Raw genomic sequence first — 144,179 nt, 5'->3', positions numbered from 1 at the left:
TTTATTTTTATTTTCAAATGCTTACCAGCTTGGCACCCTGGGGCTTTTTTTTCTTCACTAATTATCCTTTTCATCCATGACTGCTTACTTTTATAGATCACTCCTCATAAAAGACTCGATATTTTTAAAAGCCATCAACCCATGGCTTAGTCTGACCTACACCCCACTGCAGAACCACACTGGCTACCAAAGGTTTTTCCATTGATTAATCTGAATGAATGTCAGTGGAACATCAGCCGGTATTTCTTTAATATTTAACACTGGCTTGTGGCAGACCCAATTCAAAAATCACAGGGCTGGGGGTGGGGGAGGTCCAAGACATGCTAAGTCAAAGAAAGCAGAGGAGTCGACATATGACCCGATTCAAATGTATTAGCTAATTGGAATTGGGTCAGTTGGATAGGCTGGGTTAGCCTTATAGCCCTTGCAGGAGGCAGCAAAGTGCTATCACTATTTTACAATTAGAGAAACCAAGGCAGAAAGAAGTTAAGTCACTTGCCCAAAAGTCACAGAGAAATTTAAGGGCAAAGCTTGAGCCACAATCCAGCAGTCCTAATTCACAATCCTCCTGCTCAAGCCACTATTGTATATAAAGATCTCTGTAGCCTGCTGCATAGTATCAGCACAACACAGGTATTTGCAGAAGGCTCTCTTTCAAAGGGCAGGAAGAAATGACTTTGTCAAATGAAAATGAATGATCAGCACAGGCTGAGGTGCACACGGAAAAAGGATTCATCAAATAGTTCTACAGATGCGATAAACATTAGAGGGAAGCTTAATGGAGCGGAACTTTTAAGTGAAAAACTATGAAAGAGAGAAACCAATTTCAAGGTAATGCTTTTTATATTTACATAGCTCCTGAAATGAAACCTCCATTTTAGTTTTGGTTGATGGGTATTGTTGCCCACCTCAACTACTCTCTGTGGACTTTTGTGCTTGGAAAAATAAGAAGGCTATTTTGATGTTCAGAAAGGGAGCATGTTTGCTGGAGGGAAACTGTGTTGTCTAGAGGTTACAGAAGGAGACTGGTAGCTAGAAACACCTGCTGCCTCTCCCAAGTCAAGATGAGAGACAGTGGCACAGTCATTAACCTATTTGCCACCTAGATTTTCAGTACACAGAGTTGCATGTATAATTTGTGCAGCAATTTATTGACTTTACATGCAAAAATTGCTAGTGAATGACTGTATATGCAGTTGCACTCATAACATGTGCAATCATATAGATATTTTTGCACGTGTAAAACACTAGCAAAGTGTGTGCAGTGTCTTCTTCTAGCACCTACTGCACCATAGGATAATGGTTTACTACTGCTCTCAACTAGAAGTTTTACTCCATTAACTTAAATAGCAAAGAGCTGTGCTACAATGCTTAAGGTTTTGCTTTCAAAACTGTGCTGATGACCCTTGCAGATTATACTGAAAATTCTTAAAATGGGGTAAGTAGCCCTTATCAATCTCTTGAGATTTTATTTATTAAAGTTGATATAGTATAGTGAGGTACTATGTAACTGCTAAGCTTTATTACTACTGATCAGGCAGGTAAGTGTTTATCTATCCATCTATGGTTTTATATCACACCCATTGCTTTTTTGTCTGTGCCCCCAATGTTCGATTATTCCAATGAGTAGTCTAAATATAGGCTGGCTCTTCCTTTAGTAAGCTCCCCTGCCCCAGTACGCCAACATCGGCCTGCAGGGAGGAGATAGTGTGCTGCATCTGGTACCGAGCCTTTTGCTGCCTGCAGATATCCCCAGTATCAGACAGAGCTGTTTGGACAGCACTCTGAGCCATTAATCCTGGCTAGTATGGAAATAGTTCCCTTCTGATTGTCTCCGTGTTCCCTTGTACAATGAATACACCCATTAACTAATTTTTCATTTGACTGAAGGACGAACCTCCTTTCAGCTCACTGACAATACAGGCCAGGTAGCATACAGCTCTGAACGCACAGCACTGCTGACTGGTGTTCTTCATGACTCCCCATTGCTGCTCTTGGCAGCTTTCAGGACGTGCTGCTATTTCTAGTCGCTTTTCAGATTCATGACCGTGTTCTCTTTTGTGTAGCAGGAGCTGAATTTCCATTTCCTACTGACGTAACATAATGGCCTCTGCTGCATCATATGTTTCCTCGCACATGCCTTCTATCTCCCTGAGTCTCTTGATTCGCAGGAGAGTGATTGTGTGGAATAATAGCTCTAATTCTCTCCCTCCACCCTGGGCTGCCCACTGCTGAAGGAACTCCAGTCTGAAGTGCTGGGAAGGGTAAGACCAGCCCTCAGTGTCTCCATATTCCTCTCCCACCGACACAGAACAATTAGACAGATTCATCTTTAAATGAGCAGCTTGAAGATCACGTTCTTTTGAGTGGAAAATCCCCAGAGCAATTTTACACTGGAAACCTGGGTCCCTCCACTTTGTCACATTATTTTGCCTCTCCCATTTTGATTATTGATGAGAACAATTTGCTGTACGTGATGGTTTATTCAGCAGGAACAAACTAGGTGTACACAAGAGAGAGGAGTAAGTATCCCTGTCCTCTTCACGTGAGATTGGGTAATACATTTCCTAGTCTCTGTACACATGTCCTGTCATTGATTCATGTTTCTGTGAACAACTCCCTCATTTGCATATAAACAAATTTGGTTCTTTCAGGCTTCACTACCTCCTCAGCTTGCAATTTGGTTTCCTGCTCATGTCTGGAACATGTTCCCAATCTGTATCTGTCAATGATACTTAATGTAAAACCTAAACATTGTTTCTCTAGTAGGGTCCCCTGATGGCTCATTTTGAATGTGCCACTAGGTATTTTTTATGTAGCGTGATAAAATAAATAATAATAGCAGCTTTCTACCTAGGGATCTTCACACACTTTACAGGCAGTAAATTAAGCTTCACAGCTCCTCTGTCATACAGGTTTTCCTTGTCACAAGTGATGATAATGAGGCACTCAAGGCAAATCCCATTACATCGCCTACTGCATTTTCTGTCAATGCAGGGTTATTCTTTACAGGACATTAACTAGTGGTTTGTCCAGTTTAGTTTTAAGCATCTATTCCATCTTTTTACAATCCTAGCTGTGCTTTTATGCAGCATACTGGGGGCTCTGCTAAGTTACAGCAGCCCACCCCAGGCTGCCAATAGGCTGATCTGCATCCCACAGTCTCCACTGGATGACCACATCCTTTCCATTTCCAACATGTCCTGGCATCTCTCTGCCTCTGGACCACTCTACAAATTGATGCAAACCACTGTGTATGCAGACTTTCATTAGGATCAGTGTAGGCACTGCTCCAGGACCAAGGGGTTTCTTCACCTATTTTTTGTGGCTCATTTTTATTCTCTCTGTGCCAGAGAGACTAAAAACAAAAATCAGATTTATTTCCTGGTACCTTTAATCTTTCTTCATTGCCGAGTTCTTCCAGTCCCCAGTGCATTTTTAGGTTAACTTGCTCAAAGGTGCACTATGAATCAGAAACAAAGTCAGGAATAGACACCAGAGCTCTGGCTTCTGTGCTAACTATTCAACTTCACATTCTCAAAATAAAAAACTGCCAGCACAATTATTTTCACTAGAGTACCACCTAAGTTATCCACTGTCATAATATTTGCAAGGTAAATTGATAATATTTATGGTAAAGTGTCTCTTTTTAAAAACCCTTCTTACTGAGCCTTTAATATTTGAAACACCATTGGGATATTTTTGTATATTATTACAAGTTTATAGCAGGTGTGAATTTGCATAAGAGAAATCCCATGCTTTCCATAATCAGATTCTTGCAGCTAGCTGAGAGATTCCTTTTGATAGATAAGTTCTTAATAAAAAAAAAATTCTTCCAGAGTCCCCAAACTCAGATCTGCATTGTTTTCCCTGGAACTCAGATTTTTGATCAACACTCCTGGTGCAGCAGTATTTTGTGCTGAGTAGGGATTAGCACTTAGACTTGATTAATCAGACAGACTTTTTCTCTTTATTCAAGTTTTGTAGTACACTATTGTGTACTATACTTCCTGTCACCATTCTCTTCATATATTTGTCCTCAGCACTCAATGTGTTTAAGAGGAGTCTCTTGCTTAGATGCCAAGAGTAACACGAAGAATTTTCAGCCCTGAGAGTTTATTTAGAAGGCAATCACGCTAACAACAACTTCACATTTTTTAATCTCTCTGCAATGACTCATCTGCCAAACTTCCCCCAAAGTAGAGAAGTATCATACTCATTTTAGAGTGATGAAGTGAGGTAGAGGCTTAGTATCTTATCCATAGACATGAGTCCATGGTACAGGCAGAATTAGACCCCAGGGGTTCCCAGCTCCTAGTACTCCCTTAGCTGCTTTCCATTTTTTGTAGGTGCTAAAGTATTGTTTAATGTTTTATTGTGAACATTTCACTCCTAAGTTCATTGAGACAGTGGAGATAGGGGAACAGATTATGTACACACAGATGCACTCAAATCTTTGGATTGCCTGGAAGGCACCAGGCAGGCTAACAGTTAAATGTCAAGATATGTCACATATGAAAAAACTGTTTTCTTTTGACAGTTTTTTCTAATGGAAATAAATTACTTTCCTGTTTTGAACTAAGACATCTGATCAGATGAGTCTAGTTATGCCAAGTTCTGAGCTTCATTCATTCATTCACTCTTCATTTGCAGAACTGTACAGGTATTCTTGGATCTTTGGATCCAAGTTACCTTGTAGCGTGCAAAACTTAATTGATGTGACCAGCAAAGCTGTGTTCTGACAGCAACACTGAGCACATCCACACTCACAGCTCCTCTGCAGCAGCAGAGCCCTCCTCTCTGCCAGTCTCTGTCTCTGCCAAGTAGAATAAGGCTTCTGCACCAAACTCAAGCTACGTGCTCACACTCCTTCTTCTGGCTGCAGCAGGGCCCTTCCTCTGTTAGCACAGCCCCTGCATGGAGCCACCAGAAGCACATGGGTAGTTTGGCAGGGGTGCCTGCTACTTGCTGCCAAGACTTCTGCAGGGTAAGTACAGACATAGGCCAACACTGGATGTTTTTATCATCATCAATTTGTTACAAAGAAATTATTCAAATGCACATGGCTTATCCTAAACTGTAAGTACCTCAGAGTCTGGGCTACATCCTTCATTTTTCTCTCTAATGTACTGTACAGATTTACTGCACTGTATAACTTGCAATGCCAGTCTATAAGGAATGCTGTTAGGAAAGACACAGGATTTCTTTGCATCTTTGCTTTAATTTTTGCTTTATATGTATTGAGAATCTCAGCTAACATTTGGAGAGCACATCAGCATGTGTATGCATGCAAAGTATATCCATGATTTCATACAAAGACAAAGTAAAACTGCAGGTTAATTCTTATGACAGGAAATAGGGATTCAAAATTTGTGGGTTCTTTTTCCTACCCTTCATTAATCCTTTGTTCCTGACTTTCTCCAGTACCAAAATTTGAAGAACAGTGAAGATTAGTTTATTATTTGTGTAGGTGCTAGATATTGCCATTCATGTAACTCAACTATCCTTATCACATCTGTGTAGCTTTCCACAAACTTCAATCAATAATCTCTCCTATACATAGCATTGTCCTCTTGCTATAGACCAAGGGAACTGCTTCTACGACTGTGGTAGGGCCTGGGAAAGAATGCCACAAACAGCAAGAACAGTAAAGCAAAAGTTTCTTTTCTATACACATTTACCTAGCTACTGCATCAGAAAGTACATTAAAAAAGGTGAGTGTACAGGACTATTTACAGGATAACATAATAGCAGCCACTTTTACAGCATTACATTTTCCTAAATTTAACACAAAGTGCTTACCATATGGGATAAAATTTAAGTAAAAATGTAAGTAAAACTTGAGACTTTGTGTAAACAAGGGTATTCCCTTCATGTTCACACTGCAACACATTACCACAAGCCACAAGTAAATAAATAGATGTAGTTTAGAAAATATAATGGCAATTTGGGCTGCTGTAGGCTATATTAACACCTTTGGCTAATTGAGATATTCTGATAAAGCCCAATTAGATTCACAGCACTAACAAGCATACTAACAAGCCCTCAACAGTCAAAGAAGGGGGCCAAATACATCAGTAGTGATTAATCAAATACCATTACCAATCACTAACAAGCCAAGACACAGGAGATCTGTAGATTTCAATCTAATCTCAGCCTAACAGATCAGCCACAATGTACAACCTTTTCTGACTTGAAGTGAATCAATGCTTTTAAGAATGACTAAAGTACTCACAGAGGAGTACTAGCTAACCTCATCTAATTTAAAAATTAAACATGTGTACAACTAAACCACTGAAATCCAATAAATTCACAGATTACCTCTTAGCTATACCACTATACAATCCCTTAATGCAATTCTGGACTCCTTCACCTTTTCCCTTCTTAAAATAAAATTCTAAATCCAGTAATAAACTGAGCGAGGCAAGAGATGTATGTAATACAGCTGGAACTAGCCATCTCAAAGAGGGGTCATAACACACAGAACCTAACAGCATTTTTATACAGCTGGAGTGGCTTGTGGTTGTATGTGGTGCATTCACAGATCTCTCAGTTAAAGATAAAGCAGCCAGAAACATTGCTTCAATCACTTAAGCAGCCCTAGTGGATTGAAATGGTTGGTTAATTCACTCACTGAATGACAAAACTCATGAAGAGCTAGTTAGGGCTGTAATTCATGCTATACCCTGTTGTCACAAGGCTGCTAACATGATTGTTTTATGAGGAAATAAAGCTTGCAAGAAAGGGTCAGCCCCAGAAATCTAGATCTTGACTCTACCCATTAGAAAATGTTTCATCAGAGAGACTGGCTGGGTCCAAGAAATTGATAATGGCTTATGGACCACCACTACAATTCAGTCTGGCTCAGACAACATCCTCTGTTGGTGCTCTGGATACACATATCACAAAATATATCTTTATAAATGGCAATAGGTGGCCATTTAAACAGAAAGACTGAGGTCGCCTTCTCACCAGGATAGTTCCCATTGGAGAACCCAGGCAGGGACACTTGTACTGCTGCTGTACCTGTGGTGGGAATGAATAGGGGCCTTCGATCTCCAGGCCTGTCAAGCCAGTTATTTCAGAGGTCTGGCTTTGATCTCTAAGACCTTTTAACAGCACCAAGTATCATTGGCTAAAGTCAGACTTGGTTTCTGGAGATGCAATTTTACTTCAGGCATCATTTGTACCTGGTCTGCATTTGGCCAGAGTTTAAAGGTACACTACAGGGAATGATCTGTGAAAGTGAATTAATCAAGTAAACCTCAACCGCTGTACAGGGGAGACCAGGATTTCAGCTAGCAGAGGTCAGTACAACTGCATATCTTTAGGGGAGCTAAATGCCAAATGCACCAACAAAGAATCTAGCCCATAGTATCCTTGCTGTGCATACTTAGGAAAAAAAAATATTTTTTGCCACTTCAGCATTGCCATTGTCATGCAGGATCAGAGATGGATGTAGAAGGTAAAGCACAGGAACCGGTGTTTAAAGCCTGGTATATGCTTCTGACTCACGAGCTTTCATCTGTGCCTTTACTGACAAAGCCAGGGCTGTAGCTGTCACCCATGCATTTATGAGCACTGCACTTCATTGCAAATGCCTCACTCTCGTTTGTTTAGTGGACACGTTCCTTGGCTTTACGTATACAAGAAGCTGGTCAAACATCGACACTCCAAGTGATTTGACTGCACAATTGTGAGGAACATATTCTGCAGGCATGTCCCATGACAAATAACATGCAGTAAGGCTTTGATCCCTTCCCTCCCTGTGCTGGGCAGCACACTACACTACTCCAATACTTTGCAAGAGCCCCACTTATTTCAGGAGGAACATTTACAAAGTATGGTACTATTCAACATGACAAAGTGACAGAAACAGTCCTACTGGGGCAAAAAAGGCAACTGGAAATCTTCTCCCTTCAGTGATCTTTGTGCAGATGTTGGTGCGAAGCATTAAAAGCATCAGTGGCCAGCTGTAGCATGCAAGTCAGGCAAATATTTACTAATATCGATTTATAAAATGATCTTAGAAGCATCTGCTCCTGTTTCAGTATCTCTAATATTAAAAACAATCCCTCACTGTCTCAGTAGAAGCTGCCCTTATATGGATGCTCCTCAGAAACAGGTCCAGCTTGATAATGCAAAATAGGACTCCAAAAACATAGCTCTGATTTGAATGCCTGGGAGAGGCCAGGGATGTTGAGAGTTCTTGGGAGGCTAATTCTATTTTAAAAGCAAAGAACCCCCTGCACATTCTTGGTTAAAGGGACACTGTCAGTTTAAAAGCCCTTAGCCAGATCCTGAGGTGGTGTGAATTAACACACTTCCAATTAACTTCATAGAATTATACCATTTTACATCTGATCAGATCCCATAGCTTGTTAATTTCCATATTTCTTTGTAACGGGACACATAATGCTTTTTATTTTTAAACACCCAAGAATTTTAAACAGCCAGGTCACTTGTAAGGAATATACTTCTTGCATTTGTTTTCAGCTGCCTAAATTAGGTTGCTGAACACCCACATCACTTTTTAATAGTCATTTTTATTGTCAAGTTTATTTGTTCTTAAAAAGACGATTTCATTGGAATTTTCTAAGAAAATAGTCCTATTGGTCTTCAAATTTATAAAATGTATTTTTTACCAAATGTTTTAGTGTGAATCCAGTTTAAGTTGACATTGTCCCTTTATGATAACATTTAGCAAATTAGGGGATCTTTACAACTTTAAAAGCTGCTGTTTTTTTTTCTTTTTATACACAGCATCGTTAGTCCATGTAGATGGATGGCTGCTCTCTGTTTGATTGTCAATTATCTGTTTATATTCTATCAGATGCACAGTTTTGCTCATAGCAATTTACTCTTCTTCCTAATTAGATGTAGCAATTAGGATATCTTGTCTATTACACTGGAGTTTTCCTTTAATGAGTCTGCCTGCACTTGAATTGTCTCTCAGACACCTGTTTCACAATAGAACTAAAATCTGAATTAACTCCCTGTCACACCAATTAGAGCTCTGCTTCTGTCATCTTTTTCCTGAATTGTCTTCTGCCATTGGGGAGCCCCCTGTGTTTGACAGAGGGCATCCTGCCCCTAATCAATATTCATTATTTTTTCAACTGTCAGCCGGTAGTAAGTCCTCTATGAATCTCTGGGACTTGTTAGCAGCCAGCTTGCCATCCCTCTGTGAGTAGCAAGAATCTGTATACCTCTCAACAGGCAACTCTGGCCATTCAGAACATTCCCTGCCTTTATTCAGAGCATCTCAGTGACCTGAGCTGTGGCCGTTCAATACTTTGTTTTTATACAAGCCTTACATGACCGTCTTACTAATGGTATCAGAGCATCTCAAAATCATTCAGGGGGTTTTACTCACAATGCTCTTGTAATATAGGAGAAAAGGCTCTTCTTTTTACAGGTGGGGAACTGATGGTGAGGAGCAAACCAGGGTAGCACAAGGAATGAATGGCAGAGCCAGGAACTGAGCCCTGATTTCCTGAAGCCAGTCAATATTCTAGCCAACCGATCACCTTTCTTACATGCCCAAATGTGTACTTGCTATTCTCTTTCTAGCTACCTTTGTTTGCAAATAGTTGCTGTCTGATTCTGCAAATGTTGTCTGTATCTAAAGAAATGGAGAATCCAGAAAGAAACCTATTAACACCTATACAAGTGCCACTCAGACAGATCAATTCCTTTCAGTCTCATCCTTGTCTTTCACTAAATTCCATTATTCTAACCTGGAATCTCTTGGTCAGAGCCAACATACTGTAGCTAAAAGTAATCCAAGACACATTTAAAAATAGCCAGAGTATTTGACTAAGTCAGTTTAATACATTGCTGGTGCCTTCAAACATGGGGAAATTTGACAACATAGGGGGAAACCCAGTATTTTATCTCTTTTCTGCTAGTTACCTTTGTGCATATTCCTGGTTTGATCTTAGCTTCATTCTCAGATTTGTCTTTCACCCAATTAATACTTAGTCTCCACTTCACAGGCATGCACTGAAGTCTGAGCAGCAGCTTTCTCTGGCCCTCCCCAAGTTCCAGCTCTTCAAAAGGTATCCTGTACATCTGCTGCCTTCTCGGTGCCCCCATTATCAGATAGTTTTATTGGCTTAGCAGGTGTTTCAGGATCGAGATCAAAACTGACACCCAGCCATACAACAGTGTCACAGAAAAACACAACAGAAGAGCGAAAAGCAGATCTCAGGAATCCTAATTCCTAGGCTCTGATCTAAATGGTAATAATAATGATTACTATGCCTAATTTGCCCTCAAAATTACTGCATAGATCAGTTAACTGGGTACAAAGATCCTTATAATTCATTCTTTGTTAATAGAGTTAGCCAGTTTGCTTGGATATTTATATTAGTTGTGCATACAATTTAGGTACACAGTTACATAGGCATTTAATACACAGTTGTCCATTTACTTTGTTTAAAATTCTTGCCCTCTTTGTCTTGCAGCATAACTAAAAGGAGGTAAGTCCTTGATACTCACCAAAGACAAAATCCCAGGAACACCATGTACTTTTCTATCCCCAAAATCTCCCATGGCTGCCAGTCTATCAGTGATATGCTGCCAACATTTTAACAAGAGCCTTCTCAAAAACATAATGTGTCAGGTCCCTTCTGGTACTGAGTTGGGAGTCCTCTTTGTTCTTGAGCTAAACAGACTTCCCAGAAGTACTGGCTTCTCCCAGAGCAAAGGTGATGGGTTAGCTGGGGATAAAATTAACGCCCTTTACTAGGAATTAGGGGAAAATGAAGACTGATACTCCAAGAACTACGGCTTCGAACTCTGAGCAATGCAAGGCTGTAAAATTACAGGGATTTGTTTTTTTTATTAACATATTTCATGTTCCAGGTCAAAAAAGCCCAATCAGTTCCAAATCATATCGATGGAGCAGAATTCAATCATCCCAAAAACCATGTCAATTGAGCAGGCAGAACTCAATCATTCTAAATACCATGTATGGTGCTACAACTGGCAAGCATCCTCTGTTTCAGGCTCTGACCCTGGGACATCAGATACTCCCAAATCCGTTGGCAGGCATCCCATGCGCAGGCCCAAGCCCAGAGGTCTTGGGATTCAGATACCTCCACTTGATTGTGGCTCATTTGATCTGAGCTGCTGCTGGAGATATAAAGGTGAGAGTGTTTGTACTGCTAACAGTGCTGGTGGTGGATGCAGGGTGTGTCCCCCTTGCAAACACTCCTGTTTCACACCAGTTTCCCCAGGAAGCAGCCACCTAAGCAGAGGGCTACAAAATGTAACAAACAGTCCCAAATGCAGCAATTTGTGGATGGCCCTGGAAAACAGCACAACATCCCTCCCCTCCCCGCCACTCATCTTACATAAAACAGGCCTAAGGATTTCTGGGGAGGTATGCAAGATGACTTGGTGGGATGCACTATACTTTAAATGACTTCTTCAAACAGCTACTAGGTGGAGTGGCCACATAAGAGTGATCAACCTTCCCTGCACAAGCAGAATCTGGATGCTTATTCCTTTTAACCTCCACAATTGCATCTCAGCTGTTTATTCTGTGCAGCTTTTCAACATATTTGCTAGGAAGAGGACTATGAACTTAATTTTTTTTAAAGATGCAAGATAGGATGCCTGCTTATAAATCCCTGAGGCTGGCTCTGTTAATGAGCCCTTGAACAGAAGAGTTTCTGTGCTATCAGTAGATCATCATCACCACAGTTTACTGCAATTATGCTGCCAGTTCCCCATTCATCTGTTTAGGCTAAAAACACAAAGTCTTCTTAATCACATGGTGATAAATGCTTGTCTGAGCTGATTAATGGAAAATTACAAAATATGGAGAAAGAATATTTTCTAGCAGGAAAGAGTTATTTCATTTTGACAGAAGAATAGGAATAGTTAGGAATAGGGAGCCAAATCCTGGCTCCTCTTTTGGAAGCACTTAGCTGGAATAAGGCAGGCAAGGTTCTTTGGGCAAATCCAATATCTTTTATTAGACCAACTAAAATAGTTGGAAAAATTCTTCTTTGCAAGCACCTTTCTTTAGGCTGAGGAAGCCTGCACTTGGTCTGTGCTTGTCCTGGATGGATGCAAAGAAGTTTTTCAACTATTTTAGTTGGTTTAATAAAATATACCAGATTTACCCAAAGAACCATGTCTGCCTATGTCCTTAGACCGACATGGCTATAACTTATACCCCTGACATAGCTGGAATAAAAATGCTTTAGCTGGTTCTGTGTGCTGGGATGTACTAGAAATCTGGCAGGATTGCCTTGTACTGAGGTGAACCTGGGCAATTACAATGCCATCTATAGGGCTATTCCAGCTGGTACAAGTTGACTCTGGGAGTGTTCAAGCTTGTGCCCAGGAGCAAAATTAACCTTAGACTTCTTCCTAGGATTGGGCATCCTTAAGATAGTGAAAAGCCTTTTACACCATAGCTGAGCTGCACCTGCAAAGTATGCTCAGATGCACTTGGGGGGTCTAGCTAGAAAGCAATGGAAACTCCCTGGCTTTGACAGCAATGTCTGCAGGACATGGGAATGGTATACAACTTCACACATGGGGAAAAAACAAGCCTAACTTTTTGTAAAATATTTAAAAGTTGATCCTGCTTCAGGAGACTTGACAAAGATTTTGCTGCTAACTTAAAAAAGTTAGCATTGCTAATAGGGGTAAGGTTAGTATTGAAGTGGGGAAAGGGGTCTTTGTATTATGTCCCCAGTCTCAGGCTATAACCTGTACCACAAGTTTCTTCAAGTTTAAACTCTCCCTGTTGGCACCCATAAACACACAGCTTACCTGGTGTTGATTTGATGTGTCGTGTTTTGTGCAGTCTCTTTTAGTATTATTTCTATAGTGTTTCAAGGATCCTCTGATAGTTTTCTGTCAACAGGGTATCGTCTCTTCTGGGATTTGGAGTTGCAAACATCAAATCATCTTTTGTCTTTGAGTCTGAAGAAGGAGAAAAAAATACTTTAGTGCTTGAGCCAACATAAACAATACCTGAATCTCTGCAATGTCTCTTTGGTGGGGCTTTGGATCTGGTGCTTGACTAATCTCCTAAATAAAAGTCATCATAAAAAGTTCAAGTATTTTTCTTGTTCTCTCTCACAAAAACAATTTTGATTAAAGTCTTCTTCAATCTAAACAGGTTAAAAATATTCAAATAAAGCAAAAAAAAAGAAGTATGCGATTTTCTGTGTACACAGTCACATATTGAAAGGAAACAGTTAGAATCAGTACCTTAGTAAGGCCATGTGGATAAGGCACTAAACTGGGACTTGTGTTTCCACCTCTGCTCTAAATTTTCCTTATTTCTCTGCACCTCAGCTCTTCTCCTGTAAAATGGGGATAACATTTCTTTTTGTCCTACGTTTTGTCCTGTTAGTTTGCAGGCTCCATGGTTTACTCTGCCTAAAGCGATCAGCAAAGTGGAGCCCCAAACTTGACTGGAAATTTAGAAATACTGTATTTATTTACTTGATTCTAGGATGGGGGGAAAAAGCCCCTCATCTTAGAATGGAGTATGAGGGCGGTGGGGGTAGCTCCAGCCCCTAGCCAAGGGTCAGAGCCATAGCCCCAGCTGCTGCCTGTCCCCCCTCACTCCCCCATCTTCCCCCTGCAGCCTCTTCCTCTCTCCCCTCGGTGCAGCCTCTGCTGCCCCACCCTCCCCATTACCCTGTCCCTGCTCTAGCCTGGGGTGCTGAGCAGGCCCCAGCCCAGCCCAGCCTGTGTGCAGCCCGCTGCTCAGCGCCCCAGGCTAGAACAGGGACTGAACCTGCCGGCCTGGAGCACAGGCTGGCAGGGGAGGTGGGGACGGGGCAGAGGTGGCATGCACAACCGAGCTACTTGCCCTCCCCACTGCCTTCTCCCCTGCAGCGCTGGGGGGAAAGGGGCTGAATTCGAGGTGACCAGCCATTCGATTCGAGACCTGGAAAACGATGGTGCCGATACGTATTCCAGGTCTCGAATCGAACTGGGAGGAGGGAGGTCATCTTAAATTCAGCATCGTCTTCGATCCGGCGTGTTCCCCCCGCGTGCAGGTCCGCTCGTGCTTCTGGTCACGCTGCGGACGGATGCCTTCTCCGGAGAGCGGGGATCCCCCGCGCCTCTGCTGCTTCCCGGGTTTCTGGGGGAGCCCAGGCTAGGAAGGGAGGCGCCTGCTCCCACCAAGCTGCAGGTTTCTGTTTTCTGGCTTCGTTTACACGCGTGGGCCCACCCCGTGCCACACGCGGCCCTGCCTACGCGGGGCAGGGGCAACCCCCGGGCCTGGGCAGCGCGAGGAGCGGGCGGCGGGCCCGGACTCCGCCTGCCTCAGTTTCCCCCCGGTCCGGGCGCGGCTCCGGGCTTTGGGCTCCGCCGGCCGCCGCCTCCCAGGAGCCCCCCGGCCCGCGCCGCCCCCTCGCTTCTCTCCTCCCCTCTCTCCTCCCCCTGCCGAGCCGCACTGGCCGGGGCTCCCCGGCGGCGGAGCAGAGGCTCGGGGGCTGCCATGGGCGCCGCGGGGCCGGGCGCGACTTGGCGGCGCGGCTGAGGGCGCGGAGGGCGCGCGGGAAAGGTACCGGGCGGCGCGCGCACGGGCACCCACCGGCGCAGGTGCGCGCGCACCCACCGGCACATGCATGCCCCGATGCACACGCGGGGCCCCCGCCCGCACACGCGTGTCCGTATGCACAGCCGCCCTCACACGCACGCACCTGCGCGCAGGGAGTGGGGGGCGAGCGCCGCAGCCGCGGCTGCCCGTGCGTGAGGGGCCCCGGTGTGAAGCTGTGCGCGCCAGAGAGGAGTGACGCGCGGAGCCTGGGTGTGTGGGGGGAGGAGAAGCCCCCCGCAGGTGAGGGTGCTGCGGGCAGGGGCTGTGTGCGCTTGGGACCCCTGGGCAGCGAGGTGGGGGCAGAGGCTGCAGGGGTCCCGCAGCTTTGGAGACCAGCCTGGCCCCGTTCCCTTGTGGGGGAGCCCCAAGATAGGAAACCAGCCGTGTCTGAAGAGCTCCCAGTGGTGGGGACCCCCCCCTTTACCACCCCGGTTCTCTTCACTAAATGCCCCAGCTGGAGCGGGGGTGGCAGCATTTGGGGAGATACCTTCCTTCTCTGCATTTCTCTGATTTGCCGTATTTCTTAAGCATGTGGGCAGGTTTCCTGGCTTTCCGGCTCCTGTGCTATGTGGTCGCTTCCCCATGCACTGGGAGTCTCACAGATCAGTTGCCGGTATTTGGTGGTGCAGGTCAAACTGGAGGTGCGTGGGGGCTCGGATCCAGCAGGAGAAGCTGTGGGGCAGCTGGAACGGGAAGAGACGGGGAAAGTGCAGAGAGGACTAGCTCAGCCCTGGCAGCAATTCACAGTAAAAGAAGGGGGTTGGGAGTGGACGGAGAGGGTGCCGCAGGACAAGCTCCGAATTCCAGTCCAGCCGTTGTCTGTGTCTCCGTCTTGGATGTGATTTGGGGTCCGTGTGTTGTTGCTCTCCTGACGGCAATGAAAGGGGCTGTAATGTGGGACGCTGGGGTTTCTGGTGCTGCTGCTGCAGCTGCTAGGAAAACTTCATCTCGTTTTGAAATCTGATTAAACTGAGCAGAAAGGAGTTTTTACAGTCCTCCTCTTCTCAGGAGAGACCTTGAGCAATGGAGCTTAAATCGAATTCAGCCGCAGCTTTGGGCCTCTGAAGAGCGTGGCTAAGCAGCCAGCTAGGACAGGTTGAGGGGAGTCTCCTTCCCCTCCCTTCCAGGACATTTAGGGTTGGTCAAGTAGAGTTGGATTTTTTTTTTTTCTTTTTAAGGAGGGACGAAACTGCAGCAGTCACTGCTGTCAAAAAAAAGAGTGCATTTAGCATTTGTGATGGACACTCCTGCAGCTTGAAGTCTTTTTCTCTACTACAGAGCAAAAGGTGTGTAAGCTTCCCTCTACCGCTTTGCTCCCATATTTCCAGCCCTTACCTGGTGGAGTACCTCTAGGGGGAGATGCTTGCTGTGTTCATCTTTTCCTTGGATTTCCAGCAGTGTAAGTGGTGCTGGGGTTGATTTTTTTTTTTTTTCGTGTTAACATATGCATAGGAAGGGGATGGAAACCCACCACCTCCTTTCACACAGTCACAAGACAGTGCTGACTTTTGTTCAGTACATCCTCAGGCCAGATTTGGACCTCTAGATGAGAGGAAAAGGTCTGTAGAATCTCGGATAAATCCCTCTCCAGCCGTCTGATCCCACCTACTTAATGAGCTAAAACAAATTAACTCCTTTCTGATTTATCTGTTATGGGGAGAGATTTCCTGAACCCAGAAAGAAAGCAGCGCATGAAAGAAATGGATTTTTTTTTTTATGATGATATCCTCACTGATTCTAATTTACGTTGCCCAGGCTCACCAGCAAGGTAAGTAGACAGGATTTAGTGTCGTCTTGACTATCTTGAGACACAAACCTGACAAATCTCCACATTTCTCCACACTGATTTGCAGTCAGCCTAGCTTAGTGTCAATGATCTTAGCACATCTATCAATGTAATACATATACATTCCTCACTGTAATAGAGAAAATGATAAAAGTATGTTTACAAATGGCTCAAGCACTCCAATAAAAACAGGCTATATTCTACCTAATATATTAGAAATAGAAGCACATCTCATGGATTATTTTCTTGACATCCTGATTTCATACGATGACACCTGCACCTTAATGTATTAAGAGGATGGATCACTGACAGGTTTCTGCCTATAACTGAAGGAAATAATGAAGTCTTGCAAACTTTGCCAAGTTCTTATTCTTTGTGTATGCTAAGAAAAGAAAACAGCTCATTTCCACAGCTGATCTGACCTTTTTGGGCTGTGTTTTACCAGGTTTTGTTTCTGTTTCAGAGCTATAATGAAGTTCCCTCCTTTTTCACTTCATATTTCAATAGGCTCCATCATGCCTACTTAAATAAGCTCTTCATTGGAATTTTCTTAATTCTTGTGCATCCCATAGGAGAGTTTCAGCTGTGCAGTTACGTGCTGGAGACAGCATGTCTCCCATTCCAGTACTCCCAAGGAAGAATGAAATATGGCCTCCAAGGAGAATCATGCATAATTAGAGGCTCAGAAATGACTTGCATGGCACTAAATAAAGGTGGTTTCCAATTAGGTTAATGAAGCTACATAAGGGCTCTATGGGACAGATTCACTGGAGCTGGTACAGGGAGGTATAAATTATACTCCCTGTGCTGCTGAAGCTCCTCAATCTCCAAGGAGGGTTCTGAATTCCCCTGAGCGCTCCAGAGCCATGCCTTCATCCTCACCTTGGGACAAGGGAGGCTGCAGGTGCCAAGTATTGTAGCAACCTCCTTGTCTGCTAGATTCACTGTCACCTGCCCCAAACTTCATCCACCATGGTTCAGCCTTATGCATCCAAATCCTTATGATTTGGAAATGCTTTAACAGCATCCCGTTTTTTCTCACTAAGCTTCCTAGTTGGCCTGGTGAAACAGTAGTGGTCCAATTGGCTCTTCCCTAGCAGTATGCTACTCTGGTATCTTTTTTGCTGGGGCTCACCAAAAGTTGTGTGGTTTTTTTCAGATTCTGGAAAGAACGTATATTGATTGGGTGCTTGGAGGTTGCTTTGGTCGGGAGTTAAGCCATGCTAACTGAAGGCCATAAACAGGACAAGATGTTCCCAACTGTACCAACAAAACAGAATATGCATTTGTATGAACAAGTGGTGTAATGTAATGAGTTACACATATAACTGCTTATTTATGTAGTCATTCACCCCAGTGTATAAATGCACCAGTTTCAATTATGGGTTTAGATGTTCTTGACATTTTCTGTTATGTTTTTGAGGAAGGGGGGGCATCTACCCCACATCAGATTCTCAAGAAATTCTGGAGAGAAATTTAAAATAAGATTTAAAACAATTAATACATAATTAGTCAGAATAATACAGCTCCCCCCTTCCCTTCTCCCCCTCCCCCAAAAAAAAAAAATCATCACTTTTCTTATTTCTCCACATTGGCACTTTGGATCTAATAACTTGGTGGTTGTCTAATAACTTTAACCTTAGCATTAGTTAAAATGCTTAAATGCAAAAGAGTGATAAGAGGTGAGCTCTTGGGGACATTCATCATACAAAATTGGATTTTTGTTAGCTGTGAAATTAAATACTGTGAAGCAGCTTTTTCACTCTGGGAATGATGAAAGCACCTTCCCATCCTGCTTCATGTGCTCCTTTCTATGTGCTCAGGTAAGGAGGAGAGCCCGGTTGTGCTGTAGAGAACTCCTGCATTGCAGAAACTCATTAAATGTGAACAGAAAAGGGAGGGTGTCTGTCCTTTTATGATGGGGAAAGTTTTTTTTTTGTGGAGAAGCTTTTTGCATCATTCTTCCCCCCCCCCCCCCCGCCCCCAAAGGAAAAAATAGATCATATTTAAAAAAAACCTTTTTTCCCTCCATCATAAAGAAACAAAATTGAGTGCAAACCCCACTGGTTTTACAGTTCTTTACACAGATCTGTTGTGCATGTTTGGGATTTGCACAGAGCAGAGGGGAAAAAACTTGGGAAACATTTCCCTTCCTCAGCAGAGGGGGCTGCCCTGTATTAATCCTTATGGTTTCATTGCTTCTTTGTGGAAACTCTGTGAAAAACAAACCAGGAGGACACTCAATAAAAGGCAAAATTCAGCTGAAATTGAATCTCTTAAGTGAAGGAAACTTGGTGCAAAAGCAGTTGCTGTGTTTGCAGGTAGCTCACGTCTCAAAGTCAATACCATGTCTGCGTTAAAATGAAATTTCATTTTTAAAAACAAAGCTGTGAATGCAGGTTAAATACAATGAGCTATATTCCCTTGTGTTGGGCTGCTGCCGCTCCATTCATGGAGGAGTACAGCTACTTCTCGCTTAACATCATACTTATGTTCTTGAAAAATATGACTTTAAGCAAAACCCAGTTACATCACAGTAGTTACCTACTAGCAGGTGGCGGCCAAACAACTTTATAACCAAACATTGCACGATTTTAAATGAGTTTCTTCTCTAATAGATCAGCAATGTAACAATAAGACAGTGTTAACTAGGATGATGCTAAGTGAGGAGAACCTGTACACAGGTATAGCTAAGAGGAGGATTAGCTTCATGGTGCTAAACAAGTTTTGCCAACTGTCCTAGGCCCTTTCCAGTGGCCAACAAAGGGCATATGGTAAAGTGAAGGGGGCCTGGCTGAGGTATGGGTCCCTGTGGCAGCTGGCTGCCTGAGTGGTTTTTAGTTACTTTAACTTATGCTGGAAGCCAGGCCTACTTCAGCTGGCCCGGCCCAGTCCAGGATCATGGGTGCATAAGCCCAGTTTAAAGCCACCATTGGACCCAGTCTCTTTCTCTATGCTGTGTGCATTTTCACTAGAATTCATGCTGTGGGCTATAGACTTCAAATAAATATTTCCACCCATTTAATTCTCAAAAAGCCTTTAGGGTTAGAAAGCTACAGGGCATTCTGACCTTTCTGGAGCAGGGAAGCGTGCTGGAGGTCTAGGATCCATCAGTTATTCAGAGGGGTCAGAGAGGGGGCAGTCACCCTCAGTATACATCTGAGAGCCAAAGGCTGTGAGCTGGGCAAACCAGGTTCTCCAAGACCCATTTAGCATGGTGTGCATGTGGAAAGTGGGCAGCACATTAATTTCCTCAGCGATTTAGCATGTGCTCATAGATTCCTGGATGCTAGGGGCTGGAAGGGACCTCATGAGATTATTGGGTCCAGCCCCCCTGCACTTGAGCAGAAAAGACTGCTGAGGTCAGATGATCGCTGCAGGGTGTGCATCCAGTCATTTTTTAAAGATCTCCAGGGCAGGTGATTGCACCACCCCTGGGGGGGAGCCTGTTCCAGACCCTAGGCACTTGAATCCTAAGACGTTTCTCCTTATGTCATTCTGAAGCAATCTGCAAGCAGTTTGTGCCCATTGTTTCTCGTCTTCCCCTGGGGGTCTTGGTGAACAGATGCTCCCTGATGAACGCCCCTAATATACTTACAGGCTGCCACCAAGTCCCTGCTAAATCTTCTTTTCTCCAGGCTGAAGAGTCCCAAGTCTTTCAGCCTCTCCTCATATGACCTGGTGTCTAGACCTCTTAATCATGCATTTGGACTCCCTCAAGCTCCTCCACATCCTTCCTGAAGTGCAGCGCCCTGAACTGGACACAGTACTCCAGCTGTGGCCTCACCAAGGCCGAGCAGAGCAGGAGGATGACATTCCTTAATCTTACTCGAGATGCCTTGGTAGATGCATGCCACTGTTTTATTCACTTTGCCAGCTACGGCATCGCATTGATGGCTCATGTTCATTGTGGTCTATCACGATGACCCCCAGGTCTCTTTCAGCTGTGGTGCTGGCAAGTGTAGCAGTGCCGAGCCTGTAAGTGTGTTGCAGATTATTTCTCACCAGATGGAGCACTTCGCATTTTTCCGTGTTAAACATCATCACATTTTGATCTGCTCACCTTGCAAGTCTGTCTAGGTCAGCTTGTATCACCAGCCTGTCCTCAAGCACAACCACATTGCTCCATAATTTGGTGTCATCTACGAACTTTGCCAGTACGCTTTTAACACCCTAATCCAAATAATTGAACATGTTGAAAAGCACTGGTCCGAGTACTGAACCATGAGGGATGCTACTGGTCCTGTCTCGGAGCCAGTTACCTAGCCACCAGATCGTAAAAGTATCTGAAGCTGCATTTTCCCAATTTAACCATGAGGACATTGTGGGAGACCAAGTCAAAAGCCTTTTTGAAATCCAAGTATATGTCTTCAATCTCATTTCTCTTATCTAGGTGGCAAGTTACCTGATTGTAGAAGGAAATGAGGTTGGTCAGGCATGCTGAAGCTATGTTGGCTGTCCGGTTTGCCTAGCAATAATGGATTCTTTGATTTTTTTTATTTTTTTCCCCTCAGGATTTTTCCAGGGGTTGAGGTCAAACTGATTGGCCTGTAATTCCCTGCATCTTCCTTTCTCTCTTTCTTGAAGATAGGTACTGCACTGGCCCTCTTCCAGTCTTCTGGGACCTCTCCCGAGTGCCATGAGTCCTCAAATAGCTTTGCCGAGATAAAGATGAGTGCAAAGTTAAAGATAAATGTGAAGTCCCAAGAAGCTGACATAGGAAATTATCACATCTCAATCCTGTTCTTCAATTTAGTGAATTTAGCTCTTGGCAGGTTTTTGCACCTTGTTCCACAAGTTGGACGCTTACTTTACCCTGATAATTATGTTACAGTAAAATTACCTAAGGGGAGCTGAGGAGTTTCCTTTCTTCCTGCAGAGCTATAAAGCTGAAGTGAGTGGGCGGAGGCTGCATAGACTTACAATAACCTTCTTATGAATGTATTCTGCTGTTGTTGAGACACTGGTGACAGACACATTTTCTTCTGCATTACAAACAGTTAGAAAAGCCCCAGCAAAGCCAGGAGGGGGTCTGAAAATGGGATAAAACAAACATTTGCAAATTACAACTGATCTAAAAATCAATGCAGTTAAATCACCCTGTAAATTAGGATATTCAAATATAGGAGGCTGGAGCAAGACTTAATATAATGCCAAAATAACCACTGCAAAGCAAACTGAACAACACCTATAAAACAGAAACACACAAGAAAAACTGGATAATATTAGCTATGAGCTCACGAAACTGAAAAGCAATTTCCTTATCAGTAAGTAAAAACTAATGGGTATTTGGGTTGCTTCTCTGACATCAGCTCTGTGTTCTTTATAGTGGAAAATCTCCAAGGTGCAAATTTTAACTTCAATTTTTTTCCTGTATATTTTTAGTACTGTCAGATATACTTCTGTATATTTTTACTACGCAGACTGAGATTTTAAGCCCGAGTGTCAAAACTGCATGTGTAAATGGAGGTCAAAAAGTGTACACGGTCACGTGTCTGCTTTGTATATGCAATTAGTGACAAAATAGGGTTATTTTTCACATGCAGATGGGTAAGTAGGTGTTTAGCTAGCAATCTGCATGTATAATCACATTAATTTGTGTCTTTTCCTATGCACAGCTGTATATTCATGGTCCTAAAAATCAGTGCCTAGTAGACTGTAGTTAGAGCAGTAGTCTTGGATAATACTAGCAGAAGGCTAAAGTTTCTCTCTAAAATGCAGTGAATGTTACAATGGTCCATTGCTTCTGTCTCAAGCTTCCTCTTCATTATCTACACTTTGTTCTGTGCACCCAGGTGTTTCCATCTGTTAAAGCAATCATGAACCTTTATTGTACATACAAACAGATAGTCACCTCAAACTGTTCAACCAGGCAGCATTTTTACCTGCTTGACAAATGTAGGTTTTTGGGTGCAGAAAATCAAAGCCTAGCTTAAGGATGGATTAAAAGCTTGTCTCAACATAAACCAGACATGCATCAGCTAGCTGCAGTGTTTGTGTGGCTCTGAACTTAGCCAGGATCACTTAACAGCTCTTCGGTGCCAGCAGACATGGCCCTGGTCTGGAAAGCAGGAGACCCACACCTACGTTGGCTTCTGGCTACCTCTTTCCATTACAGCATTAAAACAGCCTCACCCTCCTGTAGTGATATATTTTTCCTTTTACAACAGAAATCTTGTTCTACTGAAGTTTTTTTAAAATAATTCTCTGAGAATCAGATGGTATTTTGCAGAAATAGAGTAATCTGACTGGAGAGCTCTTTTGTACTGGGAAACATGAACAAATAAGCTAAGATCCTTATTTTACAGATGATCACAAGTGACCCAAGAACATCGTTTAATCAGACACACCATACCACTCAAGCCCATTCAGGAAGATGCAACAGTCCTTAATACAACACATAATTCTCTTCCTTTCTCTCCCTATCAAGGAGGTCAAGGAGGGGGAATGAGGGAAAGTGAGTGTGACAGGATTGCAAGACTCTCAGTAGGATGAACATCAAGGAGTTTCAACTTACGATCACATTCATGCCTAAGCTGCCGATCCAAAAGCAGGGATGAAGCAGGTCCTGAGGATCTGAAGGCTTGCCAATAGCACAAGAGTTGTCTTATGTCTGCAGAAGCAGCCAAAATCTGGCTTGTCGATGCTCCCTATGTTTCAGATTGTGTTGTACATGTTCTTTGGAACATGCCCAAGTATGATGGCCAAAATTATGTGGCTCGGTTCTACCGTTCCCTGCTCTTCTTTGTTCATTAGAAATCGTTAACCTTAAGCAGTATTCTGTGCAGAAATGGCAGCTCCATAGGGGATTTGGCTTGGAAATGCTTTGGATGAAAGGTAAGAGGAAAGAATTTTTGCTTCTTTTATTGACATTTACAGTTGAAGCAGGAATATGGCAGGAAGCAGAGCTCTGCTCAGTACAGGACCTGGTGTGGAGGTAGAAAGGTCTTTACCTTACTCTGTAGGCTGACTTGGGGCCAAGCAGTCCCAGGGTAACTTGCAGCACCTTAAGATTATGTTCTGATTCTGCCACCACTGACATGGGTGCTCTGCATCTTGGAGGGGGACAGGTGACTTACAGATGGCTACACTAGTTCATGCAACCCAGGGACTCCCTCTGCAGTGTGTCCCCTTGGCACTGCTGAAGGGGGCAGACGACTGCTATGAGTCTGTTGCACAAAAAGGAGGAGGAGGGCACCTGGCAAAGCTGCACCCTATGGAGTTCAGTTGCACAGGGAACCCTGGGTTGCAGGGAATGGGGATTGCACGCTTTAGATACCTATGGGTATCTTGGCAGTTAATCTGGTGAGGCCCCTCTGCCTGTGGTCCTCCTCTAAGTACAACCCAGCATCAAAACCAACACGGTGAGTACTCAGCAGAAAGAAACTGAGGGGTAACATTTCCCTTTATCCATCACTGTTTCTGACCTTTTGTGAGTCAAAGCACAACCTGTAACCAAATTTGAACTTGAAAGCTGGATCTTAGTGCAAGATCTAAGCCATGACACCCTGGTGAGCCTTGAGATCCTTTCAAGAGTGGTGTAGAGTTTACTGTTATGTGGGACAACATGATTCAGAAGATAAACCCAGAGATTTCAAATAGAAATCCGTAGTATCCAAAATATTTTGATATATGGTCTTTACTGAGTTCTTTGCAACAAAAGAATTGCTGGCATTTTTGAGGGGTTCCTCAAGTCTGAAAAGGTCTGAAAACTGTTCTAAGCCTTAGCCTCAGCCTAATCTAGAGCTAAAAACTGTCTTCATGATTCAGCAACTTAATGCACATTGGTGCCCTTCAAATACCATATGGCCCCCATGTACTTCCTGCAGTGTGGTCAATTTGTCTGCCATGGAGGGATGAAAGGCTCCAAGATATGAACCCATGTTTCCTTAGAGAGTCCAGCTGCTTTGTAGATGGGATCTAGATTCCTAACCGAGCAGTGTAGAAGGGCACTCGCAACAACTAATGTGATGCCTCTCCTGTCTAATCTCTTGAGGCTGCGCTCTGATGCTTGGACAGCAAACCATTGGGAGCAATATGATCACTGAAGCATTTATATAGCTTGGCTCCCCCTTAATCCTCACTTCCACCAGCAATGCCTTTGAAATGTTCCTACAGGATGCTCCTCAATAATCACTGGTAGGTAAAGCTACCCAAACAACCAACAGCCAGTAACCTGTGCAGAGAACCAACCCAGTGTCTTGAGAGTGTCATGAACCAGGCCAACCTGGTCCAGGGAACAGTGGTGCTCAGGAGGAAGTAATTGGAGAATTAAGATCTATTGGCAGGCTCTATTGGCAGTTTAACACCAATTAGTGTCTTAAAATACATTTACACTCAAAGCCAATTTAGTTGCTACTTGAAGTAATTAGCTCCATCTGTCTGAGTGCTGTTTTTGGAGGCCTGTCTGGCATTTTTACCTATGTATAGATACTAGTTTGTGGTTGCTCCATTTGTGAGAGCCAGTCATCAGTATTCACGGAAAGAAATACTATATCCCCCAAAGCTATTAGCTCATTCGATATCCACTAAGTAGTCTCATGTCTTGATTGAGATACTGCAGTTAAAGGTCTGTTAGCAATTCAATAACATTTTGCGCTTAACAGTGTGGTCTAGTGGGCCAAGCACAGGCCTGGGAGCCAGGAAGCTGAGAACTTGAACTCCAGGCTGACACTGACTCCCCTTCAGTAATCTCGGGCAAATCACGTCACTGCTCAGTTTCTCCATCTGCAAAAAGGAGGTGCAAATAACACTTCCTTTGCTCAGTAATTCATAGAAATTGGAGGTGGTAAAAATGCAGCTAGGGTCTCTGAGAGCAGGGTGGGATATTTCTCCGCAGTATGTTAACGATTCCTTTGTGCATTTTAGCTTTAAAATTCTAAATACTGGGGCTTCCACCTTTGTTGGTGAGAGAATCTTGCACTTGATACACTGTCAGCTTCTTGATATCCTACCCACATCTTTCCCGTCTCACAACCATCGTGTTCCTTCTGGTTATACCCCTCAGAGCCTGTTAAACCATTCAGGATCCAAAGAGAGATCACTCTTGACCCCTAACTAAAGCATTCAGATCCTGCACATGCCTAAAGCTCTGTATTCAAACACTGTATTTGGTGGCCCATGTCTTGGAAAAGACCTTCCTGCTAGTGGGCAAGGCAGACTGTTCGGGAACTGCGGAGAAGGTAGTGCTGGCCTACCTCTGCTCCTCTCACTTCCTCTCTGTGCATGGCTAGGTCTGTCTAGTTAATATTCCCTTTCATGACTGTATCCAAATTAGGGACAAACTGTTCCTGCATCTAGGATAGCAGCATCTGTCACATGGCTCGCTCACCTGCTTTCTCAGCTCTTAGATTATGACTAGCTGTCCCCTGAGTCCAGCTATCTTCAACAACCTACTATCCTGAATGGCTCCTACACCCACTTACCAAGCAGATCCTCAGAGCAGGTACTCGGCACACCCCACCTGTCTTCCCACTTCATCACTGAGTGAGATCTCTCCTCTCCATTGACATGTCCTGTTGGTCTCGGTCTTCCTTACAGCATGGTGACAATTCTTACACAGTGCCTTCACCTGTGTTCCTTTCGCAATGCCTGCTGTTTTATTATTCAGTGCCCTGCATCTTACTTATTAGATTGCCCACATGATGCTCAGGTGGAAGAAAAAGAAGAGAAATACTGCAGGCATTAAACATCCCAGAAGCAGGCCAACAGCTATTAAAACATATAATTATGCCATTACTTTCTCCCCCCCCGTTTGTTTTTAAACGGAGCAAAATATTTTTCCATTTATTTGTTATCAGTTGAAGAAGTGAATATTCTGAAAGCCCTCAAATGTTCCACTCCACTACCCCCTATTAACTTTCTAAGCACCCAGGAACCTTTGGCTCAGCTTCATGAAATAGCAAGGAAACTAATTAGACCAATAAAGCACAGTGATTTAGTTGGGCACCCTGAGAAAGGGAACATAACTTTTTAAATTCTTTAATATACAGACATTAGCAAGCTAGTTTCTTGCGATCTACCCTGGCAGGAAATTTAATGAGGAATTACTGGAGTAAACAAACAAAAAATTACCTATGAGAAACAGCAATGCACTGTTGGAAGGGGATGAAAATTTGCTGTCCTTTTCAGCGATGGCATCTCCTGGGTGTCCCCTCCAGAATGGGATTCAGCAGTTTCTCAGAAAACGGTGTGTCTGTATCATTGTTCTTGTGCCGTTTCATATTTTACCTGGCAATGGAAATCAGAAGAGGTCTCAAGGGTTATGCAGATGAGTTTCAGGAGTTTCACACTGTAGCACAGAATGAAGAACTGAGTTCAGGTCTTCAGATGATGGCAACTTGGTGTCACTCTGACTCCAGTGCAGCAACAGTGAGGATCTTGCCCCCAGTTTATAAGGAGAGAAGACATCATAAGACTTCGAAAATGGTGTCTAATAACATAAAGTAGACCATTCCTGTCAATGTGGTTATAAAATCCAAGCCCTGCTACATATAGCAGGAGTGGCTGTGATACTCTTTGTGTAGCCATTTCACAACTCCCCCTCTCATACACATCTACAACTAGAATTTAAGTGACAAAGAGAAAATCCAGCAGTCTGCCATAGCCTGGGAATTTGCTGTTACCACAGTATAACAATGAGATGACTTGCATAGGAAAGGACTTCATTATAAAAGAAAACACCATGAGACAGATGCACTAGTCTTGGCACTTAGTGTATCTTTGAGATGCAGCCATACACTGCTGGTTCCAGCAGGTTTTTTAATGGCATAAAGCATCATATGCCTCCAAAAAATGTTTTGTGGAAAGACTGTGCTGGCTTTCTAGCCTCTTTGCACTTCAGGGGCTACATGTCATACAAGAAATACTACATGATGGAGTGCCTATGGGTTGTGAACGCCCCTTGTGTCAACGGTGAGATTTGAAGCTATGTGGGTAGTTTCTTTAGCAGCTTGAACCAGACAGCTTAGCTACAAGCTTGGTGGTGTGACCAACCTGATGAGAGCAGTTTTTATCAAATGCTTCCTGCTTTTAAAACCTTTACAGGATCTAACTGGCTGTATTCTGTCCTACTTTTGAGTCCAGTGCCTCTGCTTCAGGGGGGCAAGGAGGAGTCTTGCCCTTGCAGCCTCAGCAGTGGGAGGCAGAATGTCCCATCAGACTTCATAGCATGCATGAATGTCTCAGCACTTGCACATTTTGAAGGGATGCTTAGTACCAGCCCCTGCCTGCTGGTGGTACTGTGAGGGCTGGGGAGGAAGGGGAAGGTGGGACTACGTGGGTGCTTTGTAAGGGAGGGAGGAGGGTATGCTCCTGGAGTTCCTCTCAATCATGGCACTGCAGTTATGCCTGGTTAATACACTGTGAAATGTGTGGGGGGATCCCTTACTTCTTCCTCCTGCTTCATAATGAATCTCTGGAAAAGGACAAGCACAGTCCAGCCCTGCTTGTTGCTGAACCCACGTGTTGGTCTTTTGTCCAACACTTGAAAGACAAACATAGAGCCCCAAATGTGCTAAGTTAGGTGCATACCTATATGCAGTTGGGCAGGCAGGTAGCAGGAGTGCTTCCCTTCATCTGCACTGAACACTGAGAATCTGGCTCACCAGGATTGCAGCAGGGCGGCTGCAAATGCTCAGGGCCTTGCGGCCGGGTGATGACGAGCACCCACAGCTGCTAGCAATGGTAGCTGGACTTGTGGGAGTTCACTCATTCTGCACCTCGCAGCCTTTCCCCACTTCTCTTTCCTACTCACCGGGTGACCAGAGGCCAATCAGTTTCTTTTTTTTAAAAAAAAAAAGGGGGCAAATTGTGTGAGATTAAAACCTTATCATTTATTTGGTAATACAGCATGTAATTTGGGGACAGAAATGGATGGAAGCAGGACAGGAGGGCAATGCCAGAGGGTTAACTTAATGAAGTGAGTCTTTAAGAGGGGCTTAGGAGGAGAAAATGGTTGTGAGCCATGGGGAGGGATCGTGGAAGGGCAGGGGTGAATGAAGATGCAAAAGGTTTACATAACTTATTGGCATGTAACTGTCCTAAATGAACACAAAAAATAAGAGCTGTTTGCTGGAAAGAGAATGAACCCAGCTTGTCCCCTGGAGTAAAAATCTTTGGAGGAAGGGTTGGTTCTGGCAGGTGTGAAATGGCCTACTTTCACGGATATGCATGAAGCTAAACAGATTGAGAGGGAGCTGGCCCAGCTTAAAAATAAGCCGAGTTCATGAACAAGAAGCAGTGTGGATGGGACAGAAAGTTGTTTTCCAGGTTGGTTCTTGTAGTGAGCTCACCATGCAAGTACTTGAAAAGACATTCACCAAACAATACCATCAACAGAAGAGGTTGTATATAGCAGTGATCACTCGGGCTCAAGACCAGCTGCTGCTCATTTGCCTTCAGCCTTTTGATCCAGGAGGTACTTTTGTATTGAATAAGGAATTGATTGGTTGGTTGGAGGGCATGTGTGGGTAAGAAGAAACACCATGCAAATTGTCTTTTTCCCCCTGCTTCCTTCCAGCAGGCCAACAAACTTGGACCTGTTAGTTAACTTAATTAAAGAGAACAACCAAATCCCTTCTGCTCATCTATGCCTGTGAAAGGGTGTGATCCATATCCCATTGGAGATGGAGTCTCAGTGGGAGGACTCCATATGGATCAAAACTTAAACCAACTTCTTCCTCTGAGTAGTCCCCTTAAGCATCTCGGGTGAAAGCTTTTGACCCCACTGAAGTTATTTATTCAAGTCACCAATCCTTGGTTCCAGTGTAGATCGTGAACTCCTTGGGCAGGGATGGTTTTTGGTTTGGGGGTGAATTTCAGGTCACAGTCCTCTTTCTTTGCAGGCTTGATTTTGTTCTTGTAAAATGTGTGGGCTTAAAATTTGCACCAGTTGCATAATTAGGGGTAGGCGAGTGGGGCACCAGCCCAGGAAGCTGATGTAGAGGGCCTGCAAGATTGGCAGCAGCTGCTGGCAGCCCCACCACGACTGCTGCCTAGGATGCAAACGCTGCCTGTCACGCATCTGATTTATGCCAACCTATGAGCCTGGCTTTAGTGAGCCTGCAGTTGGCTGCCTGCAACTTTTATTTGTTTTTGCAGGTGGAAGTCGTGTCTACCCAAAGGGCAGCTGGGCTCAAAGATAGTCTTGAGAGGGAAGGCACAGTATTTTAGGTTTGCTGCCCTTTCTGAAAGAGTTTTATATAGAAAACTGCTGCCTTTTCAGCTTATCTTTCTCAGAAAGGATGGAGAGCTGTAAAATCAACTGAAAAATTGATCTTAAGTTGCAAAAAATTGTACTTAAATAGCAAATAAACTGCTGAAGTGGATAGCTTGATTTCTCATGGAATTCCTGAAATATATATGGACGGGAAAGTGAAGAGCCAAAGGAGGCAGAGCAGAGTTTTCTCCTACCCAGGCTTGAGGTGATATATTTCTCCTCCCCTTTCAAAGACATGCATTGGTATTTGTATTTATTACAACAAGCAATCATTGACTGGTCTGACTTTCTGCCAGCAAGTCAGGGACATGTTTTCAGCCTGCCCGCTTCTGTGAGTGGAACCGAATGGCCCAGGAGAGGTGATTACAATTGTTTTTTGTACACAAATGGTTATTGATGAGCACAAATCAGGCAGAAGGATGGAAATGCAAACTGAATGCAGATGCCTTGAGCTTGACTGAAAACCTAGTCCCCAGAAATTAGGTTTAACAGGTGTGAGCCCGCTCTCTCTGTGAGTGCATCTTCCACAGGCAAAAGGGAACGGTCAGCAAAATCTTCCATGCAGCCTCTTCAGTAAAATAGGACAGCTCCCCCCCTGCTTTAACTCAAATGGGGCTGGGATGTCATTCATAGTGAGAAACATGGGACAGCTGGATCGGCAAGTGGCCTTTTACTCATGTAAAGTACACAAGCTGGAAGGTTTAAAAAGCATTACCATGCAGCTAATCAGTGTAATCTGTAATTAAATACACCATACTGTAATTGAGTGAGATTACCAGCAGCTATGCAGTCCAGCCTGATCCTATTATCAGCCCAGCGCACAATCTGTTAGCTCGTTGCCACATTCTGTATTAACTGTGTCGCTTCCTTTATTCACAGCGCCAATGATGTGTGCGCGGTTCTGGCAGCTGGCTTTGTTTTAGCCACAGCCTGAGGGAGGCATTGGGCCAAAAGTGCATCTTCTGCGAGCAGTCCTCCCTTGGGAAGTTGAACATTCTTTAATTAACCAAAAATCAGTCTCACTTATATTTGCATCCTGTGTTGCAGATGGGAAATGCCTCCAACTCCTCAGCATTCATTTCCACCTTATCAGAGCGAGAAGACCTCATTTTTGGAACCCTTTATTCACTCTTTGGTAAGGAAAGACTGCCTGTTGTACAGTCACATGCCCACCTTCATCAAGGACAACACAGACTACTGAAATGCCTGATGCAGAGTTTTTTGGGTTCCTTGCATTCACTCTCACTAACATTTAAAAGTGATGGCGTTATATCTGCATTCACATTGCAATAGCACATTGAAGTTATTTGATGAGATTTAATTACTAAACAAAGACTTACACCATTAGGAAACATGACTTAGCTAGATCTAACCAACTGTAGGACGTTTTCTAACTGTAAATGGTTTTCTTAAACTTTAAAGAATGAAGATTTTTAGAGTGCTCATGGAAGCCATTATTTGTAAAAGGAAAAAAATCTAGCACCTTTTGAGTAGGTTTAAACTACAGGCTTGTTCTTGTACGGGAAGGGAGCAAAGGAGAACTTACTTTCAGAGCTTACTTTGAGGTGCGAGAACATGCTCTCTCCATTCCTATTAGTTCCTAAATAAAGCATTCTTTAAGACATTTAAGCCTCTTTTTAAAACCTAAATATGTTTTGAAGTCCGTTGCTTAGGATAAAACCATGCCTAGTCCATGTGATGTCTTATGCCAGACTGCTGTGTTCTGGTTTTTGATAAAAATAATCTGTTGGTAGTTTCCTTTTGAATTAAGGCTCCTTAGATTTGTAGTCTACCATTTCTAGCATTAACAACTTCCAATTAAAAACTTCTATTGAACATTTTAAATAAGACACAGATCACACTATCAAAAGCTTATACATGTCTTTCAAAATGCAACTTAAAGAAAAATTTCGTAGAAAGTTTTAAAGCAAAATCAAAATTACATGTTCAGACTTTCAAAGTTGTTTTATGGCTCCATGTGGGGTATTAGTGTAGACACACAGCTCAGCAAGTATGTCTACGCCAGAGTGGGCAAAATGCGGCCCAAGGGCCAGATGCAGCCCACCAGGCCATTCTGTCTGGCCCGGGGGACACCTAAAACATTTAGAAAATTCGTATCAATCTGCCCTGGACTGCCTGTCATGCGGCCCTTGATGGCTTGCTGAAACTCAAGCCATCTTGAGTGGCCCTCTGCCCATAATAATTGCCCGCCCCTGGTCTACACGCTGCCATATAGCAATATTGTTATGGTGCCGTGCTTTTAGTACTTCCCTTTTGAAAGTACTAAAGCATGGCGCAGTATGCTTGGTTACTGTGCTGTGCACATGGATGCATTTTGCTGCTACATTGCTGTAACAGTGCACTATCCCTGGGGAGTGCGCCACTATGGCGATGTAGCTGATCGTGTGTAGACACACAACTGCTATGTTGCCGTAGGGTGATGTATAGGCTCTCCAGCTGTGTCTGGGGCCAGGGACCTCAGGGTTTTCAGGACCTGTGGCTCCAGTGAACTGGCCCACTGCCAGGACTTTGTTCTTTTCAATAAGGAATGTTGAATGTCTTTTTTTTTTTTCCCCCCCCCTAATTGAAACCAAATGAAGTTTTAAACATTGCAGATTTTGGAGGTGGTCAGCCTTTCTCTGCTCAGCTCCAGTAAAAAGTGTGAGCTGAGAGAGGAGTCCTATAGCAGCCACTAAGGTATGGAGAAAGATAAGTCCCAGGAAAAAAAAAAGCAAAGGACTCTTTACAAAGAGCACCAGGGCTGCCCAGTATTCACAGGGTCACATCCTGCTCTGTGACACTGGTGTAAATCTAGAGCAACTTGTTTGCAGTCATAATACTTACTGGTGTAACCGAGCACAGACTTTTGGTGCACGGTCCCGTGCGGCTGTCTTACACATGACTTGTCTCCTGTGGGTTTCAATAGGGAGCAAAGGAAATTAATCAGTGTCAGTTCTGCCAAGTAAAAGGCAGGGTAGATATTGCCAGGAGATGCTTAAAGTTGCATGGAACAGAAGGATGTCTCCTGGCAGACACAGAAGGGACTAATCACTTGATTGTCTCTGGAAAAAAGTTGCTTGTTGAATAAAGGGATCACCCAAGTCATCTGAGCAGGCCTGGGCTCCTGAATTAGATACAACTCACCCAGTGTCTCTAAGACCATTTCCAAAACCTACAAACCAGGGAGCCTGCCCTGACCTCTGAACTCACCTTCATAGCTGAAAGGCAGGCTGGTCACATCCTTAGAGTTTCATTCCATTCTTCTCCAATAAACTGGGACTGTGCGACAGGCCACTGTAATGCTGAAAGGTTCCCAATAGCTGTGCTGGCAGCTCTTAGGATTTTATCATGAATCTTATGTTTCTCATGAACCCACAACTCCGGCAGACACATAAATAAGGGAGCATCTCAGCATTCAATGACTGAAGTCTTTAGCTCTTGCACTTCTAAGCTTTTACTCCACAGATATAACCTAACAGCTTCTTAAAGACTCTTAGGGCCATGAGAAAAAAGCAGAGAACCCAGCCTGTTATAATTAAATATCATGATTTTCAATATCAGCATTGTGATTTTCAAGGGGTCTTATTGCTAAGGATCTGCATTTTGCATACTTACTTTCCTCTTATCCAAGTCTGATTAGCTTCCTCTTCTGGAAGGAAGCCAGTCCAGGAACAGCACACCCATCACAAACCCCGGAGCACAGAAAATCTTGTTCCTGTACTTGTCTTGTTCTTATTCTTGGTTGGAGACTCCCTTCTGTGGGGGATGGAGGGATCCATCTGCCAGCCTGACCTGTTGTCCCAGGAGATCTGCTATGTGCCTGGAGCACAGATTGGAGATGTCATGAGGATTACTGAGACTCATCCAACTATCTGACTACTACCCCATGTTGCTCATACTTCCAGGGGTAACCCTGAGCAGATCAAGAGTGACTACAGGGCTCTGGGTGCAAGGGTGAAGGGGACAGGAGCATAAGTCATGTCCTCCTCAATCCTGGTCAAGGGGAAGGACCCTGGCAGGAGTGGACGGATCCTACAGATCAATACATGGCTGTGCAGGTGGGGTCGCCAGCAGGGATTCAGCATCTTTGACCATGGGATGTTCCAAGAAGAAGGGTTGCTAGGAAGATGTGGGATCCATGTGACAAAGAGAAGGAAGAGCATTTTCACAGACAGGCTCACTAACCCAGTAAGGAGGAAGGCTTTAACTAGGTTTGCCAGGGGATGGAGAACAAAGCCCTGAGGTAAGTGGGGGACCTGGAGGAAGCAGAAGCAGGAGAGGCCTCATTCTTCCTAAGAAAGTAGGGCAATTGACTGGTTACTTTAGGTGCCTGCACACAAATGCATGGAGCTGGGAAACAAGCAGGAAGAACTGGAAGTCCTTGCACAGTCAAAGAACTATGACATGATTGGAATAACAGTCTTGGTGGGAGCTCACATGACTGGAGCACTGTCATGGATGGGTACAAACTGTTCAGGAAGGACAGGGAGGGGAAAAGAGAAGGAGGAGTTGCACTTTATGTACGATTGCTCAGAGCTCCAGTATGGCAGCCAGTATCAAGTGGAGTGCCCCAGGGGTCGGTCCTGGGCCCAGCTTTGTTCAATATCTTCATTAATGATCTGGAAGATGGGATGGATTGCACTCTCAGCAAGTTTTCAGGTAACACCAAGCTGGGTGGAGTACTAGATACACTGGAGAGTAGGGCTAGGATTCAGAGACCTAGACAAATTGGAGGATTAGACCAAAAGAAATCTCATGAGGGTCAATAAGGACACGTGTAAAATCCTGCACTTAAGACAGAACAATCCCATGCACTGGTACAGGCTGAGGACTGACTGGCTAAGCAGCAGCTTTGCAGAAAAGGACCTGGGAGTTATAGGGGACAATAAGATGGATATGAGTCAGCAGCATGCTCTTGTTGCCAAGAAGGCTAACAGCATGCTGGGCTGCATTAGTAGGAGTATTGCTAGCAGATTCAGGGAAGTAATTATTCTGCACTGGTGAGGCCACATCTGGAATAGCATGTCCAGTTTTGGGCCCCCCCACTTCAGAAAGGATGTGGACAAGTTGGGGGGAGTCCAGCGAAGGGAAACAAAAATGGTTAGGGGGCTGGAGCGCATGACTTATGAAGAGAGGTGGATGGATCTGGGTTTATTTAGCTTGCAGAAGAGAAGACTCGGGGGATTTAATAGCAGCCTTCAACTATCTGAAGGGTGGTTCCAAAGAGGATAGAGCTGGACTGTTTTCAGTGGTGGCAGATGACAGAACAAGGAGCAATGGTCTCAAGTTGTAGCAAGGGAAGTTTAGGTTAGATATTAGGAAAAACCTTCTCACTAGGAGGGTGGTATAGCACAGGGATGGGTTACCTAGACAGGTGCTGGAATTTCCATCCTTGGAGGTTAAGGCCTGACTTGACAAATGACCTGGAATTGTGGCCTGACTTGACAATGATCATTCCCTGGCTGGAATGATTTAGCTGGGGATGGTCTTGGTCTGAGGAGGGGGTTGGACTACATGACCTCCTGAGGTTCCTAATAATCCTAATTTTCTATGATTCTATAACACTTAAGGATATTACATTGTTTTATACAGCTTGAGCTCATGTTAATTAGGAACGTTGGTCCACTTTTATGTCCCACGTAAGGGTCTTTGCAACCTGGAAGGTGTGCAGGTACTGCAAATGCTGGGTTGCACATCCAACCAAACTATGAATGCACGTCCACGCAGCCCCAGAAATGCACACAAAGAATACACGCTTGCAGAAACCTACAGAACTGGATTTGTTGGCAGAAATTCGAGTGGCTGGTGGGTTGGCAGCAGTGGCTGCTAAGTGTGCACACATCCCTGGTTCCACTGCATCTGCTGTGCTGCTGGAGCACAAAGCGCACCCTTGAAAGTGCATGGGAGTGTCTGCTTGCACCTTCCTGCTGCTGGGCATCAACAGAAGCCTACTTCAGCTCAGGAGAGTGGATGTAACACTGTTGGCAGAAAGGGAAGCACGTGTGCTGCTACAGAGGAACCCTGAGGTAGACACACTCAAAGAGCTGCTGGGAGAATGTAGTATAGAGTAGACCACAGCCTGGGTACATATGCACCCCTGGTCGTACATATATGAAAGAGTGCACAGAAGCACCCATATGGAGAAGAATCATAGAAAATGAGGGTTGGAAGGGATGTCAATTGAGGATGGTCCTGCTTTGAGACTAGATGACCTCCTATCTCATCCCAGAGATCGGCACAACAGCGGGCATGGAAAGAAACAGGTCTGCACTCCACTCACAACTATGCTGGAGATGGTAAAGTTGAGAATGCCAGGTCCTTCTAGATAGATAGCTACTAAAGATCCTAGAAGATGCTAAAGCTGGCAAAATGAGATGTGAGGGAAGGAGCCAAGAGAGGTTTACAGAGCTCTCACTAGACTGGAAACAAGAACAAATGTTTCGAAACCTTTTCCCATTAAGTGACCCAGACAGCAGTGTGCTCAGGAGCAAGCTCCACTGCTAATGTATTGAGGAAAAGATCTTTGTATTAGCCATTATACAGTTTAGGTATGCAAATTGTAATCAGAATATTTAATTTACAGCCTAATCCATTAGGAAGTAATTCCAGTACCATGTAACCTGCCCCTGGAGTAGCTGGGGGCCCCTTTGTGGATACATAAAAACACACTTTAAATGAAACTAATGTTGCTTAGTAGCATGAGAAAACCCTGGGCATAACAATTTAATTACTGCTGGGTTTTTTTTAATACGTTGAAAAGAAAACACCAGCTTTTCCCTGTCGTTTATGCTAGATTTTCCCTTAATCTTCATAATATCCTCGTTTACTTTGTAAGCCCAACATTGTACAGCACAGACTCACACTAGGGAGATTTTTAATTTCTTCCTGGCGAACAAACATGCCTAATTACTTGGCATCATGTCGCAACAGCAGCAGCAAAATACATCATGTATCTACATGGAAATGGCTGGGCTTGTCTCTTCAGTCATCAGAAGCAAGTTTTGTCTTGGACTCTGTGTCCTGCATGCATCTATCTACCTGCTGCCCTGGGCCCATGTGTTCTGAAGCATCTCTAGCAGCAATTGGAAGTAATGACATTGAAAGTTGCCCTCAACACCCTCAGAGCCTGATGCCATTGTGAGTTAGTTTCGTGGATGTTCTGCACTGAACTTTTAAAAGCCACTTTTTTTACCAGCATGTCCAAGAAATATGTCATGTGTTGGGGTGTGACAGACCTTGAACAATCTGAAGACACTGCTGTCCTTGGAACATTTCAGATGATGCATCCAAGACAGCTTCAAGTTCCTGGCTCTGGCTGGTTACTTGGTGCTCCTTAAAGCAAGGTGCAGGGGGAGGTAGTATGAGAACAGATGCAATTCTACAAGATAGTGTAGCTATGGTAGTACAAAGGACTCCTGCCCTAGCATACCCAGTATTAACTATTTCGTTTCAAGAGGCTGGTCAGACAGACTGAACTGAATTCTAGTGCAGTCTCATATTTTGTCTCCAACCAGTCTGATTTCTGATTACTCATTAACCAATGCATAAGGTACTGAGATGAAGGAGAGGTGCAGAGTTAGGAGCTTTGCTGATCATGCCCATCTTGGAGGAGCATCCCCAAAGTACTCACTATACTCCCAAATTCCTCTGTTTATTCTTGATTAAGAATTAAGAAGATATGTTTTTCAGAGCATTATACCAATCTTAAGGCCAGTCCCAAGGTCTGTGCATGTGAGGTGTATCTGTTCTCCCCTCACCACATTCAGACAGGTGGGGGAGAGTTGGCCTCTGGGTACACATAGAGGATTGGTTAAGTGAACGCAACCCCACAGTGAGATGGCCTGTGACCAGCAAGACGCATACCTACCTACAGGGATGCATCCCACTCCCAATTGTTCACTGATCCTGCTGCTGGCAAGCTGGACATTTACAGGTTGGTTTCTCTCTAACTTTCTCAGGCATCGTCTCTCTCTTTGGGAACTCCCTGCTCCTGCTGGTGGCCTATCGGAAGAGATCCATGCTGAAGCCTGCCGAATTCTTCATCGTGAATCTGGCCGTCAGTGACCTGGGCATGACACTGACACTCTTCCCTCTGGCCGCCCCCTCCTTCTTTGCACACAGGTAGTTCAGCTGAAAGCCATTGCACTTCAAGTGGGTTGCCAATCTGAAGATCCTGCCTTGACCTGATGAATTCTCAGGGGGGACAAATTCAGGGGTTGTTTGGAGTAAATCTCATGGAATGAATCCAGTGTGAATGTGGAGAAAATACAGTGTTAATTCTTCTACAATAGGAAGTTATTCCCAGGGCCAGGCCTAAGACCTATGTTCAACAGTGAACTAAATGTAATGTGATATGGCTCCAGCTGTGGGAGTAGTCATTGCTTGTCTCCTCCTCTTCTCTAGCCAATACTCTCCTGAACACAAGTAGCTGCTGCTGGCCCTGCCATGGGCCCCATATGTGTGCTCTTCTCTGGACATAGCTTCCTTCTCATTCCCTGTGCTGACTCATACTGCTCCCCTTGCTGATCCTGGTTTGGCCATCAGACTTGCTGCTGCCAGCATATCGTTTGCAGGTTGCACATTGTCTCTACTACCCAACAAGGGGTGGACCTGCCGGGCTTTGAGAGTGACAGTCCAAATCCCTGTGACACTGCAGGGAACCACTGGGGCAGTGGAAGAAGCCAGAGTTGTCCCAAAGGAGTCAGTTACAGGACATAAACTGTAGATGCCTTGCCTTACGCCGTAGCAGGATGTTATGGCAGCAGGATTTGTAACTTAAAGTATTGCATGTCTCCGAACTAAGCTTTAATACAGATATTTTGGCTACATGCATTGTCCTTCCAAAACAGACCTGTTACATTCTTGTTCCTAGCTCTGGCACTGACCTGCTGCACAGCCTTGGGCAAATACCTTCATTTCTTTGTGCCCCAAAGAAAGTTGCCCCATCTATAAAATGTGGACAATGATCCTTCCTGACCTTTGTAAAGAGCTTTGGGAGCCGGATGAGAAGTATTAAGGACATGCTAGCTGTTTTTATTACTTCCCTACAACTGATACAAGGTCACAAGCCTGCCAGAAGAGCAGGACTGTGTCAATGAAATGCAGAGAAGGAACTGGAGGCCTCAGCTTAATATATTATATGAACACAAAGGGCTTGGTTTGACCTGATGATTTTTTCCTTCCAGGTGGCTGTTTGACCATGCAATGTGCACGTTTTATGCCTTCTGTGGAGTGTTTTTTGGCCTGTGCAGTCTAACCAGTCTCACAGTGCTAAGCACAGTTTGCTGCCTGAAGGTCTGTTACCCAACATATGGTAAGTGCTGAGATATGTTACCCTCTCCCTCCCTATGTTCCCTCAGCTCCTCTCAGTCTTCCACATTTTGTCAGTCACTCACAAATCCCTTGGCAATTCCCTGCTCTAAGAGCTTTCTATTAGGGAATGGATTCATCAAACAGTTTTCAAGATTACATTAATTACCACAAACAGTGATCCTGCAGCTAGTTGCTTTCCTTTTGTAAGATGCAAAATGTAAATGTATCATTATCCCAGCCACTATTTCATGCAATGCGATCAATCCAGCATGTTTTTGGAGGCATGGGTGGGAGCTAGTTACTTATATGTCTTATTTCACAGTCCCAAATTAGATGGAGCAATGAGTTAGGACACCGGGCCCAACTGGACACACGAGTGTGTCTTCTAGCAATCGAGAGATTGATTGGCTCCGTGAATCAGAAGTTACTTCCCAAAAACAACTCCCTAGGTGTGCTGGGGCATTTGCACTAATTATACTTACTTCATGCAGCTTCACTGTGTAAGGATCAGGCTGGGAAAGATTTCACAGCTGGTCTCAGAGGTAGGCAAGAATTTTACACCAGTTTGAGAGTCACTGGGTGCATCTATACGAGATGTTTTACTGTGCAGTAAAGCTAATTACTGTGCAGTAAGTATCTGTGTACCTGCAAATGCAAGTAGCATATTTATTTGAGATTACTTACTGCGCAGTAGCACACATGTAGATACCTGACTGGGAGCAAATGTGCTGCTGGGCAGCAGAAGACAGGAGATTGCTCTCTGCCCTCAGGAGCTGCCTGCTGCTGAGGATCTTTATTTCCCACAGTCACAGGGCCTGGGATGGGAGATCCTTCTCTCCTAGTGCCAGCTCTACAGTCGTGGGGCCAGTGCTAGGAGATCCTTTTGCGATCACAGAGTGGGGGCTAGGAGCTCCATGGTGCTGGGGCAGAGGGATACTGTCCCCACCCACGCTCTGGTGGTGGAGCCCACCCCAGCAGCAGGCAGCTCCCAAGGGCAGGGAGCAATATCCCAGGCTCTGCCAGGAGACAGCTGTCTTCTGGCCCCTGGGCTGGTACCCAAGGGGAGCCTAGAGCTCCCCCGGCAGCTGCAGGGGCCCACTGTAGGACTGCAGGGAGCGGGAGCAGTCTGCTGCTCAGAGCAGCAAATCTCCTCCTGCATCTCTGAACATGTAGACATGTGCCTCAAGAGTAAACTGTTCCCAGACTATTTGCACGTGTAAATGCACCCGCTCTGGCAGCTGAAGGAAGTTATTTAACATGGGCTTATGGCATAGCTGTCACTCACTCTGCCTTGACCTAGTGGCCATATTGCCTGTGTCCGATTTGGGAAGTTTCTTGTTTTATGGCTGCAAGTCTGCATTCAGATGCAAGTTTCATCTTATCATCACCATCAGCCTTATGCTTAGTGTTGTACAAGACTGAAAGAAAAGCCAGTTGCAGCCCCTGGTAAGTAGAGCTTGTCTAGTCCAAACTACTGCACAGCAGCAAATCAGAAATGTGTCAGGACCAACTTGCCTAAGATTGTACGTGCAAAAATATTCAGGCAGTTTCTGTTTCTGCACCTACTGAACAAGGCTGGACCTGAAGTCCTGTCAGCTTATAGGAGGATAATCATAGACTCAGCTTAGGATCAAGCAGCACACACAGATGTAGACTCAGTTCTGAATGTCTGGGCTTTTATCTGTTGCATCTATATCATATATGCAAGAAGGTCATATGCACTGTGGAAATTTCTCAGAGAAAACATGCATGTTCCTTGAGAGCCAAGGCAGTACACCATGGTGTCAATAGATGTGGTCCAGCTGAGTCACTCTTGTATTAAAAGGAAGCATTGTTGGCACTGTGTTATCTTCAAGAGTCCTTCAACCTTCAGAATCCACCCACATTCAAGATCTGAAATGACCCAGGTCACAGTACAAGGTGTGTCTTTACTGAGAGATGCCCATCCCAACACCCCAAGCAGTCTTGATGAAACTACTGAGAGCTCTGGGACAGAAGCAGGCCCTACAGTTTGCTAGGAGGTAGAGGTTTGTTAGAAGCTGAGCTGGTGCAGGGCAGGAAGTACCAGGGGTGCAAAGTTTTGTTGAGCTGCAAGGTCAGTTGTTTCATAGAAACTCCAAAAGACAGGGCTCGTAGGGCATAAACTCCACCTCAGTGCCACAGCAGGGAGAGCTCCATGTGTGCAGTTTCTTAAAACGGAAGAAATGGAGCTGCCATGGCTTGTATGCGTCTTATTCAGACGTGCAAACCTCCAGATCTTTTATGTTGATCCACCATAAATAGTATTTATTGGACTCTATTTAAATCATCAGTACTCTAGGATCAGATTGGCAGTAGGAAGAGTTATTTTCCTAGAGACAGACCATATTTTTACCTGAAAACAAGCTTAGGAGAAAACACGGGGTACAAATTGCACCCACAAAAGAGGGAGCTTCTGAAATTGCAGCCAAAGTGTTCAGCTCTCCTCCTGCAGGAGTTGCTCCTTTTTTGTCCTATTTAGGCAGCCGGACTTGCCCGCCTGCATATATCTTCACAGTGGCTTTTGGCTTACAGGCTGAAATATAAATATCATAAAAATGAAAGATATTAACTTGATTTGCAGACAGATTTTCCGAGATATATTCTCCCATAAATTCCTTTTGCTGTAGCCCAGAATGGATGCTGAGTGGGTATGGTAAGACCCAAATAGCAGGATTTCAGTCACCCCTTACGGTGGCATCCATCTTGTGACGGTGTCTGGCAGACTAGTGATTTAAACATGCTCATAACACAGTAACGCATTTCTAATACAGTGGGCCCAGGAAGGGACACCCAGGCTAGTTTACACAACAGTTTCTCAAAGGGTAATTGAATTCTGATCCCGAACTATTGTGTTTTGTTCATGACTTTGGCGAGAGCAGGATTGAGCTCTCTGGGAGGCTGTACCTTCGGGAGGGACAGCTCAAACCCCTGTTTTGCCACATTTAACCCTGCAGCTGCATATTCAAGAAGTCTGTTTTGCTGAGGCATAAGGATTTGCCTGCAAACTTTTGCAGGAATCTGAGTGGCGGCCACCTCAACATTCACTTGACCCTGGCTAATGACAGTCCAGTTTGTAGCTGGCATTGGAACGGACTCATCTCAGCTGCAGCCAGCACAAGGCTCTTGGGATTCCTTTTTATGGTTGCAGAAAGTATCACAAAAGGTGGAAGGAAAGATAAAGAATAATATTGGATGGGAAAAGGCAGCCAGGTACCAGCACCATCTCCCTCTGCAATTTCTGGTCTGACTCTTGAGATTTTTTCAGTGCTGCCTGCATGGCATCTTGAGCTTATCTGCCTGGCATGCACTTGTGCATTCTCCTCTAGGAAATGACTAATCTCAGCATATTTTTAATTGCGTAGATTCAAAATAAAAGTTATTCTTACATATGTCTGAAGATTTAGCTCTTTACAATTAAGCTCTTGGCAGAACAGAGGATGTAGGATTTAAGGGAGGGAGGGAAGAATTGAGAGACAGGGAGAAAAAGCCCAACCCACCCTTGTGCAGAACAATCTGGCTTTTATGAAAGCAGTTCTGATTATGATGCTGATTTGAATTGAAATAAAAAGACCCAATCTTCCTCTGCTCCTCTCCCCATTCCCAGATGCAATATCCCTTTGCCTGCTTCCCTAATCCTTCTTTCCAGCCGTGTTTAGGGGCTCTCAGATCTTTCAGCCTATAAACTCCTGAATGGCCCAAAATTTTTGGAACTGGAGGTGAAAGAGTTCAAGCCATCATCCATGGGGCCAATGAGGGCCTGAATAGAAAGGGCTTCATTTCAACACATTCTCCATATCATTATCAGCATCATCTACAGTGAAGACAGTATTTAGTATATCAATAATGGGTGCTGCATGGACAAAAGAAGTCACAGCTCTGACTTCAAAGGCTGCCCTGACTCCAAAGACAGTCCCTCTACCAGACAAAGGATAGGCAAGAGTGTTAAATAATCCAAATGCTGATGCCCTCCTGTCTTGCCTGTAAGACTATTATAAGTCAAGAATTAGTATAGCTCATTCTTGGGGTGCCTCCATTTTGCACAGTACAAACTTCAGGCTGAACAGACCCATTTTCCAAGTCACCGGGGTAATCGGGCATTGATTTACATGGACCCCGGGAGCAAAGAGGAAGCCAGGGCTATCCAGCCATTGCAGAAGTCTGGAACTGACTGGCATTTGCTGTGCAAACTGGAGCCTCCCTCTCTTCCCTGCTTCTCTGCTCTGTCAGCTGGGGACAGCAGTACGTGTATGCACATCTCCCAGGAGCCTCACAGAGTTTTATTAATTAATGTTCACGCAACTCTCTGGGCTCCTCTGAGGAACATCAGGCCCTGTTCTTTTCCAGCATTTCCCTTCTGAGCTAAAATAAAGCCAGCTGCTTTTGCTCTTGCTGAGGAAGGCCACGCCGTGCGCGTTTGCTGCAGCATCCTCCTGGCTGGACACAAGTCACAGGTGAATGGCAGGCAGCTCTGGCTGTTTGCCCAAAGCCTGACACTTCGGCAGGGCTGCCTGTAGCCTTGCAGTTTCCATCATCCCCTTGTGCTGGGGGTTGCCTATAGTGAAGTGGAAAGAGTTCTGTTCTCAGCAGCTAACTGCCTGAAAGCCTGTTCTGTCCCATTTTGGCTCGCTGTGTCATGGGTAACAGGCACCTACACAGCAAGGAAAGACGCTCAATTGGTACAAGACCTCTCTGAAATGACTCTAGTCCTGGATGCTTGCAGAAAATAGTGAGGGGCGACTGTTGCTCTCTGTCCAGACTGCTCGCCCATGGATTCTCTCTCCCAAAGCTCACTCCCACCATGTGGGGATGCTGAGGAGAAACTTGAGATGCCGTGGCCTCAGCAGCCAAGGTGCAGAGGGTATCGTCATTAGGGACCTACTTCACTTGCAGCAAGGTGAAACCATTTTCGTGGCTTGCTTATGGCAGGAAGGGCCAATTTCACCGGCATTTTCTGGCGGCCCTGCCCCACACTGCAGATTGGTGGAGTGGCCCCGCCATCGCTGCAGCCAGTCAGTAAGTCTCAAGCACATGAATGGCTGCAGGGATTGCTGTGTTGTCCAAGTATCATGGTAAGGATTGGAAGTTTCTAAAACCATGTATTATATGAATAATACGCTGGTTTTTGGGAGGGGGTTGACTTCATAGAATCACAGAAAATTAGGGTTGCATTCCTGCACTGATCTGCAGGAATTTTCATGGGAAATCACGGCTGATGGACTATTTCCTGGTGATCACACATACTGCCATTTTTGGGGGGTTTCTGTGAAAAGTGTGAATTAAGTAGGTCACTAATCATCTCTTCCGATGAGAAAAAACTCCATCTCCCTCTGGCCAGATGAGACAAACGCCTTTATGAAGATGAAACTAGCTAAAGTAAAAGTGACGTTGGAGTGATGAACTTTCTGAGTGAGAAGATGGAAATACTTTAGAAACCTAGCTGCCACTAACACTGTGCCCTGAATTAAAGGAGGCTGCTAATGCAGGGTTCCCGCGGAGCCCTCACCGGAACTGAACACGTACATCACAGTGACTGTGAAAACTCTTCTCTTTCATTTACAAGTGGCGAGAAGGCTGAGACCCACCTTATCAAGCAGGCCTGACGCTACTGTGCCTCCAGGTGGGCTGTCTGCCCCTCGCTGGGTCTGCGTATGAGCTGTGCAGCATCACAAGAGCTTCAGTAATTCCAGAACACAGCACTGTTCTCCGAATAGCCGCCAGGAGCACCTTGCCTTCAAGGCTTCAGAGACTGCCCAAGATACCTCAAAGCATGCCTCTCTGTAACAATGACCCTGTCTCCACAGCTGTACTCCTCCCTGAACTTGGAAGTTGCCAGGCTTCAGGGTGAGGCTGGCAATAGGGCCAAGACTATGGAACTCCTTACTGGAGAATGTGAAGATGCCCACTGATTGCATGCTAAGAACCTAGAGGTACTACCACACGACCAAGATAGTGTATATGTTCAGGTTGATTTTATGTCAATTAAGTGTGCAACCAAATGTATTTTTTTGAAAATATGAGCCTCATATCTACTAATCTGTGTTTTGTAACAGTCTTGAACAAACAGTGATGATCACTAGTCAGCTGGGAAAAAGACCAAATTCAAAAAACACATCAAATGATGTCCTGCATACAGAAAACCCCAGAAAACAATCTGTTGCAGGTACACATAGTATCAGCCTTCAGGGCATGCACATTTGGTTTCTATTCTGAATTCCATTCATTGTACATGGCAGATATCCAAGAGTCACATTATTCTTTTACTACAATCAATATTGCTATAGTATTACTTTGGCAGTATGCGTGGGGGGCATAATCAGCGTATGGATGAATCAACAGCAGATTAACACTGAAACATGCAGATCCAGCCCTCCAGGCTGGAGCTTTCCACTGACGTTGCCCTTAAGGGACTTCTACTACAGGGCTTCCAAAGAGATTTGCAGGTGCAGCTGTTTGCATGAAACCCTACATACATACATACCCAAAGAGCCCTCTGTGTGCAGACCATTTACTGCCTGAATATGTGCTCCTAAAAAGAACTGCACGCTCAAAAACCTGCATTTCCCAAAGCCCTTTGAAAACCTGAACCAGAAACCGCAAGTTTTAGGACCCCAAACTTACATTTTTGTCTAAACCCTTAGTACATTTGCCACATTTTCTCAAACCAGTTGCTTTGCAAATGAAAACTGAAAACATTAGGGAAGGGGTAGCTGGGTCTTTTAAAACAAGAGTCAGGAGTACATTCACTGCCTGGAAGGAAAGAAACCTGCATCAAAGAGCACAGAATGAGGGTGCAAGAAATATGTTGCCTCTCCTTAGCTCAGCTGTATCTCTCTCTTTTGCAGGCAATAAATTCTCTCCCACCCATGCTGGCATCCTGTTACTGTGCGTCTGGGCCTATGCACTTGCCTTTGCTATAGCACCGCTAGCTGACTGGGGCAGTTATGGACCAGAGCCCTACGGAACAGCCTGCTGCATTACGTGGAAAGCTTCGACCAGAGAGGCAGTGGTCTATGTCGTGGCTCTCTTCATCTTCTGTTACATCATCCCCTGTCTCCTGATTGTCGTCTCCTACTCACTCATCCTTTGGACTGTGAAAGTGTCCCGAAGAGCAGTGAAGCAACATATGTCTGCACAGAGCAAAAACAACAGTGTGCACAGCCTGATTGTAAAGGTAGGAAAGTGGGGTAGGGCAGGGGACATTGCTGGGAGAGCTCTCACCACATGTGGGAAGACTCTTAACTGAGGAGATGCAGAGGCTCACTGGCCTGGGATGCAGGACGCTTGGGTTCTGCTCCGAGCTCAGCCACAGATTTCCTCTGAGCTGAGGCAGGCCCCTATCCCTCTCATTGCCTTCAGTTCTTCAGCTGAAAATGGGAACCACGATGCTTCTTTACTTTTGTGAAGCCCCTTGAGATCTGTGTGTGTAGAGCACAAAGTTTGATCATATATAAAAAAGCAGCTGGGGGTAGCTGTGAATTTGGACTAGCTGCGTTTCTGAGGAGGTTCACATTTCAAGCCAGTTGGGAACAAAATTCTGCAGCTCAAGCACAACTTCTAGTATAAGCAGGGACATAGGCTATGGAGCCTGTTTCCTTGGTATTGCAGCAACATCAGAAAGCATCATGCACTTCGTATCTTCCTTCCACTGTTCATTGATCACCCACTAGTTTAATGCTCAATACATCCCTTCTGGGTTTGGGGTCCTGGTAGGTGATCTAAGAGGCTTTCACCATCTCTCACTATTGTGATATCCAAGAGGAGCTGAACTCCCAACCCCAGTCCCTAACTAGAGGTGACACAGGATTACTTGCCTTAGTGCATTAGGTCACTGCCGCTTCAAGTCTAGTATTCCTCTTTTGACAGCAGCCAGTATCTGATGCTACACCCAGTTCTGTACATGCCCAGTTAAGCAACACACACACGGGCAATTCCTTCCAAACTTCACCAGTGATTGCCAAAAATATGAGGTTTCATTACCCTCCTGTTATCAATGCCAGGCGCCATCAGGTGATACGCCTCCACCACTGCTGAGGGAGGGTTCGAGGGACAAGTTAAATGTACAAATGCATGCCAAATTTTCATGTGCAATTACATATGCAGATGGCTGATTGATTCTGTCAGGCACATAATTACCAGGTTAAGGTGCACACGTGCAGTGAATGCACACATATTTACAAATGACACAGTATCTACAGGCACAGAATCTCATCTTAGAACGTCCCCAAAAACTCAACAGAAAAGCAGTAGAAAGCTACAAAAGCTGAACCTGATTGCTCCTCACTAGTACTGGGCCCAAAGCCAAAGCTGAAGATGCCACATTCCAAATTTTTGTTAAAACTGGATTTGCACTTGAATCCAGATTTTGCAGCTCTGTCCCATCTCTTTCATTTCCAAAAGAAAAAAAAAATACATATATCAGTGTCCAAACGCCCCCAAAATGCTTTGGCAGCTGAGAAGGATGCCTGAGGATTTGGAAAATGCAACTAATAAATAATTGAGAATGTGAAAATAGGAAGGGAGAGAGACAGCTAGTGCCGTTTCCCTGCACAGTGACACATGAATGAAACATGCAGAATCAGGACAGGTACAAATCTCTCATTATATGTATAAAAAATAATCTTTTTTGAGGCTACTCACCTCTCCTCTGATATTAACCAGGCACACGACATGATGGGGGAAAGCATATTATATATAAAAATAAAAGGAAAGTACAAGTCAAAGGTTGGGAAGCCCAGCTTATCTTGTGACAGCGATGTGACAGGCTCCTCCCAGAGCTGCCTTTATTTGTCAAGAAGAGCATTGTCCTTTATTCTGGAGAAACTTGGAGTCAGGCTGGCAAAGCCACCGTCACTGGTGACAGATGGAGGCTTCTTCCTGGGGGTGATACTTGCACACACTAAGGTCTTGCTCACTGATTCAAATGCTGACTTGTTTGGAGCACCGAGCCAGGCACCTGCTTGAAGCTGCATCTGTGATCGACAATCCCTTGATTCGAGGATGATCTCTGTGGCGGGCCAGTAGGGGATCCCCCAGTAGGGGGTGCTCCTGTGTTGAGCCACCCACCTCACTTCATCCGACCACCTTCCAGGCTCCGAGTGCCTCCTAAGGGGTGCCTCACATCTGGCTGACCCCCTTCCTGGAGCACACCTGCAAGCCTACAGATAACGCCACCACTACCGAGGATCTGGACTGATCTTGGCTCTGTGCCCCCTGGGAAACACAGGCCTAGTAGTCCTTGCGGGGTTCTCGACCCACTGCAAGGACTCGGGGTGCTTCTCTCATCTGAAGCACAAATAATGGTCTCCCTTAGTCAGCCAAACCAAGGGGATCCCAAGGCATAATCTAGACCCTCTCCCAATAAGTCTCCCATGCTAGGTACAGAGGAGAACTTTATTCATTACAAGGAATAGGTTTAGAATAGGGTACAGGGTAGAGCACTATCGGAGAAATACCTAAGAACAAACAGTGGTATGGCAGCCTTTGATCATGCATCTGAGTTACTGCAAGCTATATATCTAGTTAGATCTCGAGCAGCTTACTCACAAGTACCATCCAGAGGCAGGTGGAGATTCCCTCTGGAGGAAAGCAGATCCTTGAACATGAGTTTCAAGAGAGAGAGCAAGTTTCAGATGGTCCAGCTTCTCTGAGAGTTTTCATCATGGCTGCTGCCCCACCTCCTGGGCAGTCCTTAACTTATATAGACCTTATGGCCTCATTTACCTGATCGAATGAAGGCCAGCAGCTGTTGGCTGTTGGCCAGCCAACCAATTTGAAATGCATCACTGATTGCCAGGTAGACTGGCAGGGTCTCTAGCCCCCTCCCAGTCAGGATGACATTGCTTAGAACAATAGGGAGTTTAAACCCCCACCCAGGCGTGTGAGGCCAGTCATGTAGGCAGAAAGAGCGGGTTTCTCCCTCCCTCAGGAATGTATCCAGCTCAGGTTAGAACTCAGGGTTACCTGAAGCTAATGGGGCCAGAGGTGTCTGCCCTCTGCAGTGACCATGGTAACCAAATTGTCAGACTGGTCATCCGCCTTATGGCAGAGTTTGGGGAGAGACAGAGATGGCATTCTGCCACAGTCTCTACCACAGCTCAGTGATGTCGCCTGAGATAATTTAAGAGTTCAGTCTGGAGCCACAGATCCATCCACAGAAGTTGCAGGCCTTTCTGCAGGGAAGAGTAGGTTGCAGGCTGGGATTCCTTTCCTTTTTCTTCCTTCACTCTCTTCTGTGCTTTGAGAGCAGGGCGCGATCTCAAAATGGGCTGCCACTTGGTCAAGGTTGCAGCACTATTGAAGTCAGTTCGCAGCCAGCTCCCCCAACTCTTGATGCCGATGTCCAGTTTCTTGAGGTACTCCTTCAGTGTGCCCTTGCAGCATTTCTTTTTGCCACTGAGAGACCTCAGGCTGTTTGGATGGTCACACTGCTGGGGTCATCTGGCCCCAGTTGTCTTTCCTGCCTAGTGCAGGGGGGCTGGACCCAATGATCTTGCGAAGTTCCTTCTAGACTCTAACAATCTATGAATCTATAAGCTGGGAGCAGAAGCACTTGTTTTGGGAGTCAAGAGTCAGGCACAATGTCCAGTCCAGTGGAGTTGGTGCTTGAGGATCACTGACTCAGTGCTGGTAACACTGGCTTCTGTGAGGCTGCTGGCATTGTGTGGCAGTCTGCCCACTTGATGTGGAGGATTTTCCAGATGCATGATTGGTGATACCTCTCTAGGCTCTTGAGATGGTGGATAGTAGGTCCACGTTTCACATCCGTAGCAGAGAGTGGGGTTGATGATGTAGACCTAGATCTTGAACCTGAATCAATATAGTGTATTTGTAGCATTTATGATGAGCATTTGTAGCAAAGGATGAGACTGGTTTAAGGCTTCTGGAAGAAGGAAGAGAGGGTGTTTACCAAGCTGGATTAATTCTCCAGGTGTTTACACTCGGGCTGCTAATAATACATCTCTCCTCCTTATTTAAAGCCATCAGATGAACGTGCTTGTGTTTCAGATTACACTGGAAATAATAAAAGCTGCCTTCATGACTCATTGTTCCCCAGACTGTGAGCCAATATTGTAATTTAACAAAAATCTGTCAAAAGTAGAGAAGATATAGATTAGCATAGATATAGTCCAGCATAGACTCAAAACAAGTGTTTGCGCATTTGTGCATCAGTGAAGAAAGATGGAGGTGGAATCCCAAGACTGGCATGCTCCAGGCTCTTTGGGGAAGGGGCTGTCTCTCCCTGCGCCCAATGGGGCCCTGAGCTCAGGCAGGGCTTCTTGATGCTTCCATTATACAATTAACAGCTAATCATGCCTGTCTGAACCCACTCATTACATGCATTCCCCCAGTGCTTTTTGTCTTTATAGCTCAAAACACCAAGGAAAGTCTCAAGCTTCTTAACCTTCCCCCACTGCATTGTCAGCATGGAGTAGGACGGGACATGACTGAAGCAACTGAAAGCTTCATGCACTGAGCTGGAACATAATTTTTGTTGCGTCTGACCACCAGTTTAACCATGTAAAAGCTTCATTGTACCCCTATTCAAGCATCCTACAGCTTTCCAAACCACAAACCATGGGGGTCAGGCACACCATTTCAGGGCATTTGTATTCCAAGTTTCAAGTGTCACCAAGACCCCACAGTCAGCTGGAGCAAACAGGGAATCTTTCACCCACTGAAACACCACACTTTATTTTCAGGCACACAGTCTTTCTCAGGAACTATTTTTTCTTTAGCGATGTGTCCTGAACCCACAAAAATAATTTAGGAGTGGCATTTCACTTAAATCTGTGGCTGGCCTGGTAGGGTTGGAGCAGGAATACTGATAAAGAGGTACCTACTTAACTTTGCTGCCAGGGGTCTTGACTCACTATTGGCTCATTTCCCCCAGCCCCTTCCCTATTAGCTATGTTGCTGCAGGAAGGAAAGCACCCGAAATACTCAGTGCAGAATGCAGATCTATAAGCTTTATTCCTTATGAGTGTGTTTTGGACACGTGCAAGAGTTCCTGGTGCTGAGCTTGGATGATTTGAATGAGGTTCCAGCTCAGCTCATAAAGGGCTGGGGCTGGGACTGGAGTTGGTTTTTGGGTCCAGGTTCAAACTGCAAGCCCCACCTCCTCCTTAGCATTTCCATGCGTTTAGGTCGGTGGTTTGACTGTAACTTGTGCGTATAACTGGCTTGGGGCACACTGCAGTGCACGGCCATGCCATGTCATTTTTCTTTCCCAGCTAAGCATTGCTGTATGCACTGGATTCCTGACTGCCTGGACCCCTTATGCCATCGTTGCCATGTGGGCAGCCTTCGGAGATGCCAGCCAGGTCCCAGTTCTTGCCTTTGTGATCTGTGCTGTGTTTGCCAAGTCCTCCACACTCTACAACCCTCTGGTGTATCTGCTCTTCAAACCTAACTTCCAGAAATTTCTCTCCAAAGACCTGTCGCTGCTGCAGGCCATCCGCGCCATCCTCTGCTGCAGCCGCCAAAGCATTGTCACACTCCAGTCCTTCCCCACCAGAGAAGGCAGGACATCTGTCCGCTTCTCCACAGCCTTCGCCGACCGCCAAGGGCCCTGCAGGAACTGCAGTGACACCTTTGAATGTTTCCGTAACTACCCCAGGTGCTACCAATTCACCCAGAGTCCCAATGCCATGCCCAGACACCATCCTCTGAGCTTCCTGACAGATGGGGGTACTTGCCAGCCAGCTCTGAAAAGGACCATGCAGGTCATGGTTCTGGTTACAAGGAAGAAGTCAGGCATGGGGACAATGAATGTAGCAGGAGAAGTCCTGCCTTCAGATATTGTGAAAGATCTTCTCTGAGCATTCAGAGAGCCCTACAGCTCCTGGGCTTGGCTAGGTCTCCAGGCAATAGCCAGCTGGGAACAGTTCAGGAATCTCTATTGTGTTCATCTGATGGGTCCCAAAGCATGTTTTGCAGATGAGGTGATACAGCAAACTCGAAAGCAGCCTTACCTCGCCTTCCATTTTTGCTGTCGCAACTTGTGTTCACAACTTGCACCAGTAAAAATGGATGCCAGTGTCTGAAGAATCTGGCCCTGGTAGAATTACATGCTGCATTTTCCAACAAATATGCTCTCAGGGCACTAGATTCCCTCCACCCCATATTATGGTGCTTTTGCGACCAAGCCTGACCTTGGTTCTCTTGAGAAGCATTGTCCAGCACAAAGGTCTAGGAGCTAGGAAGCCTTGAACTATGATCCTAGCTCCAACACTGACGCCTGTAGCCTTAGGCAAGTCAGTTTTCCCATCTGTAAATGGGGAATAACACCACTTACCTACCTCATTGAGGGTTGTAAGATTAACAAGTCTGTGTTGGTGAAGGGTTATAAATCTGAAAAGCCCTAAGCATTATAGATCTCTCAAGAGACGCTACCCTGCGGTTAGCTGTATTACCCCATTCCCTCAATGCTACTGCAAATAACCACCACTCTATAATATAGAATAGGGGCCTGTCCTTAGAAGCAGGATTTGGCTCTAAAATAATCTCAGTGCAAGGTTCCAGGTGCCATTCCCCTGGAGCAGTGACTGTGGCTCCACAGCATCCTTTTTTGGTGGGTTTAAAGTGACAAAAACATCTGGGCTGTATTTGTCAACTGAGCTTTTAGTTTTTATTTAAAAATACTGTGTGGACAGCGCATCCCTAGGGGAAGCAACTGGGCTGGGGAGAGCAAAGAAGTCACTAAGACCCTGTTCCTAAGCTTAGTAAAAATCAATGGAAAGATTTTCCCTCAATTCTCCATCCCTATTCCTAACTAGATGTAGGGCCCTGCCATAGGGCAATCTATTAGGCAGAAGGCAATGGAAGCCAGGGGGCATTAGTCAGCGCATTCAGACTGTCCTATTGTTTTCTGTTCCCAAAACTCCATTTTGTCTGGAAGATGAGGATGGGCATCAGAGGCACAAAAGACAGACACTACAAATTTATAACAACTCCTCCAGAAAGTCCCGGAAGGCAAACAATTTGCTATAATATCTGGATATATACAGTAGGGCTGTGCAAAACGGCACTGTTCTGTTTCAAATTGAGTTTCAAGGTTTGAACAGAACAGCATTTTGTTTCAAATTGAGTTTCAAGTTGAAACAGTTGCTCCATTTCGCTTTCTCAAAACAGTGAGGCTGTTTCAACGCTGTTTCGATGTTTCGCCTGACCATCACCCGTGCTAGATAGGGCTAGGGATGGGAAGCTAGGCCAGCTGAGCTGACTTCCCATCCCCAGCCTGATCACAGCACTTGGGAGGGGAACTGAGCCCAGGCTCAGTTCCCTTCCCTTGTGCTGTGATCGGCTTCCCGCAGCCTGGCGGCACAAGATGGGGAGAGCCAGGCCTGTGCTCCCGGCTGCTGCTGGGAGTGCAGCCCTGGTTCTCCCCTGCCTCCCACCACCTCGCTGCTGGCTTCGAAACTCGAAACATTTTGAAAGTTTCATAACATTTTGACTAGCTTCATTTTGTTTTGAGGCTGTTTTGAAGCCCTTTGTTTCGATTCTATTTCACTGTTTCGAGATCAAAATGAGTCAAAACAGTGTTGATTGGAAACAGCCCGAGAAATTTTACAGAGCCCTAATGTACAGGACTTCCTAAACAAAATTACACACCAAGGCAGAGAAAATACATCCTGCTCCTTTGAGGAAATTCACAATAAATAATGAAGCTCTGCACATACCATTCTGGCAGTGCCACGTCCAAGAAAATCCAGACTAGAGAAGAGTGACAAGCTAGAAGACAATCAATGCCCCACTGGCAACTGGAGTTACATATCCCACCACATAAAAGAAACCATGCAAAGGAAATGCCCCAGGACGCACAGGAGCAACATGTTGGACACTAGATGCAGTGTGATAGGATACGGAAAACATTTTTAAGACCCCATAGAGACACACTGGTTCCCAGGAAGGCTAAACAAATGAGGAGCAAGAGAGAACAATACATGCTGGAGCTGCACCAGACCATGAGGGGACCACACACATACATTCTGGCTGCAGTGAAAGCAATACTTTTTGGAAGATCCCCCCTCGATACTGGAAGATAGACAACAAATATACTCTGTTTAGAAGACAGAGAAAGGAAGAATGGAAAAAGATACAATATGTTTAACAGGTAAGGGCCAAATTCGATACCTGGCTCACACTGAATAGTAACAGCGTAGTCACTCGTTTTAGCAGGGCTTTGCATGGCATAAGGTTCTACTTAATGTGAGCGAGAGGGGACAAGATTTGGCCCCGGTAAACAAACTGTCTCATCTACTGGAGTGCCAGAGCATCTCTGATGTGATGAGAATTGCTCACAGTATCTGCACTAATATGCAGGCAATCATATGCCTAAGAAACCCCCATGAAATATGGAAGCTGCTTCTAGAATCATTAACCAAGTGCAATTAAATGAGATTACAACATTCTCTCCCCTCTCATGCCTTTTAACATAGAGCACAGTACTGGGAGTCCCCTTTGCAGCTTCTATTTTCAGCCCTTGCATCATCTTGGGAGAGTCACAAAACTGCACTGTGCCAGAGTTTCTTTATCTGTAGGGTAGCAGTGGATGCAATCACTGTTTCTGAAGCTGTTTTAGATGCTCAGATGTCAGCATGAAGCCAGTCTCAAGGTCAGGGAGCTGTGCTGCTCAGAATCCAGCCCCCTTTGCTTTTACACCATGTTTATCCACAATGGAAATCACGATGGGGGGAACAACACAGTTCCTTTCCTCACAGATTTCACGCTGCTTTGCAATCAGTCAGCCTTTAAGTGAGTCTCAGCACACCCTGTGAGGTCAGCGAGGCTTGTGACACCCATCCACAGATGTGCAGAGAGGTGAGGGGACAGGCTTAACATCATGGAGAGAGCAGTAGGAGAGAGAGGAATAAACCCCAGTTCCCTGGAGCAGAGTTGGAGCATGTTTTTCCCCGTTATAGGTAATGAGATAAACATAACAGTAGTTTCCCACACCCATGTTTCAGTATCATTCATAAACTACACGGCTCCGCAGTCTGTTCAGCAGCATGGCGGAGGGAGGGGTGTTCAACCACTGAAGCGCTTAACCAGAATGGTATACTATTTTCTCTCTTGAGCTACTGGAAAAGACCATCTCATATAGACAGTGCCACTGTGATAGCATATTGCTCTGTATTCCTTCCACAGTGCACAATAAATTACTTGTCTTCTGTATTCTGCAATCAGATTCTTATCTTGTTCTGCTGGATTCGACTCTCCACATACAGATATTACTATTCTAGTAGGCACTTTGTGAGCAGTGAAATATTGTTGTCTTTACTTAGAACTAATATAGCAGTATCTTCTACTCAAAGAGCACAGAGCACTTTAAAATTATTTAATTTGCTGATACTCCCTTAAGAAAGAACAGTATTCTCCCCAGTTTACAGACAACCGAGGCACGAGGAGCAGAAGTGACTCATCCAAGATCACACAGCAGGGCTGGGAATACAAGTCCGGCCTCCCAATTCCAAGCTCTGTGCATTGACCATATTTCTGTTCAAGTTCATAATACTGATCCAAAGGTGCCTTAAATCTCTAAGGCTAAGAATGGCCATGGGATCGAAGAGGAAACCATGTCGAACGCCCCCACTGAGAGGGAATTACTCTCTGTGCGGAAACCAGGAAGAAGGCAATGGTAACATAAAATACTATCCAGAAGTGTCTTTAATTTCATATTGGATGTGAGTCTTGCACAAGAGAAATCTGTGGGTGCAACATTTCCACTAAATAATCTCACCCACTTCAACAGTGCTTCTTGCATCAGTGTAATATCATCCCAAGGAAAGCAACATCCAAAGGTGGCAAGATGAAGAGACCTATGGAAATAGCTGGTTAAATGAAAACTGGTATCAGAAATTCAGCTGTGAAAGTTACACCTGTTGATCTAGATGGCTGCAGAGGGAAACCTCTGATCCGCCCATGCCTAGGAGAGAAAAGGGGGTTCAGGCGACTGCCCTGCCCCTGACTGAGCTGCAATCGGTTTGTTTTTCCTCACCCCACCAAGCAGATCGTCATGATCTGCAACGGCCTCCAGGGCCCAAACATCTTCACTGTCTTCTGTGAGTTCTTCACTTGTCATTTCAATCCTTGACAGAACTGACACACCTTCCCGCCCCCTTTTCAATGAATATAGAACAAGGCACTATGCAAATGCACAAGCGACTTATACAGAAGAATCCAGAGCGATAACACTTTAGATGTGTCAACCAGATACTGTACAAGCTGTAAACATTCCCAGAAGGGACAGAGGGCTGGAGCCAAGAAGAACAGATAATGTGCAAGGGAATAGGATCACGGGGGGATGGATAGAAGACACCTACTCCTCATCACCTAGGGTAGCACCTTGGCCCGACTGAAACAAATAGCAGAACTCCCATTACTTTGATGGGGTTGGGATTTTGACCCCATACCTCCCACTCTAAAACCCATAAACAACAGTTCCCTACTGTGTATCTTCTAGAGGCTGTGTCTCCTCGAGGCTTGAAGAGGATGACATAGGCAGGCACTATTTAAGAGTCAGGGTGTTAGCCCCAGTGGTGTGGCCCCATTCCAGCTTGGGTCATTATATTCTTCGTACCTTTATTCCCTTGGCAACTCCCAGTAAATATAGTACCCTTCATGTCCTTTCCTTAGACTATTGTGTAGTGTTGCTATGGATTGTTGAAGAGTTGCTGCACTTTAACCCAGAGGTGACTGCACTTCTGCGGCAGGCAAAATGATGACTGTATATCCAGTCAATCTAGTCAGCAAGGCTTGTAAAAGCACTTTGGGATCCAGCTAGACTGAAGGTGCTTTCTACATGTATGATCATTATCAGCTACTGCTGCGTAAATATAACTAGCATGTGATAGCATGACTGTCATGTAAAAGGTAGCTCATGCTTTTGTCTGTTAGTGGTCTCTACTTAGCCACTTCTTCTAGCAATTTCCCCATGATGTGAGTGGGTCTATGAGCCGGAACGGGTCTCAGATTTTCAGAACTGGCTGCACTGTTATACCCCCAGACACTGTGATATCATGTATGTGCACAGGATGTGTCTGTGCAAATGATCAGTTAGAGAACAGGATTTATGCACTGTGGAACAGCAATAACTGTGAAGTCAAGTTAGGTGCAAAATTTTGGAAGTCTGGGCTTTGTTTTCTAACTTATACTATGCAAAAATAAAAAATCTTGCAATATTTGCAAAAGCTGCAAAAACAAAATCAGGGCAGCAAGTGAAAGAAACAAAAACCAACAAAACAAAGATAACAAATTTCAACTGTTTGCAAACATTTATAAGTGTTAGACACTTTGACCAGTCAAGACTGAAAATCCCATTCAAGCCAGGTCAAGACATAGTCACCAATTTCCACACAAATATCTAGGGCTACCATTGTGAATGCCCACTACAATCGTACGCCTGGCACATGAGGAAATAATAAATACTCTACTTCTCTGTTAAATATTCATTGTCTTGCAGAAATTGTACATTTTTAAAATAAATTTGCTCATGAAAAACTTGCATTAAACTCACTTCAATTAAGTGTCAGCCTGGTAGTAGCCAATATAAGAGAGAGCTCTCCATCTTCTGCTAAACTAATATAGCTGCTAATGCGCATCCCCCCAGGCATGTGAATATGGAAACATTTCAGAATTGTGGGTTAATACTGATGTATCAGCAAGATGGTAGGAATGGTGCATTTGTCAACGGTACAAGGAATTGTAGGAGGGAATTCAATTCTTCTCTAAAATCTCAGTCCCACAGAAAGGCCAAATCCCCAGTCAGGTCATTAGAAGGGAGTTTCACCCTTCACCACAACCCCATAGACCCTTTGCCAAATTCTCCCATCGGTGTAAATGAGACAAAACTGCAGTGAAGTTAAGGGGTGCCACCAGTATAGTGAATCAGGTCCATTAACATAAAACTGCATTGTACGCTTCAGCCAATGGAACGCTTAGTTACCAAATGTTTCAGTTTGGCCCAAATTCTGGTGGACCAATACAGGATCGTTCCCTGTATTTTATTCTTCAGGGCTCTGTCTAGCCCACTTCCCTTGAGAGACTACTCCACTGTCCAATCGATCTCTCCAGTAGGAAATAGCTCCTCATATTCAGACTAAAATAGCAACACGGAAGCAAGTCTGGGCTCCCTCCCTGGGAGCAGAGACGGGCTGAGAAGGAGCCAAGCATGCTCATTTTGAATGCAGCGATGCCAGCGAGATGACGACTCTGAAAGGAGGGGAGGGGTAGTTGCACATGTTACTCTTCATAACTCCTTCTATTAAAATTGCACCTAAAGATCACAAGTAAGACCTGGACCTCGGTTGATGGGACACCGCCTGCCTCAAAGAGCTTATGAGGGGAGGGAGAGGCAACAGAAACAGAGGTGAACCCCAAGCAGGTCAGTAGAGCTGGGAGCAGTTCTGCACTCCCTAGTCTCAGCCTGGGGTCTCACCACTAGGCTGCAGCATCTCTGTGCCACCCTGTCTTAAAATAAAGCAGCTTCACTGTTGGAAAAAGAGCTCCTTTTCTAGGCCACCTCTGTGTGATCAGTCGCATCTGGCTACACGGGACCTTTCACAGCTGCTGCTGCAAGTGCCCTTGATCAATGATGCGTAGATGTTTGAGGACACCCACTTGCCTTCCAGGCAGGGGAAAAACAATCCCGAGCTGACAACTCATTTTTGTTTTGGGGCAAGACACAAGCATTTCCTACCATCTTCTGAACCAGCAAGCAGACCAGGCCATCTGGTGTGATGGGCCTGAATGGGTGACCATCTGCTACCACTGACCCCAGGCCTACTGCAGTGCTCACTTGGCACGGCTCTGTGAACACTCCCGTGGGTGGCTCTGTTGCCGTTTCCAAAAGGTAGAAGAGACGGGGAATGTGAGTTGGCCCATAGCCTTGCACCTCCTCACCATGTGCCTTGATATGCACAGCTCCCAGGACACGATGCTATTCACACAAACACATGCTGAATTCACCTGAGTTCTGCTCCCAGAGAGGTTACTTCTCGGTCCTACCTACGAAACAGAGGCTCTTGGAAGCAGCCTGGGAAGGAAGACATGACCCAGCTCTCAGCACAAGGGCACAGAGTTGAGGAGGGATGCTGGCTGGACTCCAGATCCCACAGGGACCATAACAGAATTTCATTTCCCACAGGCTTGTTCCAGTTTACCTCACCTCTTTCCTTCTGGGCTCTGTTCTGGCCAGACAATTAACTAAACTTCATTTGAGATAAATGCACAGCAGCTGCGGAGTGCCTGGTACCGGCTGCCTGCTGCTTTTCTCCCAGATGCTGGTAATTAAGGCTAATTACAGAAGATCAAGACCTTGGAACAAATCCCTGTTCCTTCCAAACCCTGGGTTGTTCCTTATCTCCTAGCACTAAGTTCTCTGCTTGGTGCCCCCTTCCTAGTCTATGACTCAGTCATGGTCCCCAGGAGTAAATGAATCCTGACCTCTGTGGCCCTTGCATCTGAAGAGAGCAGTTTTTGGTTCCAGTAGACCCAGAGTTATACAAGTCCAAACCCATAGGGCGAGAGGGGTTAACCACAGTTGAGTTTCCCTTGCAGAGCTGCAGAACTGGCTGCCTGGCAGGAGGGTTCAGCCCCTTGCTGGGACCGGCCACTGCTTGACTGCTTGTTTTACACAGCCCTTTTGGAGCAGACCGTGTGGTGTCTTTTCCCTTTGCCCCCCATGCTGCCTGCTCGCTCACTCTGCCACCTAACACAAACCATGGTGGGAACAGTTTGCCCTTAAAATACTGCTGCAATGGTGATAACTCCATAGCTGATGGTCTCTCCTGACGATTTTCTCCCCACTGCCTGATTCTCACCCCATTTGATTTCTGCCAGCCAGAGCACTCAGCCACCTTGTTAGTTTGGACAGTGTTGATCTAGCTATGAGCCAACATTTCTGCTCTCAAGGAAACAGCTTATCTGCTTTCCCCCTTTTGACCAAGGCAGATGGGATGACAGAAGCCACATTTTCAGGCCTGCAATTAGAGAGCTAATGGACATGGCATATGCTGCTCATTTTGAGGTAGGCAACATTAATCAGGACTCCTAAAGTGTGTCAGGCCCTTTTCACCCCAGAAAAGCAGCTCAGGAGCACTTCAGCTTCTCACCTGAGCTAGTCTAAGTTTATACCTGGAAAGGAAACCAGGCCTGAAGTTGCTTCTGAACAACTGATCCTCCTGGTTGCCTGGACAGGAGTTTGTCCCTCCGGATAGTTAATATCTGCTCCACTCTGACCTGCAGGGCTTTATTTCAAAACTTAGCATGTTTTCGACTAACCCTGAGGAAAAGGGCTGTGGTTCTGGACCAACTGAAAGAAACTAGCTTATCTCTAGAGCCAGTAGGCTGCATCCCTAGGAGCAGCACAACTTTTCCCTAAAATTAAAGGATTAAACTTTTCCTCTTGGGCCTAGTGAAACTCCACTGAAAACCCTCTCCACCTTGGAGCTGCCTACATGAATTACAGCTGCCGTCTTTACTGCCTCAGGCACATTGCAACCAGCTTTATTTCCTTGCCTTGACGACTGTCAGATTGTTGCAAAAATCAAGACATAAAACATGCAGAGAGGCCTGTCTTGTTCTGTCAGCACCCACGCGCACACATACGTACACACACCCTTCCTCCTTTCCTACCGCTCTTGTCATGCCAGAAGATCCCAAAGTACACACAGTGACAAGACAACTTGTTAGACACCTTGAGCGCCTCCTTTCCTCCTTCAAGTGAGATTAAATCTTGGGTTATTTGCTTAGAGCATTTAGCTTAGGTGCTGTTCGTGCCCCCGGGAGGAACAATACTTTATGCAGGTACATTCAACCTCTCAAGGATATTGACAATCTTAATCCATCTCCTGCCATCTCAAGGGAATCGGTGTCATTTGTGTGTCATTTATCTCCTGCCACTCGGTGCCAAAAACAGACTGCTATTTTAGGAGGCTGGATTCCCAGCATATGGCATCAGAGAAGTCGCATCTTGAAATGAGACTAGCCCTTCAAGAGGTTTCACTCTGTAATCCAGGGTGTCTTTATTGTCTCATATCAACATCCGCATAAGGGCATGTGGTCTGTTGTGCCCTGGATGCTCACATGAGACACCGATGCACTTACAGATAAGCAGAGGAGGAAGAGGGCCCAGTATTACGCTTGGTCAATCTGGGGAGTGTAACAGGGAACCAACCCTGGCCCTGTTACCAGAAAGCAGGCCGGTCCCTTTAAGACCAGAACTTTCTGGGCACAGCCGCTGGCAGGGTAGGGGTTAAAAGCTGAGCCTGGCCGTCTAGTCAGGTGACCAGAAGGGGGCAGGCCAGAACTATAAAAACCCTGGGCCTGGTGACAGTTGGAGGCAGTGGCTAGGGAGGCTGTGTGTGGGAGTGTTGCAGAGAGGCTGGTCTGCTGTGAGAGGGCAACTCCTGATGACTCTCAGAGAATCAGTGGCAGTGCCACAAGGAGGAGTATCACAGACAGCAGGCAGGAGAAGCACCAAGCCAGGAAAAAATGTAAGCTGGCATACTGCCTTCTTCGATTTCTACTTTTTTTGTGGTTAGAGCCCATGGACTTAATGTTTATATATATATATATATATATATATATATATATATATATTATATATATATATATATATATATATATATATATATATATATATATATATATAATTATTATTATTTTTTTTGATTGATAAACTGGTGGTTTGTGGTTCAGGCTGTAGGGGAGGAGGAGGAGGCTTCATTAGCACCTTGGGGTACGGTCATAAAGGGCCTAATGCACTAGTGGGTGCAGCTGTATAGTGCCAGTAGCTCGGAGCTGGCTGCAGGACTTTGAAGCTGGGTCCCAGTGGAGGGATCTTGGCTAGTATAAGAAAGCTCTCAGCCTGAGGAGGCAGAAGACCCAATAACTTGGCATCTAGGGGGTGCAGTGTGACAAGGGGCCAGAAGGCCTGGCTTGTCTGTCTGTCTGTCGAGGACCACAGGCCCAAAGAGGAGAAGGAGCTAGAGCTTCCAAGTCAAACCCTACCTGGTGGGTTTAAACTGGTAGGTCTAGCTAGGGACAGATGGGGGGGTTAGGCCTCTGGTGGCTGAGGCAGTCTCCTGCTCATAAGAACACCTCAATAATATTTACATCAAGATGCGGCAGGCGAGTAAAAATGGGCTAAGATGGAATTGAAACATTAAGGGACTTCAAGGGTGCCCCTCATAGGCTGCACAAAAAAAAAAAAATGCCACTGGGAAGGCCAACCTGTTACAGGGAGCCAGAAGTTTTACTACTATTTCTGATCCTGATTATTTTGTTTGCAGGAGATGAATTGTAAGGCCTGAAGACCTGCTACGTCTCTTAGTCCATCTCCCTAGTGATACCGGGCTGTCACCTGGAACTTTCCAGGGTTCCGTCTGGTACAGTCTACATGTCCTGAAAAATGCTATCCATTTCCCTAGTAGATTTTGCTGCCAGGAAGTTTTGCTTAAATTCATCCTGTTAATCCAAGTTATCCCCCCTCCCTCTACCTGTCATACTGTCTTTTTCTCCTTGCTGTTTACCTCCTTCAAACATTAACAAAATTATTATATCGCTCCTCAGCCTTAGTTGCCTCTGCTACAGCTCTTCCATCAGGTCTACCTCAAACTTCCTTTCCATCTCCAAACTACTCAATTGTCACTTACCTTAACCCCTTGAGTAGCAATATGTGCTGTTAAACAGATGTGGAGTCTCACTTCAGAGGTGGCTTCATTTTAACAGTGGACAAATCCATAGCATGCACTGCCACATTGTGACATTTGTTAATAGGTTACAATAGAGTTCCTGCACCAATGACACTTAGACATGTGTGCAGATTTCTCACACAAATAGGTCTTCAGAGTGGGGATTTCTCCCAGGTGTGCATAAGTGCTCATAGTACCTCAGGCAGCAGTTAAGATTCCCAAGAACAAGCTGGGAGGGATTTTGCCTACTGAGAGACCACAGCTCCAGAGCTGTGATAACTCGAGGAGTGGAGGATGGGGTTTGTGCAGTGCCTCCAAAGCATCCTCTAGATGTGGGATTTTGGTGACTATGCTAATTCATCAGACCTACTGGGGAAGGTTACATATGACCTTGGCATGGGAGGCTAGATGCAGCCCTGCTTCAAATGGGTGCAATTCCATTGAATTCACTGGACTTGGGCCAGGGAGGAATTTGACCCCCACTTTGTGTTTAGCCACAGTTCCCACACTGATGCATTTTTAAAGAGGTGAAGCTTTAAATAAAAGGCAGTGAAGGTTAAAGGGGATGTTTCCAGATGGAGCCAGGGAGGGAGAGTCCAAGACGCCTAATCCTGTGGTGCAGATAAAGAGAATGGCAGATTCCAATAGGAGATGAAGGAAAAAAATCAAATCACACTGAGGATGAAGGTCCCAACTCCACTTCAATGCCAGCCAGCAACCACAACTCGTAGACAGGAAAATGGCTATCGCGGAGCTCACCTACATTTTGCATCTGACTTTGGAGCAAGCCCTCTTACTCGGGCAGCTTGAGACCTGTCCCAGTGCTGGTCAGGATGCAACAGCCTCATGTCTCCTTAAGTGCTACTCCCTTGTCCTTCTTCTGTCCTTTCCAGCAGGGGTGATTAGGCCGCTGCTGTTAGTGTCCTGCAATTAGTTTAACTGCTTTCTTATCATTCTTTGATGTTTTAATTTACCAGGCATCTTAATTTAAATACTAATCTGATGCTGCACAGCAAACCAACATGATTAATCAGTGCTTCACCCTGCAGAGGAAAGTGCCCTGGGGGTCAGTGGTTCAGTATGAAGGGAGGGTTGCATTGCTCAAGACCCCAAAGCTCTTTTCAGACACAGCCCCACTAGATTTTGCAGCAAAAAAGGGGGTCAACACTCCTTTGTGTTTACAGCATATGCTCCAGAGCTGGGTAGAGATTGCTGGCCCTGGAGCAAGGTCGGTAGAAGTATACCTGCCTCCCTCAGACAGCATCACTCTGCTCTCAGCATTGCCCTGATGCTCTGCACTCTCCTAGGAGCTAAAAGGTTAAATACAACTCAGTCTTTTTCCAAGCAGAGGCTCCAGGAGGAGCTGGGTATAAGAACCTGGTAAAAGTCCAATGATTTTTGCACCTAATATACTAGTACTTATCTGCCTCCTGGAGAGAGAGCTTGAAAGAGCAGCTAATGCTGCTAGTTGGATTGTTTCCCCCCACAGAATCACTCTGCACTGATGACAGAAATCCTAGTGCAGGTTTTGCAACTCCTCCATACAAAACAGCTTTGCCTCAACTCTTGCTTGAGGAAAGGCACCAGGGCTGACCTGTGGGGGACAGTCCACTAGGTCCACTGTGGGGCCTGCTCAATCGTGCAAACTTTGAACAAGAGCAATCCAAAATGAGAACTCCCAGGGAAAGCCAAGTCGTGCCTAGCTCACCTGTCTCCGATGCCACATCCACCCAGCGCGCTCTCTCCCACGGCCAGGTCCCAGCCACGTGTAGGCCAAGAGGTTCTAAATAACAACAATAAAAAAGGCACAGCTTGGATGTGGGTTGCATTCCAAGAAATCCCCTGGCATGACCTCCTCCTGCAGCGAGTACCAGGCAGTGATACCATTCACATCAAGCACTGTTTTTAGCTGGAGCAATTAACCCCCATAAGAAAGGCTAGTGTTGCATGTTTAGAGCTTAATAGCTTTAAATAAGCGAAGTTTAAACAAATTAAAAAGCCACCGCTTAAAAATGTGCTGCCACAGCAGAGCTGCTCAAATGGCAATTTCTTTGCATGCCTGGAGCACTTCCATTCATGCTGAGATTGAACATCAAATATATATTGAGCTCCCTTCCCCCGTCTGCTCAATGCCAGTTACTCGTGGTGTGCCCCTCAAACTGGCACACAGACTTGCTTTCTGATAACCAAACATGCCTGCTTTTGCCAGCCTACTTCATGGTGCCCAGCAAGGAACAGCAGCAGAGAATAGGCCCTCCGGAGATCAAGTCCTTTGCCATGGCTAAGTTCCAGGAGCTCTTGGGGTTGCAGTTAAATTGCATTAGCTGCTCTGGAATCCAACGCTGATCATGAGTGTGACGGTCGTTTGGGGTACAAGAACAGGCTGCCTTCTTTCTGTGTCCCTGGCACAGCTCTTTGCTCTCTCAAAGCCCCTTGCACACTGAAACTGTGAACGTGCTTTTCATATGTGGAGCTACAAATCTGTGATGCCTTGTGCTCGTTCCTTTGCTCTAACATCTGTTCTCATTCCATGCACCAGTGCAGACCAAGAGGAAGAAAGTCTAAAGGCAGCAACTGCAGAAGAAATGATGCGACAGTGATACAGCGATTTCAGAAGCATCTATGCAGAAGGTGTCCTTTCATTTGTTGTATTCATGTGAAAAAGCCAATGCTGCTGAAACCAAAGTGGGCCAAGAACAGGGATGTGGATAAAGATGTATAAAGACATAGTAGGGATCACAGAAACGTGGTGGGACTCATCGCATGACTGGGCGGTGAGTGTCAAGGGCTATAGGCTATACAGGAAGGACAGGATAGGAAGGAAAGGTGGAGGAGTAGCACTCTACATCAAGGAGGAATATACTTCCTCGTTAATTAGCATGGGGGTAGAGGGGGGGCACTCTGAGGTGCTCTGGGTTAGAGTAAAAGGCAGTCCAGGGGAGAGAGACTTAACGGTGGGAGTCTACTATAGACCTCCCAACCAGGGAGAAGAGCTCGACCTGGAATTCTTAGGTCAGCTCACAGAGGCAGTGAGGGCTAAGGATGTGGTCATCATGGGGGACCTGAACTTCCCAGACATCTGCTGGGAGGAGCAGTCAGCCAAGTCTGATCGCTCACGTCGGTTCTTAGCCAGACTGCAGGACCTCCATCTAACCCAGGAGGTGCACAGTCCCACCAGGGGAGACGCCTTGTTGGACCTAGTGCTGGCCACGGGTGATGACCTGGTGAGGGGGCTGCGGGTGATGGGCCACCTGGGAGACAGTGATCATCGCTTGCTGGAATTCACCATCCAGCGTAAGGTGGCAAAGGGCTGCAGCAAGGCAACAGCCCTAGACTTTAGGAGGGCTGACTTCAACAAGCTAAGGAGGATAGTTGGGGAAGCGCTGAGGACCCAGAGGGGAAGGGAATCAGATGTCGAAGGTGAGTGGTTGCTCCTTAAGGAGACGATCCTCCATGCCCAAAGGGAGGTAATCCCAACAAGGGTCAAAGGGAGCAGGAGGGCACATAAACCCCCATGGCTCACTAAGAGCATCCGGGAATGTCTCCTTGCTAAAAGGGAGGCATATACCCAATGGAGAGATGGGGTCATCGCCAAGAAGGACTATGTTATAGTCGCCCGAGGATGTAGGGGGGCAGTCAGGAGGGCCAAGGCAGAGTTGGAGATAGGACTAGCTTCCCGGATCAAGGACAATAAGAAGTCCTTCTTCAAATACATAGGGGGTAAAAAGAGGGTCCCGGGTAATGTGGGGCCCCTGCAGGACACGATGGGCAACTTAGTCATCACGCCAGATGACAAAGCTAACATATTTAACGATTTCTTTGCCTCTGTCTTCCTAAGTAGGGACCAGTTCAGCCACCTCCCTGCTGGGCCCCCCTCGGGCCCCGAGAGAGACACGCCTGGGCCAAGGGTTAGTGAGGAGTTAGTTAGGGTACTTCTGGAGAGGCTGGACGTGTTCAAGTCCGCTGGTCCGGACGATCTTCACCCTAGGGTTCTACAGGAACTGGCCAAGGTCATTGCGGGACCCCTGGCGCGGCTCTATGAGCACTCGTGGTGCTCTGGTGAGGTGCCGGAGGACTGGAAGAGGGCCAATGTGGTCCCTATCTTCAAAAAGGGAAAAAAAGAGGACCCGGGAAATTACAGGCCAGTTAGTCTGACCTCAATCCCGGGTAAGCTCTTTGAAAAAATTATCCTGGCACACATCCAGGAGGGCCTTGCGGGGGAATGCATGCTCAGGGGCAACCAACATGGGTTTATCAGTGGCAGGTCTTGTCAGACCAACCTGGTGGCCTTTTACGATCAGGTCACCAAATCATTAGACGCAGGGGTTGCTGTGGATGTAGTCTTTTTGGACTTCCGGAAGGCTTTCGACACTGTCTCTCACCCTGTCCTCATCAAAAAGCTGGGAGACTGTGGTGTCGATGCCCACACGGTCAAATGGGTCGCCAACTGGTTGGAGGGCTGCACCCAGAGGGTGGTAGTGGATGGGTTCTTCTCGACCTGGAAGGACGTGGGCAGTGGGGTTCCGCAGGGCTCGGTCCTCGGGCCCGCACTGTTCAACATCTTCATCAGTGACTTGGATGACGGGGTAGAAAGCACCCTGTTCAAGTTTGCTGATGACACTAAGATGTGGGGGGATGTGGGTGCACTAGAAGGGTGCAATAGGCTACAAGCTGACCTTGACAGGTTGCAACGGTGGGCGGATGAGAATAGGATGGGGTTTAACACTGATAAGTGCAAGGTGTTGCACATGGGGAGGAAGAACCGGCACCACACTTACAGGTTGGGGAACTCCCCTCTTGCCAGCACGGAGACGGAAAAGGATCTTGGAGTCGTCATTGACTCCACGATGAACATGGGCCGGCAGTGTGGGAAGGCAGTCAAGAAGGCCAATCGTACCCTGTCATGCATCCACAGATGCATCTCGAGCAGGTCCAGGGAGGTGATCCTCCCCCTCTATGCGGCACTGGTCAGGCCGCAGCTGGAGTACTGCGTCCAGTTCTGGGCGCCACACTTCAAGAGGGACGTGGACAATATGGAAAGAGTTCAGAGGAGGGCCACTCGTATGATCAGGGGTCAGCAGGGCAGGCCTTATGAGGAGAGGCTACGGGACCTGAACCTGTTTAGCCTCCACAAGAGAAGGCTAAGGGGGGACCTTGTGGCCTGCTACAAACTGGTCAGGGGGGATCAGCAGGTATTGGGGGAGTCCCTGTTCCCCCGTGCGCTGCCAGGAGTGACCAGGAATAACGGTCACAAACTGGCGGAGGGTAAGTTTAGATTAGATATTAGGAGGCACTACTTCACAGTCAGGGTGGCTAGGGCCTGGAACCAGCTTCCAGGGGAAGTGGTGCAGGCTCCTAGCCTGGGGATTTTTAAAAGGAAGTTAGATGAGCACCTTGCCGGGGTCATCTGACCCCGGTGCTCTTTCCTGCTAAGGCAGGGGGTCGGACTAGATGATCTACCTAGGTCCCTTCCGACTCTAGCTACTATGAAACTATGAAACTATGAAACTATGTTGCTGACTCCTGTTTTATGTGCTTCACCAGGAAAACACCTTTTCCCTTTGCTTGTGCACTTTTGTGCTAAATCAAAAATAAAACCGTCTATAAAGGTGATTTGCCATCAGGGGAATTTTGTACAGGAGTTTCCCCTGCTAAGTTGTCACAACTGACTTGGGTCATGTGTGTTCAATAGCACCCACAGCTACAAAGAAAGCTAAGTAGTAGCTATCTATCAGCTATGGCTGATTTGCTTTAAAAATAAGACCCTATTTTCTACCCAGACATTCAACATGGCATGACTGCCTGGACTGCTGTAGTGGTTAGAGGCCTCAAGATTGGGCACAGATGAAGGATTGTCATCTTTGTTGTCCCAATGGGGAGGAAAAAAGACAGAACGTAAGCAATTTGCCCAAGGCCACTCAAGAAGCTTGTTGTATAAGTACAATCGTAGAAAAATAGGGTTGGAAGGTATCTTAGGAGGTGGTCATCCACAGCTCAAGGTAAGATCATCCCTAAACCATCCAAGCCAAATGCCAAGCACCTGCCCTGAAAAATGATTGAACTCAGCTTCCAAATCCATCCTGTAGTAACTTCAACAAAGAGACCATTTTTCTACCTCTTGCATGACCCTAACTGAAATTGCTACCATCAGTAATGAACAAATGTTGCTTTCAATACTAATACCTAAGATGGTGTATTTATTTCCTTTAAGACAATTAGTCATGAATATGTCCATAATTATATTTATTTTGCTAAGCTCCACTATCCAGCTTATTCTAACACTACACTCAACATATCTACCTCTCTTCAGCAAGGATAGGAAAAGCTGTCCTCTGTCCAGGCTGAAATCTGGCTACAACAGTTATCTCTTTAATATACAACCATGGGATGCTGACAAATTCTGTACTTCAAATTTTTCATCACATCACATGACTTATAGGTGGAGCATCCCTCATCACATCACAGGGATCCAACCCGCTCTGGGATACACACAAGTAACCTGGATTCACATAACAGAGTTTAAGGCCTAGAAATCTGAAAAAAGAACTGAAACATTGTCCCGTTATCTGTCCTCGACAACTTTCAGTGTGAAGACAAGTAAAATGCAATGTAGTGGTGCCAACTGTCATAGCTCTGGCTGTGATCAAGAATACACTGATGGAGCACCGAAGGTGTATACCAGCTGAGGATCTAGCCTTTGGGTTCACCTGCAAGCTCGTTCTCACTCTTGCGCTCTCTCTCACTCTCTCTTTTTGGGAGAGCTGCTGTTTGAGTGTGGCATCAGACTGCTCAGTAACTGATACACTTTGGTTATTAAACATCTCCACTCTATTGCTGCCAGAAGCAGAATTACAACTCTGGAAATTTAGCCAACATACATTCACACACAAAGGCACTCGGTATGAATCCTTGCTACCCTCTAGTGGCAGGTACTTGTCTTTTAAACACAGAAATTTAACCTGTACTGGGCAAAGGACTTTTATTTACCCTGGACTGCAAAGTCTTGGTTTTGAAGGAAGCGTGGTCCACAGGGGCTAGGGACAGACATTGAAAAAGCCAGAACCTGAATTGATTCAATCTTTGCAGGTTAGTCTAGCCTGCCTAGATTGAACCAGTTTTCAAGTGAATAGACATTCACTATTAACTCTGGAAATGCAGGCACATGCCTGCAGTGGCTCAAGCCAGGCTCTGGGGGGTGCTAGAGCAGCCCTTGGCTGCAGGGAAGCTGTGCTGGGGGGCATAACCAGCCCCCGCAGTAGCCCCAAGTGAACTGGCCGGGGGGGGGGGTTAATTCCTCCCTCCCTGTCCCACCATCAAGGCCCCAAACCAGGATCTGTCCAATGCTCCCCCTTTGCTGCTACAGTAGCAGGGGCAGGGGTGAGGCCAGAGCTGGGCCAGGATGGTCGCCTGAGGCAGAGGGGACAGGGCGGGGGTTTATTCTTTCTGCCCCCGGGGATCTGCCAGCCCTGAACGCCGCCACTGCCAATCGCTGCCTGCATGGGGGGAACAGTGGAATAACCCTCCTCCGTGCCCCCTCGCCTAAGGGGCCATGCCCGCCAGCCTCTGGTCCTGCTTTGGTCCCTGCTGCTGGAGCAGTGAGGGGGTAGTGATCCTGATGGAGGCAGCAGCATTTCTCATGGCTCCCTGGAGTGTGAACCTCTTCCTGGTGTGGGGGTCACTTTGTGCACGGGGGCAGGATTTGCAGATCTGCCACATTGCGTGGGGCAAGCAGCAGTGGCACTAGGGGGGGCTTGGGGAGCTATGGCCACCCCTCCGAGCCTCAGCGCCACCTCTCACTCCACAGACTACGGCAGGTCTGATCGCCCTGCCCTTGCCTGCAGCGCAGCCCCCTGCTGGGAAGAGGCTTGAGCTCCCGGGACACCAGGACAGGGGCTCCTGCCCCCATCAGGGTCACTGCCCCCTCGCTGCTTCAGTGGCAGGAGCAGGAGCTGCAGCTGGAAGTGAGGGGAGCAGAACAACTCTGCCGGGCCAAGCCAGCTTCCCCTTGCCTCCAGCAGCTACTCCCCCTTCCCACTCCTGCCCCTACTGTGGCTGCTCTGGGTGGCTGGGCCGGAGCGGGTGGGGAAGCCGGCTTGGCCCAGCAGGGCTGCTCTTCTACCCTCGCCTCCAGCTGCAGCTCCTGCTCCTGCCACCCTGCACAGTGCTGCTTGGGGCAGCGGGAACTCCAGCCCAGCGCTTGAAGCTCTGGCTCCAGATCCAGCTGCTATCCACCCACTACACCTGCCTGGCATGATGAGCAGCCCTTGCGGGCAGAGCAGGCAGAAGGCATCTAGGAACCAGGACTGGAGCCAGAGCCCCCTGCGCTGGGCAGATGCTGCGGGGCTGAAGCTTCCTACCTGCCCGCCCAGAGCAGTGCCATGCAGCAGGGGCAGCAGCAGCAGTGGCCATGGCGGCAGCAGCTGGAGGCAAGAGGGGCAAAACAGCCTGCTCGGCCCTAGCCAGCATGCAGCTTGTGATGCAACTGCAGCTGCTGGGTGCTGTGTGGCACAGGGGGCACAGTGGCAGCTGCAACAGGCGGCTGCCAGGCTCAGGGCCTGCTGGCACCTCTGAGCTGGCCCGGGCAGTCTGCTACCTGGCCAGGCCCTGCCCATGCAGAGTGGCAGCCACTAGGACATGACAGCCCCACCTGGCCTGGGCACAGGGAGCCGGGAGCAATCTGGCAGCGCAACCCCTGCAGCCCCAGCCTGAGCTGCAACCTGCTGGGAAGGGCCCAGTCCCCGCGGCCCAGCATGGGCTGGCCCCCATCTGCCCTGCAGCCCCAGCCCCAGGTGAGCTCTGGCCACACTTCTGTCCCTGCCGCTGGAGTGGGGAGGGGCATGGCTGACGGGGGCTGCTTGGCAGACAGGCAGACTCCAGCTGCTCCAGGCAGCAGAGGGGAGATTAAATCCCCTTCCTTCTCTCCATTTGCTTCAGGAGCTGCTAGACCCTGGCTGCCGTCTCCCAGTGGGAGAAGGGAGAGAGGGGGGAATAAACGCCCTCCCTGCTCCCTGTGCCTCAGGGGGCCATGCCAGCCTGGGGTCTGGCCACACCCCTACCCCTGCTCCAGTTAGAGGGGGACCAGCCTTGCTCTCTGGAGCAGACAGCACAGCTCAGCCCAGGGCTGCAAAGCATGCTGGGATGCTGGGGGATTGTGATTTAACTTGAACCAGGAAGGGAGCTGGGACAGACATTGCATAAACCGCTTTAAACCAAATCAGTTAAGTCTGATACTACATTCAACCAGGTTTATCTTAAACCACCTTCGGCCATTTTGAAACTGATTTATGTGCACTGAACATATGTTCCGTTACAAATTTAAGCCAGTTTCTGATCACTTAAACTGATTTATGTGTAACTTCTGTCCCTAGCCAGGGAGGCAAAAGACCTTGAAGCCTGTTGAATTCCAAATCAAGGTGACAAGTCTAGGACCCACGTTAATAGCACTATGCTTCTGCCTTGGCATACTAATAATTTCACAATCCGATTTTTCTAATGATTTAATTCAAGGAGGCTCCATAGTTTGTAGGTGGAGCATGCCATTCTTTTTAATTTGCTAACTCAAATCACATTGCAAAGGGCTCTATCACCCCTGGCTACAGCCGCAAAGCAGCATCCTATGTGCAACACAGATTATTATGCAGAGTGGATAGGGATTATAGTCTTTTTGGGGTTTATATAGCACTCAGCACAATAGGGTCCTGGCCCATCAACAGAGCTCCTAGATTTTATGAAAATACAAAAATTAACAATTATTCTTGTTTAAATAAATACATGATTCAAGAGAGAAGGTCAAGCTTCAATCCTTTTTGAAAGAAAGTAGTTCAACTTTCTTTCATAAATGGGCTGACTTAAAGGAATATCATCCTAAACAGCAAGTAGGAAAACATATGGAAGAGTCCTTCAGTCATTTTTTTCCAAAGAAAAGCCCCAGATCAGTAGTTTCTCTGAACTGCTTCAGGTGTTTAAAGAAATGCATTTATAACTTTGTCTAAGGGAAGTCAGATAAGCTGGTCTTCACGGTACAATATCCGGTTCCTTACTAACTTGAACTAAATTAATACAAGACAGTCAGAAAATGATTTAGTGCCCACACAATGGAGTCCCACCAATTTAATTAAATTAAATTTTGAGTTAGTTAAACTTGGGTACATCAACACAACTTTGCTGTCTGGAGAAAGGAGTGTCTGGAACCTAGGTGTCCTATTTATCTGTGAAACAAGAGTGGTGATGCACATTTCCTCACTAGTTTCTTGAGAGGCTGACCTCCAGGATCAAGAGATTAGACAGCAGGCTCTATGCTCATTCAATGGTTGTCTTCTGTCAGTGTGTATATTAGCCCACCCGAGTGTACGGAGATAGTTTCATAGTTTCAAGGGTCAGGAGGCACCTGAGTAGATCATCTAGTCCGATCTAGATCACCAACCCAGGTCAAGTTGAATAACAAAGAACTGAGATGAGGACTTGGGCAGGATCCAAACCTGTGACCTCAAGGGGCTAGGCTTCACTTCTTACTACAGAGCCCTGCTAAAGCTGTTCCAATTTTTTCCCCCAATATTTTTTCTGCACTTAAGGTATATTTTTTAACTAATGCTACACAGGCAGGATTTAAAGACACTGTCTGAAATGGGGAGGGAAGGGAAAATAGCTGAATATGTGAAAGCAACAGAACTAAGCAGTTGTGCTTTGAACTCATGGGAGAGCCGGAAAGTAAAGGATTGAAACTAGAATTCAATGTACTACATAGGTCATGGCTGCACAGGGGAAGTGGTCTTTGTGTAAGCTGAGAGTCATGGTGCACCATCTAAAAAATACACATAGATCAATCTCAGCTGGAAGAAAGGTGAACTATTTGGTGTCTTCCATCAGTGATTTCTACTAGTGCAATACAAGCTGCAGCTCTCTCACACTATTTGGGCTCTATTTAGCACACAGGCACTAATGACAGCACCATAAAGAATAATTGTGCAGAAACTAGAATAAATCAGGAATATTAACCAGCAGAGCCACAAAAGGTTACAAACCCTGCAGAATCAGACACACCTGCTTCTTTTTCAGTGACAACTTTTATTTAAAAATAAATAAATTTCCTATTCCATTTACAACTTCTTGAAGTTTAAATTGCTCAGGCAAATGCAACCATATGGATTCTGCACACCCATTGCCAACAATACACATTTACTAAAAACTCAATGCAAATCAAGATGGGAATTGCAATGTTAGATTTCACAAACACAGGAATCTGTTAATAAAAACTGAAAGAATCAGAAATCTAGTGAAAGTCATAAGGCAATCTTTTAAAGGTATCTGGACCCATATTCCTAGAATTTGGGGATTAATATGCACATAAATCCATGATTATGCATGCAAATAAGGTAATTTAAAACTGGTGAATTTTGCAAAAAACAATTTAAAAAAGTGAAATTTCCATGTCATTATCCTTGTACTACCAATCTCTTGAAATCTAAACAAAACAATTATGTTATAAAGCTCCCTCCCAAACCCTCTTAGGAGAGTTATGACCAAATAATAAATATTTGAAAAAGTATTCAGAAAATTACTCAATAAAGTGGGCAGAAGTAGTACCGGTATATGCAGATCTGGAACCTGAGAAGCCTAATTTTAGAAGCAAACTCACTTATTCTGAGGGTATCCTTGAGCTTCTCAAGTAAGAACATACTCCATGAAACTAGAAACTAAAAGTCTTAACTGTGAAACGCCACTCACTTCAAAGTCACGCCTGGATATTTCTGGCTTCTTTCATGTGATGGCAGCTCGCAGCAGTAACTCTAATGCAGCATTACTATTCAACATACAACATCTTAATAACAGACCAAAACAGTTCAATTCTTCAAGAACAAAACTTGATCAGTTCTGTCTGTAAGTCTATGGTGAAATGTTCCAGTGAAACACCCAGAACGGGTATAGAACAGTTCTATAAACAGCTTCCAATGATACACGACCTAAATTAATCAAGCATCACCTTGGCTTTATCGCAAAATAGGTGAAGAGAGTATAGGAAAGCTATTCAGTTTTGAACCAGTCTTGTGAATGTGTAACTGCATATTTTTCATATGCAAAAACAAATGGGCATAGATAAAAAGAAAGAGGCATCACACATTTCTAACCCAATATAAATTAAGCATCTATGGGCTTCACTCTGCTCAGAGTAAATGCTACATTTATTTCTTTCCTACACTCTTGCTGGTCATACCCCTGTATCACTTTGGAAAAAACTTTCTTCATGTGTTGCTTTAGAAAAATCATGGAAGGAGGCAAAAACATTCCTTTGCCATGTCCCTCACCCCTCCTATTTGCCATCCATCATAATCTGTCTGATTATTAAAATTGTTGACACTTGAAAAATCTACCACAGAGATTAATATCTACCAAACCTGCTCCTTTAAGCAGAAAGTAGGACAGCTTCGCCCCCAAGAAAGATGACAGACAGCATTTTTTGCTCGCTGCCAGAGAAAGCCAAAGGCTAAAGTGACCCGTCATGAGCTGCTCTACGGTTTAGCCATTCAAGTGGAAGCTCTGAACAGCTGGAAATGTTTGATGCGGAAATACAACAGCCAAAATGCTCACCAAGCCTCCTTAAATAAAAATGTTGTAAGTGACATGCAATAGACTGCTGTGCAGTGAGGGTAGTGTGGAAATTCACTTACTTCCAAGATAGCAGGGAAAATAAATGGATCAAGAATGTTTTAATTTGACAAATGTGTGCTCATTCACTGGGGTTTCAAAAAACTCCCTCTTTCTCAGTTACTTCCAACTAAAAACAAGTTACTACTGATCTTTACAGTCCCACTGGGGGTTTGCCTAGTTGAGGATCCCTCCCTATTATCATGACAGGAGCTGCAAATATACTGATACGTAGGTACCACAGAAGTGGTTACTTTCTCATAGTTTTTTGTTAATGTTACCTCGATCTGATTTTTAGCAGAGTTTGGACACTTTCAGTCACTTGTTCTGAAGTCTGCTTCCCAAATTGGTCAGTCATAGCATTATGCCAATGTAACCACCAGCAAAATTTGGCCCCGAGTTCACTCAGAATTTTGTATGGGAGAAGAGGACAAGTGTGTATTTGTTACTGTCAAAAGCCTGAGGATTAGGGTTTGGGGTAAAAGCTGTAAGGTTTGTGACTTCATTATGGAGCTGTATGATTTTTACAGCCTGTCGCCACTCTGAGCAGCAGTCTCAAGGTCATCACATTGCTAGAACATACCCAGAGGAGCAGCGGAGCCTAGCTTTTAGCTGAAGATTTTTCTGCTAGTGCTGCAAAATTGTTTCTGGCCTGTAAAATAGGCTGTTCAAAGACACATGCCCAAGCGAAAAGCCCTGTTAGCTGAGATGCGTTAGCTTGCTTGTGTCAAGTATGTTAGGTACTCCCTATGGTCAGACAGCTACAGCCAGTGCCAACAGACACCACTCCATTAGTAAGCATCTATTTTACCCCAAGATCTTCTGCTCATATCTGTGGGAAGAGGGGACCTGCTGCAGAAATGTTTTAACGTATGAGGTCAGCAAATGATTTAAAGGTGAAACAACAGAAAACCACATGTACAGATCCTTGTCAAAGGCAAGCAAAGACTGGAGTTCAGGCAGGCTTTAACTGTGCTCTCAGGAGATGAAAGGACATTAGGAAAAAAGAAAATGAAAACAGAATTCAGCTGGAAGGTAAAATCTCATAAGAAAAATTTCAAAGGGAAAAAGAAATTCAGGGGAGCTGGCACTTTCTAAGACTGCCCCATGTGGAAGGAAAGATTTATTTCTATCTTAGTTATTAGGATGTGTCCAGAGCTCTTTAGTGACCTGAAAATCAAACAGGAAATGTACAAAACATGGAAACAAGGTTGTACCGATAAGAAAGAGAACTAAAGAAGAGCACAAGCATGTGTGATCCAAAGCAGAAAACAAAGGTACAAAATGAATTAAAGCTAGCAAGGGAGTTGGTATAAGGCAACACAAAAATGTTCCATAAACATGCTACGAGTAAGAGAAGAACGAAGGAAAGTAAAAGACCACGACTTGAAGGAGAAAGTGAGGAAATTACAGAACTAATTCAGAGAAGGCTGAAATGTTCAATGGGTTTTTGCTTTAGTCTTCAGTTGTGACCAGATACTTAGTACAATCAATATTAAGCACAGAGGGGTAGGAGTACAGTCTGGAATAGAGGAAGAACAGATGAAAGACTAGGTAAGATAGCCATATTCAAGTCAGCAGGGCCTGATGACATTCACCCTTGAGTCCTTAAAGAAACAACTGAAACAATCTCTGAACCACCAGCGATGATCCTTGAGAGCTGATGGAGGATGGGGGCAGTCCAGAAGGGCTGGAACAGGGAAACAGAAAACCTATTTTTAGGAAGGGGAGAAAGGAAGACCCAGAGAATTACAGATCAGTCAATCTAACTTCAACAAGTGGAAAGGCACTCAATATCTTGAAAGGATAACTAGCTTAGTGCATAGAGGAAATACTGTATCTTAACTTTAGGAAGGCATTTAACACCCTCCCACATGACACTCATAAGTGTACTTCAGAAATATGACTCAAATGAGATGATTATGGGGTGCATGTACAAGAGCAGCTATCCATACTTCACTGCCACAATCACCGGGACTCTCACAGGTCTGTCTTTGAGTCCAGCTCTATTTAGTACCTTCATTAACTGCTTGGAGGGTGAAACAGGGTGTTCACTTATGAAAAGTAACATGTAAGTTGCTTGATACCAAGCAACATCAAGCTTTGCATGGCTGCAAGCCCTCTGGAGGATAAGATTAGAATTGAAAATAATGTTGATAAACTGGAGAAATGATCTGAAATCAACCAGATGAAATTCAACACAGAAAAATGCAAAGTACCGTACTAAAGGAATCATCAAATGCAAAATGGGATGTAACTATCTACATATTTATTTGCCTCCCAGCGTTTGTGAAGAGAAAGCCCAAATATTTGAGAGTTGCTAACACTAGAGTAACGAGTGTCACCGAAAGCCAAAGTATTTAAACATAAACCTGAAAAATCAGTTATTTGCAAAAGAAAAAGGGACAAAACCAAGTATTTCTCTACCTGAATCCAACATAGTACGGGATAAAACATACCCAGGGACTGCAAGAAGAAAGACTGTAACCTAATATTTGTGACCTGTTAGTTTGCTTCGATGCCTACAAGCTACTGTCTCAAAATTCATTTGAGGAGGGGGCTGGCATCAAAGCTGCAGTGCTGAAAATGTATAGTGAAGCTGTACAGGGTCTCTGAAAAGTCTTTTGTAATCTAAAAAGTGAAAACCAGATAAAACCATTTTATAGGATAAGAAACCATTTTATAGATAAGAAAGTTGAGGCCTAGATAAGTGAAATGTCGTGCATGAGGTTACAGAGTCAGAGCCCAAAGCAGAGCAGAGACGAGACTCTGGAAGTCCCGACGGCCAATCATGTGGTATAATCTCAAAACCATTTCTCCCTCATAAATGTAAGTTGGTTTTTGTTGGGGGGGAGGGGGGTTCTGATAAATCCATTAAACTCCATATTAAAGCATTAATATAGTTGCCTCTTAATTAAAAAAAAAAAAAAAGAGTTCCTCTAAATAAAGAGTTCCAGGCTCATTTAATTAATTTCAGATATTTCAGTTCATTAGTTAAATGTAAATGGATACTAAATTCCTACCGGCAAATGCTTCGTGAACTAGATCTAAATGCATTTTCACAAATTGCCAGCAGAGGGCAGGAAATGACCAAGTCAACAGAATGAATGAACTAGATCAGTCTTTTAAGGAAGTTATATTAGTGCAGACCTTTCATCCATTTTAGTTAGCTGCTTCTTTCACTGGAATAATCAAATAACTGAGAATGGTGGTTCTGATCTTTGGCTGCCTTCTGTTACATTCCCATTACAAAGTGACTCTAAACCCCATATAATGGCTCCAGGACAAGCAGACCAGTACAGGGGATTCTCCAGTGTGGGGTGGTAGTGTAGCAATGAAAAATCTAGTATTGCTAACAGGGAGAATGGCTAGGGAAAAAGGGGCACAGAAATCCATGTCTGCTAACAGTCCATTGGAGGAATTGCAACTGGTATAAATTTAGAAAAGCCTTCAGATTATGATCAGCATAGACAATGCAAGATCAGAGGGGCTCAAGGTGGCTCTGCAAGCTTCAGGCATGAGCTGCTGTGGGCACTCCTTTGCCTGTGTGTCCTATAACACGAGACTCTCAGAAACAGGTGCCTGCTACTGGTTAACAGAAAGCAGAAATGACCCAATGTCAAAACCACAAAAAAATCTCTTCAGTGACTGAAAATTTACTTCAGCTATTTAGTTCCTATTTAGGTGCTAGTGCGTAACACTGTGCACTACTACCCAAACTTCAACTGTTTGAACTGGGAAAGACTGGCCTGAAATGCGATGTTTACCTATTTACAGATATAACATCTACCTTCTTGCAAACAAAATAAACACAGTAGAAAAAAATCCTCATGCCCTAAATGATCTCAAAATGGCCTGCTGGCCCTAATAGCTTAGACCAGGGCTGTCCAACGCCTAAGCCTGTGGGGGGGCACATGCCTCAGCAGCTGCACCAGTGAAGGCCTCGTATTGCGAAGGCAGGAAGCAGCAGCTGGAGGAGGAAGGGGAAGCCTGGAGAGTCTGGCTGCTATTGCAGGTAGAGTGATAGAGGCAGCAGAGGCTGGGTAAGAGCCTGGGGGCTGCACATTAACTGCCAGTTGAGCAGCCTTGGCTTAGACTATTCCTTGTGTGAGCAGATTCAACAACCTATAAAAAATGGAGCCAGTTGCTCTGGATGGGCACCTAAAAAAACAGCTATACAAAATTTACACACACACGTTCTCTCTCTTGCCTCATGTTTCTCTAATTTCAGTTTTCATATTCTATGTGTGCAAGCGCACACCCCTAGTAAGTATGTACTGGTAACAAAAAGGTTAATTAAATTTACTGTTGCCAAAGAGGATGAAGAAACCTTTTTCATTTTTTTTAAAGATTTGTTCTCCTCTTAAAAAGCATGCAAGAGGTCATTTTTCAGTGCTTAGCACCAAAAAAGGCTGTTCTTTCTCTTTCACAGTCTCACATTAATGCATGTTGCAGTTCCATAAAGCATGACACAGTCTGCTTACATATAAGGACAAGAGATGAAGTGCATTTCATGGTTGATTAATACAGAAAGTGTCCTCCCCTTGTTACCAGAAAAAGTGCATTTTCTCTCATGAGATACAGAAATTTACAAGTGAAAATGCGCAGACAGTGCGCCCAGCTACCATTGAAGAAGACCATCAGCCTCCAAAACTTCTGTCAACGTGAAATACACCTGAAAGACGCCCATACCTCTGGGTGATGCTGCTAATGATATATCACTGAAGGACTTAAGCATGGCTAATCTAGAGCTGAGAGTAATTTTCTAGCATCAGACACTGTAAAAAGGCAAGTTTCAAAGTATATATATAGAAAAGGAAATCAAAACCCTAATCCACTTCCCTAATCACTTTAATCTGATACCACTGACAGTGGGAAGAACATATTGAATCCTCACAGAGGTTTCACCAGCTGCTGCCTTATTTTTATAAATACCACAACAGACTCCAAACATCCACACATAAAAAACTACTCAGTCAACTAAGAATGCAGAATTTATGCTCTCTGAATACATTCCTGACAGGTCTTTTAATCCCCTGGAAAAAATATACAATAGATCTGTGACAAAAATACCCAGTAAAGGAGGAGGAAAAAAAGCTATACCACATGTCCTACGTGCATCTGAATGACTGATCTGCATACACAGAACAGCAGCTGCGCACACAGTTGCAGAAAATGTATGTGGTAATGATCAGGTGGCAATAAAATTGGCTATAAAAGTGTGTGGTAATCACTGCATGTGTTATCATGGCATGTAGTTTTTTTTCAAGCTGACCATGGCATGTAGGAGGAGGTTAGGGTGCCAAAGGTTTTTACATGGCACTATGAACATATAAAAAAAATTAAAGCAGCTGGACAACTTAATGGAAGGTTAAATGTTTGGCATTTCCCAAAAGATGTTTCAACAATGCATAGTATTAAAAAGTCTTGTGAGCTTTTCTTCTGTATTAATTCAGATAAAACATGATATGGAAAGCCTGCTATTGATGCTTCTTAAATTTAAGAATCCATCAACACAGACTGCTGCTGTTTGAGATCAGAAGCCCATAGGACCAGCCAGGAAAAACCCTTGGCTTAATATAATTAAAAAAAAAAAATACAAGTTCCATTGTTTTAAATTACAGATGAGAGAAAAAAATAGTGAAAAAAAAATCTATGTTTTTCAAATGCAGTTTAGGTCCCGCCATGTAAAAAGATTTCAAGATGGCTACTTACAGATGTTAACCCCCTCTGCCCAAAATTAAGCTTTACTTTAAACTTGGTGTGCTCCCATGGTGAGCAAAGGGCATACCCAAAAGAGATATCACATTAATTGGACCTGGCTTGTCCTATGTCTATATAAACTGAATGCTTTAGTGGGGCTTTGGACTTTTATCCAATAGCTGACTGAATCAGACTTAGCTAAAAGTGCCAAAAAGCTCCGGGGAAGCACCCAATCTACACAGATACCGCAGAGCCTGGTCAAACTAACATGCTGCCTTTTCTAGTAAAGCACTTTTCTTTTTTTGTTAATGCCTGTAAGCGGCCGATATAGCCAGTACTGCGGCAGAAGGACCTAGGGTTTAAAAGATACTTCTGCACACATGCAGCATCTTCTTTCTATCAGGTGATTGTTATCAAAACTGGATTCATAATATGCAAAACTGATTCCAGGCAGATTCACTAACTATTGTTGATACAATTCACAATATAAAACCATAATTCCCCTTAGATGCAAACAAGTATTAAAAAAGTAAAGGGTAAAGTGTAATGCATTCTGTTTTGTGGAGCATACACATACAGCAAATTCCATGAGGGGGAATAAACCTACACCCTTCATGCACTCTTAATATTAATATTATTTTAATGCATGTGGTTTGGTTTTTGAATGGGCTGAGTGAAACTTACAGGTGTTCTGAAATTAGGACATAAAAATGGTTCTCTTTGCTCAACCCACCATGTGCCTCTGTACTACTGTAGGACATTTCCAGCAAATGAGTAATCTTACCCAACACAGAGTATCCATTCTGTGAAACTGAGCACAACACCACAAAACCAAGTCTGAAACCCACAGGCTTTGTTCTCAATGCCCTGGCTTTTGTGCAATCAGACTCTTTTTGCTACATATATCTATGTTTTGGTGCTCTGTTATCAGAGCTCATATTCTTTTTCCAGCTTGCTATAGAAGCTCTTGTTCATCATCTTCAGACCCTGAGGGCCCTTGTCGCACCTCTTCATACCATTTATTGGTAAGGCTTTTCATCTGTATGCGTCCATGGTGCAGGTCCTAAGGCAAAAGAAAATAAGAGCAACTGTTATTTAGGTACAGAAATGTATGTGCGTTATAGAACATTTACTTGGTGTATCGCCACAAAATACTAATTTCTACACCTCTCACCTTCTAATACATGCACAATTATGCCTCCTAATTAAAAATATTATACAATCCATCGGTGATTACTTTCAACTATTATTATTTTGATGATGGATATTCCCCACCCCCCATGTTCTATAGAAGGCTCAGTTCACTGGGACACAGCAGTCACAATACTGTTTGGGTGTCCTGACCCCACATCTTCTTTTTTTCTACATGTGCTAGGGGGAAGCAGGAGCTTCAGTGATTCATTTTATTTCAAGAGTCCGCGAGTGCCATTTTGTTGTCCAAGCATAGCTGGCCTTATCCTTCTGGATTCCAGGTAGAAACTGAATGCAAGCTTTGGTTGGCCAACCCCTTGCTGCCAAATTCTGTAGAACAGCACAGGAAGTGCAAACTGAAATGAATGCCTTTTAGCAAAGGAACAGAGCAAGAAAATGAAAGTAGGTTCTACTGGGTCTGCATTTGACAGGTCTTTGATCATGGCAACTATCTCTGAACAGGTACCATATTAGTCAGATTACTCTGCCCAAATCAAAATTTCCAAGCCTGCAGTACACATCTGTGATTGGTCTAGAATGGAATTCAGGAGAATGCTAAACCAATGCTACCACAAATGTTTCTTTTCCAAGGAAGTAGAACTCACCTCTTGTGTGAGCCGCCTAGTGAAAAAGGGATTCAAATACTTGGCATCAAGCCACATAAAGCCTTTGAGGTCTTGGCGCTTTATGTACTGGGCTTCATACTCTTCCTCTGTGAGTTCTGATAAATGTTCAGATTCAATGGTATTGCCCTAAAAGATCACAGAACAATCAGAAATCCTTAAATTCCTTTCTTCTTAGGAAAGAAAATATTAGAAAAATGCTGAAATAGTGTAGGTTGCTATGAATAAGCCATTTTGCCTAGCTGAGTAACACTTGTAGAAACAGTAAGATTGATCTAAACAATACATCTTCTAGGATCTGGACTAAGGCCCCCAATGCCTTATAGAAATTAGTAAATAGCTTAATAAAGAAGGCAACTTTTAGCTTTGACTGATTTGTAATGGAAGTGAGCTACTGGTCTGAAGATGAAAGGCTCCATTTCCAATGATTAATTTTCATTTCATCCCCCACTAACGCTGCAACTTAAGAGACTCAAATGTTCCTTATTTTACAGTGCAACAAGGGAAACCTCACATGCTAGCAATGTCAAATAACTTTAAAGACAAGTTTATCCAGAAACATTAACAGCTCATTGTATGAAGCTACAATACTTTGATACAATTAGCAGAGGTGATTATAATGTTAATTAGATAGTGGCGATGAAGCAGTGGGTTCTCAAACTGTCTAAATGACAAATGACACTGTAGCATGGGCCTCCTCAAAAAGTGAAACAGAAGTTACAGGTCAACTGATTCTGAGGAATATAAAGAAAGGCCTTGACATTTTGTGCAGGACTGAATTATTCCTCACTGCAGCTAACTTACATGTATGTTGGCTAGAGCACAGGAATGGAGACAGGTCTTCTGGGATACAGTTATGCTCTCTCTAATCACTAATTGTGCCAAAGACAATGTGAAATTTTAGGCTACAATTACAGCTAACCTTTGGATAGAATTCTGCAGTACTTCAGATTAGCCAAGATACTGTGTTAAAATAAGCTCTAGTTATACGGATGCCATCTCTACCATCTTTTCATGACCTTTGCTTTATTTTGAAGTATTTTTTAAAAACTTCCATCTGCCTCTTATGATTAATGTGCCCCTTGCCCTCCTGAAGAATGTAACTCTCAATACGCTGGACAAAGTTCTTTGGGTAGCTGTGATATCTTTTATTAGCTATTTTCCTTTTGTATACAATTCAGCCCATTCTCTATCTTCTGCCCTGCGTTTTTATGGGGATGGCTGTAATTTGGATCAATCAATTTAAAATTAGACGAGGTCAATCATAATGTCAAATCCCTGTGCATGAACAGAACTGATCACATAAATATTGGTTTAGTTATGCTTTTACAGGATTTATAAATGATGATTTTTATACTGTAGTGTATTATTTCATTTAATTTTTTCCAGTAGAAAATGTCACTGTATATTTACTATGTATTGACCCTTACTATGCAAATTAAAGAGAAAAAACAGATAATTCATTTTTAAACATGGCAAACATAAGAGAAGAACAAACCATCTTTTCAGTCTTGCTGAGGTTAATATCCTTCTTGTTCCTCCTTCGTGCTTTGGAGTCTTCAATATCAATCAGTCTGATCAGGGGCATAGTTCCTCCCCCCAACAACAAAATTGTGAATAACACAATGATGATTGTTGTGGTCCCAATGAGCTGTCGCTTCTCTATTGGTTCTAGGCCCAAATGAAGGCTCAGGGCATATGGAATTGCTCCACGTAAACCTGGCAACAGTTTATATATCAAAGAAAAGGTCATTCATTAACCTCAGGATTTATTTTCAGCATTTTCTTCAATCACCATGGTGTTTAACACATTGGAAATCTCTTTTTCTAAATATATGTTTTAAGGCCATATAGGTCCTTACTCTGTGGCCATCACCCTGAGCACCTGATTGGCTTTCTAAACAACCAAGCTTTAAATAAATTAAATCTATCAGCCTCTGGATCCCCAAAACAAGGTACTGTAAAAGCAGCAGCTTTGCAGAATCATTCTGGCTGGACTATCTCCACATGGGCCTCCAAGATAAGGATAAGTTCTGCTGAACTTAGGTTTGAGAAGCACAAAAATGTTCACTTTAGTTTTGCTCCACCCACAGGACATGATCTGTTGCAGAGGAGCTAGTACAATGAAACACCATGCCATTTTTTTCAATCCTGCAAACCAGGGGTTAGCAACCGCAGGCCACCACTTGTGACTCATCTCCCACTGTGGACTGCACCCCTGTACCTCCCTAGTCTCTAACAGATGCTGTGAAGGAAAAAGAAAAAAAACAGGTGCTAAGACTCTGGCGATGCCACCTCTGCTGCAGCAGAGACTAAACTGAAGATGGCAAGCCTAGGAGCTGATGTGGGATGGAGCTAGTCCATGGGCCATATGTTGCCACCCCCTAATGTATACTCTGCACTTAGACTTACCACTAAACCACATAATGAACATCATTTTAGGGGTGATTTTATGATCACGAAAGAAGTTGATCAGGTATGAAAGTGGAAAAATATTCACTGCTCTGCCAAGCAGGACAAGCACCTGTAAATAGCAAGGAAGTAATTTAATAAGTGAAAGGCTGTTTACTGCATTATATCCATACCCTACAGAACCATGGTTCTCAACCTTTCTGTACCAGGACCCATTTGTAAACATTGATGGCCAGTCCCAACCCAGTAAATAATTTAAGTATAAAACAGCCCTCTGGCCCTGCCAGTGCCCCTCACTCCCAACCCCGACTCCTGGGGGGGTGGTGTAGGGTAGGAGGGGCCTCAAGCAGCCCCTTGCAGGCTGGAACTCCACCAGCCTGCAATGGAAAACCCTCAGTTTCCCATGTTTTTCTCCTTTAAAGAAGAATCCATTTTTTAATGTTTGTTGATCCATTTTTAAAGTTTGTTTGTGACCCTTTCATATATTCTTGTGATCCACTTTTGGGTCACAACCCACAGGTTAAGAAATGCTGGTACAGAGCCCTCCAATGTACAACTGCCACATGAACAGTAAGGGGAGCATAGTACTCTCACTATTCTTCATAACTAGACACATTGGTCGTTCAATTTAAAGCACCACACAGTTTAGGTTAATGTAGAACTGAAATGCTTAAACACCGGGCTTTTGCAGCCAAACCAGACTCGTTACTACACAAACTATAGACATAATTGAAGGCTGTCAGACACAGTTTTACTAATGACAAGTGAACTGAAAGCTGTGCGGGCATCCCAAGGAACCCAGGGATTAATTTAAGAAGAGGTTTAGTTCCTCCAATGGCAGCCCCAAAGCAGTCCATCTTCTTTAATCATTCCCACTGGTGGAACAACTCAGAGGCAAAAGGAAAATTCCTCAGTGCCTCAGAGGAAAGGACCAAAATCCAAACAAGCAGGCTACAATTCAGTCCCCCAACACTTTCCGGAGTGTCTTTGGTAAAAGAACATACCAATATGTGTGGGTAGCTTTAGGAGACTAACGGCTGTTTTCTCTGTCTCAAAATTAATGCAACCAAGCATCAGGCTTGTGGACAGAGGTGATATCTTTTATTAGACCAAATGAAGGCTGTGCCTTTTTCCTTTTTTGGCAGTCAGCCATAATTGCTACATTGCCTCAGGGCTGCGAGGGAAATTCCAGTGATAATGAAATTCCACTCAGTAGCCATCTGTTCGGGGGGAGAGGAGGTATGCAAGGGTAATGTAGCGAGAGCAACCTTGCAGGTCCCACAGCAGACACCAACACCTTAAAATCTCTTGCAGCCGAACAAGGTTACTCTTGAACCCCTAGTTCAAATGCGGCAGCATTTGGTGCTACCCTCTAGATCAGCATCCCTCTGTGAAATGTGACTGTTATGTATTTGTAAATGAATATTATAATCCTAATGCTAAAAAGAACGTGTTAGCTTTCTGTGAAACGATTCAAAGTGCCATTAATTAAAAACAACAGTTTACAACATCACAACACAGAAAAATTTAAAAGGGTAGAAATGAATAAGTAGAAACTGGAAAGTATGCAGGTCTGGAAGGGTATTTCTCCTTATGGGAGGTAAGCGGGAGTCTAAAAAGTTCATGTATGAGTTCATTTTATTGCTGTCATTGAAAAAAAATATGCGAGAGAGAATTATTTGAAACTGATACTTTGGCTGTGTGCAGCAAGGCAGAATTCTTTGCATTACATTGTTTCTATAGATTGCATTAATGCAGTCTAATACTTTTAGTTTCTTAAAATCTTTCATACTAAATTTGTAGAAAAGATCCAAAACCTTCTCTTCTCTCCAATTTAATTAAAATCTGTAAAAAATTATGAAGTGTTTCTCAGGAACTCTGTGTGCATACTGCTCCCTATAACAATCTCAACAGCTTTTGAGATTCTGAAAACGGAGTATTTGGACATTTAACTCATATAGGGTTTCTGTAGTTCTTTTCAAATGACCTCATAGGCAGAAACTATTGTGGATCATCAGAAGATATGTTTATGTTTCTACCAATGGGGATTAAACATGTATAAACCCACATAACACCAGAATATTTTTTATACAAGTTAAAGCTACATACAGGTTTTGGCATACAATTATGGAATACAAAAAATACTGTAACATATTGTAAAAAGTGTTTTTAGAAATACTATAAGAGATATTTGAAAACTTTCAGAGGAAAATAAATACCTACTATGCACCAGATGACAAAGGACATTTCAAATTTGTGAGGAAAACTAAAAATTGACATACCAAGGAATGCAAAAACACATGTTTCTGAAAAAGAAAGAGATCAAAAATCATTCAAACGAAACTGCTGATTTAATCAATCTGTTACATGGGTCTTATCCTAGTCTTGTAATAGGTGGTTGCATACATGGGATAAAAATATATTTGTTGCTTCTTTGACTCAGTCTAGTTACTAGGCACCATGATCCAAGAGGTCCGATTCTGCCACCCTTGTATTTGCTGAATAACTGTACTCCAGTGAGGGCCACTCTTTCTAGCAGGCATTCCACAACATGCCCTATAACCCGCACATGCCACTCCAATCCCCTTCCTCTGCTCAATCCACCATTCTGATCTCTGTCTGATCTGTTGCACTGTTTGCTGCTCTTTACTGTGTGCTTTTTGCCTGATTTGCTGCTCTGCTTTCTGCTCCCTGCTGTATCTGCTACTATATAAGGGGTGTACATCAGGATCTGGGGAACGCCTGTCCACCAGAGCATCCCAAGGGATGACAAGGTCCAATGGACTCCTCCAAATCCGTTTTAGGCTGGACATAAGGAAAAACTTCTTTACTGTCTGAGCCCCCAAGGCCTGGAATAGACTTCCTCCAAGCACCTTCTCCGGACTCTTTTAAGAAACGTTTGGACACTTATCTTGCTGGGATCCTTTGACCCTAGCTGATTTCCTGCCCCTGGGGCAGGGGGCTTGACTCAGTGATACCCTGAGGTCCCTTCCAGTACTAATGTCTATGAAATCTATACTGCCTGCCCTCTTCCCAGTCTGCTGTGCACCATAGATAGAAACTGCCTGCTCCACTTGTGGCACAAATGCAACAGGTTGACCTCTTCTGCCTTATTCCATGACTATTTTGATCAACTTCAATGGTGAACTAAGCAGCATGAGTCAGGCTGTCAGAACCATACTCCAGATCAGCAGTTCCCAAACTCTGACAGATTGCACACCACCAATTTAAAATGATATAGCCTTAAGTACCACCAGCAAATGTTGTCATATAAAGTAATTATAATAAACCTGTTAATGCGTACCACTGACAGGTTGTCTGCATACCACTGGTGGTACCTGTACTACAGATTGGGAACCGCTGTTTTAGATGACTGAGAGAAACATCTGCACTGGTACAGCTTGCTTGGGGAAGATGGGCCTAATTCAAAGCACAATGAAGTTAATGAAATGAATCCCATTGACTTCAATGAACCCTGATTCAGTCCCTGTAAAAAATTAAAAATCCTATCTAAAACTTTCCAACACCGTGTTATTATTTATTACAAAGTGCTATGACTGTATATTTTAATCTCTTCTGAATTACAACACTTCATAACCTCCTGCACACGAAAATTACTGCATCTTTCCTGCTCTGACACCTGGAAACTATGCTTTAAAGTGTGTAACAGTGCCACCCCTAACAATTATTAAGGCATTCTCATAACAAGATTTTACTTTTGAAGCACGTGGTCCAGTTACTATTAAGAGCATTCAGTGTGCTTAAAAAGCTTTACTTTGCTTGCATAAGATTACAGCTGTTTTCATCCTAACAAGGTGGGCTCTTTGTTTCAAGGGCAGAAACAGACAGTAAATGCTATTTTTGCTATAAGGTATGGATTATCATCATGCAGGCGTCCCTAAAAATAAGGGTATATTAGTGGTATAGAATCACATCATTTCCTAAAATTTTGGCCCATAAAAGGAAAAAAAGAAGGCTACAGCCTGCCAGTGCAGTTCTGAGCTATTTCTGTAGATGTTCCTGTATATTTTTGCCAGTTTCCAAGAAAATACAGTTTTTTTTCCAAAAAGCTTCTTTAGATCTAAAAACATTTTTTTTAACATAATTCAGTCTCCTGCAACTAAAAATAGGCTGGGGGAAGGGAGGAGAGGGGGAGAAGAAGTCAAGGAGATCTATTTAGTTATCAATCTTGTAGCAAGTCTTAGCTGGAGCCTGGAGCATGGGGGAGGGAGAAGATTTACTGCATATTTTATCTGATATGTCAGTAAAGGTGACTTTAGGCTGCCTTGCAGCCTCCATGTTAGTAAGTCTTTTGGTAGAGACAAGTAACTCTGACACACGAATGGTTATAAAAGCCCAAGCACTTCTTTTCCTACCCCACCAAAAATACCAATTCACACCAATTGAATTTTAATTCATGAGTATTACCTACCACACATAAAAGCAACGGTTCTCAGTGTCTGCTGCATTAGAATCTGTGTAACTGGAGAAAGGTTGTGGTGTGTGTAGTGAGACATCACAATACCAGAGAACAGGATTGCCATGATACCTGCGGATGCAAAGCAACAATCAAACAGGAGAACTGTATTTTAGCACTTCCATAGTGACTTAACAAACACTGCTCAATTATTTCTCACACGATGCCATCAGGCAGGATTAGCTCCATTCCACAGCTGGAAATAAGGAGCAAAAGCTGAAGGGGGTATTTACTCCAGGGAAAATTTTTGCATTGTGGCTAGCACCAGTTCATTTCCAGTCATTACAGAAACACTGGAAGCTCTAGAATAAATCAGCTGTAAGTTTCTGCTAGCATTTTAACATCCATATGCAGAGGTTTTCAAGGGTAAAATCTGGCCTTCTACATATCTTTAAAAACAACACATCTTTGTTTGCTTATACAGGATGACAGAGGAGTGTGCAATATGTTGAACCCAAGGACTTTTTCCAGTTCATCTTGTAAGTTAAATTTAAGTCAGGAAAGATAGGAGAGACCAAAATGGGAAGCAAACAAACAATAGGGCTGTAAAACTGCACGATTCCAACACAGTGCCACCATGCACTATATACTGCTCTGCTAGGCAATATTTGTAGAAGAGACAGGAATGGGATATGGAGGTCAGAGTTTAGCATTCACACTGCCATATGTATTAAGCTTAATACAGTTACAAACACAGAGGTAAGATGACAGCAAAAGCAAGCACATCCTGCAATTTACTATCCATCTGAGCGTTCAAAAACTTCTCCTGGCTCTTTGGTCCCAGGGCAACATTTACCCTAGCTGTGGACAAACAGTCAATACACAGGGCCTATAATGACAGGAGGATAAAGCTGCTGTGCAAAGTGACCTCTGTACTCCCTGTACACTGCAGAGGTCCCCAAGTTGGCCACACTAGGCAAGCAGATGGACTAGCATTAGCAAATAACTGTGGGAGCCACTGAGGCTATGAAGATCCAGCTGCCCTAAGACCTGTGCAGCTACCATTCCAACCTGTGGGCTGCAGCATGTGCTTGAAAGAACAAGGTAGCTCACAGTATTTCTCCATGCTTGCCTCAAGGTTGGGATCGATTTCTCTCACCCAGTTTATAAACAGTTCTTGGAGGAAATTAACTGGAATGCATATCGTAAAAAGGACAAGATGACATTTGGGAGTAGAGCCCTATTTAGCCAAAAACAAAGGAAGTTTGAAAGACCAACAATATCTGGCTGGTGCTCCATGGGCAAACAGGAGTGGCCCAGATGAACTAGAAGGCAGAGACAAGAACAAATATCCCAGGTTTAATCAAAAGAACCCTTTGTTTGGAACAAAGGTATGACCTGACTAAGGTTATTTAAAGTTTTTATTCTCTTGATGACTCACTTTTTGAAGTTCAAGCAAATTATAGGCTTTATTAGTATACCATTATTATTACATTTGTGCTAAAAACAGTCTTTATTATTAACAACTAATAAGAAATAAATGTTTTAACCCTCATTTTTCATATATCTGTACTAATGCAACTCTAGTTTTATGATATTTCACTATGTTTTTTACATTAATGGCCAAAATGAACGAGGAATAAAAACAGTTCTGTTTTAAAATGTTTAGCTAACAAGTCAAGTATATAAGCATAGTCCAGATGCATGGCAAAAACCTACTGACAGCATTAAATAACATCAAACACTTTGTTGGGTTCAAACAGTTCATGTTTCCATTTGCATGCTTATGACATGAAAGCGTGTCCAAATAGAGTAGTTGTGCATGCAGATAGAGAAACTAGGGCATCTGCATTAGCACTACACATTTTCCCTGCAGAATTATAGCAATTATAGGCCAGGAAGGCCACACCATTACTTGATATAAATCAGTGGAACTCCATTGACATTGGTAGAGTTATGCATACTTACACAGCTAAGGCTATGTCGTGACCTATCCAAGTTAAATGCACATTTTAACTCAGTACCAAGAAGGAGCAATGTTTATTCACTCATTAGACTATGCACCGAAAAAGTTTGTCCACAGTAAGATAAAAGACATCGTTTACCCCTATGTTAGCTATCAAGTAAGTAACATGGTAAAATCCAGGAGTGGAGAAGGTGGTTGTAATCATCACATGTGCTGGGGAGCCATCATATTTAACTCCACTTTCTAAGTGCTTGTGAAAATTTTCCCCTGAAGGAATCTGCCCCATGTTAGTTACCATATGTTAAACAACGCATGGCAGAAAACCTTTCCTGGTGATGACAAGGCCAGAGGAAACTGAGAGGAGGAAGTAATCACAGGGGACACCTGTATGAAAACACATTTGAGAGGTCTTCTAAGAAAACAGAAACAGTTTCCTCCCCAGCCACCTGCTCGCTGCCCCAAGACGTATGCTAGATGAAATGTTCTTGCTGCCTATCAGCCAGCAGCACCTGTTCCTTTCATCTCACTTCGTGTATCACGAGTAGCACAATATGATCTCTACGAATGGCACTGCATCCCTACTGAATAACCCACATTCACGTTGAACTATTTAACCATATGTTCTCTGGAAGAAGGGGCCTTTAATGCCCTTAAAACACCAGGCATGTAACGGATATTAAATGTATTATAAGAATGTGTAACTCCTATGATATCAGTAAGTTAATAGAAGGCATTACAGGCTTTACTAACAGTTCATGAGCGTTTGAAGAAAAAATTATGCAGACAGATCACACACCTGTATGATCAGAAAAATGTAAGTAACCATCCTGAAGGACAATGATTCAGTAAATCTCATTGTTGCTATAATCTATTGCAATTATTTTTAAATGTTCTAATATGTAGTATTCCCTGTTTATCCAATATAACTATTACTAATTAATATAGTGCCTTGCACTGAATATGACCCATAACCCTATTTGTGAACAGTACTCTATCTCCCCATATTTCAATGAGTTAAATCCATTGCTGTGAGACTTTCATTATCTTAATCATTATTTCTGGAGAAAAGACCTTTAATAGCCACCTAATTTGCAAGTACAGACAGACAGTGGTGCTGCTTTTATTGAACAGGAGCTTGTTACCAAAAAAACTGCACCTGGCTTTGTGGTAAACCTCCCTGAATGCAAATCTGACAAGTTTATCAAGGTGCCTATCACAGTGCTGAAGAAAGAAAATGGGAACTTTATTAAAGTGCTGAGATGTGCACTGGCAGAGAGGTACACTTGGGTGCACATCCTTGACAAGCCAGGGGCTGGCAACATACTGCAGTGTATGTGTGTGTGCGGCAGGGGAAGGCGGAGGGAAGAGGGGGACTTTAACCAAGCTTATTTCCAAGAACAGACCACTTCTGCTGCAACTGGAGCCACAGCCACAACTGCCACTGCTTCTCCCCACTGTCTGGGAAAAATCCCCTGCTGCCAAAATTCCCTAAGCCCCCTCCTTCCCCCCAGTTTTAAGGGCCAACTAAACTGGCTCTGCAGGCCATGGGCCGTAAGTTGCCAATCCTTGAGCTAGAAGGCAGATTCAGAGCTAGTCTGAGAAAGACAGGGCAAGGGGCAATTGCACAGATGTTCAACATTTGGTTACCATAAAAGCCTCTTATCCAAACTGATTATAACACTGAATATTTATGCCAAGCCACAATACTGCTGCAGCTCTATTCAAACAACTGCAAAACCATGCTTATTTTTTCACCCTCACAGATACTCTCATCTCACTCTGGATATGTTTACACTGCAGTTACAGAAACAGTTACAGTGTAGCGTAGGTACCCTAATTAGCTTTAACCTAGATAGTGTTGTTAGCAGTAGCAATCCAGCTGTGGCAGCATGGAGATCAGCGTGGTCCAATTTATTTCCACATGCTGATTACATCCTTCTCAGCAGAGTAAATTAGATCATACTGAGCTCCATCTGGCTAAATTACTATCAATACCTGAACTAGCTTGTATAAAACTAGATTGGGTATCCCTACACTCACAGGTGTCATTTCTGAGACATCCTCTCCCTGGCTTCTTATCAGGCTTTCTATTAGCCCCCTTTTAGACTGCTTGTACAAGGGAAAGGAGTTATAGTTACCTTCTTGCTTACTAAAGATTGGCTACTGCTCCTGCATCCTTTCACAATCAACTATGCTACTGATTTGCTCTGTGATCTTGGATGAATCACTGTGACTCAGTTTCCCACATCTGAAATCAGATTATCATCCTGTTCATACGGGTGGGAAACTTAATGAATACTTTGTAAAGTGCGGTAGATGGAAAAGCTTATAATTATTAGCATTAGTGCTTATAAGTGCCTCATGTACCTTGCCAGGCTGCAGGAAAAGAAAAAACCACAAGAAATTCTAATTCCTGTAACCCCTTATATTCAAATACAAAGTGTTGCATGTATTCATTTTGCTCCATACCTGACAGCGAAATGCCTTCTGCCAATCCATATGGGAGATAAGCAAAAATAATCATCATCCCAAATTCCAAGGAGGGCGTTTTCCTTAAATCAATCTGTTTTAGCACGTACATAATCAAACTGTTATGGAAAAAATAAGAAAAGCAGGGCAAAGCAACATTCCCATCTTTACAAACCATTACAAAACAAATCACCACATTTCATATATTTGTCTATCGAACAGGAAATATTAATTCTTCAAAGTGTTTCATGGATAAAGTGCGCATAGAAATAATTTCTTATGCAGAAGAGTTTTTGTTTTTAAGTGAAGTTCACAGTGAAAGCCTATGAGACTGATAATTCCAGCCACTGCTGGCCACTGCTTCTGGACCCAGTGTATGTAATTTGGATAGCGGCAGGTCAATATACTTAAACCAGCATCTGGAAGGGTCACCTCTTCAGGAATTTTCAATCCCTGACATCTCTGCTTAGACTTGCAGACATCTCCAACAGTGATGTGAATTTCTGTTTACCAGGAGCTGAACAAAGAGCATGAAAATTATAGGAAAGCCACAGACAGCTTTCAAATTGTAAAACGGGGTAGATGCCAAATTGTTCCACAGAAGTGAAATCGGTCTCATTTCTTTTCCTCTTATTCCCTTAAGGAGATAAAATCCTTTTTGAAATGTATTTTGATGTCTAGGAAAATTTGAGCTAACCTTACACTGCACATGTATACCCTAGGTAGTTCCTTCTTTTACTAGAGGTGAAATCTTGGCTCTATTTCAGTCAATGGCACAATACCCATTGACTCTGATGGAGTCTGAAAGAGTCCTGGAATAAATTAAGTTTTAACCAAAATGACTGTCTACTGAGGCAGTGTCAAGAGTTCAATTTATTTGGAACCAAACCCTGGTCCTTTACATATGTTCCAGCTGTGGGGCCATGCTGGGGGTTGAAGTGTCATATGGAGAAAAGGGTATTAATTTCTTCAGGGTGATAAAGCAAAACTAGACTCATTCTATAGCTGTTCTTGCAGTTTAAAGGCTAGAACAGACCATGAAACAAATGCACAGACCATTTTACAAACAGTGTAAACTCCTGTAAAGCAGTGTAATCTCCTTATGTAATTCCCCTGTAACAGACCTCCACTGCTCTCATGAGCAGGGACTTTGTACAGTGTCAAGTCTGTCCTCCATCTCATGCAGCTGATTTGCACCACGGCTGCCAAAGAGGGGAGCGAGATTTTGGCCTATGCGTTTGGCATGGCAAGTGCACCCTCCACAGTATCCACTGTGTACTCTGCTAGATGTCTAGTTGGTTTCAAATAGGTAAAGACTGATCAGTGATAACATCTACAGCAAGCAAACATGCTCATGCATTTGTAGAATCATGCCCTTGTCTCATTCTTAAAACATTCCACATACCATCTTTGTTAAAATGCAGAAGATTAGATGTCTGAGACACAGAAGTTCACATTCCTCCTGGGTAATGAACCAGCAACTTTCAACCATATCTATCTGCCGGCAACTATTATAGATTTCCTTTGCTTCAATGAAATATTTCATTCTAGCAATAAAACTAATATTTTGAAGCTCAAGCAATAACAATATAACAGAAAAAAATCAACTGTTTTTCTGTTTGGTCTCATTTCATTTTGAGGTTACTGAATTCAACGCAGAACATTTTTATAAAGGTCTGTCTTCCCCACCTTCTGCAGAGATGTTGTTGAATAAATTAGAAGTTCATGGAGTAATCCTAATGATTAAAGAGATCAAATGTGCCTGCATTTAAGAAACATTCAGTTCCACTCATTTACAAAACAAAGCGTTTGACAACATGGCTCAGTTTATGTGAATAACTGTAGGATAAAATTAGTACAAAAAATGATCCACAGTGGTTTCTATTTTAAACAGTAAAACAAGCTTGCAAAAGCAAAAAAGGTGTCTGGTTTAAACAAACAATCTTCCTTATCTTTGTAGAAAAGCTCTTGGGTTGTTTAGCAACTGATTCAAGCTGATCTGGAAAACCACAGATAAAATTCAACATACAAACCCAAGCTGTGCAGTAACTATATTCAACTAACTGAATACAATGCATAGGGATGGATGATTTGGTTTGACTTTCAAGTCCCTGAAGGGAGAACTACATTTTTCTTATTTTTTTTAATTAACGGAATGTTTTATACATGTGAAAACTGGGACACATGCTGATGAAAATGGATCAGTGCTGAAAACTGAATTAATATATTATGAATTTAGAAAACAATTAGCATATTTTATAACAGTCTATTTCATGTAATAGAAGCTATTAAAGTAACTTACCCCTTAATTACATTCAACAAAGCTTTTATGCACATTTTTAAAATATGCCCAGGAACACTAACATTAAATAGTGAGAGAGTATCTCCCTAAGTCAAGTCAGCCCCCTCTAAAAAAAAAAATGCATATATATTAGAGAACAACGGGAGGATATTTGTGTTACAATGTTTGTGTTCACCAATTTCTGTGTTTATATTACATGACCCAAAAAAAAAGGATATTAATGCTGAAATAAGCCCGGTAAGGGTGCCGAGGGCTGCAGAGCCAAAGAACATCTTAAGAAAGTAACCCAGTGCTTGTAGAAAGGTTTGCCATCCACTAACATCTGACATATTGTCTCTTGTCAAACCTTCTGCTGTGCTGGGAACAATTTTAAAAATTCGAAAGAAAACAGTTATCAATTCCAAGCCTGGACCAGGAAAAGCCAAATGTGTTTAGGAAAAAAAACCAAACAAACCCAATGAACCAGCCTACATTTTGTTGCTACTGCTCTTAAAAGGCATTTACAGTGATACATACAGCAAGTGGAATGTCAGAAGACATTAAATCAAGTGTTGGTGCAATCCCCAGAGGGAAAGCTAATTCTGCTAAAAGATCTTAAAATCTAGCATTGCTTTTGTAAGGCATCCCTCAATGGCATAAATAGGCCATTATGATGATGCCTTCTGCAGTAAAACATCTCATACTTCTAAGAGGGAAGAAATAATGCATTTTTTATTTTAAAAACGTAGGTCAAGAAAAGAAAATGAGACAGATCCCATGGTCCCTATTCAGGAGAGCAAACCAAACAAACAAGCAGGAAAAGCGCCTCTCAGATATTTAAATGTACATGACAGAAACTGGAGAGTCTCTAGAAAAGGGCAAAAAGAGAACTTCAAGGAAAGAAGAGATCTCTTGGAATCCCAGGGAATATAACTATGCTACGGCATTCAGATTTCTGGTAGAATATTATTTATGGCTGTTCTTAGAAGCATGGCCCTAGGGAAAAGGACATATAGTAGGTACTAAGAGTGCAGCTGGTCCCTGAAAAGTAGTATGAAAATATACTTCTTTCTTACTCAACAGAGCTACTTCTTCTATTCAGTTACATTCACTGACTTACCACTACTGGTTTTATTCCTGTTAATCCTGCATGACCAACACAGCTAAGAGAAAGTAGGCAGGAGGTACATGGTCCCACTAGGGGGAATGCCTTACTGGATCTGGTATTGGCAACGGGGGATGACATAGTAGGGGACCTACAGATCGGTAGCCATCTGGGGGACAGTGATCACCTAAAAGTACAATTCAACATAAGGCGTCGAGTGGGTAAGGTAACCAGTAGGGTGAACGTGCTGGACTTTAGGAAAGCTGATTTCAGCGAACTCAGGCGATTAGTGAAGGATGCACTGCAGAGTAGTAGTTTTGAAATGATGGGAGCCCAAGAAGGGTGGCTGTGCCTTAAGGAAGCTATCCTTCTCGCACAAAGCGAGACGATCCCCGTGCGAGGTAAAAGAGGGAAAGGGGCCAGGAGGCTTCCCTGGCTGACCAGAGAAATCCAGGGCAGACTAAGGGCCAAAAGGGGAGCACATAAAAAGTGGAAACAGGGAGAGATCACCAAAGAGGAATATACCTCTTCTGCTCGTGCTTGTAGGGAGGCAGTTAGACAGGCCAAAGCTACCATGGAGCTGAGGATGGCAACCCAAGTAAAAGACAATAAGAAATTGTTTTTTAGATATATAGGGAGTAAAAGGAAGGCACAGGGAGGAATAGGACCCCTGCTAAATGGGCAGAAACAATTGGTGACGGACAGAGGGGACAAGGCTGAACTCCTCAACGAGTTCTTCGCCTCAGTGTTCCTAAGTGAGAGGCATGACAAGTCTCTCACTGGGAGTGTAGGGAGGCAGCAGCAAGGCACCAGACTTCCATGCGTGGACCCTGAGGTGGTGCAGGGTCACTTGGAGGAACTGGATGCCTTTAAGTCGGCAGGCCCGGATGAGCTCCATCCGAGGGTACTGAAGGCACTGGCCGACATCATTGCAGAGCCACTGGCGGGAATATTTGAATGCTCGTGGCGCACGGGTCAAGTCCCGGAGGACTGGAAAAGGGCCAATGTGGTTCCCATTTTCAAGAAGGGGAGGAAGGAGGACCCGGGTAACTATAGGCCAGTCAGTCTCACCTCCATCCTTGGCAAAATCTTTGAGAAAATCATCAAGGCTCACATTTGTGAGAGCCCGGCAGGACAAATTATGCTGAGGGGAAACCAGCACGGGTTCGTGGCAGGTAGATCGTGCCTGACCAATCTAGTCTCTTTTTATGACCAGGTCACAAAACGCCTCGACGCAGGAGGAGGGGTGGATGTCGTATACTTGGACTTCAGGAAGGCCTTTGATACGGTATCCCACCCCATACTGGTGAACAAGTTAAGGGGCTGTGACTTGGATTACTGCACAGTCCGGTGGGTGGAGAATTGGCTGGAGGGTCGAACCCAGAGAGTTGTGGTGGATGGGTCGGTTTCAACCTGGAAGAGTGTGGGCAGTGGGGTCCCGCAGGGCTCGGTGCTTGGTCCGATACTCTTTAATGTCTTCATCAGCGACTTGGACGAGGGGGTGAAATGTACTCTGTCCAAGTTTGCAGATGACACTAAGCTATGGGGCGAAGTGGACACGCCGGAGGGCAGGGAACAGCTGCAAGCAGACCTGGACAGGTTAGACAAGTGGGCAGAAAACAACAGAATGCAGTTCAACAAGGAGAAATGCAAAGTGCTGCATCTAGGGAGGAAAAATGTCCAGCACACCTACAGCCTAGGAAATGACCTGCTGGGTGGCACGGAAGTGGAAAGGGATCTTGGAGTCCTAGTGGACTCCAAGATGAACATGAGTCGGCAGTGTGACGAAACCATCAGAAAAGCCAATGGCACTTTATCGTGCATCAGCAGATGCATGACAAATAGGTCCAAGGAGGTGATACTTCCCCTCTATCGGGCGCTGGTCAGACCGCAGCTGGAGTACTGCGTGCAATTCTGGGCGCCGCACTTCAAGAAGGATGCGGATAACCTGGAGAGGGTCCAGAGAAGGGCCACTCGTATGGTTAAGGGCCTGCAGGCCAAGCCCTACGAGGAGAGATTAGAGAAACTGGACCTTTTCAGCCTCCGCAAGAGAAGGTTGAGAGGCGACCTGGTGGCTGCCTATAAGTTCGTCAGGGGGGCACAGAAGGGAATTGGTGAGTATTTATTCACCAAGGCGCCCCCGGGGGTTACAAGAAATAATGGCCACAAGCTAGAGGAGAGCAGATTTAGATTGGATATTAGGAGGAACTTCTTCACAGTTCGAGTGGCCAAGGTCTGGAACAGGCTCCCAAGGGAGGTGGTGCTCTCCCCTACCCTGGGGGTATTCAAGAGAAGGTTGGATGTGTATCTAGCTGGGGTAATGTAGGCCCAGCACTCTTTCCTGCTTATGCAGGGGGTCGGACTCGATGATCTATTGAGGTCCCTTCCGACCCTAGCATCTATGAATCTATGAATCTATGAATCTATGAAAGTAATAAGACTCTTGTCTTGGCAGATAGCATCAACAGTATTCTTTCCTAAATAGTAACTACAGGCTCATCATCAGTGCAACCCCAATGGCTTGCATGTATGGCTGGTGGCATAAGCTAATGACCAGAAAGTCAAAAAGGGAGAGATGAAAGCAGTGTCTGGTAACAAAAATCTACAGGAGCAATAAAGAACACCCAGCACAAGTAGGAGAAAAAACTGACACATTTAAACTTGTAAACTGAATGAATCAAATCTTGGGTCAATGAGATGCAACACAGATGGAATCCCACAAACACATTTTAAGGTAATTTTCATAGTAGATCTGCACTTTATGGATGAGATACTCTTAGGCTAAATGTGATCACAATAATAATAATAACTTGGATATAGAATAAGTTCATCTCAGTATATTCAGCTTTTACACACATGTAAAATAACAAATGGACACAACATACAGCCCTACATTGCTGTGACTTATCTGAATCAAGTGCAGAACTATTGGGAATAAGACTATACCAGTTTGAGTGTTATATCTACAGCTTATTTCAAGGTAATGTTTGTTCAAGGCAAATAGCCTGTTACCTGCTCCCCTGCCACATAGACTACAGCATGCATCTACTCCAGAATAGCTGCTCATCTCTCCCTTCTGGATACTCCTGTTTACACTGGTATATAAAACTGCTGTAAATTAACTAGCATAAATGTGTTGAGCGGCTAGGCCCCTGATCTTGGCTATGGTTCTGGGTGTGCCATTAAATCTTTTGAAGGGTACCATGAGGTCTGAGGAAACGTATGATATTAGGAGACAAGCAGAAAAAACTGAGCAGATAAGGACAAGTTATGGAGGGGTGCCTCAAGCTCAATGAGGGATGCCTTGATTCCAAAAAAAGCTGAGAACCATTGGACTAGGCACTTTGAATAGGAGATGAGACTGATTAGTCACCTGATTATAACTGCTGGCCATACACACAAGCAACTCCACAATATTAAATCAAAATCATTATGTAGTTTTTATCTTCTATCTACATAGTTTTTATGAAAAAAATCAAAGGGGTTGCACTTTATAAAGAAGTCAGTAACAAAATCCATTAGAGCTACAAGGTAAAAGAATGCATCTTTATGGTAAACTAAGACGGCGCCCTACATCCACATTCAAATTCAATGACTATTAATAATTACTATATAACTGCTGTTTCCTTTGCTTCACAAACACATAGTTTGACTGTACTTACTTTGTCAGGACAATAGAGACTGCATCATTGAGAATACTTTCTCCAAACACCAACATGTTAAGCACAGGATCTACATTAAGAGCATTGAAGATGGCAATAGTAGCCACTGGGTCAACTGCAGATATTAAGGACCCAAATGCAAAACTGTGAAAACAAAAAGAAAAGAAAACGAAAAGAATAAAATAAGCTAGTGTAAATGTATAACATATTAGACAATAATAAGCAATAGCAAAACACTAGTCCTGTGCTAATAGGTAGCTATTCGGTCTGGCTTCGGATCCGGCTGCTTCGGATGGCAGCGATCCGATCTGGAGCTCTGGACCAGGTTTCTGCTTTGATCCGGCCGCAGTGGCTCCACAGCTTTGGAGCCGCCTCAGAGATCTGGCCATAGGGTATAACGGGGAATCAACGAAATCTCTATAACTTTGTTTTTTGTCTGATTTGGATGAAACTTGCAGGGGTGGTAGGTAGCCTCTGCTGAGAGCACGAAGCCTGCCACATTTCAAGAAGATCGGTGCGGAGGTTCAGGGGGAACTGCACCCCACATTCTTGAAAGCAAAACTCATGTCATATGTATGTGTTACACCACAGTAGGGTGAAAACTGCAGGGGTGGTAGCCCCTGGTGAGGCCACAAAGCCTGCCAGGTTTCAAGTTGAAAGGTGCAAGGGTTTGGGGGGAACTGCACCTCAAGCTGCTGACAGGCAAAACTTGTGACACAGATGACCCCGTGTGTGTCAAGGCGCAGCGGGCTGAAAACCGCAGGAGTGGTGGCCCTTGCTCAGGCCATAAAGCCTGCCAAGTTTCAAGGAGGTAAGTGCAGGGGGGAACTGCAAACCCCTGGGGGGAACTGTACCGCAAGCTGCAGACAAGCAAAATTCGTGACATGGGTGACACTATGTGTGTTAAGGCGCAGCAGGGTGACAGCTGCAGGGATAGTGGCCCCTGCTGAGGCCACAAAGCCTGCCAGCTGTTGAAGACACCAGTGCAGGGGGGTTTTGGTGCCCTGCACCCCTAGCTGCTGACAGGCAAAACTCGTGACATGGGTGCTTATGCAACTGTGTCTGTCTCTGTCTTGGGGCAGTTGATTGTCTGTATTGATTATTTCCTCTCTTTAGTCTCTGGTTTTGTAGGTGTTAATTGATGCTAATTAACTGGTTACATTAGCTATCAACTGTGTATTGAGCTGGTCCCTGAATGAATCATGATTGATTGGTAACTGATTACACAGCAGCTTAGCAGCCAGGTCTGCAGTAGTGTTCCCCTCCCCAAGACAGCCACAGTTGCATAGGCACCCATGATACAAGTTTTGCCTGTCAGCTGCTTGAGGCACAGTTCCCTCCAAACCCCTGCACCGATCTTCTTGAAAGTTGGCAGGCTCTGTGGCCTCACCAGGGGCTACTATCCCTGCAGTTTTCACCCCCGAACCTCTGCACCAATCTTCTTGAAATGTGGCAGGCTTCATGCTCTCAGCAATTTTAATCCAAATCAGACAAAAAACAAAGTTATAGATATTTCATTGATTCCCCATTATACCCTATGGCTGGATCTCCGAAGCTTTTCCAAAGCACTTCAGAAGCTCCAAACCGCTTCAGAAAGCCTAATGAAGACAGCGCTTCGATCTGGACATGCTGCTTTGGACGCTGAAGCGTCTGAAGCTTCTCCGGATCCAAAGTATCGTCCGAAGCCTCGCACAGCCCTATGAAACATTGCACATACCTTTGGATTACTACAGATTATTTTGCAGAATCCATTAACAAACAGCTGATCAACAATGCATAAATCAGAAAAGTGTTGTTTGCTTCCTGGGAGAAAGGATCAACTGTTAAATACAGAAGATCTGTTAACAGAGCTTCATGAAATAGGGATCCTTCATACTCTGAGTTTTCCATTAGCCCTAATAACTTGTGCTAAATGCTATGAATGGTTTAAAGGCTGTAAGGATAACTTTGTAATGAATGTGACAGAAAAACATAAATTAAGAGACATTTTTACACTACTGACCGAATTACGAAGTGGTAGGAACAATATACCTCGCCCCAAGCTCTCATACGGAATAAAGACGTCCCACAAAAACAAAAAGGAAGAACACTGCATAACAGTTCTTCAATATGCAACAGAAACAGTTCTTTGATATGCGTCAGTCCAAATCAGAGCTGTGCAGCAATACAGAATGAACAAACCGCAGAAAATCTTATTAACAATGCAAACCCTGTCCTATGCAGTTACTTGATAAATTAACTTTGGCACAGCTCAAATCCACTGTCATGCTATTAAAGTTGCTGAAACTGAAAGAGGCTTTATCATCTGGGGTGATACCCAGTTTGCTTTCACTGTTATAATATTCAACATTTCAGATGTCATGTATAAAGCAGAACTGTCACACTTTCATTTTTACTGTAGGTCTCCTCATGCCAGTATACTGGGTTTTAGTTGTAGACAAGCATTGGGGAATTCATCATTTTGACAGAATGTATAACAAACCCTGACATAGGAATTTTCTGCTAAATATTTATTCAGAGACTGCATGACTAAAATAAAAGACTGTGTTGTTGTTTCATGATGTTGGTTTCACCTTGCTATCTGCTTTACTTACAGTGTTCCCCATCAGGGAGGACAAAACAGCCTAATTTCATGAGAGATGATAATACTTCATTAGATCCTAAGACAAGAGAACGAGCCCCCTCAAAGTAATGAGTGCATTTAGCTGTGTACAGCCAGATGCTAGAGTCAGGTATGGAAGACTTCTGTAATTTATGAATGTTTTTTCTTGTCACATTTCCTGGTTTCAACTAGTCAAATTATTTGTGGACTTCAGTAAATTAAAAAAGCACACAAAAATATTAAAGCCAAATATTCCGCTCCATCTGTACTTACACCAATGTAAACAAGAGCAGCATCTGACTTCTGGTGTAAGTTGGTAGATTTCTAAAAAAACATCAAACCTTTGCCAAATACTTGAAAAATTTAGGGATACCAATCCTTATAAATTCATTCCTTCTTTAAGGAAAAGGGCTGGATGAGAAAACCACCTTTTCATATTGTATTTCAGAGGTGTACTGAGGCAGCTCTATGCTCTGGGCAGTGGCAGCTGTTACTTCTGCAGTCCTCCTCTCCCCTTAAGTGAGTGCTCAGAGCTGCTGACACATTTGCGGGGCCCCCCCCTCTCCCATTACGCTACTGATATTTTAATTATGTCAGTTAACCAAATGCACACCATCATGTAGAGGATTTATGCATCTAAGTTGTGGGGGGAGGAATTTGGGAAAAGACTGTGAAAACATTTTTGCACACACTGTTCATTGTTGTGTTTCCCTTGTCTTAATAGCCCCTTTGATGATGAATGTTTTGAGCTAGGGAGCCTTTACATACTTCACTTGGGAAAAGGCATCAGAAAGATTAAAATGTTAATCCCAATGAATTACTATACAAGCTGTATTTACTTTGAAGAATGCCTTGTATGATGTACTAGGCAATTTTACCAAGAACTTACCTGTCTGTCATGTTGAGTTTATAAATTACTTCTGCCTAAAAGAAAAAAAAAATCAGCCACGTTTCCATTATTTTTCACTAAGCATACATTTATGTAGTATTCAAACATCAGATGGTTTCAAACTGCATTTTAATCCATTTGAATAAACTAAAATTATGATGAAAATCTTAATAAAATATTTACATACTTTAGAATCAAAATTTCTGTGAATTCTAGGGAGAGTTTATAAAGTGGCTGTGAGACAGAGAAATATTGATAGCCCAGATATATAAATAAGGAATTGAGAGAGAAATAAAAGATTAAATGAATTTATCCAAGCTATGCACTGAGTCATCACCAATCCTAAAACTAGAAATTAAAGAGGTCTCAGGCTGCCATTCCTTTGCTCAGTTCTTTACTTTAGCTCCTGTTGCATTTATGTACGAGCAATTAACTGTAATCCCTTCGTGTAATAAGTTCTTCCACCTGGATCCATCTATCTCAGCAGCACAGAAGTGGAAAGGGATCTTGGAGTCATAGTGGACTCCAAGATGAATATGAGTCGTCAGTGTAACAAAATCACCAGCAAAGCTAACCGCGCTTTATCATGCATCAGCAGATGCATGACAAATAGATCCAAGGAGGTGATACTTCCCCTCTATGCAGCATTGGTCAGACTGCAGTTGGAGTACTGTGTCCAGTTTTGGGCACTGTACTTCAAGAAGGACCTTGATAGACTTGAGAGGGCCCAGAGGAGGGCCACTTGTATGGTTAGGGGCTTACATGACAAGCCCTATGAGGAGAGACTGAGGGACCTGGGCCTCTTCAGCCTCTGCAAGAGAAGGCTGAGAGGTGATCTTGTGGCCACCTACAAATTCATTGGGGGATGCAGCAAGGGATCGGAGATGCTCTGTTCACCAGGGCGCCTCCTGGGGTAACAAGGAACAACGGTCACAGACTGACAGAGGGCAGATTTAGGCTAGATATCAGGAAAAACTTCTTCATGGTAAGGGTGGCCAGAATTTGGAATGGGCTTCCAAGGGAGGTGGTGCTCTCCCCTACCTTGGGGGTCTTTAAGAGAAGGCTGGATAGGCATTTGCCTGGGGTCATCTGACCCCACCACTCTTTCCTGTCCAGGGCAAGTGGCTGGACTCAATGATCTGCTGAGGACCCTTCCAATCCTACCAGCTATGAATCTATTTCATCCTTCAAAAAGCCTCATTTCATGAGCTAACTCACAAGTGAGGTAAGTTAGGAGAGAAATACCTTGCAACTTATTGTGTGGGGGCATAAAAAGGCTCCTATTTGTGTGACCATTACTATTCTTTCCTGTAAAAAAAAAAGCAGTAATTTCAAGGATGTTTCTCTTACCTGACCCAGGAAGTAAATTCCTCCTCCTACAATGAAGGCTGAAATAGCTGTGCCAAATACGGAAAATAGGGTGATGGAACCAATATTCTGAAAGAAGTTACCCTACAACACAAAAGCAAGATAAAACAAATGAGTGAAAAGGCATTGCAAAGGGATAGTATTTTTGCTCTGTGTCTGTACAGTACCAAGCGTTCTGGGCCACAGCTGAGGCTCTTTGGTCCTTCAGTGAGACAGCTAAAACAGAAATAGAAGAGTAAAAGCAAGCTTCAATTGTTTGGTTATCCGTGCTTAACACTTGATTGGCTTGAGTTCAATAGATCCACAGTAATGCATCTTTACTCAGACAGATTAGTGAAGACATTTCATGACTTGCTCTTTGTGCACTAACAGAGTGCATGAACATTAAAACCATGCAAAGCTGGCAAGCCTAGGTTTTCATCCACCAGCCCTAAGAACAGAGCTTCAGCCTTAACTCAAGAAACTCTGCGCTTCAGTTATTTTATTCTACACCCTTAGGTTAAATACATAGTCTCGAATTATAAGTCTAGAATAATTTTAAGCAGTACTTTTCAAATTAACAAAGTTTTATATTTGTACTAACCAAGAATTTCAGCCTGTGATTTCATTTCATTGCAAATATCTTACTTTCCTGTTATTAATTAAAAATAGATTAAACTAATCTCTTTCCTGGTCTGTTATGTAGGATCAAATTCTCATTTAGCTCAGTGTGATTATTACAATTCTCTCCACAAGGATACTAGAAGTCCTAGCTGCCATTAATTTTGGAATTAAAACTTCACTAAAATTTAAGATACAACAACAGAGCAGATCAGTTAAACATACTTCTCCTTCTCATCATGCTGCAATCATAAAATCCATCTGTTTTTTCACAACACAAAAAAGATTTTTTTAATATAATGCCCATATCCTAACTAGAGCCAACATCTTTGATTGTGCACTTTAGGGAAAGAATGTAACTTATAGTCAGCAAACTAAATCTTGGTTTTCTTGCATTAAGCCAGGTCAAAAGGAAGTGTTTGAAATGGAAGTGGGATGTGGTCAACTTTAAGTGGAAGAGAAGAAAGGGCTGTTCTAGTTTTCTGTTCAGACCTTTCTTCCTTGCCTTGTCTGCATCAGATTATAAACTTCTTGGAGCATGGAACATGACTTCTTATGTTTCTACAGTATTTAGCAACTAATGCTCAGTTAAATAATATTAGAATCTACATTCCCTGCTTTCTGGGTCAAAGACGCTATATTTTACTCTTAATTACAGAAGCACAAATATGCTGTAATTAAGTGAAATTATTCCAGATTTGCATAAGTGTAGCTCAGAAAGTCTGTTCCAGATAAAACTTCAGAGTGTAAATAAAAGTTGTACAAGGTCTCACCTTGTGCAATGAATATCCCGATTCAAATATAATAGGTGGAAGCAAAAGAAGAAAAAACATATTTGGACGAAACATTTCTTCTTCCTGCAAAATAAAAAGTGAAGAAAGAGTTCAAGGGCCACACAATAGTTGAAATAATAGACATGAGAAAGCAAATATAGTCACTTTTAAGTGGAATGATTTTTAAGAAGTAAAACTGCTTAGAAATAAACACTATATTAGTCTGCTTCATTTCCACCCACAAAATGAGATTGTAGGGATAGTTAACTACTTTAAGATTATCTTTCAAATTACTTTTACTTGATGATAGAGAACAAAGTGTTATTTACCATGAATAACTGCTCCTAAACACGCTGCATGGAAAACAGACCATTTTCCACAAAGAAAGAGGTTTCTATATTATTAGAGAAAGCATTACTATTTTTATTGTAGGCTTTCAAAACCTGAAAGGCAATTGGATGGTGAATGGTTACAGGCTACACCTTTCACCTTTTAGACATTGACCTGAATTTAATCAAGGTTAATAGTTGCCAAATACTGGTTCCATTAGACAGCTGATCAGTGGACCATGTAATATCAGATCATAGTCCCAAGCATAGTTGATAGTGAATGCTCACTGTCAGGTATGCATTTCATTAAAATGCTTTTCACCTGAAGATTTGAAAAGGCTTTATAACAGGGGGCAAGGAGAAAATTTATTATCTCATTTACAGATAGAGTTTAAGGTCAAAAACGTTGACCAAAGTTCACTGAAATCAGTAAATAAACTCCTGGTGACTTTAATAGGCTTTGGAATAGGCATGCCAGTTTCACAGGCTTCATTCTCATTTGAAAATTATATTCAGATCTACATTAAACTTGTTTTATGAGGTCAGAATGATGCAAATGAACAATAATGTATATCAGAACTAGGCTTTTAGGTCTCCCGACTCCATGTCTTTTCCTTTAATCACTTGGATAACAGTGGCTTGCAAAAACACACACCACCAGTAATTGGCACCATTTTTTTGCTGGCAGTCTAAGCAGGGAAGCCAAGTCACTGATGCACAATCTGTGGCCCAATGTGTTTCTCTGAACACCAATGGCTCCTACAAGATTCCCGAAGCTCTGACTGCCAAAAGCCTATACTCTTTATAGACACCAATAAGGACTCTTTAAACAGGCTGAACTGCACTAAATCCCAAGATTCCAATGTATACAGCGTCCATGGCCTGAACTTTGTTTGAAGTCTCATTCTGCAAAATAGAAACATCTATCTATGCAAAACTGCATTCACATCAGCACTTGTTATGAACATATCTTCTGGCCATACAGGATAGTGCAGACTTATCAGTAAATGGAACTCATCTCCTATGTTGAAATACATGTAACAGCAATATCTTTTGTGATATCTTCTTTACGTACAATTCAGTAACAACACCCATTTTACACTGATTCAAACTGAACATTAGCGGCATAAAACCTGCTTTACTGAATGTGTTTTTTCATTTAGCTAAAAGTGACGTGTAGGAGGAGGGAATAAAGTGGATACAATATGAAAGAATCCACTGTACATTTAAGCAGAAGTCAGGCACATGACTTTTTTTTATCATTGTGATTGCCAGCCATTTTACCTACCAGGAAGCACAGGAAAGTTCACTGATGTCTTCTTAAAGCTTATCAGCAAGAAATTTAGATGATAGATATCTTAGGACAGGGATATATGACCATACTGTTTCCATAACACAGGGAGCAAAGTCAATATGCAAAAAATATAAATTGCTAGGTATAGGCAGTTGAAGAAGTAGATCTCCTAAGCAGCACCATCTGATCTGCAACTGCTATTCCTATTCCATAGGATCTGTATACTATGAATACATAAAATGAAATATTCTAACCAGGAGATCTTACAACACCTTCAGCTCTCCTGTGAAATATGAATTTTCACTTCTACTTAGGAGAAACAATCTTTGTATTTTTCTATGCCTGAGAAAGGGTGAGTGTGCCTGAAAGCTTGCAAATAAAGAAATGTTTTTGCAAATATCTATGTGATATAATAAAAGATATCATCTCTGTCACAAATTCTGATTCCTTTTGCCTGTAGACCAATACAGCTACAGCCTGGATACCTGAATCATGAGCTACATGCTTTCTAAATGCATATAAACCTGCAGTGGGCAAAATCTTCCTGCCATTGTGGGACTCACCACAAGGAGTCACTGCTGCAAGTATTCTCCCCCTCCATAGGGAAAGCTCAGCACTTAAGCAGAAGGCAGAGAAAAGAAACTTTATGGAGGATCAGAGACTAGAGACACCCCTCTGCACAGCTACATTGTCTCTGATCCTAAAAAGGCAGCTTATGCCACGCTTCCAGCATATGGGGTGGAAAGTACTGCTTCTATAATCACCACTTGGTCCCATAGCATTTACTAGTAGAACATTTCCAACAGATTCCCACGAGGTTTGTGGTGCAGAATGGAAGGGCATTTTTACATGTGCTCTGGGGGATGATGGAGGGGTGCTTTAATTAGAGCAGCTCCAAGAGTCACTTTAATTAAAGTACACAGAGTATATCAAGCATCAGCATTCCCACAGTTAAAAATGGTGGCGGAGGTACTTTATAGCTTGTTGAACAAGCTTTAATTAAAGCACCCTCTGCCGCCATTTTGAAGCATCAGAATGCTGATACATGGGACGCGGAGGCTAGCTGAAGCATGGTAATTACCACGCTCCAGCAGACTTGATTAACTGAGTCTGTTCCGACACACTGTAATTATAGCACATCAGAGCAGCCTCCCCACTTGTGTACAGGCACCCAAAATGTTTTAGAGGACAATTTGATTTACGACTTATTTGTTCTGTATGCTGCCATTTGCTACATCTTTAAAGCATAACATTTATTAAAAACAAACAAACAAATAAACAACACCCCCCCTAAATCAGTAAATGCAGCTCATTCTGTTTTGAAGTGGTTTGGAAGAAAAGCTCCAGCTCTTCTCTATCAAATAGGCTAAACCTCCAAGTGCAGAGGTGTAACTACAGTCTGCACCCTGGACTACTGGGCTACAAATTTAGTGGGCACTCTTGCACACCCCTAGTACAGCTGCTGCTGCCCATTTTCTTGATGCTGAGAGCTGGAGCTTACTCTTTCAGCTGGAGTGGGGGGCACAAGAGGGTCCTCCTAAGGCCTTCTTTATAGTGCTCCAGGTTACTGCCATGCCTGCCCACCCACTAGCTATTTTCCATGAGCATCACATTTAGGATTGTGACAGTCTAACAGTATTTTCCAAGAAAAGCCTCAGCATTACAGCATTAATGCCACGTGCACGGCACAGCGTATGGAGAGAAGCTAATATGAAAAAAAATCAAGATTAAACTAATGTGTTTTTTACTCCAATTGCTCTAAACTTGCAAGATGCTGAGAACCCTGTACTGCTGTTAATTTAACAGAAACAGAAACGGCTTGATACCTTTGAGAAGGCACTCTGCATTCAGCAAGATAAAACCCTTAAAAAGAAGAAAAAAAACAAGTAGCTCATGGTGCTGGTTATCTTGGGCTACAAGCAGAGGTTGCCATGCAAAGATCAGCTGTGGTGGGAACTAATCTGCTTCACTGGGCAAAACACATGCTACCTGTTGTCCTGCATTGGGCAGGGGCCCAATCTTGTGGGACAACAGACAACATGTTTCTCGCTTACACAGACACACCCTGGACACTTATGGGGGTCTGTCTCTGTAAAAGGGGAAAGACAGGGTTTCCCACTCATGCCCTGGGCAATCTCTAGGGCATGTCTGTAAGCAAAGAACCCTGGATTTCTCCACCTACAGGGACCTAGGGAATCTCTAAAGTACATCTCTGTATGCATAAAAAGGGGCATGGATGTCTGTTTGCTCAACCTTTGCCATGCCATAAAAAATGTTATGCTGCCACAAAGGTGACAACATTTACCACCCTCAAAGCAAAAAGAAAACAAAACTTTGGAAATTAAACCTAAAGAAATGAGTTTTGCCAAAAAAAAAAAAAAAAAGGCATTTAAAACTGCCAAAGAGCATAACTACAAATCAAGCTGAATTGCTTCAAATATACCTTCCAGTTGGCCAGTTTTTGAGACTCTATAATTTTTATGAAAGCTCCCATGAGGATACCTACGAGAGAAAGAGAAAGGACATTTTTAATGAACACTCAAGAAACACAAAACTCTTCAGTTTACAGTAACTGAATACCAAAATAACCCCATATTATATTTCACAGCTCTACTGATTTATTTTCATATGCTAAATATTATTAAAATTAAAACAAATGCAGGATGTAAATAAAGAAACCAGCTTTCTTATTCCTAAAACAGCTTGCTGGAGGAATGTTTCTGTGTCCATTGCACAAACAGGTTTTTATACCTTTCAAACTAAAATGGGGCTATGAGGTACCAAATGTTGCCAGGTTAGATATTTATATATTATGCAGAGATTTTGAAGGGTAGCATTCACAATTAAAAGGGTGGCTGTTTCAGAAACGAGGTATAACATCACAGTTTTTTATTTTTCAATTATTTAATGTGAACAGCAGTTTCACAAAAAAAGGTTCTTTACCTTTAGGCAAATGCTAATCCAGCCTCTCTTTCTAATGAGCCAACTAGTCATATAGGAACCGATGAGTGAAACGCACCCCTGAGTCATCACAAGATCTATAAACCACGTCAGTGCCACTTAAAGCACAGCAGCAGGGCTCAAGGAGAAAACAGCAGATGCAAACACTCTGGCGCAAGGGTGAATTTCATGCTGATGTGGGCAAGAAGCTACAAGCAACAAACTAGAGGCCAGTTCTGATCAGTGTGGGAAAATGACAGAACCATTCCTCCAACGGGTGCACATACTGAAACAGTTTCCTAGAGACACTGGAACAGGTGTCTTGAACCAGCTCTGGTGAGGTGGGGGGGGCTTGGACCCTTGCTTGTCACTCCCAGCCCCTGCAATGCAACAGTGTCCTGATCATATTACCTCTGTGGAGCAGTCAGAAATTAGCTCAAAATGTCCTAACTCTGCCGTGCTACAATGGCAGTTAGCACGTGTTTTACTGCTTGAATGCTCACATTTTAAGCGCAGTTAACATGTCCCTAGGTGTAACGTGCAACAAGGTCCCAGGATCATTTTCTAGAACAATTACTAACCTTATCGTGGCTGTCAGAGATTGAGGGCACGTCCAGACAAGCGTAGATGTTTGGTTCCCTGGGGATAAGTAGCAGCAGCACACCTTGCGCTGCCACTACTTGTCCCTGGGTAACGCCTGTGTCACACACTTTTTGGCATGTGGCAAGTTACCCTGGGTGGGGTAGGAGAGGCTGGGCCCGGCACTGGACTGACACCATTAGCCCTACCTGAGGTCCTTCCCAGGGCAATTCTGTTGCGTGGAGCCTGGCTGGCAGCTGCAGCACGGCTCTGGGTGGCCTGGCTTCACTTTTGAGTGGCATATGAATATTCAGGGGTCAAAAAAACCCCAGAAAAAAAAAAAGCAGGGCAGCTCACGCATGGGCAGTGCACCCTTATAGCACAGAGAACATCTAAACGCATGGTATGTTGCGCTGCAGACATGTTTGCAGCACCACATACCGCACAGCCGTGCTCGTCTGGACACGGCCTGAATGGCTGAAGTTCATGATGCTATCTTATGTTATCCATCTCCAAAGAGATAGGCAGGAAGACTTCAGACCAGGGATGTCCAACTTCTGAGAGGCTAGGGGTTACACACTCCTGCAAGTCACATGCCTGTCAGGATGCAAGCAGCATGGGCACCCACTGCACCATGAATGCCCCCACCTCCCTACTTTACTGTGCCTTCTAGCAAGTACCCCCTGGCCCCATAGGCTGTCCTACCCTACCCCCAGGAGCAGGAGCAGGAGCAGGAGCAGGAGCAGGAGGCAGATGGTGGAAGAGAGAGCACGGGAACCCAAGGACTGCTGCCCAGCAGCAGTAGAGTGATGCCCAAACAGAGAATTGTGAGTTAACCCTTCAAGGGCCACATATAAACGACCAGCTAGAGAACTCTGCTCCAGATTAACAAGCCCACAGTTACTGAGAGTCAAGAATGCAACTCTCAGCCTCATTTAAAAAATGGGTGAAGCAATTTTTCATTACTCGGACCCTAATTTTGTACATATTTGTTCTTTTATTTAGAGCAGGGGTGGGCAAAATTTGGCCCACCAACTGCCTGCATCCAGCCCACAGGCGATCAGCCACGAACTCATGTGATCCAGTCCACAGACATGGTGCCAGGTGGGTGGGTGGGAGGCACTGCTTAGGCCCAGTGCTGACACAATGTCAAGTTGTGGACTGGAATGGATGCCCCCATCTCCATCTGGAACCTACTGGCTGCATCCACAGCTGATGCTGGCGCCCACCTGAGCACTCAAGTGTGCCACGCTGGTGCTGGTGTAAGATGCAGGCGTGGGTGGCAGGTTCTGGGTTGGGGCAGGGATTGGTGCATCCTACAGCTCTGGGTGGGGTGGGGATCAGGACATGCTGCAGCTCCAGGCAGGGTGGGGAACAGGGCATGCTGCAGCTCTGGGAAGGGTGGGGATCAGGGTGTGCTGCAGTTCTAGGCAGTGTGATCAGGTGGCGTGGGGATCAGGATAAGAGAGAGAGAAACGTGATCTTTGAGAGGTAACCAAAACTCATTAAGTGGCTCTCCAGCCAAAATAATCATCCACCCTTGATTTAGAGTGTTGGTTCAATAGTCAAATGGCCACACTTCAGGAAGATGAAACCTACTGAATGGTGACTGAGAAGCTTGTTTCTCTGTAACTGGTATAATTTTTACTGTCATACCGTAGCAATCCAAAGAATCTCACAAATAGTATCACATGGACAACTCCTGATGGATGTGTCATACACATGATGTTCCACGAGGATTAAGTCTTCTTTCATGCAAAAAATATTTCAAGGCAATTGCCCAAGAGGATAGAAACTGCTCAGTAAACCAGTTTATAAGGAGAGAAAAGAAGGAAATGTCAGTGAAGGAACATTAAAGGTCTTCTATACTATGATGCAGCATCAAATCCAGATATAATTCATAAGCAAAATAACAGGCCCTATTACAACATTCAGTGCTAATGCCATACGTGGGAGTGATATTAGAAGCCATGGATTGGGACACTATAGCAGCATAAATAGTACTGATGACACAGCCTCTAAATTCACAATCTAAATGAAAAATATTGCAGTCTACTCATATAAGGCAAAAACTGATGACTGAGACTTAAGTAGTGTGATTTTCAAATGATTTTTTATATTTGTACCATTATCCCTAAAAGGCTTCAAAAGCATTAAGGGGGGATGTAAACAAAAAGAAGGAAGTTATTTAGACCCTGCTCCGCAAAGGTATTTAGTCATCACAGTCCCATTGAGAAAGGAGTTAGCACCCAAAAACCTTTGAGGAATTGGTCCTTGGTGAATAATTACTGGAAGGAAATTCCAGTTATATGAAGCAGCCACCACAAAGATATAAAGATGAAGCAAGATACAGATTGAAGATGAAGCAAGACATTCAGGATAGAGGTGCATATGAGGAAGAAGAAAGGACAGAAAACATGTAACCAGAAGTAGTCCATTTTGGATTCTTTCCCCCCACCCTTCTGTATAACTATTTTAGATAATAAGATTTACACAATTTTGTAGTAACTATTAATAATGGGAAGCATGTGATACACTGGGATGAAAGATGCTACCCTGAGGGTACATGTATGAATACATAAAACTTTGAAACTGCTCCATGCCAGAGGGCTGAGTTATATGCTGAGTTAAACACACTACTGTACTATCTTGCTGATTAAAACATGGCAAACAAACCAGGTCAACTCAATCTTCTCTCTACCGAAAGACCACCTTTCAGGTGGGTACAAACTACAAAGGAATAATTCTGTACAGGATAATTGCAGAAGAAGCACAGGCAACCAACCCATCACTGATCCAATATTTAATTGCCTTCTATGAATCCTTTCTTTCTATTGAGTTGACTGCTTCAGCAGTTAAGAAGTGGCATTGACTGTTCCAGAAAAAAAGTCATTAAATTGCCACGTTTGGGTTTCATAAATATCTAGGTTAGGCACTGAAGATGTTTGGAAAGGGTTGCCCCACCTGGTAGGGCTTCTTATTGGAGGAAAATACAAGAAATAACCACAAGCTGTCCAAAAAACAGTTGTGGAAAGGAAAAGGTCTCATATTAGCTGTAGATTTATAATAACTCATGCAACTTTGCTCCCTTTCTGAACATTTTACTCCCTGTTCTTATCTGGGTCAAAAAATCATTCTATCTTGTATCAGGGTCTGTAATTTGTTTAAAGAATGCTATATATTAGTTTTACTTGACTCTGGGAAATGGTAACAACTATGATTTTATCACTCAAAACCTCAGCAGTCAACAGATCCCCTGCATCTATTTTTAATTATTGTTTTTATTCCCAGCTTATTTCTTGTTCCTTACATCTTTGTGGAAAAGTGTGCCAGAGAATGCAATCTTTCAAAAACTAATCTAAGACTTCAAACACTTCTCAAAGCTAGTCGCATTAGTGATTATAATTCATCATCTGCTAATAAACTTTTTTTTTTTAAATAAGGATGTGGATTTCTTTGGTTGCTTATTCTCAAAAATTAAATAAATCATCTCTGGTTTCATACGCAACTGCACTGAAATGCTTGATTTAGTTCCGTGATAAATACAGACAATATAATGTTACTAAATCCATTTATTACAGAACACATTCCTTTTAGGCATTCATCAAGACAATGTTATAAAACACGTTAGACATACAAGATGTTATAAACACAAGTAAACAGAGCACCATACTTGGTCAGGTGATACTTTTAACATCAGGTTTGTAAAAGCCATGAAAATTAACAAGTTTGGGAACCAAATCTGTGTTGACCTTGAAAATGATACAAACTTGCATTGTAACTTGCTTGGAAAAAAGTAGCCCCTGGTTTGCACAATTTTGCAAGGCTATTCTAAATGTAATACCTAAGCCTGCAACTAACTGCGTTTGAAAAAAGGCTCTGTAGGTGACAGATGATGGAATAGGTTTCATATTCAATAAATAAGGATTTCAAGAGGTTGCTGCTTGGAGCAGAGGTCATTCAATATGACAGAACCACTAATTTGTCCCTCCTATTGTAACAGGTGGCCAAAAATGTGTGTAATGTATTTTGGGTGAAATTCACTCCAGTAGACAGTAAGACCAGCAAACAACTTGCACACAAAAATTAGTTGCAGATATTCTGACTTCCTCAAGACAGGGATGGAAGTGAACCTCTGATATAGCAAACCAGGAATGTCAAACTTGACCAGCCCCCTCAGGCTGGATTCAGACTGTGGGCCTCATTGCTGCCTCAGCAGCAGCATGGGAGTTAACAGACATTACCCAAAGAAATGTGTTGTTATGCAACAGAGAACAATGGTCTTGATTCTGATACAATGGTGGTTTTACATCAGTGCCATTCTATTGATTTGTATATGGAAACTTGGGAGTAGTGAGTCTGTAATAATCAGAAACTGGCGCACAGAATGCACTGCTTCCTCTGTGCAATGCAGCTAAAAATGGCCAAAAAAAAAAAAGGAGAAAAGAATGAAAAAGAAGTTAACAACTTAGAATAAGAATAGGAAAAAACCCTTTTTAAGAGCAACACCTGTCTGTGTCACTTGCGTTGTCTATTACCCTTCAACAACTGCCACAGAACATTTGCTCAGTTTAATAAGTCCAAAAAAAAAGATGTCTCATTTCTGGCACCGCAGTCAGAACTGGATACTTGAAACTCAAGCTGCATCCTTTCAACTGCATCCATCACCACAGGTAACAAGGATTCTTTGACAGTAATTTGCTGGCAATTAGCTAGCAATTTTGATGAGGATATAGACTGAACTGACAGTAGCATAAATGTCATTTGTGTCAGTAAACTAAACAGACAGGACTCAAAGGATAGTGACCAACTCAGCCCTGTTAAGTACCACAACAGCATTTGATTTTAGGGGAGTTCTACTTGCTTGCTCCACCAGGTCTAGATTTGGAGAGACCCAGCAGCTAAGTAGTGGTTAACATTCACAACAGCATTGCAAATGCCTACACTCCATCTGGTGTGGCTATACCCACAGAGCCCTCCACGCCCATCTAGTAAATCTTAGGAAGTTTCACTTGGCAGCTTCTGTTGGGGCTGCATAAGAATAGGAGTGTAGCACAAAGGTGACAATCCTCCCCTGCTGCAGTGGACGATCCACAAAAGAGAACGTCTGTGCCTCTGCTGCTTGCCACTCTTGTACTGTGTCCTGACTCTGGACCTCAGATCAGTATTACCCTGCTGTTGGAGAAACCCCCAGAGCAGGAACCTGGAGTGGGAGAGTCCAAAACCAAACCATGCAGACCAGTAAGCTGCTGACTTTTAGGTTAGAGAGACTGCATATAAATTTAGAGTACATGCGTGAGCTGAGCCTACGAGAGGCCGAGAAAGCCAGATCAGTAATCGCTAACAGTAAGCAAGCCAAAAGAAACTCATTACTTCATCTAAGCTGGGGTTGGGGGGAAAGCAGGGTGATGAAATTCCCTTTCATTTCTCCAGACTAACCTCAACTGAAACTCTGATATGCAAAGCACAAAGAGGTTATTTTGACAGTCCCTTTCTGACACTGACCCCATTTAATGCTTTTGCCTTTATAATGAAAGTTAAAGTTTTCGATCACTCTGCTTATGCGAGAGAACATTATACACAATAAGCTAAAATCTGCTCTCAGTACTTTCCTTACTTCAACTGATTTCAGTAGAGTTACTAGGTTCAGTATGTGCCCCTCTTCATGTAAACATTCAGGAAATGGTTTAGGCAAATTTACCTATTACGCACTAAGTACTGTCAATTAAATCTCATTCTATAATTGTGCAACCAGGCATTATTAAGTCTTATGTCAATGTGTATTGCAAGACGAAAATCACCCTAAGGCATTACAATTAAAGCTTGAGGTTTCCCTGAATCCTACCAACTGTTTTTCTAAGCCCAACATTTATCAGGCTTTCTTTCAGTTTTACAGAAGTGAAATGTCGCACATGCTAGAATGCACGTAACCGCTCTCACCCATTTCTCCATACAGCATAACAAGAAAACAATTTCCAAAAATCTACCTGGTACCGTACGGGAAATGAAAATAGTTGAGTTTATATAAAATCACAGTATAGTGTTTACATAAAATCTGCATTTTCCTGATGGTATAAATCCAAATACAGCTGGAACTGAAAAGGAAGTTATTTTATTCATCCTGCATGAACCATGCTTCCCTGGAATGTGTCAATCTGGATCCCACTGTAAGATGAGTGAGCACCTCTTGTGTTTGAACTCTGAATCTTTTATAAATCACTGACTGCTGGAGCCATTGTATCCAGTGCCCTCCCATGGTCCTACTTGAGGGCATAAAGGATGGTGCAAGTATAATCCTTTCCTATTCCCTTGTAATGCAAAGTCTATGGTCCTGAGCACTCCTACAGCAAGGATGAGAAGCAGGATGTAGGGTCCAAACTGGCTTCAACACCTCTAGGAATCAGCTACTGCTAAACAACTGATTGGTCTTTTCATGGTGTCTATGTGGATTCTCTAAATGTTAGCAGTACACACTCAGGATGATGGGACTGAGGAGCATCAAACAGATATTGGAGCATTGCCCTCCTAAATCTGGCATCAGATCTAGCACTCTAAATCCAGCACATAACACCAGACAAATGTGCGTAGGATGATCCACATAACTGCCTAACAGATTTGAAATACCAGTACACTGCAGAAGCAGAGCAAATAGCCACCTGAGCTCTGCCAGAATACTCTTAAATGGAGGAAAGAGAAGTATACCAACCAGCTGATAACAGAGTGAAATACATTTTCAGTCTTTTCCATGAACTGGCTTGAGCCTTGTAGTAGCCAGCTTGGCCACAAATAGACATAGAGAAAATCTAAAAGACTTGGGTCTGTCAGCTTCAGATACTGGAATTCTGGATATATCTAAAGTATGTAGCTTCCCTTTTCCACTGCAAGGAAAGCGAGCTTTGAGAAGACTTCAGATTAATTGGTTTAAGTAGAATAGATTGCTTGAGGGTCCCCATACAATTTTGTTTTTAAAGGATAAACTATACAGTAGCTCCACAACGAGTGCCTCAAAGTTCCCACTCTTTTGGCCAAGGTTCCAGTAACGTGTTGAACATAAGAGGGTAGGTGGAACATCCCACAATGCACAATACAGGCTTCCTAAGTTTTAAAAAGTTGATGTAAAAATGCACTACTGGAGTAGGCTTTGTGACCACAATAAGTATCCACTAGCCTCTTGAGAAATCTTGATACCATGGGAGAAAAGAAAATAGAGAGCAACTGTACTGGTGGATGACAAGCTGATATCATTGGAATATGGACTCTGAGCTAACTAAAAGTCCAGAATGTTTTAACTGCTGCAAATACTCAAGGATCTCCCCTACTGGTCACTTGGCACTGTGCTGAGCCACCCACATCAAGAATCATGTGACATTTAGATGAGTACATCTTTGCCAAAGATATCTTCCTATTCTGGGTCCACATTTCCTGATTTTGCACCAAGAGTTTGGGATGGCCTGGAAGACTGACCAGAGGTTGCACACACCAGATGAATCTCAGCTAGTGGAGAATTATGGGGGGGGAGAGGGTGTGGCCAAGCCCTGATCTGGTCCCCTGTGGAAAGGGAGCATGGCCCAGCCCCAATCCAGCTGTGAGGAGAAGGGGAGGATGTGACCCAGTCCCAGTCCAGCCATGTAGGTGAAGAGGATGCAGCCCTACCATGCAGGGCTTAGGAATTTGGCAGTGGGGAGGGGTGGCACTGTTAGCTGCCACTGATTCCACACTGCCAAACTTCCTCACTTCCAGCAGGCCAGAGGTTGAGCATCCCTGATGTAAAGGAATCCTTGATGCCACTGGAGAAGGAAGATGTCTGGCAAAGATCCTAGATATATGCCACCTCTGAAGCAAAAGTTTGGGTAGCTGACATGAACAAATAGGGTTACCACTGGATTTCCCCACTGATGGAATATCAGCCTGGTGACAGATTTCACCAGCGACCAGTTGTGACTGATAACAGATCGCCTTCTCAGGAAATGTGTCAAGTCATTGCCGAAACCCAGAAGGTACAAAGCTACCAGTGTTATACTATGCAAATGGCATCAATTTCAGTGTGGGTGCTCTCTTGCTTAATTAAGAAGCTCATCACCAGGGATCTGGGTTTACTGTTTCCCATGGGAAAATGGAAAAAATATGGATTTTCCCCTTTGCCCAAGGAAAATGTGGATTTTTTATTTTAACAGAAAAATCCATGGAATTTGCAGTTTTGCAAAGAGCTCTTTGCAGGCTGGCAAAATTCTAGCCTGCAGGGGACTTGGGGGAGCAAGAGGAGGGCGGTCAGGCAGGTGGTGCCATGTGCATGTATATAAGCAATCAGGGTTCATGGCAGAGATGATATCTTTTATTAGGCCAACAAGATTTTTGCAAAAAAAATTCTTTAATTGCAAGCTTTTGGGCACAAACACCCTTCATCAGACATCGGAGAGAAGATTGTAAAAGTTCTCCTGAGTAGAAATGAAAGTTCGTATTTCATGGGATTTCATGTATATGCACATGGCCCCAGGTAGCCTTGAGAATGGCTCCTGCAGGTAAGTGGGGGGGCAGGGATTGAGGCTCCCATAGAGAAGGAGGGAGTTGAGCAGGGCAGGGGCTGGGGCTGCTCCCAGCCAGGGGATGCGTGTGGATTGCAACTGCAGAGCCCCGGTGGGAGCACAATGGGCCCACGGACAGCTCACCCAGGGGGTGGAGATGGCTCGCTGCTGCTCCACACACTCCCGAGGGAACAGGGGCGACCTGTATAGTACTACAGTAACTATAATTGCTTTGATTGCTTATGTTGTTATTTTTCTTTTTATATAATGAAATATTTAACCATTAAAATAATCTTGTTACGATTTACGTTTTACAATAATTTGATCAGTCATTATTAATGTTCTGGAATTAACCATCTATTTTAAATGTCTTATTGCTTAACATAAATATATTGGACATATTGGTCTCATGACTTTAGAACTTAAATTTAGTATAAGGTAAACGCTTGCGTAATATTTTGTGGTATGTCTGGCATATGTGGAAAGAGTGAATGATGTCTGTATGTGACAACATGAAGAAAGACAGTCCTTTTGCAGCAGGTGAAAATAGCCTTCCATGGTTTAACAGTTAAAGGCTGCAGCAACACTGAGTCAGCAGATAAGGATTACCAAATACTAGATCATGCTTCACCCTGATGGCTGAAGACTGCAAACAATTGGAACTGTTCTTATGTTCCAATAAATGTAGTGCTGTGCCTTATCCGGATAAGATTCCTGCTTGTTTTTAATTCACATTGTATACCCTGTGCATACAACACTTGTGCCTCATGATCTGTGCACAAGGTGGGGGCAGGTGTAGGCGCCCCCCCTGCTGCCCTCCCCTGGAGCCTCCATAGCCCAGTGGGTACAACCCAGCATGGCAGGGCAGAACGGGGGCATGCGGGGAAGCTCCTTGTCACTGCAAACTCCATGCTGCCCTGCTGAGGCACCTCCTGCCCATGTGACAGTAGCATCAGGAAGGGACACAACACTGCGCTGCTGCTCCTGTTGCTGCCATGTGGGCAGGGGATGGCTCGCCAGGGCAGCACAAAGTTTACAGTGGCAAGGAGCTTCTCCGAGAAGCCCTGCTCTACCTCTCAGGGGCAGCAGCTGGGGCTTGGGCACTGCTGCATTTGGCAGGGGGGCTGTGGACCCAGGTTCCCGCAGCCCTGGCAGCTGGGGGACCCCTCTGACAGGGCTGGGGGGGGGGGGGGCCAGGGTGTGTGTGTGGGGAGGGGAGCTGTGAGGGGCACCAGCAGGGCCAGTGGGCTATGGATGGGGAGTGAGGGGCCTGGATCTGTGCTCTTTGAGGAAGAAGGCAGGGGGGCTCTTATTTTCCATGATAAGCAACCCAAAATCAGACACCAAAATTTATAGGCATTTAGAATTTATTTTCTTACTGTGATTGAAGCACTGGTAGGCTTCCAAATTACTTTAAAATTGTAAATATATCAAGAAAACATTGTATTTAACTGATACCTATAAATAGAGTGGCCTTTCATTTTAATAATGGATTTAGGGTTTTTAATTAGAGAATTTGTGTGGTTCTTTTTTATCAGAGAATTTGCAATTTTTTTTATCATGGAAAACCAGGATCCTTGCTCATCACCAATGTTGTCTACTACAGACGCGGGCAATTCTTTTGGGTGGAGGACCACTTACCAAGTTTGGCAAGCTGTACCCATGTAGCCCCGCCCCTTGACAGGTGCCCCACCCCTTGGTCACCATCTTGTGACTGGAAGTCCCACCCCCTGACCTTTGCCGCCAGAAGTCCCTCCCTTGCCCCCAGAAGTACTCCTTTCAACAAGGGATTTTGCAATCTTGGAACAGAAAAATACCAAATTATATTCTAAAAAGTGAACATCTAAAACACTTATTTCAAAAATATTTTTGTCCTGGTTTACACATGTTTGTGTAATGCACATAGAGGTGACTGTATATAACAGCTTAAAATGAAGTCTTACTCTTGTATATTGCGGCAGGGTATAGGTGTGGGTGTGGGGTCAGGGAGCATGTCGGGTGTGGGTGGGTATGGGGTTTGTGGGAGGCGGTATATGGGGGAAGGATGGCTGAGGTGTGTGAGGGGGTATGGGTGTGGAGGTCTGCGTGTATGGCAGTGCAAGGGAGGCATGGGTGCATGTGTATGGTGGGGTATGCATGTGAGACTCACCCCTATGCACACACACACACACACACACACACACACACACACACACACACACACACACACACACACACACACACACACACACACACCCCCCCCGGGGTACTGGTGCAGCCCTGTGCTCCCTAGTCCGGCAATACAGCCAGAAGCCAACTAGTGCTGGAGCAGTGCGCAGGCAGGAAGGCAGGGAAATGGCTGGGGGTGGGGCAGGGCTGGGCTGAGCTGGGCTCCTACTGCCCTTGGCTCCTGCCATCTTTGACAGGCAGCCAGGAGCAGATAAATATTAATTTAAAATGTTTTTAGGGGCCCACAGGCTGGACAGAATGGCTTGGTGGGCCAGATGTGGCCTGCAGGCTGTATTTTGCCTGCCCCTGCTCTACCAACTTCTGTACTACTGAGCAAACAGACAGATGTGACAATTGCACTGATATCAGATAACAAATGATACATGTTGCAATGTAACAGTTACCTCTGTATTGCCACGGAAACACAAGTGCAGCAAAGTATTGCAACTTTAACCCTGTTTCATTCATCTTAAAGCTACTGTGACTGATTGGCTAGTATCACTAGAGGAGCATGCAATGGTAAGTTACATCATAATAGCTGATGCATACTCCCAAGGAGCTATTCCCGCTCCCCCTTGAAAGCAATTAAGTTTGTCCATAGGCTGACAGGTAGGGTGACCATGTGTCCTGCTTTAGCCAGGACAGTTCTGGATTTCAGGGGCTGGTCCCAGCTGGCTGCTGGGAATTATAATGGACATCCAAGAAATGCAGAGGTGCAACATGCGGTCTGGCTGGGAGTTGAAGTGGCATGGAGCGTCTTGCAGGCAGGCAGGAAGGAACTGCTACCTGCCCGACATGCGGCTGCACCCCTGTTGACTTGTGAGAGTGCGTATGGTGGGGTGGGGAGGGGCAGTTTCCCAGAACTCAGATAATTCATAGATGCTAGGGTTGGAAGGGACCTCAACAGATCAGAGTACGACCCCCTGCCTAGGCAGGAAAGAGTGCTGGGGTCAGATGACCCCAGGCAGATGCCTATCCAGCCTTCTCTTAAAAATGCCACTCCCCACACAACAGGGAATGGGCAGAGCGTGAACACCAGGAGGAAGAAACGCCGGGTCCTTGTCATCGGAGACTCCATTCTACGAGGACTGGACCCCTGGACACAACAGGTCTGCTTCATGCCTGGGGCTCGGGTCAGAGACATCACAGAAAGGATCCCGGCCTACATCCGACCTGCAGACCACTACCCCATGGTTGTCGTCCATGTGGATACGAACGATGCAGCCAGGGGCAACCCTGACTGCATTATGAAGGATTTCAAGGCTCTGGGAGACAAGCTGAAGGAGACAGGGGCACAGGTGGTATTTTCCTCTCTTCTTCCAGTGAGTAGGCGGGGACAGCAACATGAGGCCTGCATTGGCATGGTTAACCGACACTTATGCAGCTGGTGCCACCAGGCAGGCTTTGGGTTCCTTGATAATGACCCATGCTTTCAGGCGGGGGACTTGCTGGGATGGGATGGGCTTCATCTCTCTCCTAAAGGCAAGCGTGTCTTCTCTTCCAGGTTGGCTGATCTCGTATGGCGAGCTTTAAAACTAGCCTCGCCAGGGGAGGGGGCCACAGGAAGACGAGATGACATCCGAGCAAGACAGGTGACAAAGGCAAGGAGTGCTAAGGTAAGAGTAGGTTTAGATTAGACATCCGCAAGAACTTCTTCACAGTTAGGGCGGCTAGGAGCTAGAACTAACTTCCAAGGGAAGTGGTGCTGGCTCCTACCCTGGGGAACTTTAAGAAGGGTCCAGACAGTCTCCCTAAATGGCGGGGGACACACACAGTCTTGCAAGGCCTTAAATGCCTATATACCAATGCTCGCGGTATGGGGAATAAACAGGAGGAACTCGCCCTCAGAATAGCTAGTTCAAACCCAGATGTCATAAGGGCTAACAGAAACATGGTGGGATTCGTCCCATGACTGGGTAGTTAGCATTAGGGGCTACAGGCTTTACAGGCGGGATAAAGAAGGAAGGAAAGGTGGGGGTGTGGCACTATGTCAAGGAGCACTACACACCCTCTGCCAGCAGAATGGGGTCAGAGGAAGGGCAGGCTGAAGTCCTCTGGGTTAAAATTCAAGGGGACCGTGGGGAGAATGATTTGATGGTGGGGGTCTACTACAGACCCCCCCAACCAAGGGGAGGAGCTGGACCGGGAATTTTTGGGCCAGCTTGCAGTGGCACTTAAGGCAAGGGATGTAGTTGTCATGGGTGATTTTAATTACCCAGACATCTGCTGGGAGGAACAGTCAGCCAGGACAGACCGTTCCAGGAGGTTCCTAGCCGAGATACAGGACCTCCACTTAATCCAGGAGGTGCACGGTCCCACCAGAGGAAACACCCTGTTGGACCTGGTCCTGGCCACAGGCGACGACCTGGTAAGGGGCCTCCAGGTTCTTGACCACCTGGGCGATAGCGATCATCGCGGGCTGGAATTCACCATCCAGCGCAGGGTGTCAAGGGCCTGCAGCAAGACGGTAGCCCTAGACTTTAGGAGGGCCAACTTCAACAAGTTGAGGAGACTAGTGGGTGAGATGCTGGGGTCCTTGAGGGCAGGGGAACTCAGTGTCCAGGACGAGTGGTCGTTCCTTAAGGAAACGATACTCAGGGCCCAAAGGGAGTCCATCCCAACAAGAAGCAAGGGGGGCAAGAGTGCCCGAAAGCCCCCCTGGCTTACCAAGGGCATCCGCGAATGCCTGCTTACCAAAAAGGCAGCACCTCCCTTCCACTGGGTGTACGCTATCTCCAAAGAGGAGAATACCTCCTCTGCTCGGGCCTGTAGAGGGGCTGTCAGGGAAGCTAAGGCGGATATAGAGCTAGGACTAGCGTCCAAGATCAAGGATAATAAAAAGTCCTTTTTCAAATATATAGGGAGGATGAAGAAGGCACCAGGTAATGTGGGGCCCCTGCAAAGTACGCTGGGCAATCTGGCGCTTGCGCCAGAGGAGAAAGCGGAACTCTTTAACCAATTCTTCACCTCCGTTTTCTTGTGCAGGGACCAGGACTTCCCCGCCGTGATCCCAGACAGACTTGAGGGGAACGCCTCCAGACCTCAGGCTGGGGAGGACTGGGTTAGACAGCTTCTGGAGGGGCTGGACGTGTTCAAGTCAGCGGGTCCAGATGCTCTCCACCCCAGGGTGTTGAGGGAGCTAGCAGGGGTTATTGCAGGGCCCTTGGCACAGCTTTAAGAGCGCTCGCGGTGCTCACACCAGGTGCCAGATGACTGGAAGATAGCTAACATGGTCCCCATCTTCAAAAAAGGGAAGAGAGAGGACCCGGGCAACTATAGGCCCGTCAGTCTTACCTCTATCCTTGGGAAACTCTTTGAGAAGATCCTCAAGGAGCACATCTGTGATGTGCTGGCTTCAGGGATGATGCTCAAGGGCAACCAGCACTGTTTCATTAGAGGCAGGTCATGTCAAATCAACCTGATTGCCTTTTATGATCAGGTCACAAAGGCAATGGATGCAGGTGTCGCCATGGAAGTAGCCTTTCTAGACTTCAGCAAGGCCTTTGACACTGTCTCCCACCCCATCCTCATTAAAAAAACTAGGCGACTGTGGCATTGATGCCTACACAGTCAAATGGATTGCAGATTGGCTCAAGGGTCATATTCAGAGGACGGTGGTGGACGGGTCATATTCAACCTGGGGGGAAGTGGGCAGCGGAGTCCCACAGGGCTCGGTTCTTGGGCCTGCACCATTCAAGTTCTTCATCAGCGATTTGGATGACGGGGTGAAATGCAACCTGTTTAAATTCACTGATGATACCAAAATCTGGGGAGAGGTGAGCATGCTAGTAGGCAGGGAAAGATTGCAGCAAGATCTGGATAGGTTATAGGAGTGGGCTGACATAAACAGGATGCATTTCAACACTGACAAGTGCAGGGTGCTACACTTAGGCAGTAGAAACCAGCAGCACACTTATAGAATGGGAAACTCCTTTCTTGAGAGCACGGAGGCAGTAAGGGATCTTGGAGTCATTACTGACTCCAAGATGAACATGGGCCAACAATGCGAGGTCACGGTTGGTAGGGCTAACCAGACCTTGTCGTGTATCCACAGGTGCATCTCAAGTAGAGCTAGGGAGGTGATCCTCCCCCTCTATGCGACGCTGGTCAGGCCACAGCTGGAGTACTGCATCCAGTTCTGTGCGCCCCATTTTAGGAGGGATGTGGACAACATTGAAAGGGTCCAGAGGAGGGCCACCCGCATGATCCAGGGACTACAGGGCAGACCCTACATTGAAAGACTGCAGGACCTCAACCTGTTCAGCCTTCACAAGAGAAGGCTGAGGGGGGACCTAGTGACTGTCTATAAACTCACTAGGGGGGAAGACACTGTTTCCCTAGCGCCCCCTGGCACAACAAGGAACAACAGACACAAATTATTAGAGAGTAGGTTTAGATTAGACAGCCGCAAGAACTACTTCACAGTTAGGGCGGCTAGGAGCTGGAACCAACTTCCAAGGGAAGTGGTGCGGGCTCCTACCCTGGGGGTCTTTAAGAGGAGGCTTGATGACTACCTGGCTGGACTAATTTGAGTCCAGTCTTTCTCCCGCCCAGGCAGGGGGTCAGACTTGAAGAACTACAAGGTTCGTTCCAACCCAACTTCTATGATTCTATGAAAAAAACCCCAAGGTAGGGGAGAGCACAATCTCCCTTGGAAGCCCATTCCAAGTTCTTGTCACCCTTACCATGAAGAAGTTTTTCCTGATATCTAGCCTAAATCTGCACTCTGTCAATTTGTAACCATTGTTTCTTGTTACCCCATGAGGCGCCCTGGTGAACAGAGCATCTCCGATTCCTTGCTGCATCCCCCAATGAATTTGTAGGCGGCCACAAGATCACCTCTCAGCCTTCTCTTGCAGAGGCAGAAGAGGTCCAGGTCCCTTAGCCTCTCCTCACAGGGCTTGTCCTGTAAGCCCCTAACCATATGAGTGGCCCTTCTCTGGACCCTCTCGAGTCTATCACCATCCTTCTTGAAGTACAGCACCCAAAACTGGACACAGTACTCCAACTGCGGTCTGACCAATGCCACATAGATCCAAGGTGATACTTCCCCTCTATCTGTCAAGCATTTGTTGATGCATGATAAAGTGCAGTTAGCTTTGCTGATGGTTTTGTCACACTGATGACTCATGTTCATCTTGGAGTCCACTATGACACCAAGATACCTTTCCGCTTCTGTGCTGCTGGGAGAGTCACTTCCCAGCCAGTAGGTGTGCTAGATATTTTTGCACCCTAGGTGCACACATCCACCTATACTCCTATATCTAAGCATTTTGTGACCCTGTCATAAAATGAAACTAGATTGGTCAGGCATGATCAACCCGCTACAAATCCATGCTGGTTTCCCTGCTGGACTCCCACAAATATGATCCTTCATAATCTTTTCAAAGACTTTTCCAAGGATGGAGGTGAGACTGGCTGGCCTGTAATTATTTGGATCCTCCTTCCTCCCTTCCTTGAAAATAGGGACCACATTGGCCCTTTTCCACTCCTCTGGGATCTGACCCAAGCACCATGAGCACTCAAACAGCCATGCTGCCAGTGGTTCTCCTATGACACTGGCCAATTTCTTCAGTATCCTCAGATGCAGCTCATCCAGGCCTGCTGACTTGAACACATCCAGTCCATCCAAGTGACTCTACACCAAGTCAGAGTTGACAGCTGATGGGTATCAGAGGGATACCTGCCTATCTAAGAACCTATTAGGAGATTTATCTTGAGCCCTGTTCAGGAACACTGAGGCTACACTGTCCAGAATTTCCATGTGGTCAGTCTATGGATAGGGAAACACCCCCAACCTGATGGTTCTCAATGCAAAAGCATTTATATGAAGCTCCACATCCTCTTGGAACCTCACCCCACATATCTGTTAATGTTTGCTCCTGACATCTGTGGCTAATGTTTTGGATTGTGACAGTCACAGATGGTACCCTTTCTGGGGTATCATCAGGTAAAGCTACCAGTTCAATGCTATCAAGCCATGCATTTATATTATTAGGACTCACAAGCTCATCAGGTATTTTGCAGCAGAGCAGACTGACCTGGCAGTGGTTTCAAGAGAAGGTGAACAAGCAACATCATATATGTTCACATGGACATATGACCTAATAACATAAGGCTAGTTTGTACTTCCATAGCAGCGTGCAATTTCAACCCCTTCAGTAAATCACTGAAGTGAGAGGAATCTGTCCTTAGGCAAGTAAGACCAGACTGTATAGAATACAGTCTCTCCCCTCGAACTCTATTGTCTGCTATGAAATGCATGAGAATTTCTTGTTGCTCTCTAGGAGGTGCAACTGGATGAACAGAGAGAGGGCTCATTAAAGTTCATCCAAATGTCCAGGTATAATCTGTCTCTGTGACTCAGCCATTGCATATGAGTGATGTGAATCTCCTTTTGCATACTGTATTGCTACCATGGCAAGGCATTCCACAGAAATTGTCAGTGTAAGTCCTAATGGCAATAGTGTTATGGCCCCATCATATCTTAGGTATTTCTTGTGAGCCAAGTCAATGGTAGTGTGGATGCTTGCATCATGTAGGTCAACAGACACAACCCAGTACTGAGCATGATGGGCTGAAGTGACAGAATGTCCTCATGGTAAAATTGGGGAACTGCAGCCTCAACAACCTTATGGTCCAATGGCTGGGGAACTGGCTCTGTGGTTGAACCCAGAGAGTGACAGTCAACAGAACAAAATCAACATGGTGCATAGCGACCAGTGGTAACCATCAGGGCTTAGTACACAGACCAGTTCTCTTTAATATATTTATAAATGCTCTGGATTCAGGTGTCAGAAGCAGACTGGTTAAGTTTGCAGATGACATCAATTATGGGGAAGCGCAGTCTCACTAGAAGACAGGTTGGCAATTCAGGCTGACCTGGACAGGCTTGCAAGGTGGACGGATCAAAACCTGATGACATTCAACACAGATAAATGCCAAGGTGCTCCACTTCAGAAGAAAAAACCCACATCATACTCATAGGCTCAGCAGTTCTACGCTAACGCCACAACCGAAAGAGACTTTGGGGTCATGACTGACCACAAGATGAACATGAGCTATCAACGAGATGCCTCATCTGGCAAAGCAAATAAAATTCTGGCTTGCATCTACCGATGCATCTCAAGCAAGACTCAAGAAGTCATCCTCCTGCTCTATTCAGCCTTGGTGAGGCAACAGCTAGAGTACTGCATCCAATTCTGGGCTCCACACTTTAGAAAAGATGTGGAAAAGCTTGAGAGAGTCCAGAGGAGAGCCACGTGCATAATCAGAGGTCAAGAGAACAGGCCTTATGAGGAGAGGCTAAATGGCATGGGACTCTTCAGCCTGGAGAAGCGAAGGCTCAGGGATGACTTGGTGACTGCCTATAAGTATATTAGGGGTGTGCATCAGGAACTGGAAGAAAGTCTGTTCACTAGGGCACCCAGGGAAAGACAAGGTCTAACAGTCTCAAACTGCTGGAAGACTGTTTTAGACTGGACATAAGGAAATATTTCTTTATCATTCGAGTCTCCAGAGTCTGGAATAGGCTCCCCCCAAAAGTGGTACAAACACTTACTCTGGATACCTTTAAGAAATGTTTGGATGCCTATCTTGCTGGGGTGATCTGATCCCAGATGACTTCCTACCCCTCAGGCAGGAGGCTAGACTCTTATGATCTCACAAGGTCCTTTCTAGCCCTAGTGTCCATTAAATCTATGAAATATGAGAAAAAAGTTTTATCCTCTGAAACCTCAGGTGGTGGATGCATTTGATTGGTCTAGAATAAGACAGACCTTCTCTTCCTTCTGAAGAGAATTATCAATAGCAAAATGCTATCCACCTTATTCTTTTGTATCCTCCTCTTAGTTATCCTGGTAGAACAATTCACATTGGCATGGATGAGCTGAGGATAGCATTAGCTTGTGCATGTTCTCTTGGGTCAACTCTAGATGTCAAAGGTTTCAGCTTCTTACAGGAGCAGGTTTTGGGAAGCACTCCAAAACCAACAAGTGAGTTCATCTTGGCCCCCACATCTGAGAAGAGGACATTCCTTATATGAGGCGAGAAATTAGCATGCTTCCCAAACCAGATCTCCTCCCCCATAACAGGACCTCTCCAGTTCTGATGTGGGGTGCTCAGCTGATGCCAAAGGAGACTGAGATGTCCATTCCTTTCTTAACATATGCTAAAGACATCACTTTAGCACCTGTCGTAAGGTGAGTAAGGTCACAGTAGTAAGCAGAGTTATTAGCCATACTGTGGTTAGCACATCTGCTGCCAGGCACACACTGGAACAGAGTGTTTTCTGGGTTCAATACTAACATACCATTTTTTAAAGAAAGAAAAGTGGTCTGCTTTGAGCAGTTTAGAGACAGTCAAAAATCCATCTTTAAGAACAGCATCTTTGGATGTGGGTCTAATGGTGATGTGCCAGTGCCAAGAGAAAGGGTAAAGACAGTTCCCTCAAACCATGTCCCAGAATTGGTGCGAAGGCAGATCTCTGGTGTTGGTACTCAAGGAAGTAGCTGAGGCTGCAGAGGGGAAGTGCTCCCTTGTGCCAGGTTGGACACCGCCCAGCTTCCATCTGCTGCCCCAGGTGTTAAGAGGGAACTGTACAAGGACTGGGGCGGTTCTCGCTCTATGCCCATGTGTAGGAGAATGAGGCAGCACAGGATGCACATACAGCCCAAGTGGAGGGTGCTATTCAAAATACTAAGTGCTCATGGAAAGGAGATGTGCTTGCAAGACTGTGTGATCTATGTTGCCAAATACTGGAAGGCCAGGCTTTCTAGAATTCTCTTTTCTTTCCTGAGACAACCATTTGACCCCAAATGTAATTCTTCAAGCAAAGATCTCTGTCTATGCTGAAGGATTTCCTAACATCCATCATGCTGCAGGCAACATGATGTACCATGAAATCAAATACTGTGCACTAAAAACAGCTGCAGTCAGGAGTTATGCCTAGGGCTGGAGAGAATATGGTCTCCTTTCCCCAGCAAGAAACAGGTCTGAATTCAAGATCCTTTTGACACTGCACCAGGCAAGTTGCAACACCCTTATTTCAAGGGAAGCCAGAAGGTACTGTGAGCCTGGAAGAAAGAAAGCCTTGACTGGAGTGGTGAAGAGAGCTCTGAGAATATGTACGAAAGTGCAGGAAATAATGGAAGAGGATAATGTGCCCAAAAATGCAGCAGGCAGTGCCCAGAAGAAACATGAGAACTACTTGCTCATTAAGCATGACACCACTACCCTCCTAGTTTAGGATTGTAGCTAAGCATCTTTGTCTTTGTGGTGTATTTTTAGAATGTCTGTTAGTGCCAGTGTCACCAGTGACTGAAGTGAAAAATATCAAGACACATAGATTCCAGTTAGAGACAGCTGACCCTCCTGATTAAATGCTGTTTCAGTAATAGGCACACTAGACAACATGGGGCTTAATTTTCCTCTCGTTTACATGTGTAAATCAAGAGTGACTGCGTTGAAAATCAGTGGAGTTCCTACAAAGTACAACCAATCTGAGAGCAAAATCAAGCTACAACCATTTCCAACTTACTGCAAAGTGGTTAAGAGCTTGATCTACATTGAGGATGTTAGATACCTGAAGTTAAAGAAAGAGCAGTTGTGATGATACCACTGAGATAGTTAAGTATCTAACAATTGGAGCAAACTTTCAGGTTACCATGAAAATCACCATATTTTCTCACATATAGCATACCCTCAAATAAAACACACACCTTGTTTTTGGAAAGCAGACTGTGCCAGCGTGAGTCCTCCTGAGAACGTAATGTGTCCAGAAAGTGACATCAGGAACCTTCTGGTGTAGCAGACTGTCACCTGTAAGGTTATACTTTCTAAATACATTACGTTTCCAGGAGAACTTTCTGTCACATAAGGTTAGGCTTCAGACTCTTGGCAAAGGGCAGCAGCAAGACTTATTTCTTTACTGTAAGTAGATCTTTATATAAAATTCCTGCATTTCCACAACATAAGCCTCATCAAGATACTACCAATAGCTCATTTCCTACTTCAGGCATAAGCTACAGTGATCAGCCAACAGTTAAGTGTGAGACAGGGTTAACACAAGACTCTGCACCTTCAGTTTCCTGCATGGCATGCAAATGGTCTCCAGGAGCACTTTTTCCCAGTGAAGAAAACAGCTTCCCCACTTAGAACATGCACCCCAGTTTGGGGGAGCTGATTTCAGGAGGAAAAATGTATGTTGTAGGTGAAAAAATATGGTGTCTTCTCAGACAAAGTTTAATCACACGTACTAGGCAAAATGTTCTTCTAAAACTGAAACAAACAATCATATCACAAAAGAAAGGCCAGTGAAATCTTTTGTATACAGGGCCATAGCTATATCTACCTCACATTACTGAGGATGCATGTGTAGCAGGTGGTTAGTAAAATATTATAGGTGCACTGATACATTGGTCTATATCATATTGGCACTGATAAAAGAAAAATTGACATCATCGGCAATTGCCTTTTTCGGCTGATATGGCCAATAATGTCGCTGACAAATACTGTGTGCATGCACAGCTGCAGCCTGCACATAGCCAGCCCACCAGCTTGGAGAGTAGCGTCTGGCTGGTAAGTCTGTTGGGGGAGAAGGGGCAGGGGGGAGGGAAAGAGGTGAAGGTAGACACATTGAGACCCCTGCAGTAAGGGAGTGGGGCTGGGCACGGGACAAAGCCATGAGCAGCTCATCCAGGGGGTGTCTCCTGCCACTGCATGCACCCCCTGCTGCTCCATTCACCCCTGGGGGAGTCATGGGGGACATGTGCCCCGCTGGATCTGTGCACGGTGTGAGGATGGGTTGCTGCTGTGGACTGGGGATGGCCCCAAGCTCTTTCTGGCAGGGGGGGGTTGGGCTGGGGCTGAGCTCAGGGCAGGTGGTGGCAACAGCACTGAGTTGGGGCTACCACCCTGTGGCACCCCCTTCCAGTGCCACCACCTGGCTCAAGGGCAGTCCTGGCCCAGGACCCGCACTGGGAAGAGCCTGACGCCATCCCTGGCCCCCTCCCACAGCAGCAACCCACCCTCATCCCAGGCACAGATCCGAGGACACACGCACCCCCGTGGCTACCCCAGGGGTGTGTGCAGTGGCGGAAGCCACCTTCCCCGCCGCTTGGATGAGCCTCTCGCAGCTCCAGCCCTCACCTAGCCCCACTCCCTCCCTCGCTGCAGGGGCCCCTATATGCCCCCCTCCACTCCCTGCCACCATCCCTTCTCTCAACAGACCTGCTGAATGCTGCTCTCTAAGCTGCCAGGCTGCATATCGGCAATTGGATTGGTATTGGCCAATAGAGCTGGTTAATAACAGGCCATTGGTATCCGCCCAAAACATCTTTATCTGTGCACCCCTGTAAAATATCCTTTGAAAGGCAACTTGCAGGGAATTACCGCATTGACTGAACTCAAGCACATGACTTAAGTGCTTTCTTGAATCATTTGTAAGCACATGCATAACTGCTTTCCTGAATCAGACTCTTAAAAAGCTGCACTACTAAAGAAAAAGATAAGGCACTCTGTAAGGAAGTCAGGCATGCTAGCGACATCCTGCTGTTTGACCCTACTGACCGGGTTATCTTTTTAGTCTTGACATGTTTACTGAGCCTTGAGATTTCCTCCCCTCTTCCAATTTTAACTTCTAAGAGGCAGAATAGAAATCCTAGTGTTTCCAATCAGATGCCTGCGATAAAGTCAGCCGGTTATTACAATAATTGGAAACATTAATTAGCAGCAGTCTCTATATATTACAAGATACAAAGTGCTAAGTCCTTTTGAAAATCTTACATTATCATGCTCTAATGGCAGAACCAGTATGGAGGAAGTATTACATTTTTTTTAAAACAGTGGACCATTTATCAAATGGGGTGATTAAGAATAACGGGAGCTTCTAGATGCTGAGTATACTGTAAATCTGGCCCTTACTCACAGTAACATGATTTAACTGCTTGGCTACAAAACCCCTAAAATTTTTATGATCCAAAAATATTAAGTTAAGCTTTCCTCAAAAAGACCAAACTGGAAGTCACACAGTTACTTACCTAAAGAAACAACAGCCACGCTCTCTGGCAAAAAATGAAGTCGGTACTTTATCAGTAAATGCACCAATATGATGCAGATAGCTGTAGGAGGGAAATACAATATTATGGTTACTGGTGAGAAGGAGAGAGAGAGAGAAATTCACTTCTAAACAATATTCCATTCACATAAATGTTGACCTTTTCCTAGTAATTTATAATAAATGCATAAAGGAATGTAATCATTTTTAGACTCTTAAGTATTTAATGATTCCAAGAAATGGGATAAAATATTTTTTAAAAATAGATATTTAAGCACTAAAATGCATTAGAATGACTAATATCAGCCTCATAATACCATTAGAGACCGATTCAGCTGAAAAGAAAGCTCCACGTAGCAGGCAGTGGAAGTTATGAAAGCTACATGGGATGGACATTTGCAGAATCTACTTTTCTATGTATAAATGTTTTCTTACCGTTTCCTATTACTGTATACTTTCAAATTTTACACAAACATGCACACACACACACACAACGTGCATGATAAAAAAAATTAAGTATCACTGACAATAATCCTTGGTTACTGGAAAGCCATTGAGTATGCCAAATTTCAAGTCTGCTTTAAACACTGCGTTTGACAAAGTTATCTTCAGGGTCTTACTGCACTGTGCCAAGTAATCATCTGAGGCTCTTAACCTAATTCAACCCTAATTTCAAGGCAACACAAGGGCCCTGGTGCCTATACTTCAAGGAAGCCTTTTTCAGATTTAAGAACAAAAAAAGTCTCTCTGAACTACTCTCATTACAATTCAGCAATTTCTGTCTCCAAAGGAAATGAACAGCAATTGTGCAGTCCATTCCACTAATCTGCTTCAATTTATGAACTCATTGCAGCTTTTAGCCAAATGGTCTATTGTACCTTCTCTTCCTTTGGAGTGCAGCCTCACTGAAAAAGAACAGTTTTCAAGTGCAAACATAATGCACAGTTACTTGCTTTCCTTTGCCCCAATGAAAAGAACTTCCCCCGCATAAAAAAGCTCAGCAACGGGCATCATGCCACTGCCTGCAGAAATACACATATTTGCTATAATCTTATAGGTTCACACTTCATACGTGGCTGGCTTTACTCTTAGTAATTTACAAGTGACAAGCAGTGCATGACAACAAACTAAGCAGGGACCCTTGACATCCACGGTAGCATTAGCTTAACTTGGAACCTGAACAAGCCCCTTACCCTCTGAATCTCACCTGTTGTGCAGACAGAATGAAGGGAATCTGGGGGATAAATTAGTTAGTGCTTATACAGCACTCTTCTGGCCTTTGGATTTCGGCTCAGTGGTCTAAAAGGGGGATGACAGGTCTATGGCAGCCTCTGTTCCTCTATAACTCTGCCTAGGTATATGCGCTAAAGGTCTGGGCAAGATGGTCACAGGGATCCAAGAGATGCATAAGGGCACTGAGGCACCTATCAAGATTTCCGAGCAGCCCTGTTTTGGGATGAGCTAAGAAGATCCACCACAATAAACCTGCTGAACAACCTCACATTGACTTGTGCCAAATCAATGATCCTGTCAAGAAACAGCTTTTCAATGAAGAAGTAGCAAAGTTGCCCAGAACAAATGAAACTGCATCAGATGTATGGGAAGTCCTGAAGACAAGTATGTACAATGTGGCAATCAAGAGTTTTGGAAAGAATATTAAGAAAACCATCAACTAGTTTGTAGGCCATTTGGAGGTATTACTGTCGCTCACTGAGAGAAAAATAACTACCCTAATCACCTACAAGTCCTACTACTGATTCACTCAACAACTTAAGAGAAGCTCATAAGGCTGTTCAAACAGCTTCCAGGAGGTGTGCTCAAGAATTCCGGCTGGGTCTCTGCAACAACATTCAAGAGGCAGCTGACGCAGGTGACAGCAGACAGTTGCATGAGGACATTACAAAAGCCACTGGGCCAAAGTACAAGACAGCTCCATTAAAAGACCTGGATGCTAATATCATAACCGATAAGAGGAAGCAACTGGAGAAGACTGAGCATTATGAAATGATATTCTCAAGGGAGTTGTAGTAGACCAACGTAAGCTAGACAAATTTCCTGGGTTTGAAGTTATGACTTTGCTGGATGCCAAACCTAAACTAAAGGAGGCTGGAACAATGTATCAAAGATTCCCAATAACAAAGCTTCAGGAACCATTTATCTGCTGAAGTTTACAAATGTGCAAAAAACTTCCTGCAAAGATTGCATGAGGTACTGTTATTCTGTCGGAACAAAGAAATGGTTCAAGATTTCAAGAATGTTCGTTTCATCCAACTCTATAAAAACAAAGGAGATAGAAGTGACTGTAATAACTACAGAGGTATCTCTCTTCTCAGCACTGCAGGAAAAAATCTTAAGCCACATTCTTTTACCTAGACTTCAAACATCAGCTGAGAGAATTTATCCTGAGAGCCAGCGTGACTTCTGCTTGGACAGGTCACCACAGATATGGTCTTCTGTGCAAGACAACTACAGGAAAAGTGCAGAGAGAAGCATATACCACTGTACATGGCTTCTATAGATTTAACAAAAGCCTCTGACGTGGTTAGTTGATCAGGTTTTTACACTATTCTGAAGAAGCTTAGTTGTTCACCTACATATTGCAAAACCTTGTTAAAACAAGAGGGAGCCAGTATTCAATCCTGCATCACACTGCTGGTGTTGATCAAATCAGACTCTTGGTTTTCATACATTACAGTTGCCTTCATGCTATCATGTAAGGATTTCACATTTGCTTCTTGTTCCTGCTTCAAAACGTGTTGGTGAGGTTTGAGAGGTTGTTTACCTTAGCGCTAGACACGATGGAGGGCAGTTTAACATTGCAGTGTTCAGAGCTAAGAGAAAGGTGAAGGAGATCATCATAAGGGACCCATTGTTTGCAAATGATGCAGCCTTTGTGGCTCAGTGTTGATCTCCTATAACATCTCATTACCAAGTTCTCTGACTCATGCAAAATCTTTGGGCTAACAATAAGCTTGAAAAGGACTGTTATCGTGCACCAAGGCTCTTCAGAACCAGTTCCAGATATCACCCTAGATGGTACTCATTCTGGATGTTATTGACCAATTTTTCTACCTTGGCTCTACTGTTACCAGCAATCCAGATCTTGATGCCGAGTTCGCTAGAATTGACAGCCAGAACTTTGGTCTTTTGCAAAAAAGAACCTGGAACAATAACAAACTGTCAACTAAAGTGAAAGCTCTTATTCATAGGATGTGTTTTATCCACTCTTATATGGCTCAGAAACATGGATGACCTATGCCGAACATCAGAAGACTAAACAGCTTTTATATCAGATGCCTACATAAAATTCTTTGAATAAGATGGCAAAACAGGGTGACAAATATGGAAGTGTTAAAAATTGTGCTGGTATGGCATCCATGGGAATGCTGATTAGTAAGAAAAGACTCTGGCGGCTTGGTCATGTCAAGTAAATGCCAGATTACAGGATCCCGAAGAATGTTCTGTACTCTGAAGCTCAGGAAGGGTCTAGAAAGAGAGGCAGATCGCTGCACAAATTTTGGGATGCTTGCAAAGATGACTTAGCATCCTCTGAAATCTCTGTGGATGATTGGGAAAGGAATGCAGAATGCCACTACAGTTGGCAGAGTGAGCTTGCAGATGGAGCAAGGTGCTGTGAGGCACACTGGATCAAATTCTGTGATGACTGGCATCAGAGGAGGAAAGAATCTGCTGCTCTGATTCAGAGTATTGCTAGTGTGTAGGTGTGCCCTACCTGTGGGTGGGACTGTCACTTGCGCATCAGACTGAGCAGCCATCAAAAAACTCATTGACACATACCCCACACTCTGTAAAGAACACCAATTGAATATAGCACTTTTAAGGTACGACACACAGAACCAGAGTTTTAAAGATATTTAGGCCTATAAAGATGCAGGTGGTTGCCTAGCAAAATTTTAAAGAGTGCTTGTGAGACTAACGCAGCTAGAAGCTTTTGAAAATACCTGGTACTTATTTGCATTAAATAAGTGTCCCAACATCTGAAAAAAATCTAGCCCTTAGTCTTAAGTACTATCTGATTAATGGTACAATTTATCTTTAACAGATCCAAATGCCAGTTCTTTCCAAGTATTTTTCTTTGGCAGTAGAACAGCATAAAATGCAACTGCAGACTCAGAGAATACATTCCCACTAGTAGGAATATTACAGGAATGCTTATCAGGTTTTGCCAATTTGTCACTTACTCCATGGGGATCAATAGTCTGTTTCTATCTGCTGACCTGCAATCTGTTGCAGCCACACACTTTCATGGGCATGACATCAATGAAGAGCAGGGGCGGGCAAATATTTTGGGCAGAGGGCTGCTTACTGAGTTTTGGCAAGCCATTGAGGGCCACATGATAGGCAGCCAGGGAAGGATAAATATTAATTTTCTAAATTTTTAGGGGCCCTGCAAGCCAGATAGAATGGCCTGATGGGCCACATCCAGATCTTGGGCCACATTTTGCCCAGTCCGATGAAGAGGTGGTGAGGAAAGTGCTTAGACCTGGCTGCTGAATGGAGCTTGTGTATCAAATGGGAAAGGAAAGCAGATTCAGGGCATGTAGCATAGGTCCAAGGAGCCCAGGGTTTGTGCAAATCTAGTAGAAAACCACACAGAAGAGTAATGTTACAAAATATGCTCTTCTAGCCAATGGGCTACTAAAGCAAAACTGGGGTTTATTTGAATAAGAGGCTGTAGAAATTTGGGGGCTGAATTGAAGCCTGTGCTACTTTATGGCCCTCTGAAGTTTGGGCTTCACTAGAAATCTACCTAATCTCAAGGTACTTAGAGCAGCTTCTAGCATTGTGCTATCCTAAGGAGATTTTTCTATGAGCCATTTTACCATCCACAATATCTAGCGTGTTCCAGTGATTCACTTTTGTTCCCACTGCACCCTTATGTCTGAGGCTACAAACATGACATTACAATGTCTCTATTCTGCACTAGAAACTTCCCTATCCTGGGGGTGATGCAGCTGACTTAAAGCCAAGAATTGTGGTCCCATTCTTTAGCCTGCAGAAAGGAGGAAGAAACTTTACCATTAATGAATCTTTTAAACTCCATGTGACACACATGCACATTGAGACTTTTCTTTTAAGCTAAGATTTTTTTTCTGAGTTACTGCATTTTTCATTGGTCTTTCCTTCGCATCTACTTAAATATCAATTGATCACTGGTCCCACAGAGAAATTAAGTTCTTTCTTGAAGACAAACTGATATTTCAGGAAAAGAGAGCATTCAGTATATTAAAAAGTTTCTATTTTCTTTTTGCTGTGTTTAGTTAACAATATTTATAGGGGGATAAAACTGTTTGGATTTTTTTTCCAGAAGCACTAATAAAATCCGCCATATTACTGCACAATTTCCTACTCAGTTTGCCACACTCTCTACATGCTATCGCTGTAAAACAGAGACAGTAACAAAACTAGGCAAATAAAGGATTCCTTAATGGGCTTACCTTTGGTGGGGGCCTCTGTTTATATTAATAAACACACAAAAGGTATGACAAAAATCTTTAAATACTCTAAAGTTACCTGCTAGTTTTGAGGTTAGACCAACACAGCTACAAGCTAAAACCCTGTTAATTTTGACTTGCTTTGAAGTAACAAACATCAATATACCTAGGGTTGGCAAGGTTTATATTATAACTATTGATAAATGGCAATTTCACCTCAGTCACACACCTGCGGAAACTATTTCCATCAGTAATAATCAAAACTTATACAAAAGGGGACTGTAACAGAGAATCCTTGTTCCTGTTACTAGGCAGCAGAAAAAGAAGAGGAACAAAGCGCAGAGGGATTAAACAGGAAAACAATGGGCAGCCTAATACAGCATTTTCCAACCTTTTTTGGCCCACAGCACACTTACCTAAATAAAAAAGCACTACGGCACACAGGACACAGTGTGGGGGGAGGCAGGTGGCACGTGGCCAGCCAGATAAAGGAGGGAGGGCTGGCGCTATGCCCCCTGCCTGGCTGTAGCCACAGCAGCAGCAGGCAAAGGGTGGGGCTCCAGGCAGGCAGGTGGTGTGGCTCCAGCCCAAAATGCCACAGCATACTTAGACATGCCTAACAGCACACTGGTTGGGAAATGTTGGCCTAATAATACTTCAATTATGTTATTAGCTGCTCCTTTCTGACTAATGACTCATCAATTAAGCAATTAGGTGCTCTTTCACAGGTGCTACTGTAGTGAGATAACAGGCTACCTAAACAAACCCCTACCCAAATCCCAGAGAGAAGGGGGAACAGTATGTGAAGTTCCAGTCTGGTGGCAGCAAGATCCTGCGTGAAGACAGCCACTACCTCACCCCATGTTCCCAGAGCTCTGGGAATACCACTGCCCTCTCTTCTGGTCCCTGCCTATGTGCCTGTTTCCTGAAGAATAAACAGAATGATTTAAGGCAGATATGAGTTACTGATTTATGGATATTCACTTTTTATATTCTGAAATGCCATTTTTATAAAGCTTTTAACAGTAAACTATTATGATTAAACTGTCTGCCCCCACACTCCTAATTTTGTGTAATCCTGAAAATTTAGAGATAAAAACTGAAATAAATGCTTACAAACTAACATTGACTTTTAGCTGTTGAAACTATTGAAAAATAAAAATTGAGTTTTGTCAAGCCTAAATGTACACCACATCCCCAAGTTTTGATGGGAAGACTGGTGGCTTCTGATGGACCAGTTTTCTGAAAAGTTGTTTGTACAACTATCGTGCACAGATACCCATTCTATTACAACTGAATCTGCAAGTTGGGTAATTGAATCTGCATGCACAGGAACAAACTGCTCATGACTTAGTAGAGCTGAACACAAATTAACTGAATTCAAACTCAATAATTCTAAATAGATAGGGTCTTTTACCAACCTCAACACCATTGGGCCTGTGGACCTTCTGACAGTGCTGCTAACATCTGTCATGTGTTCTAGCAGCCTTTCTCTAGGAAAAAAAGGGCATATGGTGGAGTATTATAGTAGATTTGTTTTTAAATGTATCCATATGCTATGTGCTCATATTAGAGAAAGCAAGGTCAAAAACCCACTGTGCCTTATGCTTGGTGTACACAGCACGAAGTCCGGGATGATCTTTAGTTATTCTACAGGTTCACACTTGGCTTGTTCACATACTTCATTCATGCACATAATCCTGCATTCCCCACTTTCCTAAATACCTGGCATACATGAAAACTACTCCATAATTAGAGGCTTAAGAGGAGACGCACAGAAGAATTAACTGTGCCCTAAGCTCAGGACTGAGGGCCAATGCAGAACACGCTACACAGTGAGCAAGATGACCTTTGACAGGTATGCACAAATCTAGTGCTTTTTGTTCAGAAATGATACCTTTTACTAGACCAACTCGGAAACCACCAAAAAATTCTCTCTCTCTGACATTTCCTAGTTGGTCTAATAAAACGCATAATCTCTGAACCAAGAGCTCTAGATTTTCACACTTGTTTTGGTTTCAGAACCACACGGCTACCGCACACATCCCGTTGATGCATAAGCATTCACCTAATACAAGCAAGCTAAAGAATATAGTCATGCCGCTGGATTGCTCCTCCTGCTGCGCTTCAACTCCAGTCTGCACGGGAAGGATCGGCTTGGCAGGCGTGGGCGCCACCAGCTTGGTGGTAACTGCCAGTGTGGCACGCAGGGTGGTATTAAGCGCATCTCGAGTGGCATTGGGGACCCTGCCAAGACAACATGGGTGCGGTTAGAGGGAGCAGGACGACGCCAGGCGTTGTGGGACCGCGCGCCACAGGGCCGATGCTCGCCACAGCCACGACTGGGGGGGGCCCTGAGCCACGGGGCCACCCGCCACCTGGGGGCTCGGCAGGGGCTGCAGAACCAGAGGCCCCCGCTTAGCAGCTTGGAGCAGGCTCTAACCGGGTAGCCCCGGGGGAGAACTGCCAGCCCAGCCCAGCCCAGCCCAGCCCGGCTCGGCCCCGGCCCCGCCCCCACTGCCCTTGACGACCCCGGGCCCCCACTCACTCCACTTCCGCCATCTTCCCAGCCAGCCGAGCACACGTCCCACTTCCGGGTACCCTCGCGGCGCTCTATAGCCGCGACAGAACTCTATGGTGGGGAGGTTCGGGGGCGCATGCGCGCTGCACCAATACGCGAGGGCGGTGGTGACTCGCCCGATTGAGGTTGTGACGTAAGCCGTGGGCGGTGTCACGTGACGGCTGGAGAAGTGGGGGAAGCTGTCCCGCTACACTCCGGGCGGGGGAGTGGAGGAGGGCTGGCGAGTCGTGCGTGGAGGGGTGTTGCGTCATGTATCCGCCACACGTCACTGTGCTGTGGCATGATGTCATCAGCAGCTCACTGCAGCATTGGGATGTGGAGGGAGGGCGGGGCTGAGGGCTCCTGGCATTGGCTTCCCCTCGCTGCAGGCTCGGGGCTCCCAGGCAGACCCTGGAGCCGAGACTGCCACGAAGCCGCACGCCTGTGGGTGCGGAGGCCGTGAGCTAGCACTCGCTCCCCCGAGGGTCACAATTCAATGGGGAGAGCTGGCACTGGAGAGCTGCTCGCCGTGCCTCGTCCCCTGGGGTTGCCATGCGGCGCATAAAGGTAACGTGGCATCAAGAAGCCCTTGGGCATCACGTTGGATGTGATGTCCCCAAGCTCTGGTTGCAGGAACGATGGACAGAGGTGGGGGCCTTAAGAGGCAGCCACAGGACTGGGGTTTACACTCATGATGTCTCGGCGTCTAGCCTAGCACTTGGAAAACTTGGTTTCAGGTGCCGGCTTCAGGATGTGATAATGGCTTCCCTGTAGCACAGTTCACCATCTGCAAAAGGGAGAACATAGCACTGCCCTGCCTCATCGGGGGCTGCGACAGTGAATACAAGGGCGAGCTCTCCGGGCGCCGAAGTGCAGGAGCACCAGCCGGGACAGGGCACAGGATAGAGCCGCGAG

General features: G+C 44.4%; 2 protein-coding genes and 1 long non-coding RNA gene across 5 annotated transcripts in view; 1 reads left to right on the top strand and 2 right to left on the bottom strand.

The window, feature by feature from the left end:
* Positions 1 to 14,521, bottom strand: part of LOC149856677 (uncharacterized) — a 15,606-nt gene extending 1,085 nt beyond the window's left edge. Inside the window, exons 1-4 of one of the 2 annotated variants that reach the window (XR_016444414.1) lie at positions 13,928 to 14,521; positions 13,240 to 13,334; positions 12,796 to 12,948; positions 1 to 11,139 (exon numbers count right to left, since the gene is read on the bottom strand). The exon at positions 1 to 11,139 is cut by the window's left edge and continues 1,085 nt beyond it. This is a non-coding gene — a long non-coding RNA (uncharacterized LOC149856677). The remainder of the gene's footprint in view (positions 11,140 to 12,795; positions 12,949 to 13,239; positions 13,335 to 13,927) is intronic. The other variant, XR_016444415.1, reaches the window with a different exon arrangement.
* Positions 14,452 to 57,379, top strand: LOC149856676 (opsin-5-like). Its single transcript, XM_090064461.1, has 6 exons — positions 14,452 to 14,551; positions 30,640 to 30,727; positions 37,551 to 37,713; positions 38,778 to 38,905; positions 45,768 to 46,096; positions 51,156 to 57,379. Exons 2-6 carry the CDS (start codon positions 30,640 to 30,642, stop codon positions 51,741 to 51,743), a joined length of 1,296 nt encoding a protein of 431 aa, XP_089920587.1. The 5' UTR covers positions 14,452 to 14,551; the 3' UTR covers positions 51,744 to 57,379.
* Positions 57,380 to 80,515: 23,136 nt separating this feature from the next.
* SLC9A8 (solute carrier family 9 member A8) lies at positions 80,516 to 143,397 on the bottom strand. 2 transcript variants are annotated; one of them, XM_090064558.1, is made up of 16 exons: positions 143,253 to 143,397; positions 142,773 to 142,951; positions 135,232 to 135,312; positions 111,388 to 111,446; positions 107,322 to 107,405; positions 105,931 to 106,032; positions 104,581 to 104,615; positions 101,090 to 101,233; positions 96,562 to 96,700; positions 94,042 to 94,147; positions 89,622 to 89,738; positions 87,413 to 87,495; positions 85,190 to 85,301; positions 84,276 to 84,496; positions 82,760 to 82,906; positions 80,516 to 82,026 (listed from the first exon to the last, which is right to left on the bottom strand). In XM_090064558.1, the coding sequence occupies exons 1-16, from the start codon at positions 143,264 to 143,266 to the stop codon at positions 81,919 to 81,921; spliced, it is 1,731 nt and encodes a 576-aa protein (XP_089920684.1). In that variant the 5' UTR covers positions 143,267 to 143,397; the 3' UTR covers positions 80,516 to 81,918. The 2 variants fall into 2 exon arrangements, with proteins under 2 accessions (XP_089920684.1, XP_089920685.1); XM_090064559.1 differs by lacking the exons at positions 142,773 to 142,951; positions 143,253 to 143,397 and adding an exon at positions 132,913 to 133,012 and having other exon boundaries at positions 135,232 to 135,302.
* Between the last annotated feature and the right edge of the window lie 782 nt (positions 143,398 to 144,179).

Source organism: Crocodylus siamensis, chromosome 10, assembly GCF_052110815.1.
Source record: "Crocodylus siamensis isolate JL-2025a chromosome 10, ASM5211081v1, whole genome shotgun sequence".
Classification (NCBI taxonomy): Eukaryota; Metazoa; Chordata; order Crocodylia; family Crocodylidae; genus Crocodylus; species Crocodylus siamensis.
Note: the sequence above shows the minus strand (reverse complement) of the source record. Positions and strands in the feature narration are given on the sequence as shown.

Excerpts from the sequence above, each read along its gene's own strand:
- LOC149856676 (XM_090064461.1), top strand. The coding sequence starts at position 30,640 with ATGGGAAATGCCTCCAACTCCTCAGCATTCATTTCCACCTTATCAGAG. Across the intron at positions 30,728-37,550 it reads AACCCTTTATTCACTCTTTG|GCATCGTCTCTCTCTTTGGG; the intron begins GTAAGGAAAGAC and ends TAACTTTCTCAG. Across the intron at positions 46,097-51,155 it reads TGCACAGCCTGATTGTAAAG|CTAAGCATTGCTGTATGCAC; the intron begins GTAGGAAAGTGG and ends TTTCTTTCCCAG.
- SLC9A8 (XM_090064558.1), bottom strand. Across the intron at positions 82,907-84,275 it reads TCAGCAAGACTGAAAAGATG|GGCAATACCATTGAATCTGA; the intron begins GTTTGTTCTTCT and ends GTGATCTTTTAG. Across the intron at positions 82,027-82,759 it reads CTAGGCGGCTCACACAAGAG|GACCTGCACCATGGACGCAT; the intron begins GTGAGTTCTACT and ends CTTTTGCCTTAG.